This window comes from Notolabrus celidotus, chromosome 23 (genome assembly GCF_009762535.1).
Source record: "Notolabrus celidotus isolate fNotCel1 chromosome 23, fNotCel1.pri, whole genome shotgun sequence".
NCBI lineage: Eukaryota > Metazoa > Chordata > Actinopteri > Labriformes > Labridae > Notolabrus > Notolabrus celidotus.
In genome coordinates, this window is record NC_048294.1 from 5,078,332 (window position 1) to 5,222,510 (window position 144,179).

Genomic DNA, 144,179 nt, shown 5'->3' on the forward strand with positions numbered 1-144,179 from the left:
CAGCTTTTTAATCTACAAACCAGCGGGAGTCTTCAAACCTCCACTCAGACAAAACAAGCTTCAACCGCTGACTTCACACAGAGTCTCAGACACCGTGCAGCTTTATTCTCTCATTATCCATACATAAATATGCATTGTGTTGATCCACTGCACACAAACACTCACCGCTCTGCTGGCAACATTTGCATGTAAACTCATTATCTAATCTCAGCCTTTAATCTCCGACTAAAGAAATGTCCACACATGTAATTATCTAAATCATAACAATCAGGGTATTACCTTTGAACCTTGTAAACGCTATAATCAAACTGAGGCATTAACCTGATTCCTCGCGGGATCTGGGTATTGTAGTGCATGTAAAGTGTGATGTGCTTTGTGCTTTGATGTTCTCTGATTAATTAATTCAGGTCAACCTCTGCATGCTGCATCGTAAGCCGTCAGACTCCTCTGAGCCTCATGACATTCAGTCAGACAGACCTTCAGAACAGACATGTTTACATCACTGCTTTCAAAGGAAACTGTGCGTAAACAACTGCAGAAATGAAACTGGGGCCAAATCATGTCTTTTATGAACCGCACGCTTTGAAGTGAATAAGACATGAAGGCGTCTTTTTTACACCCAGCATAAGGCGGCACAAAGTGATGCAGAGTGGCGCAAAGGGGCGAAGCGGCACAGCAGATGGTGCAGCGCAGATGTTTGTGGAATCTTCTGACCCATGCAGTTTCCTAATCATCCTGGCATCAAAGTCACCTGTCTGTCATCCTCGAAAGTTTTAAACTCAGGTGCAGTCAGTCAAAAGGCGGGTGCATTGTTATCGTTCATTAAGGAGCGCAGCAGGTGGCGCAGCACAGATGTTTTTGAAATGTTCTGATTGATGCAGATTTCATCACCTGCATGGCGTTGAAGATTAACTGACCTGTCTGCAAGCCTAAGGAAGTTTTAGACTGAGGTGCAGTCAGTCACAGGACTGGTGCATTGCAATCTTTGGTAAAGCAGTGCAGCAGATGGCGCAGCGCAGATGTTTTAGAAATGTTCTGATTAATGCAGTTTTCATCATCACGACAAGGGGTCTAAGTTGCAGATTCACTCACCTGTTTATACATGTATGGTAGTTTTAGAAGGTTGTGTGGTGAGTGACAGGCTGGTGCATTGCTATTTTGGGCAGAGTGTCAAATACACGTTGCATTACAGATGTTTTTGCAATTTTCCTACCAATGCAATTTTTGTCATCACACCTGGCAACAGTAGCTAGAAGTAGAAGAAGTAGTAGTAGAATTAGTAGTAATAGTAGTAATAGCAGTATTAGTGGTATTAGTAATAGTAGTAGCTGTAGTAGTAGAAGTAGCTGTAGTAATAGTAGTGGTAGTAGTTGAAGAAGTAGTAGTAGTAGTAGTAGTGGTAGTTATAGAAGTAGAAGTAGTTATAATAGTAATAGTAGTGGTAGTAGTGGAAGTAGTAGTAATAGAAGTAGTTGTAGTTATAATAGTAATAGTAGTGGTTGTAGTTCTAGTAGTAGTAGTAGTTATAGGAGTAATAGAAGTAATAGTAAAAGTAGTAGTGGTAGTAGAAGTAGTAGTAGAGTAGTAGTGGTAGTAGAAGTAGTAGTAGAGTAGTAGTGGTAGTAGAAGTAGTAGTAGTAATAGTAGTGGTAGTGTTGGAAGTTGTATTAATAGAAGTAGTTGTAGTAGTAATAGTAGTGGTACTGGTAGTACTAATAGTAGTAGTATTAGTAATAGTAGGGGTGGTAGTTGTAGTGGTAGTTATAGGAGTAGTGGTAGTAGAAGTAGTAGTTATAGTAGTAGTAGTAGTAGTAGTAGTGATAGTAGTGGTAGTAGTTGTTGTAGTACTAGAAGTAGTATTAGTGGTAGCAATAGTAGTATTAGTAGTATTAGTGGTAGCAGTAGTAGTATTAGTAGTATTAGTGGTAGTAGTAGTAGTAGTAGTAGTAATAATAGTAGAAAATGCATTGTGGTCACAGCAACAGCAGCGGTGCATTTTTATCTTGAGACAGCAGAAAGGAATTGCGCTATAAACTGAACCACCTGCTCAAAGATTTTAAAAACACAGAGTAAAGGGGCGTAGACAATGAGTCACTTAAAAGCTTACATACGATATCTTCAACAACATAACATCGCTCTCATTTCTTCCTCTTTTACTCCAGACTATGCCTGGCCTCTCCCCAGCGCTCTGTGTCCCATCTGGATCTACCTGGACGTGTTGTTCTCCACCGCCTCCATCATGCACCTGTGCGCCATCTCTCTGGACCGATACGTCGCCATCCGCAACCCCATCGAGCACAGCCGCTTCAACTCCAGAACCAAAGCCATGATGAAGATCGCCGCCGTCTGGACCATATCCATAGGTCAGATATTTAAGACTTTCAGAGGTTTGATCAGCTTGTTGTGAGTGTGTGTGTTTGTGTGTGTGTGGGGGGGAGTTTGTTTGTGTGTGTTGGATTCGACTGACTGAACAAACTTTTCCTCCCTCTGTCTGTCAGCCTGACCTCCGGCTTCTGCTGATGTTGTTTTGTGCCCTTTAAGACCCAGGAGGGCCCCTTTAGTCTTACAAAGCACACATCAACACACACACACACACATCAACACACTCACACAGATTGCCTCGGTGTATCATTAGCCTAACATCCTCTGACCTTACAGTAAATGCAGCGCTGTGCTAAGTCATTACTTTGGCTCATAAACTCCCTCAGGAAACACAAGATTGTTCCAGAGTGCAATGTCCCAGTCCAAATTGTTCTTCTAGTAGAAATGTGCGTCCTGTATTACGGGTCATTTTAATCTCACTTACATCAGAGAACAGAAATTAACCTTCATCATTTCTCATTTTCACTAATACGTTCCCGCCTCCCATCGTGACCTGGGATGGTTTTAAGGGGATGAAATCAACGAGCTGGATCACGGCTTTCTTTTAGATTCACCTGGCTGCTCCAAAAAGAGGAAAACAGCAGATGGATGTGATTATTTATTCTCTGTGTGTTATGCATGTTAAAAAACGTCAATTACTCTCTCTGATTTGAAGCAAACATCACGCATGGCAGACATTTTTATTACCCCGCTAACATCTGGGAAGCAAACCTTTGTGAAACTTGCCCTGAAGCGAGGTTGTGTGTAACTTTTTCAAAGACATAACATGATCAGTCTTTCATAAAATAGAATAAAAAGTTGAATGAATGGGCCACAAAACAAACTTTTGCTCCGTCTGCTTGTCATTGTAAGATAAGATAAGATAAGATACTCCTTTATTCGTCCCACAACGGGGAAATTCATGGAGTTACAGCAGCAAACAAGAAGGTGTACAGAACAAGAATTTCAACAAGAATATATATAGAAAATAAATGTTCATCAGAGACGACAGCTTGGCCATAATTCTCCTGTCAGCCACCACCTCCACAGGGTCCAGGACTGAGCTGGCCTTCTTCACCAGTGTGTTCATTCTTGCTCTCCTGTATCCTGTCCGCCCACAGCAGGTGAAATCCTTCCAATGTGGGGTTCGTGCCCGGTGTTAGCTCTGTTAGCATGATGCTACTCTGCCAGTATTCCCTCTGGTGCTGGATTAGCTCGTCCACCTTATCGTAGATAGATCTTACAGTCCCCATAACGGTGGGTGGAAGGACAGGTCCATGTTGTCTTTTTTAGCTTGCACCTCAGTACCAGCACATCGTCCTTGCCTCCTTCTCCTCAGCTCACAGGGAACATCAGACCTAGCATCGTTTAGCATTGACATGCTACGGGCTGCTAACAGCTAACCTCTTAGGTAAACAATGTTACCATGGATACACGCAGGATCTCCGGACACACACGGGAACAAAAATAGTAAAAACACCCCTGCAAACGTAGCCAGTTTGGTGTCCATGGCCAACAAATGAGTCATTTAAAGACATGACAGGCTCCAAATGCAAAGAGAACTAAACAGATATGAAAAAAAGTTGAAAAAAGAACAATGAAGAGAGAGCTGCTGCAACAAGAAGCCACCCGAGCGGCGCTAAGCAACGGAAAGAGGCTGTGTTGCTAACACAGCTTCATTTAGTCTGGTGTGATCGTTAGCATACAAGGAAAATAGCAAATCTGACAAACAGGTGTTATTTTTTCAGCTTCCACATGAAATGTTGAATAGAAAAATCCGGGTTAGACGGAGTCCTGAGGAAATGCTACATTCAAATTCATGCTAGTTTTCCGTGACTACCAACCCTAGCTTTAAGTTTGATTTATTCAAAACTGCAGTGTCATAAAAAAAAAAATCACCCCCGTACAGTTTGTGCCAAAGGAAAATTAAGCTATTCAGATCAAAAGCATTTTTTGAACCAGGCTGTAAACATGTTTATTTCTGCTGTAAAGATCATCTTTTTTGAATGGGTGTGTATGTGGTTTCTAGGTACTTCTGTAGCCAGCCTCGAGTGGACACCCGAGGAACTGCAGTTTTTAACACTTCCTTCCGCATTGGCTTGAAAGGCCTGAAGAATTTTTGTACTGCCTTTTACCGAAGAAATAAGCTGAATGATGTGTGTCCAGTTTGTTACCTGGAAATATTTCTCTAGTCCCTAATCTTGAAATTGACAGTCCTAAAGTGGAATAATTCGTCGTCAGTCCTTATTGGACTTATTTCCCTGCAGCTTTAAACAAATATTTACAGTTTTATCTCCTCAAAACTGGGGTTGGTAGTCAGATTTAGATCCACTTTTTGTTATACTGGTTAAAATGATCTTTATGTCCCGATGGCAATCAATACATAATGTGTTCTTAAAAAAGAGTGAAACAAAAGCTGCTATCTACAGCCAGAGTAAACCTGGGAAAACACCAACCAATCCCTGCCATCAGGAGCCAAATCATGAAACCAATCAAATCCAGTCCTGCCGTTCTGCTCGCCTCCTGCAAAGCGTACATTTCATGTTTGTTTGTGTTTTTAACTTTCACTATGAGAATGTTTTGGCGTCTTCTTACCGCTGAGTGAGACATGAGTTGACGTAGTGCAAAACACAAATGATGTGCTCAGGACCAGATTTGAATCAGTCACCATCATATGGTCACGAATCAGCGGCGCTCATGCATGTGAGCGAGGGCGTTGTTTTGGAGGAGGGGGGAGGGTTAGACGGAGTTCCAAGGAAATGCTACATTCAAATTCATGCTAGCTTTAAGATGACCTTTAGGGGCGCTATGGCCTAGCAGTCTAAGCGTGCGCTCCATATATACAGAGGCTATAGCCCTCGTTGCAGAGGTCACAGGTTTGATTCCAGCCTCGACCATTTGCTGCATGTCCAGGGTTCCCACTCTTTTCCAGAGATCATTTTCCATGACATTTCAAGGACATTTTCAGTGATGATCAAGCTGGTATGACAGTCTAAATTTAGTTCCTAATTTAGTTCCTAAATAGTCTAATATGTTCCTCTCAGTGGAAGTCTACATTGAAGAAATGCAGTCTATGGCTATCCATGAAATCATCTCTTACATGGTTAAAAATTATGGCAAATTGATAATAGAATAATGCAACCGCAGATGTACAGCGCTTCACTGTATTAGTGCAACCAAGTAACAACTCTCATCTCAGCTTTCTCTTTTCTCAAAAATTGTAAAATTAGTGAAAAACAAAAGAGCCAGCAAAGGAATCTGGAAGCTGCCTTACTGAAATAAATAAATAAATAATAATAATCAGAGGATCAGTGCTTGAATTGATCTAAATAGATCTGAATGACAAAAATGGCCACAAATGTTGAATGGGGATGTGTTTTTTTTAACCTTGTCAGAACACACGCAGTCATGTTGGAATAATTTTCCAAGACAATCCGGGATTTTCCAGGACATTTTCCTTTTTCTCCCATTTTCCAGGTGTTTTCCAGTACTGGAAAACTGGTCAACTGTTTTCCAGGTTTTCCAGTTTTTCCAGAACGCGTGGGAACCCTGATGTCCTCCCCCACTCTCTACTCCCCACATTTCCTGTCTCTCTTCAGCTGTCCTATCTGATAAAGGCGAAAATGCCCCAAAAAACACGTCTAAAAGGTGGCCTTTACTGGACAGGAATGCATCTTTTCAACATTTTTTTGTTGCTTTTAACATTTTGTTGTTGTTGTGAAGCACTTTGTGACCTCTGTTCTTGAGAGATGCTCTATAAATAAACCTTTCTTCCTTACATACTTGTCTTATGAACAAAAAACAACATTAAAAGAAAGGGCATTTCTTCACTGTCACAACAAACTGTCCTTTGATTGAACCAAAACAACAAAGTATGCATCGTTGTTGCACCGTGGAGGATTACTTCTTGCAAGCAGCACCAGCAGATTAAGAGTAAAGAAAAGATAGAACCCCCCCCCCCTCTCTCTCTCCTCTCTCCTGCAGCCCTTCACAACCCTCTGTGTTTGAAATATAAGAAATCCGCCCATTTTTCTGTTGGCATTTCCTCGACCCCGCTAAAGGTTTTGCACCATGCTGCTGTGATTGAGGTCTGACAGGGCTTACAGCGATCAATGCTGAAGGATTAGCAACGAAACATCCAACAGAAGATCCCTGCAGCCAATCTCCCCGGTGACTCAGAGGTTATTTCTCTCTGACTTGTAGGTCCACTACGACAGCAGCATGTACATGACATACACTTCAAACCCACTGACTACCATTGCCTCTTAATACCTTTAGTTACATGTAAATATTTCATACAATGGCTTTGCATTACATTTAAAAAGGCATCATAAAACATTTCCTAAAAATAATACAATTTAATATAATATACAGTATTTTTTCTTTCTTGATTAGGCTGTAAAACAATAATACTCATAAGGGCTTTTTCAAAGAAGCTCATTCAGTGATGATTTTGCAGATCTCCCTCTGCTGGTAATGTAATCTTCCTCAGCCAGCTCGGCCCCACAGCTGTGATCTGCCACACAGCTGAGTGTGTTTGCATACCACATTATTTCGCCATTGTGGGCTGTGTGGATTTACAAAGTGGGAGAGCAGCTTTGGCTCCACCAGATAAATATTTCACACCGAGGGTATGCAATCTGCAGCATTTTCCGTCGAAATGACACAGCATGAAATATAATCCCTCGTTGGGCTGACAAAAGTTACGTTTTAAATCATGTCAGAAAAAAAAAGCTTCAAGTCACAGAGCGATGCATTTGAAAAGTTTGGTCCATCTAACTTGTACAAAAAATTGTTTATTTACTCAGTTAACAGGACATAAAGAAAAGTCACAAACAACTTTTCCATCTTCAAGGCCCCCAGTACTCAAAATAATCAACAGACTTCACAAGAGGCAATTTATCTGAACTACATTTCTACCAAAGCAATGGTCCCAATGAAAATGATGGTGTCAGGAGGGTCTGTTAATTTTCCAGAGGGATCAGGACACACATCTGGATCGTGATATTACTGGAGATCTTGATTAATGACTCATCATTCTAATATATTTTGCATTTAAGCACACATGGGGCCAATTGTCCTTCGAAAGGAGTAAATATAATAACCCCTTGAGTGCCTTTCAGCCTGAAAACATCTTGATGAAGTGCCCTCCTGGGTGACCTTCCACGGGAGACATTGTTTCAAAGTGCCCTTCAATGAGAAAACATCAAAATGTGGTGCAGAATGCCCTCCCAGTTAAGAAAGAGGTAAAGTGACTTCTTTGGTCCTATCTTGCAGAGGATGAAGTGGAGAAAACAGTAAATGCCAACTACAGTGGGCTCCTTGTGTGAAAAATGTCACCTTCCAGTGACAGTTTAGTGTAGAAAACGTTAAAGTCACCTCAAATGTTCCCTTCTGTTTTGGGAATTCATGGAAGTCCTGTTTAGGGTATCCTTCCAGTGGAGAAAATGGGATTAAACTCCCTGTCGGGTTCCCAAGGGTTCCCTTTCAATTAAGAAGATATGATAGGAGATCTTTCGGTGAATAAATCTTTGTAACTTGGAACTTAAGGTGTCTTTCAGACCAAAACATATATTCATTTTCCTTCTAGGATGTCATTCCAGTGGAGAAAACATACTTGAGCTTGCAAGGGTTTCCTTTCAATGGAGAAAACACGTTTGAGCCCTTTTTAGATTTCCTTTATATGAAAATGGCTCGTCTTTAATGGAGAAAACATGATAATGGCCAGTCAGTTGTTTGTTCAATGGGAAATTAATGTTAGATGCATTAAGAGTGGTCTTCTATTGCATAGGGCATAATAAAGTTTCCTTTACCCCTAGTGGGAAAAACAGAATTCTGTTCTCCAGCCCCTCCAGTGGAGAAAACATGATAGTGCTTAAAAGGCTGCTCTTTTAATTGGCATTAGACAAATTGCCTGGGGTTCATTCTGTAGAGGAAATACTACAAAGTGGACCAGGGGTTTTCTTCCTATGAGGAAAACCTGGAATTAGCCAATAGCATACTCTTCTAATGGAGAAAACAGAATAGTGATCCGTAGGTTGTTCTTTCAATGGAAAAAACGATATTTGCACTAAATGTGTTCAAAAGTGAATAAAGGATGGTAAATGTTTTCTCCACTACCATGCCCCTAGTGGAGAAAACACGTGTCCACTAGTTGGAGAAAACATGAGTGCCTACATGGTTGTTTTCCTAATAGATAAAACAGGGTAGAGTGTCCTCTAGTGGAGAAATGTTTTAAAGGCCCTTGAAGGTGTCCTTCCAGTAAAGATAACCTAAAATCATGCTCTAAAAGTGGGCAAAAGTTGGGTCATTCTATGGTGCCTCTCTAGTGGAGAAAACATTATAGTGTTTACATGGTTGTTTTTCAAATAGATAGAACAAGGTAGAGTGTCCTCTAGTGGAGAAATGTTTTAAAGGTCCTTGAGAGTGTCTTTCCAGTAGATAAAACCCAAAAAGTGCGCTATAAATGGGCCAAAGTCAGGTCACTCGAGGGTGCCTCTCTAGTGGAGAAAACACGAGTGTCTACATGGTTGTTTTTTCCAATAGATACAACATGGTAGAGTGTCTGCTTGTGGAGAAAATGTTATAAGGCCATTGAGGGTTTCCTCCCAGTAGATGTAACCCAAAAAGTGCGCTAGAAATGGGCCAAGGTTGTTTCACTTTAGGTCACCTCTCTAGTAGAGAAAACATGAGTGTCTACATGGTTGTTTTTTCCAATAGATACAACAGGGTCGAGTGTCCTCTAGTGGAGGAATTTTTTTTAAAGGCCCTTGAGAGTGTCCTTCCAGTAGATATAACCCAAAATAGTGCACTAAAAGTGGGCCAAAGTTGGTTCATTATACTGTAGGGCGCCTTTCTAGTGGAGAAAACATGAGGGTCTACATGGCTGTTTCACCAATAGATACAACATGGTAGAGTGTCTGCTTGTGGAGAAAATGTTATATAGGCCATTGAGGGTTTCCTCCCAGTAGAGATAACCCAAAAAGTGCGCTAGAAATGGGCCAAGGTTGTTTCACTTTAGGTCACCTCTCTAGTGGAGAAAACATGAGTGTCTACATGGTTGTTTTTTCCAATAGATACAAGAAGGTAGAGTGTCCTCTAGTGGGGAAAATGTTTTAAAGGCCCTCAAGGGTGTCCTTCCAGTAGATACAACCCAAAATAGTGCACTAGAAGTAGGCCAAAGTTGGTTCACTACACTGTAGGTCGCCTCTCTAGTGGAGTCCGAACCTTGAGTTTACTACTGATACTTTGTCGTTGCCTTTTTTCTGCATCTAATGCAACACAGAAAATGTCAAGGACAGAGACTGCAAAACCAAGGACACTACAATTCGCTCTGTGTGGCTAGAAGCTTCTCCTTTGCAATCAGGATGAACCGGGCCTTTTAAGTCTACTGTATACCGTTTAAAACCCTGTGAGTGAATAATAACTTCAGACATCCACAAAGGGAAAAGTGTACCATTTATGCAAACAAATTCATCCTACTGGCCAGTGTGAGTGCATTCGATTGCAGTGATTGCATTAAGGGAGCTGCAACTGCTCCAAATAGCGTTTTGATATTGGCTCGATCACCAGCTGTGCAAGGGAAAATGATGTACCTTTCACCTAAATGAATTATGCCAGCCCACACTGAGGGCATAAGAGGACCATGATGTCCCGACTTGTCTGTGAAACACTCCTCCTGGCAGGAGCTTGAGAGCTGTTATAAAAAAAAAGAGAAAGAAAAGCTGGAGTTGTTTTTGTCCTAAGTGTCTGGTGTTCTAAAACAAGTTCAGGTCAGGGATCGCTCTGAACAGAAAAGCTCTTTGAAATCAGAAGCAGCACATTAGTCACTGTTATTATCATAGGTCAGAAAACCAGCTCGGCCTCTAAAGGCTCGCTCTCACCTCGGTCTTTTGTCAGTCGGTGTCCTCTTGCAGCGCCAAAGCAGCTATTAAAACTCCATGAACAGCCATTACACACTGATAGAATCTAGTCGCATATTGATTCATAACAGGTGTAGCTTTCATTTCCAATCTTGTACCTGTTATTCTACTGAAGCTTGATGATAACCAAATTGCTCCGAACAGCATGGGTGTACCTTTCTGTTTGGGAAAATTAGCGGAAAATGAAGCCGTGTGACGTTTCATAAGAAAACAAATGTGTTGTGGGATTATTATGTGGAAACAATTTAGCAATTTCCAGCCATGAGTTTCAAATTATATCAGTAAAATGGCCATTCGTGTTTGGTTTTAAGGTAATTCAACCATGAAATAAAAAGAAGCAGGTGGTTTTCCCACCTCTCATTCACTTTTACTGACTTCATGGTTCACAGTTAAGTTGGTCCCAGGAGTAATTATCCCAACATTTGTGAAGATTCTTCACGTTATTACCTGTAAACAGAAAAAAAAAAGCATGTTTGGAATGGTGTAGGAATTTAGCATTGTGTTTTCTCTGTTAGTGAGGGTGAGTTTTCCTGTGTTAGTGATGGTATTATGATGGAATACTGCCAGGACGACTGTGAAAGCATCACCATTACATCCTTCACATCCAAGCATTCATCCATTATCCCCTACTTTCCACTATTAAAAAAAGAAAAGGACCTTTCTTTGCATCTATTTTTCTTTGATGCACTGTTAAAACAAAAAAGCTGTGAATACTCAAAATTTCAAGGCACTAGATTTTTGAGTTTTGAGGCTACCTAGAAATCTTACATTTTATTTTTAATGTACTGTCCAAAGTAACCGGAAAATCCGCTGAACCAAAGGCTAAGATGGCACTGTTCGGTGTAACTCCACCCACAGCACCACTCTCTTCCAGAGAAACCACCTTCATGGCCTTCGTCACTCTTTTAGCCAGACGCTTCATATTGCTTAAATGGAAATCCCCCACACCTCCTTCCCATATAGTGTGGTTAAAGGACATCCTTCACTTTGTTGAAGCTGGAGAGAATCAGACACTTAAGGCTGATTTATACTTCTGCGTTGAATCAACAGCGTACCCTACGCCGGGGGTCCGCGTAGCTCCCGTACCTACGCCGTGGCCTACGCACGTAGCTGACGTGCACCTCCTCCAAAATGTAACTCCCCGTAGAGCCGACGCGGACCACAAGCTCTGTGATTGGTCCGCTCGGCGGCTTTGTCTTTCCCGCATTTACAACACTTCCGGGATCCCGGACATCGGCCGCACATCGACCGTGTATTTCATCTCCTCCTCTCTATTCTTCATGTAATCATGTCTGTATGATAAACAGCAACATGTATCAGCTGTAGATTAACATAACACGCTCTGAATAGCTGTGGAAAAGTAAACAGGGATCGTAGCGGGACCGGAAGCAGGCGGCCGGCTATCAGAGAGACCGCACTGCCCTCAGGCGTTTCGGCGGAGAATTGCTGCGCGACACGGACACACCGACGCACAAGTATGTGGGGCTCATGTCCGCGTCAGCCCCTGCTGCGTAGGGGAGACGCAGAAGTATAAATCAGCCTTTAGTGAGAGGCTCCCTGAGGGAATTTCACAGGGTGTGGGACTCGTTCTTTAAGCATCTGCAGGAGTTGGACCTCTCTGAGATCCCTGAATAAGTGATTACCTTTTTGGCAATTTTCAAAAGTGATGTTGAGGTCGGCAGACTGACCAATAACAATGTATTTATTTATTATTGTTTTTCATTTTTATTTAGTTTTATTTAATTTTTGAATTTATTTATTTACTCAATTATTTATTTACTTTATTTTGCTATTTATTTATAAATATTAATTTATTTACGCCTCTCTTTATCATTTAAATTTTAATATAATATGTACTATTGTTGTTGTTGTTGTTGTTGTTGTGTGTCACTGTCTGTGTGCTGTCTTGGTTTTGTGTTGTTTGCAATTAACAAAATCTTAATAAACATATCTGTGAAAAAAAAAAGAAATCTTACATTTGAGCAAACTGATTAGTTTTTGTTGAGATAACTTATCATTCACACGTTTTCCCACTTGCAAGGTAGCTAGCTAATGTTCAAGGCGGCTAACTATGATAATGACCGCGCCTTATTAAACTAACTAAACAAATTAAAGTTACATTAACCGGTAATCAACTCACCATCAACTGACCAACTGTGAAGCTAGAGTTTCAATACAATACTCAAACAACACCTTTAGGGCGATAAAATCCACACAGGACAGGAGAGATGGCGCCACGTGGGGAATTGAAAGTGTGGAAGACCCCTGTAGATTTGAGTTGGAGACCCCGTTCTTTCCCTGAAGCATACTCAAATAATTTGGCCGAGCCTCAAACCCATAATTTCAAGTTTTGCCAACCTAACTTATGAAATGAGACCAACTTTACACAACAAACTTAATACAAGTATTTGAGATAACTACTTTGATGTAGTTTGCAACATAATGGACCCTTTTTGATGTAGGTGTAGTGTCTTTGATGTCAACCATTGGTTTCTGAGGAGGCGTTTCCAAGCCTGACAATGGAGGTTGCGATATGTATATCTCCTGTCTGAATCAGGAAGATCTGTGGATTACAAAAAACATTGGACCCACAGTAACAGGAAGAGAAAGTCATCAATGACATCCTGAAAATGATTGATTCCTTTCAACCGCTCTGTCTCGCTGTCTGTCTCAAGGTGTGTCGATGCCAATCCCAGTGATCGGCCTCCACAACGAGGACAAGGTCTTCGTCAACGGCAGCTGCGTCCTCAACGAGGAGCGCTTCATGCTGATTGGCTCCTTCGTGGCCTTCTTCATCCCATTGGTCATAATGGTGGTGACATACTGCCTCACCATTCAGGTACTCGTGTCTGTCCGTCCGTGTGTGTGCCCTCCAAACACTTCATATCCTCCCTTAAACTTTCCTTTTCTTCTTCCACTCACACATCTTTTTCCTCTTTTCGCTCTTTGTCTTTGTTGTCTTTGCCCCTCAGGTGCTTCAGAGGCAGGCCACTGTCTTCCTGTGTGAGGCGAAAGCCTCCTCCCAGCAGCCTTTGCACACACCAGCAATGTCGAATACTTTACAGCCTCCAACCAGCACCTTCAGCATTCCTCAGATCAATACACTCGCTCCCTCAGACTCAGAAGGTAAGAACTAATAAAACTTAAAGCTGCAGAAATCTTAACCTCATCCATACAAATACTTTTTATTGCAAAGATAAACGATAAGCAATACGCATATGTTCCTCTTTTTATAGCCAAATAGAAGGCGAGAACAGTTATCGGTGTTTGTTTTTATAACCCGTCTGAAGTGCCTTATGTTAGTATTTTATCTGGGTTTCTCTTTCTGGAGGTTTAATCATTCCACAAGCCTTTAAAATCCCCAAATTAAACCAAGTAGTTGCACAAACAGCTTGATTGCTTTGCCTGTTGTGTTATCCACTCCTGAGATGGTTGAGTAAACACAGTAGTGGTCCAAGTGTTGCTGGATGTTTTCAGTTTAAAAATGGAGGATGTGTCTATCGCTGCTCAGCACCTATTGTTCATTTTAAGAGTAAAGTCAATGCATTTCCAGCTTTCCAAAACATAGATCATTTTAAAGCAGGAGTTAAAGGACTGGATTAATCACTGATGGTAGCCATTCCAAATTAAGGCTTAAGGCATTTTTGTATTAGCAGTGCCCAAGACCTTAATTTCAGAGCCCTTCTCAACAGTAATTACCTCCCTTGGTAGCTACCAGTGTGTGGTTAATTTCTCCTCCATACAGACCTCTGACATTTTTGTTAATACATTTGATAGCAGAAGTACCGCCGCTTCTTGATTTTGATTGGTCAGTGGTGGAAAAGTGACATTAACGAGCATGGCGGTGTTCCAAAAGTTGAACTATATCCATCACAATGTGCACAGCGATGAAAAACAGCAGATGTCAAACACTGAAAATGTTGAATACGATGTTGATTAATCTCAATGAATGAATTAAATATTAAACCGGAAGTGAACACCCTTTTAAATTTTTGATCAGAGTTAAAAATTGAGTGAAATGTTAAACAGGAAGTTCAACCCATTGCATAGAAATAAGTGATAGAAATTGTGTCATAGCATTAGCAACACCTTAAGAGCCGGTGATCGTAACCTCGGAAAATTGAATGTGGGTAATTTCTCTTCCATACAGACCTCACAATATTTCTGTTAACAAATTTGATATCAGAAGTCCCGCCCCTTCTTGATTTTGATTGGTCAGTGATAGAAAAGTGACATTAACAAGCATTGCGTGTTCCATAAGTTGAACTATATCCAGCACAGTTTGCACAGCGACGAAAAAAACAGCAGATGTACACTGAAAATGTTGAATACGATGTTGAGTAAACCGGAAGTGAACACCCCATTTAATAGATAGATAGATAGATAGATAGATAGATAGACAGATAGACAGACAGACAGACAGACAGACAGACAGACAGATAGACAGATAGATAGATAGATAGATATACAGACAGACAGACAGACAGACAGATAGACAGATAGATAGATAGATAGATAGACAGACAGACAGACAGACAGATAGACAGATAGATAGATAGATAGATATACAGACAGACAGACAGACAGACAGATAGACAGATAGATAGATAGATAGATAGATAGATAGATAGATAGATAGACAGACAGACAGACAGACAGACAGACAGACAGACAGACAGACAGACAGATAGATAGATAGATAGATAGATAGATAGATAGATAGATAGATAGATAGATAGATAGATAGATAGATAGATAGATAGATAGACAGACAGACAGACAGACGGACAGACGGACAGATAGACAGATAGACAGATAGATAGATAGATAGACAGACAGACAGACAGACAGACAGACAGACAGACAGACAGACAGATAGATAGATAGACAGACAGACAGACAGACAGACAGACAGACAGACAGACAGACAGACAGACAGACAGACAGACAGACAGACAGACAGATAGATAGATAGATAGATAGATAGATAGATAGATAGATAGATAGATAGATAGACAGACAGACAGACAGACAGACGGACAGATAGACAGATAGATAGATAGATAGATAGATAGATAGACAGACAGACAGACAGACAGACAGACAGACAGACAGACAGACAGACAGACAGACAGACAGATAGATAGATAGATAGATAGATAGATAGATAGACTTTATTGAAATTGATTTGTTCCGGCAGCTTACAACACAGGACAGGAAAATACAACAATGTGCTTACATAGTTAAAAAAAATTAATTAATTAAATTGAATTAAATACAATTAAATAATAATAATAGTAATAATGATGAGGTGAATATAAAATAAAATATATGAAATATAAGAGAAATTTACAACATGTTATCTCCTACACTTCTATCTTATGAATCGATAGTAAGGTATGTTATTGCACAACTAGAATTAAAAAAATGGACTGAAATGTTGAATAGGAAGTTCAACCACATTTTATTTTTAAACTTTTTTTGCGTGCATTTCTGGCCTTGACTGTGGAGGTGTTTCACTGGAGGTCTGCAGAGGTAGGGGCCTGGTAGCCGAGGTCTTTAGCTAGACTGTCTTGAACAGCATTTATTCAAGTAGGCGCTGCCAGTGCAAAAAACACCATCAGTGGACACAGGCCCTTAAGCTGCAACCTCAAATGCTGTTTTAACATTGTGTAGATGTATTCTAGGGGTATGTGAATGTAGAAGAGCTGGTAATCAATCATTCCACTGCTTCGTAATAAAGCAGGAACTGAAAAACCAGTGGAGAGTTCAAATCCAGAGTGGCAGTGGAATCATTGGTTTGTTAGCTAGCTAGCTCAAATTACAAATCTACCCATTTTACCCCAACAACTATTCATTACAGCTGTCAAAATTAACAGAGATAGGCTCCAATTCCAAAACTGACTGTGCATTAAGACTTGTAAACAGTCAGTAAAACCTACATTGTGATTCTTTTCAGCATTAAACACCTGGCCAGATTAGCAAGAGCAGTCACGGGAGGCAAGCAGCGATCTGTGTCCCTCAGACTGAACTGTCAGACGTTGTAGATAAGGCAAAAAAAGCTGATTATATCAAAGCTAATTCCATCAGTATGTTGAAGTTGTGCCGAGCAGACAGCAGTTATCTCTGCGATCAGATTGGACATCACATAAATGTTTGATTCCTGAATCAGGCTTTAGCTCTGGGATCTTCAGTGGAGATGAAATAGCATGATGTGAACATTTTTTCTGACTTGTACACAGCAAGGAAACGTGAGTGGAATGTTTGACTTGTATTTAACATTTCAGATATTTTCCTTCCCTTAAAATAAGCCAATCTCACTTTATTGGTGTTTGATGAGATGAAATCAGCAGCATATTTCATGGTTACCTCGTCCCCACATTATCCACACCACAAACCTTCCTGGTATTCTAGGCTGTAAAGTATACATCATCGACCTCACTTTCCCCTCTCCCTCAGAGATAAAGCCGCCACGTCTTCAGACTAGAAGAAACACCTTGAGCTGTCTGAAAGCAGCAGAGCCCAGCATGCTGCTCAGCGTCTCCACACCAGACAGCCTGAGCATCATCCCCAGCTCAGAGGTGGCATCCCAGCTCAGCTCGCCAGCCGCGGGAACATCACGGAGCGACGCCTCGGGCTGCAGCGGGCGACGGGGGATGATGCAGGCCATAAAGAACGAGAGGCGAGCCTCCAAGGTGAGAATAAGAAGAGGGGAGCTGAGTGCTTGCTGGCTGATTTAAGGTGTCTCCAGGGCAGGCAGGTAGCATTATAGCAGGGGGAAATTGGGATGGGTGTTGGGCTGACTAGAACGGATTTTGAGGAACTATGTATCATTTTTTATCAGTCAACTTTTATACTTATGGTTTTGGAGGGACTTCTTTAAAAAACTGTGTACATAAAACATTTTTAAATGGATAAAATGATCCTTAAATTCATATTTTGTTCAACTTATTTTTACATTAAGTTGATAGCCGGATAATAAATGGGATAATTTATCGTTAGCCGGTCATTCTGCCAAATGGAATCCTGACAGCGTGAGATGAGACATTGACGCAACCCCAGGCTAGCCATACATTAGCATAGTTAGCATAGTTACCTAAACATCCCTGAAAAATTAATGGACTTTAATCAGTTTGATAAGAAAAAATGATAGCGACAGAAACCGTGTTTGAGAGACATTTTTTTAACGTGTATTTCAATTTCAAAGTCTGACTCATTTCCCATCTGTTCATATGGAGGATGCGGGAAGAAGCTGCAACCTCTGTTCATAAAATATGAAGCCCATATGGAGATGTTAAAACCTGCAGTTCATCGAGTGTCCACTTGAGGCTGGCTGCAACAGAAACCGTATTTGAGAGACATTTTTTTAACGTGTATTTCAATTTCAAAGTCTGACTCATTTCCCATCTGTTCATATGGAGGAGGCGGGAAGAAGCTGCAAACTCCGGTCTCAAAATATGAAGCCCATGCGAAAGTGCTAAAACCTGCAGTTCATCGAGCGTCCACTTGGGGCTGGCTGCAGAAACATCGGAAACCACATACACACCAATTCAAAGAAGCTGATCTTTACAGCAGAAATAAACATGTTTACAGCCTGGAACAACAAAATGAGCTAATTTCTCTATCGGCACGGGGGGTGAATTTTTTTATAACTGTATTTTTGAAGATATTAAACTTTCAAGTTTTGCCCATATAAGGACACAGCTTAACTTGATTGACAGGCTGGCAAACTGTAGCTATTAGCGAAAAGGCTAAAGGCCTGCCTCTTTACCTCACACTAGCTTGGACAAAGTTAAGTCGAGTTCAGCATTTCCAATATGGCACCCGCCCACAATTGGCTACAAAACAGCGCTCATGAACAGATGGGTGACGTCACGGATACTACGTCCATTTATCATACAGTCTATGGGAGGGACCTATTCTGCAGCTTCCATTGGCTTCTATTTTAGGGAGCTGTCATGTTGTCCAACTTTTCTGCAGTCTGTGGTTACAGGTCGGTAATACTGCTGTAGGGAAGTTAGTTGGATCTTGAAGAACTGCAACAATAACTGTAAACTGGAAAATAACTTCCAGGACTCACCTGATTTGCAAAATTGGAAGATAATTCCTTAATTCTTCTTCTTTTTTTTGGATTCAAGCCACCACTTATACATTCTGCACAGTCTTTCCAATAACTTCTGACATAAGATGAGTAATATATGCAGCTTTAAAATCTTGTTTTGTACTTGTAATGAACAAAGCAGTGTCCTCCAGCATGTTTCATATTGCTCTTCTTCGCCCACTTTTCATATTGAGAGCTTGAACCAATTTGTTGCTCTCTTTGTGGCAACATAGCCAGCCAATGTTATGCAGTTGTTCAGGATTAGAAACCAAGACTAACATATTCTTTAAAGTGACTCTTGGTTTTAAAATAGAGTTTCAGATTTCTCCTCTAAAATGCTTTAAAGAACTTTTTTTTTATCAGATTCAGCCAGATACTTTTTTTGCAGCGTCAAAAGATTTAAAACATCGCAGGAGTCCAAGAGGGCACAGTGGGTAGCCAGCTTTGGAATTCACATTTATAAAGCTCTCTGATATCCATATGAAACATTAAAATCTCGACAGAAGAGACACACTTGAAAGGATATTAAAAAACATCAATCTTTGTGATGTCTTCCTTCTTCTTCCTTTCTTATGTCCTCTTCTTTTCTTGTTGTGCTTCCCTCCCTCAGGTCCTGGGGATTGTCTTCTTCCTCTTCCTCATCATGTGGTGTCCCTTCTTCATCACCAATGTCACCTTCGTCCTGTGCCGGGACTCCTGCAACGAGTCGCTGCTCAACGACCTCCTCAACGTCTTCGTGTGGGTGGGCTACATCTCCTCGGGGGTCAACCCTCTGGTCTACACCCTCTTCAACAAGACCTACAGGAGAGCGTTCTCCAGCTACATCAGGTGTCAGTACAAAGCGGGGGCCAACGCGGCCGGACAGAGTTGCAAAACCCTCCTGGTCCCCCCGCCGTGCCAGTCGCAAAGCGTGACCCCTCTTCTGATGGGCAGTCACGGGAAAGCGGGCATGGACCGCAACAGTAACTGTCGCAACGGTGGCAGGGGGGACAACGGGAGGCTGGCGGTGGACCCCGACGACATGACGGATGACGACGGGACGCAAATCGGGATAGTGACGCAGAGCCTCTCAGAGTGCCACAACATCGGCATGCTTTCAGAAACCGAGCCGGAAACGGAGGTGGAGCAGGAGCTGTCGCTCATCAGCTACAGCTCCGCCTCCAGAGAACACACAAGCAGCGTGTGACTGTGCGCTTATCTCATTTGAGTCTTCTTTTCCAAACCTGCAGACGCTGCGCCGAGCGCAATTTCGGAGAGCGATGCAGTGTTCTTATTGGCTGGTATTGCTGCAGGACTTGTCTCGAGTGACGGGCCTTATCCCCTCACCGATGTGCACTACTTAACAGATGACAAGAAGGCAGACTACGACAGAAGTTGACCTCACAGGCGGAAAGATCGGCTCAGTTTTCACGTGAAAAACTGAATTATTCGGGGTCAAAATGTTGGTTTCACACCAAAAATGGAGAATAAAGCGCTCCACAGGCCCAAAGAGTGAATAACTTTATGGGGACAAAGGCACCAGCAGAGATCCAGAAGAGCTTGGTCTCATTGTTGACCAGGAGTAAAGTCAGGAGGACCTCAGAGGAGTCCTTATGGTGCAGGTTAAGGGGTCAAAATGAGGTCAAACTACGACTTCAAGCCCCAGCTCCGAGTCACAATGCAGTCCGAGTCCAAACTCTCCAAACCAAGCAAACCAAATCTATTTTTGTGCCGGTCAAGCTTGACGTTACCAGTCATATAATCTATCTGAATGAACACTTCCAGCATGTATAATCAAACTATTCAACCCACAGAGAGGAGATTTTTCCTCCAAAGGAAAACTTTCTCAAGGCTGCAGCCACAAGTTTGTCTGCAGAGGACCAAGCTGAAGGAATGTACCACCACCGGGGTCTCTGGTGGACTCACAGTGCCATCTGGTGGACGGCATGACACACAGAGAGGTTGCATCCCTTGAATCGAACGAGGGGGTTAAAGAGCTAAATACAAAAAAGAAAAAAAACATGGCGCAGGCCTTTTGGTCCAGTACAGCTGTCAGGCTCTTGCTTCTCTTGACCGATACAACCAATTTGGGAGGAAAGAGTCAGTCAAGTTTGAAATGAAAAGGCAGATATCTGAAAGTAAAAATGTTAGGGTGCACAACAAGTTCCTAAGATGTCAGTCATAAAAGGGACAAAAGCTAGATTTCGTAATTTTAGCTTTAGATTTTTAATGTAATGTCACCAGATTAGGTTTTACTGTTGCTCAGCCCCATAAAGTGATATCAAATGAATGTCAGAGATGCTCTCGTAGGTTAGAAAGTCACACTTCATTCACCAAAAAGACGAGTTTAACAAACTGATTTAGAACCATGCAAATCCAAAGTTCAAATGTTTCAATCTGTGGGACCTGCTCCTCATGATTCCACCTCGTGACACCGTTCAGTCCAAAAGATTCAAAAGATGTCATTCTCTGAAGGGAACCAAATAGATTCATGACCTTGCCTGTAGCTCAGTAATGTCAGCTTCATCCTTTGGCTTTCATTTTTACTGATTCAGCAACAAAACACTGAAAATGATACCCTGAGATATTCCTCGTTTATTCCAAATTCACACCTTTTCCTCCCAAAGAAATACTTGCAACAAAATCCAGTGCTTCATTTGAAGTCTCCTACTTCCACAGCATGTATTGAATTAGCTTCAGTACAAAATCTGAACTTTTGTTTTCCTTTAACTAGAAAAAAATCTGTGTAGTATGAAAAAAGGGGGAAATTATGAGGGTACAAGAGGTCAAAAACCAACATATATAATTTGTAGAATAAGGGTGCACAAAGGTTACTCACATTTTCTTCCCTTAAGGAAACAAAATTTATTGCATGACATCATCTTCACCTCTTTTTTCATCATGTTTTATCAATAAGCTCTAACTTCTGCTGACTCAGCCCCCCAAGACAAAGTGAAACAAATCTTAAGATATTCCTCAAATTGGGCATCCAGCTCTTTCTGATGTCGATGCATTGATTTCAAGGCAACAGATCTGAACATTTTTACTGAAAAAAAGCATTAATGATTGATATTAAAGGAGGAATCTGAAAGAAAAAGACAAATTAGGGGGCACAAACGTCATTCTCTTAAAGATTGTATTCCTCTTGAGGACAAACCTGACCGAACTTGACTTTTCTTATTTGCTAATCTGCATCATAATTTTGTTATTTCAAATTCAAGTCCCATAAATCACAAAAAACAGTCTCTTGGTTTCACACCGCTAAAGTAAGCCACAGTGAAGCCTTTCTTTTACATATTATTTACTGTGAAACTGAGACTTTATTTAAAAGGGAATAAAACACATTTTTTTACCTCATTATTACCTTTTAATACTATTTTCATCAACTACCTTTCATTTTTGCTAATTCAGTCTCATACGACAAAATAAAATGGGAAGCTAATATTTTTGCCACAGTGTCAACAGGCAGAGTTGAAATATGCCAGCATATCTTCGTGCATTGATTTAATGTGACATTTGTGCTGATCCAGTTATTCTTAGCATAGCTCTACAATTATTTTCATCAATCAGCTTTCATTTTTGCTGATTTAGCCCTGTACGACAAAATAAAATTGACCCCAACATTTTCCACATATAATTAAAGGATCATCCAGATGATGATCAGCTCTAACTGATCATTACCTTGACCTTAGCCTTAGATGGAAACTAACTCTTCTGTCACAATGTTTACTAATTTATGAAGCTAAGGGAAGCCACCATTTTTGCCACAGTGTCAACAGGCAGAGTTGAAATATGCCAGTACCTCTCCGTGCATTAATTTAATGTGACGTTTGTGCTCATCCAGTTATCCTTAGCATAGCTTTTAGCATTATTTTCATCAATTATCTTTTGTCATCTTTTGTGACAAAATCTTTTGTGTGGTGGGTTGAAGATCAAAAGGCCTTGGATTTACTCGCGTATGTTCACTTGAAGAGGAAAAAACTCCCACAGGACTCTGAAGTCCAACTGATGAAACAAATTCCTTTAATCCACAGTTTTGTTAAAAAAATCTTACTGGAAGATTCAAAGTCAAGTGTTCCTAAACAAAGACTTATAATACGGTAAAGAAACCATGTGGCTCGGCCCTTGATTGATCCTCAACTGTCTGCCTCAGTCTCACCCCACGACCACACAAAAGAGCTCTCTCTCTCTCTTAAAGGGACAGTAACACACTCACTGCTGAAACAGCAATACCATACTGCTTTTTAACTTTACAGAAAACCCACATGAATTAAATCAAATTACTTTTAGCTTAACTTATACAAGGAAATCCCATGTATAAAGATTCACTTTCAACCCAAAATTATACTGATTATTTACTTTTAACATGTATGAACGTAACTTGGCCCTTACATTTTGGATGATGAGCTCTCATTCCTTATTACCCAAGTCTTAAAACCAGCCTGAGATGGAAACTAACACTGGTGTCACAATGTTTACTAATTCAGGATGCTAAGGGAAGCCACCATTTTTGCCACAGTGTCAACAGGCAGAGCTGAATTGTGTCATAAAACAACTCTGTGCATTGATTTAATGTGATGTTTGTGATCGGATTGTCCTTAGCATAGCTTTAGGGATTGAGAATGAATTAGTATTGTTATGAGGTGTTGACCAATCAGAATCAAGTATCAAAAATGTATTGAGTCAGAAAAGCATTTAAATCACTCCCACCAGCTCTTCATGATTCCACCACATGCCGTGAATCCATTCCAGTGATGAAGGAGAAAAAAGGAGTGAATGAAGACATCAGCCTGAATATTTCCCCCTCCTATCCACTGCCTGCTCGTTATCCCACCATCACGTCCCAGCCTGCTTAATAAACATGTCGTATTACCAGATCACGTGGGGATGAATCTGTGCTGTTTGAGATTCAGAGCGTCGTCCCTGAGGCTGAGAGTCTTGATGATGATGAAAATTCTCCCTCGTTAAGTTTTGACACACGACCAGCATGCAGATCAGTCATTTCCCTCAGAAAAAGCCTTCAAATGAAGACTGCTGGTCAAGCTGAGGGCAGAATTCGAAGCTGAAGTAACAAAAACTCATGCAATAGGTTCAGGGTTTGAATGGCCGCTCTTGTATGAAGGCTGTGCTGATGGTTTTAAGATTGGAAAGATGTCTTAACACTTTCCAAAACTGCTGCCTTGACCCCTAACCTCTAAGTCAGACTCTTTGATGTCTGACTGCTTTTGATTGGTTCGGCTTTACGACTTTGGATTTCATCAGTCCCCGTGAAACAGACAGATAATCGGTAAACTAAGAGACAGACCCCTGACTCTATGAAGACAGGTCAGCAGCCCTCACAGCTCCGTCCGCTCTCCCTCCCTCCCACTTTTTTATCGATGTCTGACACACCGTCTGATTCCTCCACACTGGGTCGCCGTCAGCTGAAACGTCTGAAATAGTCTGCCTTAGAGAGTCAGTGAAAGTGTGGATTCTCAGTGTAACAGGTCCTGGTGGCGAGTTTATGTGTTTTGGTATTGCTGACAAGTTCAAACGCGCTGTAATGACCCGATTTCTATTTACAGATTCCTCATAAAGTTTGGTGTCTGCAGGAAAAACAGTCTCTACAGAGAGCCAAAGCTGTATCGACATCCTGGCTCCTATTGGCGACAATTTATGTAACTTTCTAAACAGATATCTGCATGAAAGTTCAGCTAACAGTATGTTCTAGATCCAAAACTGCAACTTAAAGCTGGGGTTGGTAGTCTCGGAAAACTAGCATGAATTTGAATGTAGCGTTTCCTCATGACTCTGTCTAACCCCTCCCCTCCTCCCTCGGAGCTCCTCAAAAACAACCCCCCCCCCGCTCACATGCACGAGCGCCGCTGACTTGCGACCATATGATGGTGACTGATTCAAAACCGGTCCTCACCAAAACATTATCATAGTGAAAGTTAAAAACACAAACAAACATGGCTGCTGTTAGTACTCACAACTATCATGCTAGCATTATCCAGTTGTACCGGTGACACGATATCAGGAGAAAAGTTATAACACATATATAATACTGTAACAACTCTACTGTTTGTTAAACGTGTTCAGTGTAGATGTTCTTAATTCCTACAGTGTTGACGGTCAGTGAAGGCATCAGGAGAGGTGTAGAGTGTGTGAGCGGGAGAGAGGAGAGACAAGAGGAGAAGTTTTTCATTCATTCAAACATTGATTGTTGTTTTGTTGGTTGGCGTGATCACGGCCGACAGTGACCGATTATTAAAGCTCAACGTGTTCATGAATCGGCTCGTCATCCCTACAGCGTCCGGACGGACGCTACAATACATCTACATTTTCTGTAGGACTTACTAAATGTCATTCATTCTTCTGCTGGTCAGAGCCCCCGTGGTGAGAGCTTTTTAGACTCTGATCCGGACTACAGTCCTGAGCAAAGCACCTCATCAGGTCAGAGGGGACAGGCCCGAGGTGGAGCGAGAGGGGCAGTAAGTAGAGTCAGGGGAAGCAGAGGCAGGGGACGGGGACTCGGAGTACACGCCGGGGAAATGTACGCGCAGGAGGCGGGCAGAACGGCAGGACGGGATTTGAATGGTTTAATATTTTGGTTGGGGGGTGATTGGTTGGTGTTTTCCCAGGATTACTCCGGCTGTAGATATCAGCTTTTCTTCGCTCTTTTTTAAGAACACATCATGTATTGATTGCCATCAGGACATAAAGATCATTTTAACCAGTATAACAAAAAGTGTATCTAAATCTGATTACCAACCCCAGCTTTAAGCAACAGATGTGTTTGACCAATAGACTGTATAAATAATTGGCGTAGTATCCGTGACGTCACCCATTTGTTTCTGAAGCGCTGTTTTGAGGGCAATCGTCGGCAGGAGCCATATTGGAAATGTTGAACTCAACCTAACTTCTGTCGAGCTAGTGTGAAGTAAAGAGGCAGGCTTTGAGCCTCCTCGCCAACAGCTAGTGTTCCCGCCTGTCAATCAAGTCAGCTGTTCCTCTCATAAGGGAAAACTCGTAATCTTCAAAATAGCTGCGTTATGAAAAAATTCACCCCCGTACACTACGTAGATTCAGATCACCGTGGAATGCATCAGAAATGCAACCCTCCATACGACAACAAACAAAAGCTTGCCTTTTCCTTTTTACAAATCTGCATCATAATTTTGTTATTCCACCAAATCCAAGACTCATAAAGCGCAAATCACAAAAATTAGGCTTCATAGTTTCATTCTGCAGAAGTAAGCCAGAGTGAAGCTTTCCTTTAACTTACTATTTACAGTGAAACTGAGACTCAGAAGAAACATCTGAACAGGCTTCACTCCAGGCAAGTGTTGGCTTGGAAGTCATTTAACACAACTTGTTAGCTACACCGGAGTTACCGAGGAAGTTTGCATCCACTCCCAGAGGTATATAGTTGATCATCATCAGCATACGAGGATATATGATGATTGCCGATAGGTTACGAGATGGAAATGGCCCAGATGATTTCCCTAAGGAAACGCACATTTGAAAACATGTAGATTAGCAGCAATCATGGTGGAACTGCATGTTGTTGTTAATGCATACATGTTGCTGTCTTTTCAATTTGCACTGTTCTAAATTTGTGAAATGGGAATATTTTGGGCCTCTACAACGTGTTTGAACTTGTCAGCCACCGGAGCCAAGAGATCAATTAGGAGTATGGCTAGATTCATGAGTGTATTGCAATTTAGTTTTGGATCAGTGGAGTCAGCGGTGGAAAAAACAACTTGATGATGTCATCAGCTTGAGTAGCAATGTAGCCTATGTTGCCATGTTTCGGGTTTTCATATCATCAAGGGTTTTCTGACCTTGATTGACGTCATTATCCACAATTTTCTGCTACGGGGTAACGATGTGATTGGAGTTTGGTTGGCAGAAGTAGTGATGTCATCAGCGTTTTTTTCTCACCTGGAGAAGTGATGTCATTGGGGTTACCTCGGTTCGGGTGGTGATGTCTTCAAGGTTTCTTCGGGTTAATTGGAGTCTTCATTAAGGTTGTTTTGGCTTGAGTGGTTATCTTGTTGGCGGTGGTGATGTCATCAGGGGTTTCTTGGTTGGAGTAGTGATGTCATCAAGGTTACCTCGGCTTGAAACTTACATTGTTTCATCATTAAGCTCTCTTTGTATGTTTGAGGTTTAAAAAAAAAATACCACTTTAAGTCCGTTTAGGAAGCAGCACTGAAATTTAATGAAAGATGCTTTTGGGGTGCATTATGGGAAATGTAGTGTTTTTGGAAATGTACCCTAAAAGTGAGGATATCTCAACATCAAGTGCTCCGATTTCAACCAACTTTCGTTTCATTTGCTTTTTTTTAGTCCGCAGACATTATGGAAATGCAATTTGAAATTTATGGAGTGTCCCTTTAAATGAAAAAAACGACTGAATGAGATTTTTACACTGCAAAAACTCAAATCTTACCTTTTTTTTTGTTCTCAAAATTTGTCAGAATATGTTTTTATACTTCATGCAAGATTAATTGACCTAACAAGCCCAGATACAGAACTAATTTCAGGATATTATGAGCCAGAATTAAGGATATGATAGATTGCAACGAGTCAGAATGGCTTCAATTTCTTGAAACATGATGTAACACTTCAAGAAGCTTAATAGGAACATGTTGCGTGCTGCATTGGCAGATATTTTCACACATTACAATCATTAAAGACCTTATTTTTTGTGTTGAGATACCATGAGATAAGATTTACATCCAGACTCAGCAGGTCAAAGTCAAGACAAACTAACTCAGTGTTAGTGACTCATTTGTTTCCCTTCAAACCAAGCAACAAAATATCTTAATTTCCCCAGTGATGAGTATTTAATGTAGGTAACAATTCAGATAAAGAGCATCCAGAATCACCAGCACCTGAATGTACAACACATGTTTACCCATAAACTCCCATTTAAGGTCAAAGAGCAAACGTCAAAGCCTGCAGTGGACCAATCGAATCCAGAGCCTGAGGTCTGCCGCCGCCTCTGCATCCAATTAGAATGAAACAAGAACAAGTGGGAGTCACTTCATTCTAATTCTATGCTCCTCTGTATAATTTATCCACTATTTGTATGCTACAGACTTACACAGTGGTCCTTTGCACCACTTCTCTCTCCACAGGGAGGTCTACATGAGCTAAAATGTTGGCAAGCCGGCTCCACGGTTTGGCCTACAAATATCATGCATGTTTGAAGTGATGTTCAAAAGGTCCTCTCTGCCTCACTGTTTGTTCTCTTTGTGAAAGTCAAAAAGGAGTGAAACAGCATAAGAGGGAAAGAACAAACAAAGAGCGAGCAATCAACAGAAGGCATATTGCAAACTGCTTGCGATTCCTGCAGGCATTTCATCTTAGAACAAAAAAGGAACAACAGAGCAACAACAGAGAAGAGAGGACTCTCTGAACATATTCAAATGTTTGATCCGTCCAGGTGTGGGCGAGCAAAGAGCTACAGCCAGGCCAGCCAACTCAGTATGTCGCAATGTAATACCTATATGTTCCCCGTGTACCCGTGTGTGTACCAGACCTGGCTCAAATTGCCACCTGAGATTGATTCAGTGACTTTCTCGGGGTTTTATCGATCGTGTCTGGCACGACGGATTGAATCAGGTCGTCCCTGCAGATGCCAATCCTGGTAGGCTCGGGGTCCAGACAGATGAGAGTAATCGCTCAGGGAAAGTGACTGGAAGGACTTCAGCTAATGATTCGATCCAGGTCTGGTGTGTATAGAAATAGTTAGAGTCGTTTAATGACAGAGTTTTATCTGAATATATTTTTGTTGCTAGGAAATGATTCAGTATATTCAAAATCTTCAAACAAAGGGATGTTCGACGCTCAAACGATCAGAGCTAATGCGCAAGAGAAAAACGGTTACTGTCTCTTTAAAAAACACAACTTTTGAAGTGATAAGTTAAATCAAAAGACCTCGCAAGAATGTACAAATCTCAAACCTGAACAGAAACATACCTCAACATGCTAGCTCTCAAAAAGCATAGCAAGTAACCTCTTTTCATATTGACGGCCATTTTTGCCACAGTGTCAACAAGCAGACACCTCTCTGAGCATTGATTTAACATAACGTTTATGATGATCCAGTTATCCTCAGCATAGTGTTTGAGTACTAATAGCGGATTAATTAGTACTTATGGGGTTTCGACCAATCAGAATCAAGTATGTCACTTCCCTTCGAATTCGAAACTCTGTCACTAAACGTCTCTCAGATGAAACAGCCGGAGCTGCAGGTCGTCCAAGAGTTCGGCAAACTCAGACTCTTTAACCCTTCGATGCTCGTTGGCGTCGGCGTCGGCGTCGACGCAGACAGGTTGTCTGTTTTGTCTCGCTCTTGTACGATCCCTGCGCTCGTAGGTTAGCTTTACTTTTCCTCTGTGTTGAACCTTCTTCTGTTCTGCAGTGACGTTAGTTTTTTATACCATTTTAATTGTGAATGTTTGTCTACGACATATCTTTTTGCGTTTATACAATAATTATGCCATCATCCACACAATGTATATTTTCTTTTTTCTGTGTGATGCTGCTATTTATTTATTAAAATATTATTCTAACGTGTGGATACTTGTCTTTATGATGTATATACAAACCATTCTTGTGAAGCCTTACCTTGCTCAAGTCTCCAGTTGACTCTTTTTTCATTTTACTACAACGGACTCTTCTTTTGCATGAAAAGTAAACTGAGGTGAAATGAAACATAAGTACCAAACCACAGAGCAGCAGTGCAACTATAGTCGGGTAGAAGTCCCTGAATGGCTTAGCGTTCCCTCATGTGACGACCAGGAGCTACACTCAGTGATTTAGGGCATTAGATAACAACAGAGAAGTTCCTCGCTCTCTGCTTTTATCTTCATTTTGTACTCCACACATGTAAATACTTGAATTACCCCGTTGTGGGACGAGTAAAGGACTGTCTTAAATCAGGTGGAGCTTTTATACAAAGTGTTTCCCCGTGCCGTAAGAAGAGCTGGAGGGAAGTTAAAGAGTAGCATGTGTCTGCAGACCCAGAGGCTGCACTGCTGCAGTTCTAGGACCACAATTCTCTGACCCTTGTTGTTTGTGATAGCCCCAAGTAGTGTATTGGATCGCCAAGGATCGCATTTGAAGTCAAGATGGATGACGTTGGGAGGGTAAGTAACCCTAACCCCATCTGTTGCAACATTAGAAAGGGTCTCAGAGATGTGGTCCCAAAGTTGGGAGTCTGAAACTGATGCTTCAGTGTCAGCTCTGCAGACACACAATACTGAAATGAACTCCTAATATGCCAATGCCACTAAATGACCAGGAGAAGGCAGCATAAAATTGAAACTTAATAGTAATAAATTCATTTGTTAACACACAGAAAAGTAAACATACAAGTTTTAAGAGGCTTTAAAATCTCAAATGTATCTTCAATAGCAGCCCAAAAGACAACACTTAAGAAAACAACTGTTACATGAATATGTTATCATGCAAATTATCTCTTAGATATGTTTTCTTGCACTTTTTCTGGAAGATGAAACTTGACTTTACAGATAACTTAAACACAGATTTGAAATAAACAAATAGAAAATAATACAGCTCATAAATGACTTTGATTTAGATACTAAGAAGTGCAGCCTCTTGAGACTTTAAAAGCAAGAAGTTATTACTACATAAGGTCACAAGGTGGCAGCATAGCATCACTATCACCAGGACACTACCTGGAGGCATCCAAGGAAGTCTCCCAAAGTCCAGCAGGTTGACTAAAACACACTATAAAGGTTTTTTTTGGTACCTTATGTCTACTTCCTGGATTTCGATGCAGACTTATAGTTTGTATAAAAAAAGTGTTTCCCTCTTGGGCATGCTCTCTCTGATTTCTGATTAAACAGCCATCTGTAAATGTATCATAACAGAAAATGTAAGAGTATTACATGATAGTTGCAGAGTTAGGGAGTTAGAAGTGTTGTTTACATCCTTTACTTGGGTCAAAATTTTTGGCAGTCTTAATCAGCACCACGGACAGAGTCTACAAGCAAAGTCATTTAAATCAGCACCATGGACAGCGACAGTCTCTGAGGAGGGAACAACCTGCATGAGGAGGTTAATTTGAAGACGAAGCAACAGCGCTGCCAAGAGGGGAAACAGAAGCATAGCAGGACTCTGAAAGGTAACTTCTGTGAACTGATCATTTGTGTTATTGAAGAAAAAAGTCATAGTTGACCCACATGCTGTTCAAATTGTTGATATATAGGGAATTGAAGCCCTCAGTTGCTCTAACTATGTTGACATTGACCTGCAATAGATGGTGTGGTCTGATTTGTAAAGACAGCCTGTTGTTTGAGACAATAATCAACATCTTGAACTTTTTAGAAATTTAGCTAATTTCATAATAATTATTAATGATTTTGGAATCAATAAAAAAGTATTCACCCTCACTGTAAACGGAAGTAAATAAATAAAAGTGTTATTTTTACTTGATCTAAATCTGCAAACTTTTAGGAGGCATCAATATTTAAGTATGTGTACATTTTAGAAGTATATTACAACTCAAGAGAAGTTTATTTATTCATAAAATGGATTTAGAGTTTAGAAAGGTTGTTTTAGAACTTTTATTTTTCAGGGCTGAATGTTTTACCTCCACAACTGCTTATATTTCGATGTATAGGTATTATTTTTGTATCTAAGAAATATCTTTCCATGGCATTTCTGTGCATCTTAAAAATGCTATTAAATCAAAATGTATTAAAACCATTCGTTCTGTCTACTGGAGTAAGCTTTTTACTATCATAAATAACTTTTCTGGCTAAATTGAATATCATTTTTTAGAATTATTATTATTTATTATTTAATTTTATATAAATATATATATATATTTTGTATTTATTCATTTCTAATTATTCTTGTATTTTATTTAATATGAATATGCGAAGATATAAAATTGCTACACTTCAAACAGAACATAAAATAAAATAAAAAGTAGTGTTTGAAAACAATAATTAAATAAAGTAATCAGGGATAGACTTTATTTATTTATTTATATTTATTTATATATATTTATTTATATTAATTTATTGATTATTTTATTTCATATGAAACAGTGCGAAGATATAAAAGTGTTAGACATCAAACAGAACATGAAATAAAATCAAAAGTAGTGTTTGAAGATAATAATAAATCAAAGGTCTCATGGATAGTCTCCTGAACTGAATATTCAGATCACCAGTAAAGCACCTGGAGAGTTTGCATGTAAGTCTCGTACCCGCGCATGCCCGGTCGCTCCTCCACTCGCCCACCCAATGAACGCCTCTTGATGGAGTGGGTGGTGGTCTCGGCTATCATCGGCAAACTTCGGACACGCATGCGCAGTTCCACCAGTTTGCTGCATCTCCCGGATCCCTCGGAGCCAGTGAGCGCGTCAAGCTAGCATGAGGTACCACGAGAAACACAGACAGTTAAAACATTTCACGTCCAAAATTAAGTCACTTAAAAAAAACATTAGACTACTCAAGATATTTGAAGTGTTTATGAACTCATGTTGTCATTCAGAGGGCGTTTGTTTAGTGCTAATTTAGAGTTAGCATAAAGGTGGTGGTGTTACAAACAAATCTGTTACCCACACTTTCTTAAAGGCACTATGAGGAGTTTTTCACCAGCTGAGAAACAGACTGAAACCAACACTGATGCCTCTTTATGACCTTCAAAAGCAAACAAAACCATAAACAAAAACACTGATACCTTCTCTGTTGTCATTTCTAATGCCTTAAACCTCTCAGAGGGGGTAGGTGTCAGACCACATGATTGACATTTGGCTTTAGAAACATCCTTTTCTGGCTGTTTTCATGGCAAATAATCACATTGAGTGATAAATCTGACTGTTAAAAGACAGCAGGGTGAGGTTTTTGTTGAAAACACCACTTTTGCATGTAGAGAACAAGAGATAAGAGGTAACACTTAGTCCACAATGGGGTGCCAAAATTGATCTAAATCAAAAGTTCCTCACAGCAGCTTTACACATACTCAAAAAAGCAAAAAGTGAGAGAGTTAAACTATTTAAAAAGACACCATTCACACCTAGTGTTGCTGTTTTAGTGAACTAAACCAACCTACTCTTAAATCTGATGAAGGTCTGTATATTAGAGCCTCCTTCATGAACCACTGCTAACAAATGCTTGTTTGTCACATGTTTTCTGTGATAACAGGATGCTGTTATCTCAAGAAACTAACATTTTTATGCCACCACAATGAAAAAAGTGTGTTGACATATTGCAAAAATAACTTTAAATTACTTTTAATAGGAAAGGGGAAAGAAGTAAATTAGATATGTGGCTAATTGTCCCCTCAGGGCCTCTGTATCTATCATTGTAGAGTAATAAATAATACACATGTTGCACATAACACCGGACAACTGAGTGTTTATTTGCAATAAAACCACAATATAATACAACAAATATAGTCTTGTCTAACAGCAGAATTCACAAATTGACTAAGTATTTTTTTTTTGTTGTTGCAGTTTTTTGTTTATACACATTAGACTCATTTAATGACGAATACATTTTTTTGTATATATATCTATATCTATCTCTCTATATATATTTGCTATATATCCTTTATGGATAGGATAGCTGGAGAGAGACAGGAAAGGTGGGGAGTAGAGAGTGGAGGAAGACATGCAGCACATGGCCGCGGCCGGGAGTCGAACCTGCGACCTCTGCAACGAGGACTGTGGCCTCTGAATGTGGGGCGCTTAGACTGCTAGGCCACCAGCGCCCCATAAAAATAATTTATAAAACAGATTATTGCTTGATGAAATTGGAAAAACTGTGCATATCAATCGTCAATGTAACGAAAAAACACTTTAAAAGAATGTTTGTATTAAAGCTGCTGTGAGGAACTTTTAGCTTGTATCGATTCTGGCGCCCCCATGTGGACAAAGTGATAGCTCTTATCTCTTGTCCTGTACATGCAAAATAATTGTCTTCAGACAATAACATCATCTTGTTGTCTTTTAACATTTAGACCTATCTTACAATGTGATTATTTGCAATGAAAACAGCCAAAAAAGGGTGTTTCTGAAGCGAGCTGTCAATCATCTGTTCTGACACCTACCCCCCTCAGATCAGTTTTAGACATTAAAATGACAACAGAGAAGGTATCAGTGTTGTTGTGGATGGTCTTGTTTGCTTTTGAGGGTCATAAAGAGGCATCAGTATCAGTTTCAGTCTGTTTCTCAGCCAGTTAAAAACTCCTCATAGTGCCTTTAATGTCAGACTCTTATTTTGAAAAGTAAACCGGAAGCGCTTCTTCACTACAACAGGCTGCAGCTTGACGCTCGAGGTGCTCGACGGACGCTGCCTTGGAAACGACATAAATCCAGTCCACGCAGCTGGGGTTGCGAGCAGGGACCCAGATTTCCTCACATCAAAGGCTTCCTCCTCCTCCTCTTCCTCCTCCTCCACCACCACCAACGCCTCCTCCACCTCTCTCCATCCCTCCATCCATCCACCCATCCATCCACACAGGCAGGGGAAAAAAAAAACGCTGCATCTCTTCTCTCTGCGAAAAATGGACGATGTGAAATGAAATGCAGAACAGGAGCGCACGAGCGGGAGGAGACATTTAAACACGCGAGAGGAGAAGAAGAAGAAGAGGGAGGTGGAGAGAGAGAGAGAGAGAGAGCCGCAGACAGGTACCTTAAATCGGCTTTTGCATGTGACAGCTCTTTGGTGGACACATGCCTGCCATGGGTGCACGTACAGGGAGGGAGGGAGGGTGCGTTTGTTATTGTTGTTGAATGCTATACACACATGCAGAAAATGCGCCTGCATGCATGCTAAATAATGACACCCTGATGCTCTGCAGGAAGGAGGGATCTCTCAGTGCATCGAGATTTCTTCACGCCCCTGGTCAGGTGTTGTTCCCTCCGCCTGTAACAAAATGTCACCAGTTGGTGGATGTGTCACAGGATTTGGCTGCATGGCGACTAGAAAGAGAGCAGTGGGGCTTATAATGCAGGAGGTGTGCAGAGGATTAGTCTGTGCCAGAGACCCATTCTGTCTCTGTCTCTGTCTGTGTCAGTGTGCTGCTTAAATAGCATGTTTTTTTAACACAGGGTTTGGTCTCTTCTGCAGAATTAGCAGCCTTAATTAGCAAGTACCTGTGCATATGTTTTAACCCTTTGTTGTTCTACAGATCCCTGGTTGTGTCTGTCTTTGCACATTCAGTGTATTCAAATTAGGGCTGCATGTGTGCAATAGGGCCAAGCATGAGATCCATAATCAAGAAGCTGTCTTTTTTTTAGTTATAATAATTTTTTAACTGAGCTTGACACACAATTTCTACATTTCTAACCATCTATATAATGAGATTATTAATTATATATGAATTACATTTATACAAACAATTATATGTTTATTAGTAATAAAAAGTAATAATGATTATTGTAGTAAAAATCAAACTTTTTTTTTTTTTTTTTTTTTTTGAACTACTTATTTTGATTTTTCACAGCTTGACACAATTTCTACATAATTTACCATCTTCACAATGATGAAAAAAAAAAAACATTTGTATGTAATTTAAATATATATTAAAAAATAAATAATAATAATAATTAAAGTAATAAAAAATAAAATACTTTTATTTTAAAAGGTAAAATATGTGATCATGGCCTTTGAATCCAGCTCTCAGATATAGGAAATACTAAGAAATGCTGTTCACATATATTTTAAGTCAAAATATAAATTGTGATGCATCACTCTTAATAAGCTTTAATCATATTATTGTCGTTGCAATTAATTCAAGATTAAAAAAAAAATGTAATATTGTGCATCCCTGATTTAAAAAAATAGCATCACTAATTAGGACATACATATTATCTTTGGTTATGCATGTGGAAAAATCAGCCTTTCAGATCATGTACATGCCATTTGGCTGTTTTTAATGAACCTGAATAGTTAGCTTTTTGAGTTTTGGCGGATTTTGATTTACCTGTGGCTTTTAAATTCTTGTCCTCACCCTGCTGTTAAAGGGATAGCTGTTTTTTATTGAGGTGGGGTTGTATGAGGTGCTTGTCAATGGAAGGAAGCGTGGCTATCAATGGCTACAGACTGGGTCAAATGCATCACAAGTAAAACCCAAATATTAAAGCTCCTGTGAGGAGTTTTTATCTGGTTATGGATCAGTCTGAAATTAACACAGATCTCTATTTATGACCCACAAAGGAGTCCATCAGCGATACGATTTATTATTTCTATCCTGTTATTTTTAATGCCCAAATCATCTGCAAAGGGGTAGGTGTAGAGCTGGGCGATATTACTAAAGATGTTCACGATAACATTTTTCGCATCAGTCGATTTTGATAATTTTCTCAACAAATATCAAATCATTCTTTCATATCATTTTAAAGGGAATTTTTAAAGAGTTAAAGTTGAAGAAACCAGACGGTTGGTTAACTTGTATCTGGGATTTAGTCGTCTAGTAAATAGCCAAAATATCTTAAAGGTGACATATCACGCTTTTTTCATCAACATATATTGGTCTAAGAGGTCCCCAAAACATGTCTTTAAAGTTTATGCTCAAAAAAACACTTTGAAATCAGATTTTGGTCTGCCTGAAAAGCCCTCTTCTTCAGCCCTGCTCAGAACACTCTGTTTTCTCTCTGACCACGCCCCCTCAGGAAGTGGATGTGGCCTCGGCTGTCCAGCACGTTGATCTAATGTTTACATGTTGGCTGAATATCCACGGCTGCTCAGAGATCACGTTACTTCAGCCCTCTGAATCTGATCCAGAATCTGATCCTGACGGAGAGGCGCCTGCAGCAGGACCTTTCTGAAGGATTGGTCACAGATTTAGTGTTTCTTGTTGTTTTATTTGTCAGTATGTCGACGTGTGTCTTGGTGCACAGCTACAGCTACATCTATGAACATGTAGCTATGTGGCTATGCTAATTAGCGCTAGCACTTATCCATGATAAATAAAAATCATCCACTAGATCTTCAAATCTGAAGACGTGGGGAGTAAAACCGACCTCTGCCAGAAAGGCAGCGGGACCTTTTCTGAAGGATTGGTCACAGATTTAGTGTTTCTTGTTGTTTTATTTGTCAGTATGTAGACGTGTGTCTTGGTACACAGCTACAGCTACGACATGTAGCTATGTAGCTATGCTAATTAGCGCTAGCACTTTTCCATGATAAATAAAAATCATCCACTAGATCTTCAAATCTGCAGACGTGGGGAGTAAAACCGACCTTTTGTGTTTATTAAGACAGCCTACAACTAGCATGCCTCCCTCCTAAGCTCCTTAGCACACATGTGTGCAGGTAATGAAAAACGGAGGAGGGATTCAGTATTATTTTATACAGTCTATGGGCTGAACAAGCTCTGAGCTCTGACTCCGTGACAGACCGGATATTGTTGTTACGTAACAAAAACACGGAAGTCTGAAACGGCTCGTTTCACACACATTTACAGAAAGGTGGAGAAATCAGAACAGGGGCAGAATGGATTTTTTTCATTCTCGGGGGGTTTGTAGACATGCCAGGGAAACATATTTCAGGTAGAGAACCATTAAAAAGTCAATTTTGCATGATATGTCACCTTTAACTAATGAAGCTTAGTGGCCTTTCTTGTGAAGCATGCTTTCACTCTGCTTTGAGCTGGTAGGTTTAACATTTTTAGACCGGAGGTTGCCGCTTGATTTTCAGTGTCTCTGAGGTCTGCTGGGCTTCTGGAGCCAGCCTCTAGTGGATGTTTGAGGAACTGCAGTTTTTTTGCACTTAATTAATGGCTTCTTTTTTTAACATTTGAGGTCACTGTTTGGTTCCTCTACTTGCACCGCACTCATCAGCTGTTCTGGTCTTTGATAATCAAGTGACCTTTCATTTTGACGCCCAGTTCTAAACATCATGCAGCTCCGTAAAGCTTACCTCCTCCATGTAAACAGATGGGACATGAGTGAAACTTTGAAACCAAATTACACGTCAAGTAATTTACTCTATTGTTAGCTTTTACCACGATCACTTATTTCAGAGTGAATATTTGTAATAGTAATAGTTTTGCAATATGTGAGCACTTATTTTGGCTTCACTTTTTTACATGACGTGCAGGCGTGTCGTCCATCTGTGTATGGTCAGTAGGTTAAACCCATAAATTTAGATAGTAGTCATTCTCAGCACCAACATTTCTTCCCTGTGTGTGATCCTGACTCCCGATCACTCATTTTATTCTCATTATTTGTCATTCTCAACCTGATTTTGTCAGCTTGTAACGCTGGACTTTGACGTAAAAGCCTCAAAGTGTCTCTAACACAACACCAATATTATAACTGGAGAATAAATGTCAAGCTTAGGCCAGTGTAAGCAAAATGACTTCTTCATTTACTGACTGAAAATATCCACTTACACTCCAAGTCCAACTCTGTGAATAATAACTGAGTCCTTTCAAGTCTAGACTCCAGCCGGAGCGAGCTGTGATTAGATAATATGTTTCCATTGTGTGTGTGTGTGTGTGTGTGTGTGTGTGTGTGTGTGTGTGTGTGTGTGTGTGTGTGTGTGTGTGATTGTGTGCAGCCTCTCTACAGTACAGAGTTATATTCATAAAAGCTGCTCAGACAAGCTTGTGCTGATTCCTTACATAAGCAAATCATCGAGGAAGAAGAAGAAGAGGAAGGGCAAAGGAGGCTGAGTGCTAAAGAAGCCTAAACGCTCAGACAACACACTCAGATACAAATACACACACACACACAGACGCACACACACACACACAGTAAGTTGCTGCTGAGGACATAAAGGGCATTTTTCTTCTTTTCTAAGTGCCTGAAAGATGCAAACATTCCCCACAGGAGTTTATTTATTAATGTACACAACTCTTCATAGAGTACGGATCCTTTGTGATGATACACTTATAACAGCCAACGACTCTCAAATGAGAACCCCAGGGAAGCAGGGGGTCATCCATTGAAAGTATTAAGGTACATAACCCTTTGATTCATTGCACCATCTATCTATTAATTCTATCGTTAGGTTAGTTTATGTGTTAGTTGTGTTTTGTTTACACAGCTTGTCCCACCCTGCATCCTACAGTTTCTCTTTCCTGTATGTGTCTGATATTTTGACCCTACTTTTCAGCGGCCTGTTTAGTCTCCTTTGCTAGTCTGCACCAGAATTACTAATCAGTTATGCTAGTTATTCATATTTTTATACGTAGGCCTAAAATGCCAGTCATATGTTGTGTTGAAGATGTAGCGGAGGCATCTGCCGCTAGCCAGGACTGTAGCTCAGGTAAATGACTAATGCTATTATGCTCTACTACCCAGATGTAAACAAGCACAGATGACAGATAGTATCTCACAGCGCGGCGTGGTTTGTCAGTATTTTGATCTAGGTCATAGACATAAAGTTGTACTGTGTCTCGTTAAACTGGCGCACAACCACTCAACCTGATGTATAACCAAGCTGCAACCTTCGGTCTTAAAAAAATGAAGCCCATGCGGAAGTGTTATAAAACTGCAGTTCATCAAGCGTCCACTTGAGGCTGGCTGAAGAAGCACAGGAAACCACATACACACCCATTTCAAAAAAGACGATCTTTACAGCAGAAATCAACACGTTCACAGCCTGGTACAAAAACGGTTTAGGTCTGAGTAGCTAATTTCTCGATCGGCACACACTGTACAGGGTGATTTTTTTTATAACTTGTTATTTTTTAAGAAATTAAACTTACGAGTTTTGCCCAAATAAGGGCATGCCTGACTTGATTGACAGGCGGGCACCCTGTAGCTGTTAGCGAAAAGGCTAAAGACCCAACTCTTTACCTCACACTGACTTTAAAGAAGTTAAGTTGAGTTCAGCATTTCCAATATGGCACCCTCTGACGATTGGCTTCAAAACAGATGGGTGACGTCACAGATACTACGTCCATTTATTATACAGTCGATGTGTATAACCAGCACAGACATGTGGACGTTAACCTGCAAGGAGGACACAAGGCTGGTGGTGCTAGCTCTACTAGTGTTAGTCCCAATTAGTACCCAATATGACATCGTCCCACATACTCCTATTATCCTGTGTGTAGCCTTCCTATATAAATGAAGCCTGCTTTCTGACTGTTTTCTTACCTTTATACAGTCCCTCCAGGAAGTTGCGTTTTCGCGATCGCAACTATCAATGCAAATTCAACCAATCAGCACGATTTTTTCGCGGCCTTGCAATTTTTTACAATCACCGCAACTTTCCGCAAATTTGACCAATTACCTCAACCTCAGCCCCTGCACGTCATCGGTTTTGTCATCGATTTGACTTCCTTGGAACATAAACGTAAGTCCTCCCTTGATCGGCACTTTTCAGCAACAAAACACGCACAGAGAACGGGTGAAAAGAGGGGACAGCAGGCAGGACAAGTGACCATGACAACTATAGATTGAGGGGCTCAGTGTTCGCTTGGTCTCTACCTGCAGCAGGTGTGCTTTATGAACCAGCTCTCCTCACCTCCATGCATCTGTCTCATCTTCATTGAGGATTTTTACCCCTGGTGTGCGTTAGTGACAAAGACACAACCGGGGGACGTCTGTTTACTGTTTGATGTTTGACGTTGTTGCCGTGGTTACCGTAAAAAGCTCTGCGTCTACAGCTTGATTTAATCCAGTTTGGTGAAACATCAGACACATTCAGTAAGTTTTGATCAACTCCTGGTCAACAAAGATGCAAATTCATTTCAGAGTGCGTGAACTGACTGTGCATCAGTCGCTGCGAGGTGCATTCAGGGGCCGTCGTAAATGTGCAATACAGTCCTTTCATGGCATTTTTCTGTGAATCAAGAGAATCAAAATACAGTCACAGTGGCCACATCAAGAATGTTTTCTAAAAACAACTGTAATTTAGCGTATTTACTTGCCCCTGAGATGTTATTGGGGGACAAAAGCAAAAAAGAAATAATCGCAACTTCACCGCAATTTTTTCAAAAAGCTGTCGCAAATTCAGGCTTTTTGGGGACGCAACAATCACAAAAAAATCCCGCGAAATCCTGGAGGGACCTGTTATTCAGGTTTTAAATTCCTTTTGAAACAACCAGGAAATAAGTTGCTTTGGAGTAGGGCTGGGCGATAATTCGATTACGTGATATCATTTTTCTCAATATAAATATGACTAATGTTCGATAAGAATTGGATATATTTAAACCTGTAATTACACTATCCAACCACTGAAAGGAGGGGGGCGAAGTTTGATATATCTTTGTTGTAAATTTAAATCTAATCATGCAAATTATCTGAGAAAAATAAGAATCTACAAACTAAAACTTCACAAAAATCTCATCTTGCACAAAAGACCGGCTTCCTGTTAGCACCATCAGAAATGATGGATTCAAGAAGCTTATCAGAAAACTTAATCCAGATACAAGCTAACAAACCATCTTCAACTTTCACTTATTTTATTGTGATAATATCTTTTTCAATATCGCCCAGCTCTACTTTGGAGCATGCAGATTGTTAGTGAAGTAGCGTTCGCAGCAATCAAAAACTAAGATATTGCAGGAAGACATCAGCTGCAACTAGCTGCACCAACTTTTAAAACAGCGGTTTATATGAAGGTTGAAGGTTTATATTCAATATTCAATGTTAGACTTCAATCAATGCATTAACAGGAGGGACGTGCTGAATGACATCTCTCTGCACAGTTTGTGTGAGGCACTGCAGGTAGTCAGAAACGTGGTGTAGAGAGTGACGAGAGATCGCCAAAATCGAAATAATCAATCGCAAACGGCAGTCTTAAATGAATAGAATAAGTAGAATGTTAAAGTTGTTAACCTGAGTGCGACCCTCCATCATGAACATCCTGTATGTTCCTGTCTTTGCTGAAGATTTAAAGCTGAGCTGGTTCTCCTGATAAGGATTCCAGAGGTGCACGGTGTGTTTTCACAGTAATCTGTATGTCAGGAGTTGACTGTTCAGGAGTGCTCTCCGTCCCATGGTAGAAGGTGCATTATACATTTTCCATTTTCTCATCTTCCTCCCAGAGTCTGTTCTACTCTTGAGCCTCCTGCCTCCTCTTTCACCCAGATTTGCTCCACTTAAACATTTCCAGGTGAAGGGAAGTAGGATTGGATTGTCTAATTCAAACCGCTCGTTTGGTTTTTCCCCTCAAACACATGTTCGTGTTCGCTGCGTCCCGTCGCGGCTAATGGTTTGAATTAACTCTGAAGAAACTCGGCAGCCTCTTCAGGGTGCACTCAGACTGAGTGATGTGGCCACTTAGAGATCCTCTCCGGGCTATTCATAGTATGAATAACCATCTGACACATTGAATGGGATCCGTCATGACTCTCCTTACAATATGATTCACCGTGTTCCCCTTTATAAAGATGCTGGAGTTACAAAAGAGTGGTTAAAGCCAAGAAGCTAAGAATAGAACTAGAAACTCTTCTGGAGATTAATGAGCAGAAAATCACATGGCAAGAAAATGTCAACTCTTGAACTCGTTCTTTGGATTAGAGATAGACTGATACCGGTACCGATTATTAGTAGTCAAGGAGGCCGATAACAGATATTTGGAGCTGTAACTGCTGCAGGCGGAAGAGCACGTCTGTGTTGCGGCCGTAAATAATCCAAAAACGAACGGACTTTCTGGGGGCAAATTGAAGTGAGCTGGAAAAAAATCCAAGTGGAGCGTACACCTAGACAGAAGTGAGTGCTTGCGATGGAATCTTTCAAAATTCGCTAAATCACGTGGCAGAAATGACACCGTCTGCAGAAACGGTAGCCTAGCTTGCGTTCCATTTCTCCCTGCAGTTTCTCATTGGCTGATTGGCTGTTGCCTGTGCCGTGGCTCTGCGTGTAACCAATCAGATGGTGTAGTGACAGCAGATAGAGAGGCGCGGCTGCACCAGAACCAAAATAACCAAGTTTTAAATTGATCTCTTATCGGCAGTCGGATTGAAAAAAAAAAAGGCAGATGCTGATATGTGTCAAAATGCCGAATATCGGCCCGGTTGTTAATCAGTCTATTCCTACTTTGGATAACTTCAAAGATGCTATAAAATCAACATACGGACTTCAAGGATACATCACACAGTTTTCAGGGAAGTTAGTTTGCGGAACAAAATATTTTGATTTTTGTTTTCCGCTCACCCTGGACGTGTTTTTCCAGAATTTTTGGAAAATAAATTTTTGGGCATTTTTGCCTTTATTGGATAGGAAAGCTGGAGATAGACAGGAAACATGGGGAGTGGAGACAGGGTGAAGACATGTAGCAAACAGCAGAGGCCAGGGACCGTCTGAAAAAATCGATGAGCGATATGCATGAGCCAGGTTAACGCCCCAACAAAGCATTAAATATATATATATTTTTAAAGTTATATTTTTGGCCTTTTTGCCTTTATTGCATAGGACAGCTGAAGAGAGATGGAAACGTGGGGAGTAGAGAGTGGGGAAGACATGCAGGAAACGGTTGACCGGCCGGGAATCGAACTGGCTACCCCTGCGACGAGGACTGTAGCCTCTGTATGTGGGGCGCTTAGACCGCTAGGCCACCAACGCCCCAAAGCATTAAATTTAATGGCGGTAGACCCCACAGTTACAGGTGCTAACGGCAGGATTACCGCACCTGTTAGGCTGTTTAAAGGATGGCGGACATCGTGCTTATGCGTTACAGTTTAAGATGAAATATGTGAAGACAACGGATATTTAGGGATCGAATGAATCCTTTGGGAAAAGTATGACAATGTCGAAATATACAGCAAATTTAGATTTAGGAGACGCAACAAAACTCTTAGGTAACCTACCAGCAACACCATGATGTGACTACTTCCCAAACCACTCCGTTAACAAGTCCTCATCCTTCAATTAAGGGGACAGGTGGGCCTCCACCTGGATCACGTTGGTGGCGGTGCTTTTTGTGCAAAGCCGCTTTCATGTTGCTTATTTTATTTCTTAGGGTCTTCTACTGTGCGCTCAGAAACACCACACACATTTACCCGGTTCAAGATCTTAAGCCAAACTTTCCCTTTCTCCTTGTTTGTTACCTTTGTCTAAAAGGACTCCATGTTTCACGCCCCACCCAGGGAAGTCAGCCTTACTCAGCGATTTTCCAGGCGCGTTGCGATCGATGAGTCCGGCTCACCAAGGCGGCAGTCATGAGGGGCAGTGTTTGGGTGTTAACAGGTGGTTCCTGCAGGAGGTTGAAGCTATCGATCCTGTGATGACCATAAGCACCCATCTAAGTCTGTGTGTGTGTGTGTGTGTGTGTGTGTGTGTGTGTGTGTGTGTGTGTGTGTGTGTGTGTGTGTGTGTGTGTGATGTGTTTCCTAATGCGATTCAAATAAGGGAAGTTTTATGGGAGCGGCTGTGACCACATCTTCAACACGATGCTCGTATTGATCCCTGTGGTGAACTGTGATCTCTGCTCCTCGTCTACAGGGAGGTATGATGGGATGTAAACACAGGCGTCTCAAGTTGCTCGGACGCACTTCAGTAGATATAGGAAGGATACAACACTTAGATCAGTTTGTAGATCCTCAGACCTGAGTCAGTGTCTGGTTCAGGTAGGCTGTCTCATTCTCTCACGCATATTGGAGTTTCTTCATGATTCTTTTGAAGGTGTGAGTAACACAGATTATGTTTAAGCTTTAGAGATTACCTCAAAAGAGTGTTACTTGAGATGCTTTTATTGTGCCTCCACTGAGGATACTTAATCTCCTCTCTTGGTAAAAAAAATTTGCTTTTATTTTGAAATGACCCAAACATTTATTTTGGAGTTTGAAGCACCTTCATCACTTTTGCAGTAACAACATTAATAATAATGATAATAATAATTCATTTTATTTATAGGCGCCTTTCTGGACACCCAAGGTCACCTTACAACATAGCAATAATAAAAGCAACACTCAACAGTAAATGAAAGATACAATACTAGAAAAATGAAAGGGGGGAGGGGAAGTCATTCCAGTCCCAAGGGACAGATTAGAGTGAGTAGGCTTGGCGGAAAAGGTGAGTTTTTGAAGGTGGTGGGAGAGGTGGAATTTTGTATGTCCAGGGGGGCCGAGCGGCTGAAGGCTTGTTTCGACCCCATGGTGGTCAAGTGAGCAGGTGGGAGGGTGAGTTGGGTGGAAGAGGAGGACCTGAGACTAGGGGTGGGTATTTTAGTATGGAGGAGGTCAATGAGGTCCTGAGGAGCTAAGTTCTTTGATGGCCTTGTGGGTGAGGGACAGAATCTTGAAAATGATGCGGTATTTAAAGGTGACATATCATGCAAAATGGACTTTTTAATGGTTCTCTACCTGAAATATGTGTCCCTGGCATGTCTACAAACCCCCCGAGAATGAAAAAAATCCATTCTGCCCCTGTTTAGATTTCTCCACCTTTCTGTAAATGTGTGTGAAACGAGCCGTTTCAGACTTCCGTGTTTTTGGTACGTAACAACAATATCCGGTCTGTCACGGAGTCAGAGCTCGGAGCTTGTTCAGCCCATAGACTGTATAAAATAATACTGAATCCCTCCTCCGTTTTTCATTACCTGCACAAATGTGTGCTAACAAGGAGCTTAGGAGGGAGGCATGCTAGTTGAAGGCTGTCTTAATAAACACAAAGGTCGGTTTTACTTCCCACGTCTGCAGATTTGAAGATCTAGTGGATGATTTTATTTACCATGGATAAGTGCTAGCGCTAGTTAGCATAGCCACATAGCTACATGTTCATAGCTGTAGCTGTAGCTGTGTACCAAGACACACGTCTACATACTGACAAATAAAACAACAAGAAACACTAAATCTGTGACCAATCCTTCAGAAAGGTCCTGCTGCCTTTCTGGTAGAGGTCGGTTTTACTCCCCACGTCTGCAGATTTGAAGATCTAGTGGATGATTTTTATTTATCATGGATAAGTGCTAGCGCTAGTTAGCATAGCCACATAGCTACATGTTCGTAGCTGTGTACCAGGACACACGTCGACATACTGATAAATAAAACAACAAGAAACACTAAATCTGTGACCAATCCTTCAGAAAGGTCCTGCTGCAGGCGCCTCTCCGTCAGGATCAGATTCTGGATCAGATTCAGAGGGTTGAAGTAACGTGATCTCTGAGCAGCCGTGTATATTCAGCCAACATGTAAACATTAGATCAACGTGCTGGAGAGCCGAGGCACATCCACTTCCTGAGGGGGCGTGGTCAGAGAGAAAACAGAGTGTTCTGAGGAGGACTGAAGAAGAGGGTTTTTCAGGCAGACCAAAATCTGATTTCAAAGTGTTTTTTTGAGCATAAACTTTAAAGACATGTTTTGGGGACCTCTTAGACCAATATATATTGATGAAAAAAGCGTGATATGTCACCTTTAACAGATTAGTTTAGATTTGTTGGGTTGATTTGAAATCAGCGCTCAGAAACAAAATGTGTCTGAACTCTTTTCCATGGATTGATTTGACATGACGTGTGATCAGTTTGCCTCTGGTGTTGCTCATATTAGTGAAAGTTAATAACCGTTGTCAAGGGGTTTTGACCAATCAGAATCAAGCATCATACACAACCAGGAAGATCAGTAAGAAAGCCGGGTAAGAATGTCAGTTAACTCCACAAAGCCGCGCCTCATGCTTGCCAGGCGCCAGAAAACAAGAGATGGATGTCATGTTGGCGAGTGAAGCGTTACTTCTCTGCTCGGCAGACGGCTTGGATTTCACTCAACTTTCAGTTCTTCACTTCCTGAGAGCAGAGAAGTGTTTCTCCTCTGCAGCAGGGTTTCATTTAAAAGAGCCACATGTAAATGGTTTCTTGTATTTTGATGGAGGGACAGAGTCTATTGTCACAGCAGCAGCAGCAGCAGCAGCAGCAGTCGTTTAAGGCTGTTAAAACTGGTGTGTGCTTTAGTAAATCTCTCTTTCTGGTCTCACGCTACACGTTACAGGGAAATCCCAAGTTGTAGTTTGTGTGTGAAGCTGTCGCAGAGAATAACATGATGGGGAACATGACGGGCTGCCCTCAGGGACAAGACATACACACACTAACAACACACACACACACCCCTCTTTGTGATAACTGCTTGTGAAGACTGGAATAGAGTAATGCATGAAAGAGGAAATACATCTACTAAATTCTTTTACATGATTGTATTACTAAATACACATCGTCTGACTCTGACTGCACTCTCAGCCTGACGTGACCATAAAAACACTACTATTTTTTATCTTGCTAATGGGTTTCAATCTATCGTATAGTATAGTATTGTATTATATTCTATCACACGGTATGGAATTATATCCTAATGTATTGTATCATGACATATTCTATCACATCTCATCATAATCTGTCTTTCCTGACATTTACTATAGTATTGTTTCGTGACATATTCTTTGTATGCTATGGTGACATATTCTATCCTATCTTATCGTAGCTTATCGTATCATACATCATATTCTATCGTATCGTTTTGTATCCAATCAGATAATATGATATTCCATGGTATCCTATCGTGACATTTTCTATCGTATCTTATCGTATCATATTCTATCGTATCGTATCGTACTGTATTCTATCGTATTGTACACCAAATTCAATCGTATCCTATTGTATTATATTCTATTGTATCGTAACGTGAAATATTCTATCTTATCGTATTGTATCGTGACATATTCTATTGTATCGTATCTTATCGTACCATATACTATTGTATTGTATACCAAATTAAATCGTATCATGGCGTATCATATTCTATTGTATCATATTCTATCGTATCTTATCGTATCATATTCTATCGTATCGTATCGTACTGTATTCTATCGTATTGTACACCAAATTCAATCGTATCTTATCGTACCATATTCTATTGTATCGTAACGTGAAGTATTCTATCTTATCGTATTGTATAGTGACATATTCTATTGTATCGTAACGTGAAATATTCTATCTTATCGTATCGTATCGTACTGTATTCTATCGTATTGTACACCAAATTCAATCGTATCCTATCGTATTATATTCTATTGTATCTATCTTTTTTATTGTATCGTACCATATTCTATCGTATCTTATCGTACCATATTCTATCGTATCGTAACATGAAATATTCTATCTTATCGTATTGTATTGTGACATATTATATTGTATCGTATCTTAACGTACCATATTCTATCGTATTGTATACCAAATTCAATCGTATCATATTCTATTGTATCGTAACGTGAAATATTCTATCTTATTGTGTTATATCATATTCTATCGTATCAAAGTCTATCCTATCGTATTATGACATATTCTTTCGTAACGTGAAATATTCTATCGTATCTTATTCTTTCATGTTGTATTGTCTCGTACGGTATCCTGAGGTTTCCCACTCGTGTTGACAAATGTTTGATAGTGACTCAAAAACAGAAAAGATCTTCCCCAATTTTCTCATCCATGTCTATGTTAAGGAGCCTGAGTAATCCACAGTACTTTAAGACAGAACCCAGATCTTTTGAGGTTTTATGTCACTAGCTTGTGGATTGTTAGCTTAACTTAGTTGAGTTGTTGTTTTGTGTTTTTTGCTAAAATTATATTGAAAACGTTTTCAGAGATTTTGAAAAGTAGATGATTATTTTGGCTCTTGTACCGACTAACAAGTCAGACTTTGTTCAGTTCAACTATTCTATTTATTCTTCATGTCCTACTGGTTTCTGTGTCACCTCCCCAGTTTGAACTGGGAGAAACAAACTGGGACAGTGTGACACATCACGTCTCAGCTTTAATGTGACCTGTCTCCCCCCTGCCTTCATCCCAGGGATCAGACCCTCCTGTCCACTAACCCGCACCAGTAGACCCAGTTTACCATGAACCAGTGTGTGTGTGTGTGTGTGAGTGTGAGTGTGAGTGTGTGTGTGTGTGTGTGTGTGTGTGTGTGTGTGTGTGTGTGTGTGTGTGTGAATGTCAGGTCACATGGCTCTGCCGGATGACTTGTTGCAATCGTGCTGAGACCGACACATTTAATTGTGAGAGACGGGGTCGAAGAGGGGCACCAGGAGGGTTCTCACAACACACACACAGGCATACACACACATACGCACACACACACACACACACACACACACACACGTGCACACACACAATAAAAGGCTGAATGCTGTTCAGAAATGTTGCATTCATTCTGTGGCTGACCTGTTTACTCACCACATTAGCACAGAGGCAGAGGAGAGAGGGTTGGATGTTAGTTTGTGCACGTACAAAATAACTTTAGGACAAGATTTTTCAAATATTTGCAAAAAAATTTGGTTTATTTTTGAATATTTCATATCTGGTTCATTATATCTTACCTTAAGAACAAAGTGCCACTCTAACTATCCCGGCACCAGCCATATATATTTATCTGATCCCAAAACCAGATCAAAATTTGAAAATAAAACAGAACCAAAAGGCTTTACAAAATCCTTTTTAACCCCTTCTGTGCGTCTAACTTGCCATGTTTCCCAAACAATTACCAGGATATCTCCATGAACAACACAGTCACACTGAAAGTTGTTAGGATAACGTGTAAGAGACACATTACGTCTTCTAAATGTGTCCTTAAATATGACGGTTGCAGCCCAAACATTGTAACATAAAAGTTTTTGGTGTTAAAATACCTCCAAGGAGAGCTGTCAACAGAGACATGTAATGCTAACATTAGCAGCCATTATTAGATCCACCACAGACTGTTTAATAAAAGGATGTAGTAGCTATGACGTCACCAAGCTGCAACCTCCAGTCTTAAAATATGAAGCCCGTATAGAAGTGCTGAAACTACAGTTTATCAAGCATCCACTTGAGGCTTGCTGCAGAAACACAGGAAACCACATACACACCCATTCAAAGAAGACGATCTTTGCAGCAGAAATAAACATGTTTACAGCACCAACTGTACAGGTAAGGCAAGACAAGTTTATTTATAAAGCACCGTTCATTCAAAGTGCTTTACAGAGTTAAAAACAAAAACCAGAACAGTAACAATCAACAAAAACATACAGCAAACACTTTGAACATTTACATTTTATACGCGGCCAGTTATGTTTGATCTACTCTCTATCTCTCTCTCTGTGTACTTATGTAACTTAACATACATTGTAAATAGTGTTGGGTCTTGTTATTTATTTAAATCAGGAAGGATTATTCTAAATAATCAGCCCCCCTTCGCTGCTCTGAAGTCCGTAACTTGTAGAGTCTTACTGTCCCGCCGGACACAGAATCACAACTGATCTTGTCTTAACCGAAATGAACCTTTAATTATTCGATTCATCTCAGAGAGGGTGAATCTTTTTATAACTTACAAGTTTTGCCCAAATAAGGACATGGCTGACTTGATTGACAGGTGGGCAACCTGAGCTGTTAGCAGGAGGTTAAAGGCCCGCCTCTTTACCTCACACTAGCTCAGACAAAATTAAGTTGTGTTCTGCATTTCCAATATGGCTTCCACTAACGATTGGCTTCAAAACAGCGCTCAGGAACAGATGGGTGACGTCACGGATACTAAGTCTGTTTTTTTTTATACAGTCTATGGATGTCAACCATCTGTTCCGATGGTCGGTGGGTGGCATGTTGGAAATGCTGAACTCCACCTAACGTCTGTCGAGCTAGTGTGAGGTAAAGAGGCGGGCCTTTAGCCTCTATGCTAACAGCTACAAGGTGCCTGCCTTTCAATTGAGTCAACCATGTCCTTAAATGGGCAAAACCTGTAAGATTAATATCTTTAATAATAACAAGTTATAAAAAAAAATTCAACCTGTACAGTGTGTGTTGATGGAGAAATTAGCTATTCAGACCTAAACTGCTTTTTGTACCAGGCTGTAAACATGTTTATTTCTGCTGTAAAGATCGTCTTTTTTGAATGGGTGTGTATGTGGTTTCCGGTGTTTCTGCAGCCAGCCTCTAGTGGACGCCCGATGAACTGCAGTTTCTGGCACTTTTGCATAGTCTGGAGGTTGCCGCTTGCTTCCAACTTGCAGCTCAACCTTCTTCTGTTGTCACTGATAAAAAGTAAAATCAAAACTTTAAAGTTTAATGAGTCAAAGAGAAGAGAAAAAGGAAGTGTAGGTCAGTTTGAAATCAGGGCGAAGTTGGTGAAAAATCAGATTACATAGTCAGACACCTGTCAGGACGTTAAGCTAAACACATCCTGTCTCTTCTATGGTTGACTCTGACCAAGTGTTATCTAACACAGCAGCACAGAGGTAGTAATCTCATTTATGTTTTGTGTTTTTATGGTAGAATCCACAAATGTGACATAACACATAGATTCAAACAAATACCACTAATGAAATGCAAATACAGTTGAAGTATCAGGATCGTGACAGCCTGGCTTCGGCTGGTTTATTCCCATGTTTTATTCACCGTTTATTGAAGTGGATGTTTCGTAACACTCCTCTTAGAGGTACTGGAGAGACACACACACACTTACAGACACACTGGAGACAACAAAGGGACTGAGATATCATGCAGAACTTCTTCGCCCAAATATGAACTATCTTCTTTCTCTCTCAGCTGCTCTGATGACTTCATTACCCCGACCCCCATAAAATTAAAGTACTTGCAAAGAAACCATGACGACATTTTCAAAGAGCTGCGTCTCCAAAAAAAAAAAAAGGGCAAGAGGAGGCAAGTGTGAAATGTCTCGTCTCCCCTCCTCCCTCGTTTTGCATAATTTGTTTTTAGGGAGGATTAGCACCAAAGAGGGGGGAAGTGCCATCGTAATTGTGATCATTTTGCACAATGGCTCCTAACCCAAGAGCATCAACAAACACAGACTTCAAAGAGGGAGAAGCTGGAGCAGGGCGACGGGGCGGGGGAACGAGGGAGACGGAAAGTTTAGGATGGAGGAGAGGAGGGAAAAGGAGGCCAGAAGGAAGCGAGAGTGTGGGGGGTTGGGGGGAAAATGAAAATGTGAGTGAAGTGGAAATGGTTTAAATTTAAAGGTTCTCCAAAACGTATGGTTTCAGAAACATCAGACAAAAACATGTTTTCCTCCCCTTTTTGTGACATCAAACAAAACACAGCGGCTTTATGTCTCTTAAATGTGTTTTTCATATATCTGAGAGCTTGTTTTAATATTTCTCTCTATGTGCTTTGTTCTCTTCATTCGCTGACATTTGGCGTAGGACCAAATGCAGAGCTTCCCGCGACTGCAGAGTGAAACCAGAGTAATCCTGACTCAGAATAAAACATTATCTCTGTTTCACCGTGTTGGCTCAGGCTGCTGTTTTCATAGCTGTGTGCTCACTGGCTGTCAGTCAGGCCTGGACTTAAAACACACACTGATATTTTACATGGATTTCAAACTGTTTGTTACCAACCCTTTAGGGAGCCAGAGGAACCATGGTGATAGTCAAAATCTCTATGATACTGTATTTTCATGTGCTTTTGGCAAAACCCAGCCAACTGACATCTTAGAGGGTATACACAAACCAGTGAGTGCAAATTCACACCCTATATTGGATCGGTTAAGCATACCCAACCAGTTACCCAAAATCAAGGGAACACCGAAACCCCAAAAGATGCCCAGAAACTCATGAGTTTAATGAATGGGCACAAGCTAGCAACCATCTGAACCTTTCGTTGGCATAGTGTGTTGTGTCTTTGAAACTAGACCCCACACTTATTCTTCTTTGCTAACATGCTAGCAGCTAGCGCCTAACAGCTTGTGGTGGAAGCATTCATAAGAACTAGCAATCTCGCAACCCATCTGCAATCATCTGACGAGGATGTATACCCCAGGAATGGATGCCCACATTTCTGTATTCCCAAGCAGTTGGACTTGAGCCTGGTTTATACTCCTGCGTTGACCCTAAGCTGTAGTGGCCAATGCGGACGTGAGCGCTACATACTTGTGTGTCGATGTGTCCGCATCGTGCAGCAATACCCCGCCCGCTGAAACGCTTGAGGGCAGTGTTGTCTCTCTGATAGTCAGGTCGCCTGTTTTCGGTCACACTAAATGCAGGAAATACAATGCCATCCAGTGGACCAATCACAGGGCTTGTGGTCTGTATAGTTTCATTTTTAAGGAGGTGTGCGCATCAGGCTGCTGCCTCGTAAAAGGGCTAAGTAGACCTGTGGCGTAGGCTATGGTGTAGGCTATGGTGTAGGCTATGGTGTAGGCTATGGGGTAGGCTATGGGGTAGGCTATGGTGTAGGCTATGGGGTAGGCTATGGTGTAGGCTATGGTGTAGGCTATGGTGTAGGCTATGGGGTAGGCTATGGTGTAGGCTATGGTGTAGGCTATGGGGTAGGCTATGGTGTAGGCTATGGGGTAGGCTATGGCGTAGGCTATGGGGTAGGCTAGGGCGTAGGCTATGGCGTAGGCTATGGCGTAGGCTATGGTGTAGGCTATGGGGTAGGCTATGGCGTAGGCTATGGGGTAGGCTAGGGCGTAGGCTATGGCGTAGGCTATGGGGTAGGCTATGGTGTAGGCTATGGGGTAGGCTATGGGGTAGGCTAGGGCGTAGGCTATGGCGTAGGCTATGGCGTAAGCCAGGGGTTCGCAAACTTTTTATTCTGTGACCCCCAGTGCCAGAGACTGGAGACCCCACACAGAACTAGCAGGCTAATCCAAAAACCTACGGATATCTTTGTAATTTCAAGAAGCCTATAGCAGGATCATTTCATAGGGGTCATGTGGCAACAAAGCAAAGTACAAAAATGATGACGTTTTATATTTACATTGTTGTATCTAAAATTTAGCTACAAATTATGTATATGTTTTTACAACGAAAGGATAAAAGATGCAATTTTAGATCATTTGGAAGGCATCTTGCAACCCCCCCAATCAGTGTCTTGCGATCCCCCACTTTGGGAACTACTGGCGTAGGCTTTGGCGTCGATTCGACCCAGAAGTATCATCATATCTCAGCTCATTGCCTTCCCTTGAGTAGCACCCTTTCATCTGTATCTGGCAGGTCTCAGTTTCACTGTAAATAGTAAGTTACACAGAGGCTTCACTCTGGCTTACTTCAGTGACATTAGCTGGAAAAAGAAGATTTTCTAGTGACTTAATTGCAATTAACGGGCCTTAGAGAAGAGAAGAAAGCAACCTTTAGGACAATTGTTTGAATGGTGGACAGATTAATAATATCTGATACAGTCCAGGAAGTCGAGAAATGAGAGTGATGCTTCTCACCTGGTCCTTAAAGGTACAATGCATAGATTTAACACATGAAGCTCAGTTTACTTGTATATATTTGAGTCTTTGAATACAGTTGTATGTCGTGGTCTCTAGTTTTTGAGGAGCTTCTTAAAGATGGAAAAAAACTATCATTTTCTGAGTGATGTCATCAAGGTTGTCTAGTCCTGGTCTATTACATAAATGGTTTATTAGAGAGTCTGCGTTACAAATTATGCATACGCCTGAAAGCAGTCTGCATTTAAATAATGAGGGGTCAAATAAGAGCCCTTTTCTCGTTGTATTATGGGAAATGTTGGATCCAGTGTTTTTGTAGCTTGAGCCATATTTGGAACCTAAAGTCAGGATATCTGTATCTCAAGTTTCAGATACTTTTATCTTTATGGGACTTCCAGGTATTGAAATTCATTTCTTGTTACATTTATGTCAAATATACTAGTTTGTTAGGTGTCGTTTTTGGTGCGTTCAAGTGCCGCTTCTTGGCTGAAACACCGTACATGTGAAGCAAAGGGACAGTAAGCCATCGTCAAGTTCAGTGTTAAATGTAGGTTAAGCATTGGCCTTATTAGCCACATAGTGCTTGAGATTATTAGCAACAGACTCTGTAGATCATCTAGATACAGGAAACCCTGAAATGTTTAATACTTGCATATCATGTCACATTAGCTCATATATGCAGAATACAGCAACAGCTAGCCATGATGTAGAGGGAACACACCTCAGCCCCTCATGTTACATGTCCTCTAATTATATCATCCTAAAGAACCAGTGTGTCATTTACATTAGTTTCTGTCGAGGGCTAATTATCTGTGATTATACAGGGTTGTCTTTGGAGCAGCGTGGGGGGAGGTGTTGGAAGAAGGAGGACGGGTTCCTGACCTTTCTCTGAACAGACGGACACACTTTGCTCGGCGTAGCCCAGTAGGAAACATGTGTGAGTGTGTCTGTGGTCGCGTGTGTGGTACTTAAAGCTGAATGGCCGAGTAGACAGAGCAGTAATAGCATTAGCTGATGCTCACCCGACCGCCTGCAGGAAGGATAAGTTTGGTTAAGGACAGTAATTAATACCGTCTCTGTCTATTTGATCCGTCTCTTTAAGAGCAGACAAAGTCTATCAGCATGAAGCCCCCCTGTGGAGATATACGGGTGTAATCTGAGGGGGGAGATATTTGACCTGATGTGTAAGCCAGGCCTCCTCACAAACAGACTCAGAGGGAATAAAGACTTGTCTGGATTCTATTGTAACAGACCCACAGCCATCTATGAAGAGAGGTAGAGGCTGGGACAGAGTGGAGGAAGTGTGAAAGGTGTAAACTTTGAATGGTTTCCCAGTCATCACAACTGTCATGTCGTGGTGTCGAGTACCTGCAGCGCGTCAAAGATTTCTCATGGTTGGGAAAACCTGATCCTGATTATTAAGGACGGTCTGTAGATATGTCTACTTGGTTAATTAAGTTGGCTTCCGCATCTACAGTGGAACTCAAGTCAAAGAGGGACAAGGATGTTTTGATCCTTTAATGTGAAACTGGCGATCCAGCTGGACTTGGGGAAATCAGAACACTGATGGTTAAATTGTTGTATCCCGTGAGTTTGAAAGCTTTGAAATTTTACCAACAAATCCATCCCCAGAGAATGCTGCAAGACGTATCTTACAAAGTCAATACTATCAATCAATCAAGCTTAATTTAAAAAGCACCTTTCATACGAATCTAATGGAATTCAAAGTGCTTTACAGTGATTGAAAAATAATAAAATTCAGATACAAAATGACTTAAAATAAAACAGAAATGGATTTAGAAGTAGAGACTGATACACACCAATTATTATAATACATATAAATATACAACAAAGGGAAATAGTCAAGAAAGAGGTAAATAAAAGATAAAACAGAACAACTTATGACCATTAAAAAAGGTAAAAATAAAAGCAATACAAAATAATAGTTAGATAATAAAAATTGAAGACTTAAAAAAACAAAAAAAAAAACAATATAATATTAAAATAAATATAGATTCACATTAAAATGATAAATTATATGAAGTTATACATAACCCTTTAATTAAAGCCAGACTAAATACATACGTATTTAATTTCATTTAAAAACTCTCAATATCTCCAGTTCCTCTTAGATCCCCTGGCAGGCTGTTCCATCGTCTTGGGGCGTTGTTACTGAAAGCATCAGCGTTACGAAAAATGTTCGTTCTACTCGATGAAACAGCTAAAAGAGAGGAGCCAGAGGATCTGAGAGGCCTTCCTGGTTCATAAACTAAAAGCATGTAAGTTTGGTAAAAGGGATGTTTCCATGTGTCTATCGTAAATTTAGATTACAACAAACAGACTTGTCTAAAGGTAAGAAAATAGTCCTAAATGAGCACAACATATGAAATCAACTAAACACGGGATCACAGAGTCTGTAGGTAAACAAAGTCAGATTGGTTTGCCGACTGTGGCTAACACTAGCAGAGCTAGCTCCACCTGCCTTCAGTCCTCATTGCAGGTTAACATCAAGCGGCAACCTCCAGGCCATGAGAATTGAAGCCAATGCAGAAGTGTTAAAAACTGCAGTTCATTAAGTGTCCACTAGAGGCTGGCTCCAGAAGTACCGAAAACCACATACACACTAATTCAAAGAGACGATCTTTACAGCAGAAATAAACATGTTTACAGCATGGTACAAAAAAAACGAGTGTAGTCTGGATAGCTCACTTCAAAATTGGCACAGACTGTACCGGGGATGAATTTTTTTCATAACACCGCACAGCTGACTTGATTGACAGGCGGGAACACTAGCTGTTAGCTAGGAGGCTCAAAGCCCGCCTCTTTACCTCACACTCGCTCAACAGATGTTAGGTTGAGTTCAGCATTTCCAATATGGCTCCCGCCGATGATTAGCTTCAGAAACAGATGGGTGACGTCATGGATACTACATCTATGGTTAACTTCCACATGCCTGTGCTTGTTACACATCGTCCAGTCGAGTGGTTTATCTCCCTCTAAATGTACCTCCTTACAAATTAGAATGATTGCTTGTAGAGAGTTGCAACGTTGCTGCAGATATATAACCATGATTTGTTGCTGCCTTCGTATAAATGTCTCCATCTGATTGTCTTTAAGATGCTAACGTTTAGTGGCTGACAGCTTTTGGCAGAGTAACTCTTGGCTGCAGCCTTTCCCTGCAGCACTGCAGAGCTTTTTTTCATCTCCACATAAATCTTTGATCTGAGGTGTCCTTACAGAGTTTGACTTCCTGAACTCTTCGAAGAGATTCTCTGTTTGTGTTGCTGCGCCCTCAAAATCTGCTGTGTCGTAGCAGTGGAGGTGTGAGACTGCAGTAAATCCGGTTGCAGACCTACTTAAAATTTAAACTTTCTGCTTTTCTCAGGGATGTCCGTCCTCCCACTCCCCCCCCCCCCTTCAGCTCTCTCTCTCTCTCTCTCTCTGTCCTCCTTCATCTCTCCCTGTGTCTCTCCTCTTCTCTCCATCTTCTCTTTCAGACTATTTTCGGATGTAAAGACGAGTTCCACTTTTTGAGCAGCTGAGCGGATTCCTAAGCACGTTGCCATGACAACGTTCCCACAGCTCCCCGACACACTTTTGGCTCCTCTGCTTGCTCCTGCGTGTCACATTGTTAATTTGCTCTTTCCCCGTTGTAGTCTTCTGGATCCAGAAAGCCACAAGATGACTGGATATAAGGCTGTCAGTGTTCTTTAGACATACTATAGCTTCTCTTCTTGGACTTCAGTGATTGATCCATCCATCCATCCATCCATTTTCTTCCGCTTATCCGGGGTCTGGTCATGGGGGTAGCAGTCCAAGCAAATTGACCCAGACATCCCTCTCCCCGGCGACACTTTCCAGCTCCTCCTGGGGAATCCCGAGGCGTTCCCAGACCAGGCGGGAGATATAATCCCTCCACCGCGTTCTGGGTCTACCCCGGGGCCTTCTCCCAGTTGGACGTGCCCGGAACACCTCTAAAGGGAGGCGTCCGGGAGGCATCCTTATCATATGCCCGAACCACCTCAGCTGACTCCTTTCGGCGCGGAGACCGATAGTCGACAAGTACCTTAAGGGAAAGTTGAAAAGAACTTTGAAGAGAGAGTTTCAATTAGTGATTGATTGGTTTGATTTTATGCTTCCAAACAGACTCATAAGACAAAATGAAACACAAAGAAACTGTGTTTGCCTTTTCCAAGCTTCTAACCTCTCATTTAATACAGTATTTGTAAATGTAAGTTAATGGGACTCCTTGACACGAGCACCAAAAAAACTACTCTGCACTCTATAAATAATCTGGTCTGGATTTGGTTCCAGTGGAAGACAACTTAATCTGTATTTAAAAGCCTTAAAGGGCACCCCCTTCAAGAACTGGATCCGCCGTATCATCAGCTCTTATCTCAGAAAGGTTTTGCGGTGATGCCGACAGCTCATCTCCTCAAGCAGACGCAAAACAAGAGCAAACTGCACAGAGCTGCAAAACTTTAAGAGCAACTTTTAGCGCAGTATGCTGTGTTAGCTGGATGTTGACATGGAGCCGATAGCATAGCAAAGAAAGCGCAACTCTTGGTGCTAGCAGTTGATTCTTAGTGAGCTCACTGTTAAGTTTTAAGCTGTGGCTTTGGCTGAGGGGGCAGAAGAAGAACCCTAGCTCCTTGGATATGCATTACAATGATAAGTCTATTTGCTCCCGGAACCTGAACTATTGGTGTGTAAATCTTTGTCTGTATGTTGGTGAACTTTGACAAGATTGGCTTGCTTATCTTTTTATAAATCTGCACCATAATGTTGTTTTCTTTGTGATCTTGAGGTCTGTTGATTTCAAGTTAATCCCAAGAAAGACAGTTTGTTTTTTTCGGGCTCATTCCACTGGATCAAGCCAGAGTGAAGCCTTACATCAGACTTCCACCAGATCCATGTCCGGTCTGTCTCCGATCCGCCACAGTCGAGCAGCCAGAGTGACAGCCAGAGTCATGTGACCGAGGTTTTCCCGCTGTAATCACTGAATCAAGGATTCTCCTCCTCCTCCTCTCCTCATCCATGTTGTCTTTCTGGTCCTCTGAAAACCTCTGACCTGTTGACTCCAGGCCTGGCTCCGCTCATCATGACTGATTGTTGTTGTAGTTAAGTGAAATACGATCTGGTGATAACACAGAGTGTTTTATTCTGAAAATTAACCGGATGTTTTCATTTTGTTTTGGTGAAACCTGACTTCCTGTCCCACTCCATCTGCTCTGTTGAGATTGATGCGTCGTGCTCCAGGATCCGGCAAAAACAGAAGTCTTGTGTATCTGATCCGGAGGACTCCGACCTGCTGGATCAGAGCAGGAGCGGATCCAGTGGAAGTTAACACATTTGCTAGAATAGAAACCTACCAGATCTGGTGCTGTGATGGATCGGAGACGGACTGGACACGGAGCTGGTGGATTTTGGCTGTTATAGTAACTTACTGTTTACAGTGAAACTGAGACTCATCAATAACAGATAAATGGGCACTACCCAAGCAAATGGTTGTTTCTTAAGTTGCTAATTGGACTGTAAACAATGCAACGCATGGAAAAGGAAGTCGAGGCTGCATACCGCTTGCTACATTTTGAAATACAGAGAAGTTGGGGATCATTTTCAGGGGCATGTTGTATGTCTTGGCCAATACGGCAACAAAAAAAAAGACCTTAAAAGACATAAATGTGTCGTCTTGTCCTGGACTGGCTATGAAAATGTTATTCGTGTGTCTACCTTTGTTTCCTTCGTCTCCGTTCATATCATGTCAGGCTCATGCCACTTTGCCCTGCAGCTGACCTGGAAGAGCTTGTGTGGGAAGACTTAAGTGCCTTCGGGTCAAAATATGTCCAGCTTCGTGTGTTTCCTTGCATGTGAACCTACATTAAAAAACCCAGACTAAGTGGCCTCTACATCTGGTCCACACACACCTACATCACACTCACACCTTCGGATCAACACAAAGACGGGGAATACCCGCACACTGAGACATTCACCCTCACTTATTTATTAATGAAAGCAGGCAGGGATGGAGGGAGGATCCAGAGTGGAGGGGAATGTAGAGAGAGGGGGAGAGCGGGGGGGTTTGACAGATGAGACAAATAAGAGGTGAAGAGCAGATTGAGGCGGCGATGGCGCACAAGGACGACGTGTATGTTTTATTAAAGAGCCGTGGTGTTAGATTATTTACAACAGCTGGAGGAGGAGGAGGGGATACTGGTGCACACACACACACCCCTAAAGAAGCTCCATCACACTCTTAAGACACAATCTGGGAAGGATTGTGTAATTGGACGTCAGGAGCTGTTAGAGGGAGGAGAGGCAGGAGAGCGAGAGAGAAAGAGACGTAAGGAGGACAAATGTGTCCCTTTTTGTTAAAGTTGGCATGTTTGGATGCGTCTGAATAAACAGTTTAAGGAGCATACGAAGACACAGATTTTCTGCATTATAAGGGATCGAGTCAGTGTGGAACTGATGCTGCGGATTTGAACAGGACAGCACGTTAACACACATCTCAGTGATGAATTTGCTTGTTTTTGTTTACCTTTATTCAGTCCTCTCTTCCCAGAAAGTGTAATTGTGCCAGCGATTATATTAGAAGCGTGAGAGAGTGTGAGAATGGCACGTTTCCAGAGCGCTGACCTGATAACACACACACACACACACACACACACACACACACACACACACACCTCTCACATAAACACTCGGCGACACCACAATAAGAAATCGTGCCGTCTTTGATTCTGAGGCAGATAGACACACGCTGCGTGCACGTAACTCTCACACACTCGCACACACAACATCATGGCCCAAAAATAACAAGCGTGTCCCACATAGAGAGTTCAGTCCAAACGGAGAGGAGCGGAGAAGTCTCCTCACGTGTCGGCGGCTCTCTCTCGCGCTCACTTTTATAAAACTTCTTGTCCTCACTTTCTCTCCCTCTGTGTCGGTCACATTCGTTCGCTTCAAAGAGCGAGGAAAAAATACGAAAATACAGGTACAGACGAGGGTGAATCTACTTTATACCTTTTATTTATGGTCAAAAAATGATGACCACTTTCCCCAAAAAGTTACGTTCTCCTAAGTTGGTGTTGGTTTTAGATTTTTCAAGAGATCTGTCTGACTTTCCCCCAACCCCAATGTGTCCAACTTGGAGTTATTAGTGACAGATTTTGACTCAGGGTGTGCACACTTAGCTCTAACTCCATAATTGAGTGTTTTTCAAAAACCTAGAAATGACACTTCCATCTAAAAACTACCCGATAATGGTTAAAAAAAACAAAGAAATGGGGCGCTGGTGGCCTAGCGGTCTAAGCGCTCCACATACAGAGGCTACAGTCCTCGTTGCAGGGGTCGCCGGTTCGATTCCCGGCCGGTCGATCATCTTCCTGCATGTCTTCCCCCTCTCTCCACTCCCCACATTTCCTGTCTCTCTTCAGCTGTCCTATAAAATAAAGGCAAAAAGGCCAAAAATATATATAACTAAAAAAAACTAAAAAAAACAAAGAAACTTTAGTAAAAGTAATGCACAGTTTTGCAAAAAAGTTTAAGTTTAACTTCAAGATTGCACCCTACATCTAAAAAAACTTTCAACACTTTAACTTTATAACTGCACTCTTTAAGGAAATGCAGTTTAACCAACCAGTCACAAAGTTCAACATCAAAATTAAATCCCCAAAGTTGCACAGTTCAACCTCAATCATTAACACGCAACATGCCTCAGATATAAAGATCAAAAAGGATTCATTATTGAACTGAGAATTGAAATACTTGAATTCATAATTCAAGTTTGTAAATTCAACTTTTCAATCTATAGATGTCATATTTGTTTTTTACAACAACTTCAGTTGGACGTGAACGTGTTGAAGTGCCACTCTGAGATTGCAAATTTCAACCGAGGGATAGTTAATTTGAAACCTCAAAGTTGAATAATTCAGTTTGAAAGTTGCACTCTAAAAGCTAAATATTGCATGCTTGTTCCTAAAAACGCACTCTTGAATTAAAATTTCAACTTTTCAACTGGTGAATGCACACGCTCATAATAACAATGCAATTTGACCTGAAGTGGTTCAACTCAGGACACATTTCAAACTAAGAATAGCACATTTTAAAGCTGAAGGTTACATAATTCAGCTTGAGAAACTCCACATTTGAACCTAACAATGTAACATGCAGGTGAAGAGTTCAACACTACAGCTACATTAACACTTTAATAAAAACAATGCAGTTTAAACTAAAGTAGCAATGTTAACTCAGTCAGTAGCTTGACATCACAAGTAACACACAAGTTTGCACCATTTCATAATTAGCTACATTCTTAGACATGACATTTTCTTTCACCTAGAAGCAACTCTTTGTAGCTGTGAGGATAAATTAGACTCCTCCACAACTGAAACCTTAAATTGAAAAATTAAAGGTAACAATGTAACAAAATTGCAGCTTGCAAAGTTTAACCAAATAGATATACAGTTGAACTCAGCTGTTGCACATTTCAAAGAATTGCATATTGGAACCTTAAAGCTACAAACTTTAACTTTGCACATTTTATGTATTACATGTCAGGATCTAAAAATGCAGCCTCAAATTCAACTTTTCAACTTGTAGACTGCACACCACCAAAGTGACACTGTTCAACTCAGGAACTGCACATTTCAACCAAAGCATAGTGTATTCAAAGCCTGAGAATCACCTCATTCAGCTTGAGTCATACACCAACCATAAGAAACTTCACTTTTGAATCTGACAAATTTTACCCTACAATTGAAACATTTTACACCTTAGCTTCAAAATAACAGACTTCCATGAAAATTTTGCAGTTCAAAGCAAGAATTCAACAGGTTTGAACCTAAATATTTTGCCCGTCTAACTGAAAAAATACAGTTTATCACAAAGTGGTATGACTCAGCTCTGAGATTTCACATTTCAACCTTAGAATTGAATGTTTGAACCTGGTAGTGATTTCATACGACTTGAAACTGACTCAGTTCAACCTTAAAAAACTCCACTTTTAACCCTGAAACTGCAACCTCAAGATTCCATACTTCAAATTAAAAATTCACACAACATTTTCATAATTGACGACTTTAAACGGCCCTGTGAGGAGTTTTGAACTGGCTGAGAAACAGACTGAAAATGATACTGATGCCTCTTTATGACCTTCAATAGCAAACAAGACCATCAGCAGCAACACTGACACCTTCTCTGTTGTCATTTTTAATGCCTGAAACCGCCCTGAGGGGGTAGGTGTCAGATCAGATGATGGACATCTCCCTTCAGAAACAGCCTTTATTTGACTGTTTTCATGGAACATAATCACATTGCCTGATAATGTTGACTGTTAAAAGACATCAGGATGAGATTTTTGTTGAAAACACTACTTTTGCATGTATAGGACAAGAGATAAGAGGTATCACTTTGTCCACAAGGGGGCGGCAGAATCGATACAAAACAAAAGTTCCTCACAGCAGCTTTAAAAAAAGATGAATTTAAATGCAGAAGTTTGTCATGTTACTCTCAGAGTTGTAAATATGACCGATATTTGGTAACAGGGAGCTTCACAAAACCAAAACATTGAGCTAAAAGAGGCTGAAAAGCTGAAAAGTAAAAACAAAGCTTCACGCTAATTCTCGTATTTTTGTTCCATTTTGCTTTAGTTAGGATGGAAATCACATTTTTGTTGTATTTTTAAGCTCTTCTTTCCCTCAACTCACATCACATCTATATGTAGCTCTTCTCATGTCCTAACCACTCATACACTGACACGCTCTTTCTCCCGTCATCCATCAGCTGCTCTCTCTCTCTCTCTCTTTTACCCTCAACATCTTTTTCCTCATATTTTCTAAACCCTCCGTCCCTCTCTCTCTCTGTCCCTCGTGGTCTCTCTGGCTACAGTTTCGGCTCGTTAGCACCATTTAGAAACTTCTTTCCGGCTCATTTGGCTCTTGGCTCATCCAGGCCGCGCTGACATTAAGCAGCGTGATGAGCGACTGCGCCCCGCGGCGGACATGACACCTCCGTGTCCATCAGGACTCACAGCTGAGTCCCCGACACATTTTCCCTCAGCTCTTCTTTCTTCTTTTAATCCGTCAGTGTGGAGCTGATTTTGTTTTGTACTTCTATTTCCTGCAGGGGGATTTAAATAATGAGCCACAACATGTCAAAATGTCCAAAAAACACACGACAGAATCCAGTCAAGCAGTTTCAGACGCAGTTTTGGCGTTTGAAGGGTGTGATGTCATGGAACGATAACTCTCTGGTTCGGACGATGAATTTTAACTCACAAAATCGTGTCTTGTTTTTCCTCAGGAGTAATCCAGCATGCCGTTGGTGAAGAGGAACATCGAGCCCCGGCACCTCTGCCGTGGAGCTTTGCCAGATGGGGTGACCAGTGAACTGGAGTGTGTCACTAACAGCACCCTGGCAGCCATCATCAAACAGCTGGGCAGTCTGAGTGAGTCATTTTCCACCTGATGTCTTGCACTTACAGCAGCTGAGTTAGAGTCGCATGAATGAAGGAAGTTGTGGAGGGGAAGAGAAGTCAAAATCCTTGTTTCATTGTGTGAAGAGCTTTTACTTTACCGAACACGTGACTTCTTCTGTTGGAAACATGACGACCGACCAAAGGGTTGGTCACACTAAACATCAAACGTATCACAATTTACTACTTGAGTCAATTTGGATCTGCATGCTTGGAAACAATCTGCACAATTTTCTCATTAATCTTTACTTTCATGAGCTTTAACGGCCAAATTTGTGCAAAAAGCGAAGTATAATGACAGTGCTAAACTTAACCTGGAGTTCTCTGTGGGGTCATATTAGTTTATTAGCAATTTTTCATTGACAACTCTCTTTATCTTTTTCCTTCTGAGCAGTAAGTGCTTTTAAAAAAGGCAATGGTTTATTGATTTATTAGACAAGAGTTTATTGTATTTTCAGTATTCTGAAAAAGAAAAATTCTGAAATGCTATTTATTTTAATATTTTAGAACCACGACCCAAATACCAGGAAGCTTCAACAGACCAACATTAAGAAAACTAAGACTATTTGGAGATATTGTGACTTGCTATTGGTCACATCTTAGCTGGTTGTACATTCTGTACAGTCACTCCACAGTCCCACTTTTACATTTTCTCATGATATTAGTAAAAGTACATTGGGTTCATGATCCCTTCACAGCTATCTTCAATGTGACTTCACAGAACCTAAAAAGAAGATGAATAAAAGTCAGAAAAAACCGTTTCAAAAGTGAGGTAGAAATATTAACTTAACCAAAGCAGAGCCCACCTTCCAGACAGAAATGCAGTACATTTTTTCATCCACCATTTTGTCCAGTAACATCCCAGAATTCCGGCTGTATGGAACAACTATTGGACATAAGCTCTGAATAAATATATTTGCCAAATAATCTACATTTAAATAAACACAAACAAAAACATGAACATTATGATCCTGTTGCACTGACCACATTCAAACCACATTCAGCGTCATCAGCGTAAAAACAACCTCAGTGTCGGCTGATTGTAGTAGCTGTTGAAAATAGTTCAACTTTTGAACACTGCCTTGATCATCAGTGTCACTTCCTGATAACGGACCAATCAGAATCAAGAAGGGGCGGGACTTCTGATATCAACTTTATTAACAACAATAGTGGAGGTCTGTGCAGAGGAGAAACTAAACCCACCTGGATTTTTAGGGTACAATTTTCAGCAATAAACACAAAAAAACCCACAAACATTCTGATCCTGTTGCACTGAGAAAGAGAGAGCCTAGCTGATGGAATTATTTACAAATGTTTCCATACATGTGGTGTTAAAGAGCATGTATAAACATCTGTGTTTTTTTTATTTGTTATTTTAATGTGTATAATATCCCATGAGTGACAGAGAAAAGCTGTTCATCTTCAAAGCTGTTTCCTCGGTTATTTCCATCTATAAAGCCAGCACAAGCAGCAGAGTCCTCCCCGTCCCTCCTGTCACTCAGCATGCTGTAAATGACTCCAGACTTCATCTTGGTCAGCTTGTTGGAGACTGTAATGTTGATCGATGCCTTGATCTCGGGCTGTGGATTCACTCACGCATATAAAGCTCAGGCTAACCATTAGTCCTCCTCCTTTTGGCACTTCTGGAGTCACCTTTTACTTTGAAATTTGGGCTTGTAAAAGTGTAGACTCATATTGGAGATGATCCTAATTTTTTACACTTTTTTCAAATGTTTTTTCACACGAAACCAGCCAAAAGCCGGCAGATACAGTTGAACTTAAACCCTCCTTCCAAGCCTGTGATGAGCAATCTCATCCTGCTCTGTCTCCTGTCAGCATTTTTAACTCAATCACAACAAATTCAGAGCTGTACTCCAGAAAGAAGATCACTGGAAACGTGTTAAGCTGTGAACTTGATTCTGTCTGCGGGTGCTGGTGCTGCTGTCGGTGCCACTGAGACGAATGAGTCAGCGTGGAGGCCAGCTGCTGTTGTTGTTGTTTGGTGGAGTTAGTTTGAAACAGGCTGTTAGGGAGAAAGAGGAGAAACCAAGGGGGAATTTTATAGACTTTAATAAAATGTAAACATGTCGCTGAAGCTGGCAGCTGGGACCGAGCCGTGAAGGATGACCTCCATTAAAACCCAATCTGATGAGTCAGATTTCAGTCATCAGGAACTTTTAATTCCCCACATATTTACAGCAGCAGGTGCTTTGGGTTTGTGGTAATTAAAAGAAAGAACGAACAACAAGTGTTAGATAGAAATCATTGAAATGTGGAGAAAGAGTCGGTTGAAATGTGATTAGCAGTTAGTGTCTAAATGAAATGCAGTGACAGCTCAGTGTGAATGAGCGAGCGCTCTGCCTCTGCTCCATCTGTCAGGTTATAGGCTGAGAGAGAGAATAGACAGAGAAGAGGCAGATCTGTGCAGCAGGTGTGTGTGTGTGCATTTTATTTATTTGAGTTTCATTTTTGCATCTCAGGAAATCTATTCAAATATTTGTACCTCTCTCTTTTACTCAAACACACATTCTCTCTCCATCACAGACAGGATTGTTGTTTTCCACTCTTCAGTTCAGGAGGCGGTGTGTCCTGATGAGACAGACTGAGGAGGGAAGGGTGGGGGCAGCATCGACTGACCTCCATCTCTGCACAAAACTATAATTGACATCCTAATAAAAAATACAACGCCTTTTTTTCTTTTCTAATCACATATAGTTCAGCATCATCAGCGTAAAAACAACCTCAGCTGATTGTCGGCTGATTGAAATCGCTGCTCTCTCAACTTCAACTTTTAGAACACTGCCGTAATAACCAGTGTCACTTCCTGATCACGGACCAATCAGAATCAAGAAGGGGCGGGACTACTGGTATTCAATCAATCAATCAATCAATCAATCAATCAATCTTTATTTGTATAGCGCCAAATCACAACAAACATTATCTCAACACGCTTTTACAAACATAGGAGGTCTAGACCACTCTATGTCAATATATATCTAATCTATCAGAATATATATCTAAAAAAGAAATGTTCATCAAAGACGACAGATTGGCCATAATCCTCCTGTCAGCCACCACCTCCACAGGGTCCAGGACTGAGCTGGCCTTCTTCACCAGTGTGTTCAGTCTTGCTCTCCTGTAACCTGTCCGCCCACAGCAGGTTTAATCCTTCCAATGTGGCGTTCGTGTCCGGTGTTAGCTCTGTTAGCATGATGCTACTCTGCCAGTATTCCCTCTGGTGCTGGGTTAGCTCGTCCACCTTATCGTATTAACTTTGTCAAGAACAATGGTGGCGGTCCGTACGGAGGCGAAACAAACCACACCCCTATTTTTGAGGGGTACAATTTCCAGGTCTAGAGCTGTTGCTGATATACAATACGATTTCTATCAATTATTTCACATTGCCTTTTTTTTGAGGAGTGCATTTTTCCTTTATTTGATAGGTCAGGTGAAGAGAGACAGGAAAATGTAATAGGGGTGGGAATCAAAAACCGGATCTGACTTAGAACCGGTTCCAATTGATCAATTCCCGATTCTTCTTAACGATTCACTTCCCAGCACAACGTTGCGTCGTGGTATGTTCCATTACGCCACACACTCTACAACGCAGAACTCCTAGGTGCAAATACCTCAAATATGCTAAAGCATTTGCCAACTCCGCAATTTTCCTCTCCAATTTCAAAGTCTTTTCCTCCAGGCTCCAGGGGCCACGTCCGGACTCATGTGGCCGAAAATGAGGCACCGAGAGCGGGTAAAAAAAATACTCAGGAACCGTTAGGAGAACTGATAAGGAATTGGATTGATAAGCAGAATCGACAATGGCATTGACATTGATAAAATCGTATCAATTCCCACCCCTTAAAATGTAGGGAGCAGAGAGAGGGGGAAGACATGCATCAAATGACCAAGGCAGGGAGCGGAACTTGCGACTGCTGCAACGACGACTGTAGCCACCATACATGGGGCGCACACCAAAACCACTAGGCCAATGGCGCCCCTACATAGTTTTTTTCAAAGAGAGAACATTTAGAAAAAAACTATGTAACGATCACTCTTCAAACTTAAATAATCTAGCTACAGTAAGCACCTGTGAGAAGTGCTCTGAAAATGAGGTTATGTGCGCTCAGGGCCAAACTTGAACTCCTGTATGTGCGTTGTTTTTTGCACAGGTCGTCATGCGGAGGACATTTTCGGCGAGCTGTTTAATGAAGCCAACAGCTTCTACCTGAGGATGAGCAGCCTGCAGGAGAGAGTGGACCAGCTGGCTGTGAAAGTCACCCAGCTCGACTCCACCGTGGAGGAAGGTAAGGACGCTGTGACTGTGTGCGTATGAGAGTGTGTGTGTGTGTGTGTGTGTGTGTGTGTGTGTGTGCGGTTTGACAGTTTGACCTGACACGTCTTCATCAATTAAAACTTTAATTAGCTTTGTCCTGAGTTTATCAGGTAGAACAAAGAGCTTCAGTCACAGGTATTTAAGTCTGGGGGGGATTCACCCTTGAAAGATGAAAGTCTACCAGAGATTTAGGAGCAGTTTTTTTAGTGTTTGTAAAAAGCCATGAATCGCAGTGTACGTATTTGAACGAACTGTGCCTAGGATTTTTCTCCGATCAAGTTGTATGACGCTCAGTGTATAGAAGACACATTGAAGATGAAATGTTGTTAGAGGCTTTTCCCTACACCAAAAATTGTAGGCGTGGCAGATGTTCAAAGTTGGAGCGTTTTTTTGGCAATTCGCCAAATCCTTTAAACCTTAATAACGCCTTAATAACACACATGTGCTATTTTGGATCTGGACCAAAATGCTCATACATGGTAAGTGTCCCAGGCTGAACCCATCTACAGGAAAATATTCACCTATATCTATAGCATCTCCTGCTAGCAAGAGGAAGTCACGTGTGTTACTTAGTGATGTATAGCTCCTCCTCTTTTTGATATATTTTATCCCAAACCACTCAGAAAGGATCTTCAAACCTTCTTGAAGCACTATTGTTCACACTGTGTCCTGTCGTTGAAGGGCGTGTCCTAGCCAGTCGGTGCACCAAACACACATGTCTCGCCATGAAACAGGAAGTAGTTTTTGGGGGCCTTTAAAATGCATGAAATCTCACCAGATTTTGCACATGCATCAGATTTTGATATTTTGGGGCTCTCCTTAAAAGAACTAGGAAAATCTGCTGGTGCCATGTGTCAGGAATTCAATCATGAGTTAGTATTCAATTCCCACCCCTCAGCCAGCAATGTGAAACCCCTGCTTCAAGTATAACGTGGCTAAAAATGTTGTGCATGTGCCCTGTGACAGTCTGGAAGCCAACGCCTGATCTAACTAATCTAGACCAGTTGAGATGTCTGTTTCTTGACTTGGTTGAAGAGATTAGCTGTTGTAAAAATGAAGCATTCAACAACTTTGTATTTCCCTCTGGGCTCCCCAAGACCAACTCAGTGAATTTTGCAGCCCAAATTTAAATCAAACCCAGGCGCCCATGCACACAGCTGCTCATACAAACACACCACAGGAGTGTATTGTAGCTTCGGAAATGTGTCTGCGTGTGTTTATTCTGCCTCTCAGCTCAGTAAACACACTCAGATGGAATTCAAAAATCACAAACACATTAATTTGGAGATAGGGATGAAGCAGACAGACATGAAAAGAAACAAAGAGAGATGGAACAGGTTGTCAGCACATGGACACACATATGCACAGACACTGAGGAATATGACAGTGGTAGAGATGTTTTATCAATAAATCATCAGTCGAGGCTTCAGAACGTGGCAGGCTGTTCGAGGGCAGAGCACTGACACACACATATCTACAGAGACACAAAGGACCCTCTCAGATTCTTGTTTTAATCCCTCATTATACAAGATATGGATCTTAAAGGTGACATATCATGCAAAATTGACTTTTTAATGGTTCTTTACCTGAAATATGTGTCCCTGACATGTCTACAAACCCCCCGAGAATGAAAAAAATCCATTCTGCCCCTGTTCTGATTTCTCCACCTTTCTGTAAATGTGTGTGAAACGAGCCGTTTCAGACTTCCGTGTTTTTGTTACGTAACAACAATATCCGGTCTGTCACGGAGTCAGAGCTCTGAGCTTGTTCAGCCCATAGACTGTATAAAATAATACTGAATCCCCTCCTCCGTTTTTCATTACCTGCACAAATGTGTGTTAACAAGGAGCTTAGGAGGGAGGCATGCTAGTTGTAGGCTGTCTTAATAAACACAAAGGTCGGTTTTACTCCCCACGTCTGCAGATTTGAAGATCTAGTGGATGATTTTTATTTATCATGGATAAGTGCTAGCGCTAATTAGCATAGCCACATAGCTACATGTTCGTAGCTGTGTACCAAGACACACGTCGACATACTAATAAATAAAACAACAAGAAACACTAAATCTGTGACCAATCCTTCAGAAAGGTCCTGCTACAGGCGCCTCTCCATCAGGATCAGATTCTGGATCAGATTCAGAGGGTTGAAGTAACGTGATCTCTGAGCAGCCGTATATATTCAGCCAACATGTAAACATTAGATCAACGTGCTGGAGAGCCGAGGCACATCCACTTCCTGAGGGGGCGTGGTCAGAGAGAAAACAGAGTGTTCTGAGGACTGCTGAAGAAGAGGGTTCTTGAGGCATGCCAAAATCTGATTTCAAAGTGTTTTTTTGAGCATAAACTTTAAAGACATGTTTTGGGGACCTCTTAGACCAATATATATATTGATGAAAAAAGCGTGATATGTCACCTTTAAGTCATACTGCAGATATGTGGTGAAAAACATGGGATAAACAAAACTAAAGAGAGACTACGTGAGCAATATTTCTACAATTTCAGAATAATCTTCCTCAGAGTGAAATGATAAAAAATGGACGCTGCATTCTCTGCTATAACGAGGAGAAAGACCTCCCGGCTTGTTAACGGCACGCGGATCAAAACCTTACATCCATGATAGTATGGGGATGCATAAGTGCCCATGGTGTGGGTAACTTACACACCTGAACGATGTACGTTTCCATCAGGACACACCTTTTCCAGGAAGGACCATACACATTTCAGCAAGACATATTACAACAGCGTGGCTCTGTAGTAGAAGAGTCCAGGTGCTAAACTGGCCTACCTGCAGTCCTGACTCATTCCCCTTTGCTCTCTAAGACGTACTTTTACTCTATACACTCCATTGGCCCGGTGCCTGTAGCTGTGTGTGTTTTGTGTGTGGTTGTGTACACAGTTCAATTCAGAATCATTATCTCGTCCATTAAGCGTTTCACCGCCTCTGAAGGTCAGCTCTGTTAATGCAGTGTTTGATAGACACACAGTCTCATTCAGACCCGGCTGTCATGATCTAGTCGGTGTTAACATTTCAGGGTTTCAGAGCAGACTACGGTGGCCCCGGAGGCTCAAACCAACCTTTAATGTAAGATGTGAGGAACCTTGAATCTAGTCCTCCCTTCCCTCTTTTTCTTCCTCTACCGTTTCTTCAAGATTTTCATGTTTCCATCCTCCTCTATCTTTTCCTCTTTTCCTCTTCTCCTCCTCCTTTTTCTCTCCCTTCCCCTCCCATTTATCCTCCGTACATCTCTACCTCTCTCCCTCCATTCCTTCCTCATCTGACATCCCTATTTTCTCAATATTCTCCCTCTCTTTTCTTTTCCTTTTTCTCACCCTCATTTTCCACCACTTTCCTTTACTCTTTTTTTCTCTGACACCTTTTCTTCTCTTCTTCCTTTGCTCTCTCCTTTTTATGCATACACTTAAATTCTCACCCTCTCTCCACCCCTCCTTCCTCCCTTTTTCTCCCCCTTTCTCTTTAAAATCAGTCTCCTTTTATTTCAAGCTTTTTGAATCTCCATCTTTTCTTCTCATTTGTCGTTTTCACATCCTCTAGGACGACCTCTTCTTCCTCTTTTCCTTGTTTTTGTCTATTCTCGTCTTTCTTTTCTTTCTGGCTCCTCCCCCTTTCTACTTGAGTATCTCTTTTTTCCTCACCTCTCTTCCTCCTGCTTAAAGCGTCTTTTAGCCTCATTCCCCTTCTCCATATCCTCATCCTTTCTCACTCTATCTCTTCTCTTTCTCTCACTCCCTCTTTTTCATCTCTCTCTCTCCCTCTCTCTCTCTTTCTTTCATCTCTCTCCCTCTCTCTCTCTCTCTCTCTCTCTCTGCTGATACTGCCTCGTCATTCTGCAGCACGGCAGCCTCAGACAGAAGAGCAGCACAGACGAGGATGAAAAGAAAAAGCTCAGCAGTCTTCTGTCTTATCCTTCTCTCTCTCTCTCTCTCTCTCTCTCTCTCTCTCTCTCTCTCTCTCTCTCCTCCTCCCCTGCTCCTCCTCCTCCTCCTCCTCACCACACTCTTTCATCTCCCCTCTCCTCTTCTGTCCATCTCCAGGCCTCTTCCTCCTACGCACAAGCATTTTTTGTTGTCGGTTGTACCACTCTTTCACTTCATCATCTGTTACTGTTCCATCTTTTGAATCTCAGTCACATCTTCTCACTCGTCTTTCTTTCTCTCGTTTTCATCCCTCACTACTGCCACATCACCTACTTTGTCAGGATTTTCTCTTTCTCACTATCTCGAAACTGGCAGGCAGCCGACTGTATGACTGAAGGAAAAAGGAAAGGAAGAAAAGGAATGAAAGAGAAACAAAGAAAGAACGAAACAAAGAGAACCGAAGAGAACCAATGAAAGAAAGAGAAACAAAGAGAAGGAACAAATGTGAGGAAGAAAGAACGAACATAAGAAAGAAGGAGAAACAAAAAAAGAGAGAAACAAAGAGGAACGAACCAAAGAAAGAAAAAGAAATAAGGAGAGAACGAACAAAAGAAAGAAAGAAATAGAAACAAAGAAAGAAGGATCGAAAAAAGGAAGAGAAACAAAGAACAAGTGCAAGTAAGAAAGAGAAACAAAGAAAGAAGAAATAAAAGAAAGAAAGAAAGACAGAAAGAGAAACAGAGAAAGATTGAACCAAAGATAGAGAAAGAAAGAGAAAGAAAGAAACAAAGACAGAAAGAAACAAACAAAGAAACAAACAAAGACAGAAAGAAACAAAGAAAGAAAGAAAGAAAAAAACAAAGACAGAAAGAAAGAAAGAAATAGAAACAAAGAAAGAACGAACCAAAGAAAGAACGAGAAAGAAGGAAACAATGAACTTAAGAAAGAAAAAGAAACTTAATTTATCGCCCTTTATTTAGTTGGCACCATAAACAGGAAGGGGAGTTATCCTTGGTATTTTTACCTTTGTTGTCAGCCACAAGTTTGGTACTTTACTTGTATTTTATAATTTAATTGGAGAGATCATGTGACCATTATCTGGCTGAAATGTTGAGGATTTAGCAAACACTGTTATAAAAGTAATGCAGTTAACCTCAAGGCTAATCTATTAGCTGGTTAGGGAAATTGCTCGTAAAGAGCTTGGCTACCAAGTGGAGTATGGTGAGGCCAGGCCATCACTACAAACAAGATGGCGTTTAACATTTCATGGAGTTAGCAAATATTTATGAATAAAAGTAATAATCGTGGTTATGGACAAAGACAGTTATTAGCTGACTAATTAAATTACTAGATAAGAGCTAGGCTAACCAGTAAAGCATTTTGACACAGGATCCAATACAAATGTGAACACTTGAATGACCTCATACTACAGCAAACAACTTGTCTAATACTTTCAAGTTCCCTAAAAGCTCCAACAATAAAACTATATGCTAAGTTAAGCCTCCCAAATTAGCTTTGAAAGGCTACCAGCACCAACCTGTCATTTAAAGTGACTATGCCTTTAAATGAAGCTAACTATTAGCCTTTGTATATTTAAATAGGTGAGTTGTTAAAAGCAGTTATTCATAAGGGAATTTAACTACATAAATTAAAGAAAAATATTTTGTACCAGGCTGCAAACACGTGTTATTGTGCTGCAAAGTTAAGCCTCTTTTTGGGGCCTAATGGGGTTTGACTCACTTTTGGCACCAGCCCCAAGTGGCCATTCTAGGTACTGCAGTTTTTTTGCATTTCTGTGTTTGCTTCACATTGCAGCGTTTAATCCTGCAAAGTCTTGCACACATAAAATATTTGTTAAAGCATCCAAATTAATCCAGGTGAATGTTAATTTTTAAATCTGGCAACTGCAAATCCCCTTATGAAAGTGTAAAACAGTAATCTGGTTTTGGACGACATGTCTGTACGCATGTAAATGTGCGGAAAGAAATCAGAGTGCAAGACACAGAGGAGAGAGACAGGCGACGTTGGAGCCAGAGGAGAGTGTGGTTAGAAAGAAAGGAACATGCCAGTACTGTGTGCGTTTACATGTGTGTGTGTTAAAAAAGAGAGGCAGCGCTTGAGGTCTCTTTGAAGATGTGTCTGAATGAAAGTTGCATTAGCTGCTAGTTTTGTGGATTATTCATTTGGCCGCGGGGACAGAAGCTTAGGAAGGAATGATCAAACAGCGAGCAGACAGGAGTGTGCTTTGACTGCAGAATCTGCACACACACACACACATACACACACTCTGACATACACATGCATCAAACAGCCAATCTCTTTTAAGTTCTTCAGGAATAAGTCTTTGCGTTAAAAGGTGAACACACTCCTGTCTCTGACGTTAATAGTGCCGTTAACACAAACAGAACACAGTGAGAACAGTGAAGTAAATCACTGGTAGGAACATATGTCAATCTGACACGGTTTAACCTTATTATATACTGGTCCAGTGTTCACTGAACCGACGTGTGTGTGTGTAGGTTAAACCATCTGCTTGATCCTGGATAGCATTGCAGCACAGTGGCGTTAAACCCCCCCTGGGGTTAAGGGATTGACACACATACATGCAGTTTTTTCTCAGTCTCATACTCTCCCTTTCTCTCTTACTCTAAAACACACACACACACACACACACTCCAGTAACGTATAGACAAATCATTGATCACAAATTCTTAAAACTGTGTAACATAAATCTGGTTCAGAGACTTTGAAAACACAAAAAGACACATTTTTCTCGCACAAGTTACCTGCCTTATGGGGACTTTTATCAATTGTGTACTTTTTTTGTGGGGACCGTCATGCCTCGTCAGGATGTAAGGGTACACAAATCAGCATCACACATTTTCATATGTTGCATTCAAGCGGCAACCTCTGGTCTCAAACTATGAAGCCCATGCAGAAGTGTTATTAACTGCAGTTCTTCGAGCGTCCACTTGAGGCTGGCTGCAGAAACTCTTGAAACCACATACACACCCATTCAAAAAAGACGATCTTTACAGCAGAAATAAACATGTTTACAGCCTGGTTCAAAAACTGACTTCGGTCTACATAGCTAATTTCTCGATCGGCACACACTGTACGGGGGTGAATTTTTTTCTTACACAACGGTTCAGAAGATATTAAGATTACGAGTTTTTGCCCAAATAAGGACATGACTGACTTGACTCCCGGACGGGAACACATAGCTGTTGGCTAGGAGGCTCAAACCCCGCCTCTTTTCGTTCCAATATGCCTGATTGAGTTCAGCATTTCCAATATGGCTGCCGCCGTCGATTGGCTTGAAAACAGCGCTTCAGGAACAGATGGGTGACGTCACGGATACTACGTTCATTTATTATACAGTCTATGGTTGCATTACACACAAAGCATTGAGAGATACTAAAACACTAATACAGCTTTTCATTTCCCCCTATATATTTCCACTGTTTTATGGGGACTTTTTTCAATTTTGTACCTTTGTTATGGGGACCATCATACCTTCTGGGAATGTTTTAGTGAACAAATCATATCATTGAAGAATTTTACAGTCTGTGTAACACAAACCGAGCTCAGTGATCTCATGAGTATGAAACAGTATTTCAGAACAGTATTCCCCTACACACGTTAGCAGGTTTACGGGGACCTTTTTCACTTGCAGTCTTTTGTTTTGGGGACACTCGAGCCTTGTGAGGACAGTTTGGTAGGCAAACCTTGTTCATCACTGATTGGTAACATTTAAAAATCTCATGAGTCCAAAAACAAATATAAACACATTTCTCCTTTACATTAAGCTACTTTGCTTTGTGGGGACATTTCTCAATTTTTGCACTTTTCAAATGGGGACGCTCCATTCTTATGAGGACATTCTGTCTCAAAAGCACAATAACACTAATATAACTATATTTCCATGAAGTTATATACATACTGTATGTCTCTTACACATGTTAGCAGCATTGTGGGGACCATTATCACTTTTACATGCATGGCACAGGGACCTTTCTGTGTAATGATGACATTTAGGTAGGCAAGTCAGGCAGTGTAACACAAACTCGTATAAAAACACAAATAAAACTACACATTTAACTGCTTTAAAGGGACCTTTGTCTCTTTTTTACTTCTGTTTTAGGGACCATCAGGCCTCATGAGGACACTTCATTATACACATCTTTATTTAAAGATATGACTTCAGGACTTAATTCAGTTTTAAGCTAAAGGTTAGACGAAGTAAAGGGCAGAAGTTTGGATTGTATATTCAGATGTGATGCTTGAGGGTTTGAATGAAATGCTCTGAAATGCAGTAAGTGAATGAGAGTCCTTGCATGTATAGATAGACAAAAACATGTGTGTGTTTATGTAAAATATGCTCATTAAGCCAGTGCAACATGCTCTTAGACTAATCTGTCCCTGCTGTCCTATTATCACCTTCAGTGTGTGTCCATGCATATGTATGTGTTTTGTATCAGAGTGCATACAGTATGGGAGCTGGTTGTGTCATGTCCTCATGTATATACATGTTTGGTTCAAGTGTATTAGAGGAAACACTCTTTGATGTTAAACGTGCTCCTGGATTCATTTTGGTGTTTCTGTGTTTCAGCCTTTAGCTCATGTTTTATCTCTACCTTTAGTTCTGTGTCTGTAAATAGATATCCTACTTAACAAAATGCCTTTAACAAAATCTATAAAAGCATAAATGTCTGTGTCCAAGCTACACTAACATGTTTGAAATTGGACATTTGCATTTAGCTACCATCAGGGTTTTATGGAGAGTTGCATTTATCTATTTGTTGTCAACTGGGAAATTATTCACCAACTAGTTTGGGATTCAATAAAGTGGTTTGAGCAAGTTAATCCATAAAAAAGCCAAATTTCTTCAATTGATGCTTTTTAATAATAAATATTTCTAGATTGTTATTAATAATAATAATAATAATAATAATAATAATATATAATAATAATGAATAATAATAATAATAATAATAAATAATAATAATCATAATCATAATAATAAATAAATAATAATAAGTAGAATTTATAGAGTAATATCTTTTCTTTTGTTTGCATTTTTATTTTAATTGAACACCTCAAAATCTACATTGCAAAGTTCTTTACAATGCCTCAAATGACAGGTGCAAAATAAAGAACATCTTAAAAGACCATAACATTTTTGCGAGTATCATTAAAAGAACATAAAATTAACACAATTTAAAACAAACACTGTGTGAGACACTTTGATCAAATAAAATCAGGAAATGCTCTTTAATAAAATAATGTTTTGAGCAAAGACTTAAAAGAGAGCAGAGAGTCCGCCAACCTAACTTCCTCAGGCAGTTCATTCCACAGCTGTATTTATTCCTCTGACAGTGGAATCTAGTCATACTTACAACACACTTTAAAAAATAGATTATATGTAATTTAAAGTTCAACAAAGACTCAGTTAATGAAGAGAACATCCCAGAGATTTAATAACAAAGACGTTGTTGAATGTATTACGATTTCAGAATCAAATTTATTCCTCTCCTTGAATGGAAAGAAGATAAAAGAGTCAGAGCCGTGCTACTTTTATTGCTTTGGGAGGTGTAGACCACTTAACAATAAGAACCATAAACACAAGATTTTATATATTTTATGTTCCTCCAGTTACACAGAACAGATTCACCCTCTGGAAATCCAATGAAATACATGTTGTATTTGTGGTGTTAAAAATAGACCTTTCCTTTTACAGCTGTTTTTAAATAGATATGATAAAATCAGAGCTGCTACTTCATTCAACAGTCAAAAATGAATCTGTGACAAGTCTTTATTTGTATCACAGTGGAATCTGTTAAATATTTTTAACACTAATTCAAAATTAAGTTGCTAAAGTTGAATGGATAGTTGATGAATCCTGCTCTCCTGCTGCTACTCTCGTGATTCCTGACTCCATTTATCAGATTGAACTTTCCAGACTGAGACCAGAGACTGGAGGACACTGCCGCTCACGCAGGATTTAGCCTCTAATCCGACAATTCAACAGTTAAAACATCTGTTTCGAGGGATTATGTTGTCAAACACTGATAAGGGTTCCTCGTAAATAATTCTGCCGATTTATTCTGGCCTAATTTCAATATGTTTGCCACGCTGTTTATTAATCCCCCTTTTTTGTTTCTCCTCCCTCCAGTTTCCCTGCAGGACATCAACATGAGGAAGGCCTTCAAGAGTAGCACCATCCAGGACCAGCAGGTGGTGTCGAGGACCTCGGTCCCCAACCCTGTTGTGGAGATGTACCATCGCTGTGACAAACCTCCACCGCTGAACATCCTCAGTCCTTATAGGTCGGTGTTTTTCTACCTCTACATTTTGAGTCAATGGGTACGGTTACATGATGTTTTTTAATTCTGAATTGATAATTCCGAATTAAATAATTCCGAATTAAAGTTTTCTCCTTCGTGTTTACATGGAAATATTAATTCCGAATTGAGGTTAACATGGAAAACACGTTTAATTGTTTTTATTCAATTCCTGTTAACGTCTGGGTGTTGGGAAGGGTTTTGATTGGACAGGGGTGGGCGTGACGTATTTACGTTTACCGGAAGAAAACAGACTCCAGTTCCTGCTTCTTTCATTTTCGGTTACAACATGGAAGACCACACAATAAGTTCAAATGTCGCTTTGATTTTGACTATAGTTGTTAAAAAGCAGCTCGACACAAACGTACTGCTTCACTTTCGTCAGCTGAGGAGGAGAAGAGAGATAGATGACCGGAGAAGGGAGGCGGAAGACCGGACTGTGGCGATTCAAAGCCGGTTAGTGCAACGGCTGCTCTACCTCATCCTGGAATATGTGCCCGCCAGCGCGGAGTATGTGCGTCATCGCGACAGGACAAGGGAACGAGCGTGCGCAGAACGACCGGAATTATTTAAAGCGGAATGAACGTATACATGATAGAGGAATTATTCAATTCGGATTTAAAATCAGAATAAACCAGCCACTTACATCGGATTTAAGTTTAATTCGGAATTATCATTTTCATTCGGAATTAGGTGTTTACATGGTCATTTTAAATCTTTTTAAAGAGGATTTAATCTTAATTCGGAATTAAAGAGGAATCAAAAGTCTTTTAGACTTTTAATCCCTCTTTAATTCAGAAATCCATCTGTTTTGTTTGTTTCCTCCTCCTTTAACCACTTTCTGTTTATGTCCCTTCGCAGGGATGACAAGAAGGACGCCCTGAAGTTCTACACCGACCCCTCTTACTTCTTCAACCTGTGGAAGGAGAAGATGCTCCAGGCCACCGAGGACAAACGCAAGGAGAAGAGACGGCAGAAGGTACGGCTGTGTGTTTGTGCTGTGTGCTGCTGGAGCTCACATCTACGTGGATGTGCATGTGTCGAGTGCAAGGTGTGTGAGGTAGTGTGACTGAGCAGTAAAAAAAATAAACTCATCTGCTGTTTTAATTTGCTGCTAATCTGTTTCTTCCCGCCTTAATGTCATTTTTTTATGCAGTATTTCATTTTATGCGTTCCTATTTGACTGTATCCACCATTGAGCTTTGCTTTGTTGTGCAATAAGTTATTGATACAGCAGCAGTTGGACGGGCTCATTACGCAGAGACTAATGCATATCTAAAGGGGGAAAGCTGCTTTTAACAACAGATGAAATGAGTCGTGGATAATTATGTGGACTTATTTATACAAACATGGGGCTCCTGCTGTGCAGTGTGAATGCTATTGCAACAAGCATTGCGTTTCTTTCCGTCTTTCTTACCCTACAGCCTCCTTTGTAGCAATGATAAGCTCAAAAAAACGCTTGAACACAGAAATCAATAATTTACCTAACTGTGGGAAAGCGTAATACACCAAAGAGATAATGTTGTAGCTATGAATTAGCTAATTAGGCGTCATGTGGTGAACTGCAGTTACTCTGCATATAATATATATCGTCACGAAAGCGTTTGATATTAAATTCTGAAGACCTCTCGTACTTAGGATGTGGATAAACATCACTCTCACCCAGAGAAACAGACTGAATTTAATGTATTCTAGCAGAGCTATAACATATCAACACAACATGGGGCGCACCCCTCGACACTGCCAAGCAGAGGGCGCTTATGTTACACACAAAATACCAGTTTATAAACATTTATAAAAAATAGTATTAACACCATAAAGACAGGAAATTACTGGATTATAAAGACATTTAATGGGCGTTGACTTAGCCTAATGGTTAAGTTGCGCGCCCATGTAGCAGGTGGCCCGGGCTCGAATCCAGCCTGCGGCCTCCCTCCCGCATGTCATTCCCCCACTCTCTCCAAGTTTCCTACACTATCCACTGTCCTCTCCTCTGTAAAATAAAGGTGTGAAAAGCCCAAAAATATAACTTTAAAAAAATACAAATAATGACATTTAATGACAAATGACGTCTGTAGAGCCCTTTAAGTCCTGCAAAGGAGATATTATGTATTTTGTGCAAGCAAGTTTTTGTCTTGTGGCTTTGTTTTGTTTTTTTAACCCTGTATTAAGTTTCTCTTATAACAAAACTGAAGTGTTGTGAACAACTGGCGTTCAAATAATGACATTTGATGACAAATGACGTCTGTGGAGCCCTGGAAGTCCTACAAAGGACATAATATTTATCTTGAGAACTCAAGTTTTTGTCTTTTGGCTTGCCCTGTATTAGTAATTTTTTTCTTATAACAAAACTGTAGTATTGTCAACTACCAGCATTAAATAAGTGGTCACGATGTCAAACAAATTACACAAGACAAAAAATGTATTATAATAAATAAATAAAATAAATAGGTTACATTGAAAGTAATACAATATATATGAATAATAAAAAAACACAAAAAATACACTTCAGCTTTGAGGTACTAACAAGGTACATAAATTACAAGAAAACAGGTCAGTTGGGAAACAGTGACATTTACATTTACATTATAAGACAGGTCTAATTACCACCTCACTCAGACATATGTGACTTTAAGTTGCTGAGAATGACGGTTTATCTTGTCCCTTTTAATGACAGACGATAGCAAGTGGAACCATTACCACTGCTGCTTCCTCAGAGGTTATAATGTGTGCACACAAGATCAAAAATGGTCACCTTATGGGACCCAAGAAGACCCAAGAGTAGTTGATGTATGGCCTTTAGCTGAAAACCAATCAAAGGCATGGATTTTATCTATCTGTAAAAAAACAAAACAAAGCCAATGAAGGAATCACTTAACTTTTATTTTACTGAAGTAATGACAAGTCTATGATATGGATAGTACTCACACAGACTGTATACAGTGGATATAGGGTGAAATAGTCTGTGCACAAAGTGGACACAGATGTCCAGAAGCAGCAGAAGATGTCACTAGTTTGGACCACACTTGTTACTGAGATAGGCACTCATGTTTTACTTTGCATCATAATGACATCATGAGGAATATTGCATGTGTTGAATGTGTTGAAACAGTTGTAGATCTGCAGCTTACACGGCCTGTTTGGACTTCAGAGGCGTGCGAGCCTCAGCCGTGCAGCGAGGTATCTGTCACGCACAGGTAGCCTAGTGTAGTCAGCAGGGCCTCAGCTGGCAGCCTCATGGGCTCGACCAGCTGTGGGGTTTTTGTTTTATCCAAGGGCAACAAGATAAACGTTTTTTTTACGGTTGTGTGGAAACTTATTTTAAAGTCACAGAGTCACGTTTGACATATTTCAGTGGTAACCCCTTTTAATTCAGAGTCGACAGTCAGTTTTGACACCCCTGAACAACTGCTGCTGTACGACTTTGCTGCAATGTGTTGATATTTCTGTTCAATTTAATGCTTCTCACATTTTTCTGTTCCCCCTTCTGCAATTTGTACCCCAGCAGAGTAAAACCCCGTTCAAACAAAGTCCTCTTCTGCAGGAGGATTGCTCAAACTTCTCTTTATAGTGACTCCCTCTCTCCAAAGCAAACACCCCATCCTTCTTCCCCTTCCTCCTCCTCCTCCTCCGCCTCCTCTGCTCAGTCTAACGCACCAGCTTGTCTTTCTCCCATGTTTCCATAGGGCTGTCCGGCCCACCCTGACAGGCCCCACTCCAGACAGGCCCCACCCAGGAGCCCCCTGTCCATCTCTGTAAGATAACCCCCGACCCCTGACCTGCCCTCTCACTTTACCCCCCCTGCATATCCCACTAACACACCAAACACATCACACATACTTTTAGAGGAGGTACAAACTCAGGTAAGACACCACAGACTGAAGCAGGGATACTGAAACACACAGACACACACCTCCCCTCTGTTTGTGTCTGTCTGTCGCGTTGGCTCGCCACACCTCACCCGCTCTCTCACCCTCCGTGTTTGGTTTGCTTCCCGTCCCGTGTTCCCAGACCTTTTTTTTTGTCCATCATGAGTCTGGTGTCGGTAGTGTCCAGGTGTCAATGTGTAGACTAGACCGTGTGAGTGTGTGCTTTGCTGGTGCTGGGGGTCCCCTTTTCTTTTTCTGCCTCTGCCTACAACCTACTTTCTCTCCTCTCTTTCATCCGTCTCTCCGTCTGCCTCTGTGTCTGTTTCAGGAGCAGCAGAAGCAGGTTGAGGACCCGAGCAGGGAGGTGAAGAAGGTCAGTAATGATTTGTTTTCTATTTGTAACATCAATAACCAATAACCTCTGATTATAGGCCTGTTCAAGAAGTACCATATTTACTCTAATATGAGCCCTGAATATATTTTCCCTATGGATGGATGGATGGATGGATGGATGGATGGAGCAATGATGGATGGATTGATGGACCAACAGATAGATGGATGAATGGACCAATGGATAGGTGGATGGATGGACCAACAAATGGATGGATGGAAATATGAATGGATGAATAGATGAGTGGATGGAAAGATGAATGGATGGACCAATGGATGAATGGAAAGATGGATGGATGAATAGATGAGTGGATGGAAAGATGAATGGATGGACCAATGGATGAATGGAAAGATGGATGGATGAATAGATGAGTGGATGGAAAGATGGATGGATGGAAGAATTGGTGAATGGACAAACAGATGGAAGAATGGATGGATGGAAAGATGGATGGATGGATGGATGGATGGATGGATGGATGGATGGATGGATGGGAGAAAAGACAAATGGGTGGACAAATGGATGGAAATATTAATGGATGGAGGGATTGGTGAACGGACAAACGGATGGATGGATGGATGGATGGATGGATGGATAGTTGAATAGACAAACTAATGGATGGATAGGTGGATGAATGGATGGAAAGATGGTTGGATGGGTGAATGGACAAACGGATTGATGGAAATATAGATGGATGGATGAATGGACAAACCGATGGATGGATGGATGGATGGATGGATGGATGGATTGATTGATGGATGGATGGATGGATGGATGGATGGATGGATGGATGGATGGATGGATGGATGGATGGATGGATGGATGGATGGATGGATGGGTGTAAGGACAAACCAGTGGATGGAAGATGGTTGGATAGATGAATGGACAAACAAAGGGATGGATGAATGGATTTGAAGATGGAAAGATGGATGAATGGACAAATGGGTGGTTGAATGGATTGATGGATGTAAAGAAAGATGGATGATTTAATGGACAAATGGAAGGATCAAAAGATGGATTTATGAATGGAGAGATGGGTGGAAGAAGGAGTAAAGACACACAAAGGATGATTTTAGGATAATGGAATGAAAGATGGTTGGATGAATGGATGGACAGATATATTTTCCCTTTAAAAAAAAGTTGGATCGTCTCATATTCAAGTCTTAGACTTGAATGCCGTTGTTGGTTCACATCAGTGGACGATGTCACTTCTCCTCAAAGCGAGTGAACCTCTCATGACTGAGTCCAGCTGTCACTCACCAGCACTCTGTCAGTGGGATAAAAACTGGGGTTGGAGTCGCTGCGTCAATGACTGTTGACTCCTTATGAAGGGTCACTCTCTGACCACTGAGCTAAGCTTGCACTCAGGACATTTCCCGGCTTAATGCAGTTAATTTGGACATGTGCCATATCTAATCTACAGCCATGTCATTTTACTGCTGCGGCACACACTGCTGCTACAAACGAGCTAATCACCATTGCAGCAGTTTGGATGAGAGAATCGATTGGATCATACAGGTCCTGGAGAAGAAATGAATGTGACACGGGTGCCAAGTGAGCCAGGAGTAAACCCAGTGAACTCTTTTTATGGATGGATAGATAGATAGATAGATAGATAGATAGATAGATAGATAGATAGATAGATAGATAGGTAGATAGGTAGATAGGTAGATAGATAGGTAGATGGGTAGATTGATGGATGATAGATGGATGGCTGGAGAGATGGGTGGACGGAAAGATAGATGGAGGGATAGATGGAGGGAGAGTGGGATAGAAAGATAGATGGAGGGAGAGATGGACAGACAGATAGATGGATGGATGAAGACATGGATGGATGATAGGAAAGATGGATGGAGAGATGGGTGGATAGAAAGATAGATGGAGGGAGAGATGGATGGATGGATGGACAGATGGAGGGATGGAGAGATGGATGGGTAGATGGATAGAAAGATAGATGGAGGGAGAGAGAGATGGATGGAAATATAGATGGATGGATGGATGGATGGATGGATGGATGGATGGATGGATGGATGGATGGATGGATGGAAAGATGGATGAAAGGAAAGATGGATGGAGAGATGGATGGATAGAAAGATAGATGGAGGGAGAGATGGATGGATGGACAGATTGATTGATAAAGAGATGGATGGATAGAAAGATAGATGGATGGATGGACAGATAGATGTATGGACAGATAGATGGATGGACAGATGGAAAGATGGAGAAATGGGTGGGTGGATAGATAGAAAGATAGATGGAGGGAGAGAGATGGATGGTTCAAAAGATTGATGGAAGACAGATGAAAGACAGATGAGATGAGTTTTGGATAACAGAATGAAGGCCTGATGGACAGATGGAATGATAGAAAGATAAATAGATGGATTTAGAGATGTTTATGTGGCTGGTTGGATCAATGGATGGATGGATGAACAGATGGGTGGATAGGTTGGTAGATAGTTGCACTTAGTTGATCACAAATTTGGAGATTATTGAATGAAATACATAAATGTTTATCTGCTCATATCCAAAAGTTGTTCACAGTATTGACTTTGGTTTTACTTTGACTCATTAACAAACGCTCATTTCTTCTTTTTGACCCTCCAAGGTGCGTAAGGCTCGTAACAGACGACAGGAGTGGAACGTCCTGGCTTACGACAAGGAGTTCAGACCAGACGCCAGGCTTACCCCCTCCCCCTACCATGGCATGTCCTCAGAGGGCTCCTTGTCCCCAGATAGCAGGTAAACAAACGTGTGTGTGTGAGCTTTTCCTCTAAAGTCCTGTTACCGTGACACAATTGAACCTGACAACAAGTCTCCAGGGGCCGACGGACAACTTGACGTGACTTTGAGTACATGCACACACAAACCGGTCACAATTTCAGGACAATGTTTTGGGCTTTTGACTTCCTACATTGAGACAACCTAAAAATATTCGGTAGTTTCCTCAGCTTTGAAAAGCTTGATCGTGTTGGTACGGTATGTCTGGCTTTTAATGTGCAGGTGCTGTTACATAACCACTCAAACTCTCATAAATACTCACATTAAAACACATAACTGTGGAGTAATGGAGAGGGGAGCAGCACAGACATGCCTGCTGTTTTCTTTACAGCTCTCTGCTGCCATCTAGTGGTCAAAATACTTCACAACATATGAATAGATCAGTTGGTTTTAACATTATCTAAAGCCAAATCTTTGTAAGAAAAGCTTAAATGAAACATTTTAAGGTAGGTGTGAGAAGTAAATCAGCAAAAAAATTAATTAAGTAGTGAATGGAAAACAGAAAAAGCAAGCAGGATATCAAAATCGGTGCAAAATGATAATATTAAACCATTTTTGTGACGTTGTACTTCCTTTAATTTTTGTTTGTTCACTTTTTCTCTTTTATTTTGAGTCTGATAAGCTTCATTTGGTATCTAACTTAACAAGAGTGATACAAAACAGAAAATTTTACCCAGTTTCAAAAAAGCCACATTTAAAAAAAAAAAATCAATTTTTAATGGTATTTATTTATAGTTATTGAAAAAGAAATATATATACATTTTTATTTTTTCCTTTGTTTTCGGAAATTATAACATTTTTAATAAATACATTATTTAATTTACTTATTTATTATAGTTTCAAAAATCTATGTTAAATGCTATATCTTAAAAAGTAGCATTAATTATGGTATTTATTTATAATATATATTTTTTTTTTCTTGGTTAAAAAGAAAAAAATATGATTAATTTTTCATTTGGTTTTGGATTTCTTTTTTTTTAGATAAATCTATTATTTTTTCATGTTATTTAGTTTTTATTTAATAAGTTTCAAAAACCTATATTTAAAAAATGCCAGTAATATTGAAATTTGTTTATAATTTTTTATAAAAAAAAAGAAAAAGGTGGGACACAAGTTCACTTTGATGGCTTTGAACTCACCACTCTCTCATGTTCAGGTCAATGGCGTCGGATTCCTATCCGGCCAGCCCCAACCACCCCTCCGCCCAGCCCCCGGGTGCCGTCCACCCTCCCGACCCCCACGCCAGGGACCACCTCAGCGCCGCGGCCCAGACTCAGTCACTGGACCGAGGTCTCAGGCCGGCCAACCAGCCTCCTGGACCAGCAGGGCCGGCGGCTGGAGGGAGGCATGCGGCGTCCCTTGGCAGGACTCCATCAGGACACGGCGTCCCGGCTGGCGGAGACCAAATGGTTAACGGACCGAGGCAGCAGTCGGTTAAGGATTACCGGGCCGGGCACGGGTGGGTTTATCTTTCTATTCCTTTGTTTTGTGTTATATTGTGTTATACAATCTGTCACGTTGGAATTGACCTAAAATAACCTAAAATGTTAAAAAATAGAAACCTTGACGTATTTAAAGTTTTATGATACTTGTTGTTTCATAAAATGTTAAATCAAAAGCTGATAACTTTTGAAGTTTAGAAAGTTCTAGAGTTTGTGCTTTCCTTTTGTTCCAACTTATTAAATGAAAAAGTGAAACATGATGTTGAAACTAGAAAGGTCAGGAGAATGTCAGCCGGCCGCTGCTTGGAATGTTAAAATGAATTCGTCTCACCTTTTCAAAATGTCTCTTCACGAGTCCTCCGAGGCCTAAAACCCCATAACACCGACAGTCTTAAACGTCTACAAATACACCTTTACCCTTTACTCTTTAGTTCATTTCTTACGCTCTTGTTCTTGCATTTGAGTTTTGGTCGGCAGCTTGCAGAAACAGACGAGAAGTAGTCAAAAATGTGAAAAACAGCACAAAAAAAATGGTTCTACTCTGTGGTGTGAAAGCCAATCAGTGCTCAGATTTCAGACTTCCTGAAATGCATCATAAATAATCATCCCTTGTTTTACTCTTCTTCTCTCATCTCCCAACAAAACTTACTCTTTACAAATCTGCATCAGTTTGCAGTGAAACTGAGACTCTTCAGAAACAGATTAACAAACACTTTTCCAAGGGGATGTAATGAGGCACTGTTACTTTGGAGAACTTAAACCACAAAAACATGAGAAAATTGGTTGAAGTAAGCCTGAGTAAAGCTTCAGAGTAACTTCTGATTCACAGCGAAACTGAGACTCTCCAGAAACAGATTACACTTATCCAAGGGTGAAGTAATGAACTTAAAAGTTATGATGTTTATTTTGTACACGTTAGTTTGCTTCTCTTTTGATCTGAACATAGTCGCTGATTGGACTGTGAACAAGTCAGCGCACAGAAAAGGAAGTCTTGACAGGAAGTTATTAATTAGTGACCCCTAGCTACATGAAAAAGTTCACCATCACTCCTGAACATTAAATGATCATCAGATTACAGCCGTTGGGTTCGGAAATTCGTAGCTTTACGAAGTTCAAACTTTTTGCACCCAGTTTTTCTCACCAGACAAAAATCCAGGCTTGTTTGATATTTTCCTAAATGTGGCGCTGGTCCTTTAAAAGTCGCAGCTTCACTCTCAAAATCGAACGGGCAAAATCAGGCGGTTATTTTAAAGACATTTGGTGTGAAAGCTGATTAGTGCTCAGATTTCCAATTTCCTGGAATGTATCATAAATAATCAACCCTTGTTTTACTCTTCTTCTCTCTCCTCCCAGCAAAACGTACTCTTTACAAATCTTCATCAGAAACATGAGAAAATTGGTTGAAGTAAACCTGAGTAAAGCTTCAGAGTAACTTCTGATTTACAGCGAAACTGAGACTCTCCAGAAACAGATTACTAAAACACTTTTCCAAGGGGGAAGTAATGAACTTAAAAATGATGATGTTTATTTTGTAGACATGTTAGTGTGCTTCTCTTTTGATCTGAACACGGTCACTGATTGGACTTTAAACACTGCAGCCCACAGAAAAGGAAGTCTTGACAGGAAGTTAATTAATTAGTGACGCCTAGCTACATGAAAAAAGCATGAAAAAGTTCACCGTCACTCCTTGACGTTGAATAATCGACAGACTACCGCCGTTGGGTTCTGAGATTCGTAGCTTTCTGAACTTCTAACTTTTTGCAGCCAGTTTTTCTCACCCCCAAATAATCAAGGCTCGCTTAATTTCTTCCTAAATGTGGCGCTGATCCTTTAAAAGTCGCAGCGTCACTCTAAAAAAATCTTACAACCTGTGGTACCTTTTCTAATCATGAGTACATTTTGATGTTAAAGTCTTGAAGGTTAGCACACGATGCTTCTTATCTAGTGTTGTTTTAAGCTTCTTGATTCATGAGCAACATCTTCTCTTCTCTCTCCTCCTCTCCCGACCAGCAGCCAGCCCTCCACCATCCCCGAGTATTACATCCCCCCTGCCCCTCCCCCTCCTCCCCCCACCATCCCCTCCGCCCAAACCGCCTTCGACTCCTCCGCGGTCCCTCCCTCCGCAGCCGCCTCCGCGGTCCCCCCGACCTCCTCCACCCTCTCCCGTCCCTACTCCCCCTCCCCTCCCCCGCCCCCGGCCAACTACGTGCCCTCCCCTGCCCACCCTCCCTCTGGCGCACCCCCTGCCGCTCCTCCACCTCCTCCGCCGGGAGCTCCCTCTGGATTCCATGTTCACCCATCGCCGCCTCACGCAGCCGGAGGCCAGGCGGTGGACGGAGCGAGGAAGTCCACCATGCTGGGGATGATCCCGATGAGCGACGCCCGCTCCGACTTGCTGGCGGCCATACGTAGAGGTTAGTGCGTGGATGAGTATGTTTCAAAAGGTCAAAGGTCAAGCTAAAGATTATATTTGTGACTGTACTTCATCTTTTTAGTATCAGTGGTAATAATTATAGGATACAATACTATGATAGAATCCCAACAGATTATCAGGGACATAGCAGAAATGAATAAAAAAGGGATTTTGAGATTAAAGTTGTAAAAATAAAGTCGCCTTTGCTAAAATGAGGAACGTGGAGCATCTTGTGAAGTTATACTATACTAAAAAAACGGAATACTCCTTTAGTCTTTCAGCACATCAGCACCACATTGTCATCAGTATCTGTGAAGAAACTGACGGCCAAATTCCACCAGATCCGTGTCTTGGATCCGTCATGGCACCAGAACTGATAGGTTTCTATTCTAGTCAATGTGTTAACTTCCACTGGATCCGCTCTGTTACATTCTGGCTCCAGAGCCCTCTGGATCAGATTCACAAGACTTCTATTTTTGCCGGATGCCGGAGCACGACGCATCAATCTCAACAGAGCAGATGGAGCGGGACAGGAAGTCAGGCACCAAAACAAAATGAAAACATCCAGTTAATTTTCAGAATAAAACACTCTGTGTTATCACCAGATCGTTTTTCACTTAACTACAACAACAAACCGTCATGATGAGCGGAGCCAGGCCTGGAGTCAACAGGTCAGAGGTTTTCAGAGGACCAGAAAGACAACATGGATGAGAGGAAGATGAGAATCCTTGATTCAGTGATTACTGCAGGAAAAGCTTGGTCACATGACTCCAGCTGTCTGACGGTCCTGCTCTGCGGATTGGAAACAGACCAGACACGGATCTGGTGGAAGTCTGGTGGCCTGTGCACGATTGTTTGTCCTCAGTTGTTGCGTTAACTTCACAAGATGATCATTTTAGAGCAGGCTGGCTGATGCTCTGATACCCCGGGAATGATAAATTACATAAAGATTAACTGAAGCCTGTAATCACGACTTTTCTCTGATAAAATTACAACTTTTTCCCAGAAGATTACGACTTTATTCCGGAAATCTCAGGATTTATATCCACAATGTGCTTTTAATCCTCTCCCTTATGAAACAAAGTGATACAAATCCAGATTATACAACATTGACCTATTTTTAAACTATATAATGTATAATTTCATGCACTTCCTATGGTTGCATCTTTCTAAAAATGAATGTTTTTTGTATGAAATGCTGCCTTCAGGTGTCCTTAAAGAGATAGAAATTCCAAACATTAAAATTTTCATTGTTAAATTTCTCATTTTATCCTTGAAGTGAGATAAAAACAGTAAAAATGTTAAACAATCAACATAAGTAACAGGTTGTGATCTGATTGGTTGGATTTTTAATATGTAATAAAAATCAGGAAAACCCAGCCCCCTTAAAACCCAGTTTGAAAACGTGTTAAAAAACGTAATTGAACATATTTCAAAATGGAATGAAGTTGAGTTCTAATATTTTTACATAGTTTTTAGTATTTACATATGGTCTGAAATATAGGTAGAACATTTTGTTGATTTGGGTTCCCAGGGCCTTTAAGGTGTAATGACAATGAAAACACTTGCACAAACATTTTCAATTTTTATCCCATTTAATAAATTAAAGAAGGTAGAAAGGTAGAAAAAAGCATCAACACCACACAAACAGATGTTTCTATTTCCATTTATGTGGAAAAAATTAAGTAAAAAAAAATAAATAAAAAAAAAGGAACCTAAAAATGTTAAAACATTGTAATAAATTAAAATGATTCAATCTAATGAATCAGATACAAACTAAAACAGCATCACCACCTCACATGTCAAAGGCCCCCCTTGGATGAACTGTTGCCCAGGTCCCCAGAATCTTTTAGTCACGGCCCTGCTCACCCCTCCATCCCTCCCCCCTCCATCCTCCCATCCTCCCTCCAGGTATCCAGCTGAGGAAGGTGCAGGAGCAGAGGGAGCAGGAGGCCAAGAGGGAGCCTGTCGGGAACGACGTGGCCACCATCCTGTCCCGCCGTATCGCCGTGGAGTACAGCGAGTCGGACGACGACTCCGAGCTCGACGAGAACGAGTGGTCCGACTAAGAGATTCTCAAAGAGAGCGGGGAAGAGACGGGGGCTCGGTGGGTGGTGGTGGTGGTGACGGGGACATATTGAGACACTGGGGTTTGAAATGAAATGAAGGGTTTTAGTTAGTTCACTCATTAATATTAAACAAACAGAACTCAGTCACACATCCTCACACCAACTAGAACCCCAATCTGCAGCATTTTGAAACATTTAGCACTTACACAACAACAGATTGGTAATTTTAGCCCCTGATGACGCCTCTGCTACAACTGGAACCCCAGAGAGCCGTGTGTCTAACCACCATTGTGTGTGCTGTAACAAACACACACACATTCACACACTTCTAACAACCTCCACCCCCGTCTGCTCATTTTTAACCACTAACACTCAGCTGTGAAAAACAAACGCACCACTCCTCCTCCCCCCCCCCTACACGTTTGAGTGATAATTATTAGCAATATTACATGATTTCAAACTGTAGGTGGGCACGCGGGGGCTTAATGTGTTTACAAAACACTTGATATAGCACAAGACAAATTAATTATAGTGCAATCTTAACTTATCTGCCAAATGTGGAGAAAGAGTTTATGAAAACAAGTCAGGGAAATCAGGGACGACTGGCTTCTCGGAGGATGACTGCCTCGTTGAGTCGTGCCTGTTTGAGAAACACGTGAACGAGTCTTTGAAAAGCTACTCTGACTTTATGAGTGTTTGGTTTATCGGTCACGTTAGTCGACACAAGACAAAAGAACCAGCATCAAATCTATCTCTGGCTCTTTAAATGTGGGCTTGAAGTTGAATATACAGCCTGTTAGCTAGCTTGAAATGTTAGCTAGCTTGATTTTAATGTTGAAAGCTTTTGAACGTTTGGAAAAATGTCTCTGGAGAATTCCTCCTACTTGTACAGAATTCATGATTTAGGCAAAGTTGTATTGATGTAATGATTTAGATTATCTTTAAGATAAATTATTCAGATTAAGACATGGATCAAAATCCCTGAAGCAAATTTAATTTGTTGAAAAATGAAAAAAATATTACATTAAACATTCTGACTGTTGCTTAAAGGTACAACATGAATATTTGAATACATTCTCAATATCAAATACTCAATTTTGCATGTTCCTAACACAATCATAATTTAAATTACAAATGTATTTTTATTTTGATTTAAGCTAACATGAATTGAAATTTTCAGAAACATTCAAAACAAGACAAATTCTTAATATTATTTATTATATTTATATTTTGGGGCATTTTGCATGTTCTTAAAACAATCATAATTTAAATTACAGATTTATTTTCATGTAATATTTTAAGCTAATGCAGATGAATTTTTCAGAAACATGCTAAACAGGAAAAAAATTTAATATTATTTATTTATTCTATTTATATTTTGGGGCATTTTGCATGTTCTTAACACAATCATAATTTGAATTACAGATTTATTATTTTTATTTTTTTTCAGTGAACATGAATTAAAATTTTCAAAAACATTCAAAACAAGACAAATTATTATTATTTATTTACTTATTTTAAGTTATATTTTTGGGCATTTTTGTCCTTTATTTGATAGGACAGCCAAAGAGAGACAGTAAACGTGGGGAGCAGAGAGAGGGGGTAGACACTGCTGCAACGAGGGCTATGGCCTCCACACATGGGGCGCATGCTGAAACCACTAGACCAGCAATGCCCCAAAAACAAAAAATGTTTTAAGTCAGCTTAATGAAAGTCACCTTAAATTCTCTAAATCATCTAAGAGTTTTATAGCATGGCCCAATCTTGTTTTTTCCTTCTACTGTAGTGACTCCAAACAAAACTGTTCACATCTTAAATGTTGTTTTAAATGATATTTAATACAATTACATTTCTTGTATGAGACGCTCTGTTAATACCTTTCTTGTCATCTTAGAAGTGAGCTGCGTTAGTATGCATAAGTGAAACAGAGTGAAGTATTCTGTTGTGTTACAGTATTTTGCCCAGAAGATGGCGCTCAAAGAAACAATTGACCGCTGAGCTCAGCTACAGCACAGGCAGCTGGTAGGGTTGCAGCAACAGATGGGACAAGAAAGAGCTCCTCATCTGCACAGAAACTGTACATCGCTGAACTTATTTGGCATTTTGGGAACCCCCCAAAAAACTTATAAGCAGGGGCACATATTTATCCTGGGTTTGGCGTTAGTTCAACTTGATCTTTTCCTTTAGATCAGAGGGTGTTCAAGTGAGAAGAGTAACCAATTCCAAGAGAAACTTTTAACATGTAATGAAAACAATTATTACAAGTAGAATTAAAAATGCTCCAGTGTGATATTTAAAATGGTTCAAAATGATTTTCTTTGTTTGTTTTTGTTACTTATTAATATATTTATTTATTATGTAGTTAGATACAATGTACATTCATCTACATTGTAGTGGAGATCACACAACAATGTGAAATATCTAGAGTTAGCTAACAGGCTAATTTATGTCGTACTCCCTGAGTGGTGAAACATTCAGTATTACAGGCTTTTCTTCATTTTTTTAATAAAGAAGACAACAAACAAGCAAAATTAGTCATAAGGTAACGAAAAAAATATATTTATTGTCTCCAGAGATAAGAGTGCTGGTGGCTCTCTTGTTCACGTGGAAAGCCAAACTCTCATGAAGTCAACGTAGACCTTGAACTCTTACCTTGAAGGATGTGACAAACGGCAGTTCTCCCAGTGAGAGAGCCTCATAGCTCAAACTGAGACAAAAGACACCACCCACCCAGACTCGTGCTGGTTCTGAGGTTTGTGATCAATCATTCAGCCTTCATATCACAGCGTTGAACTCTAAAATAAGTGAGCCCAGCTTCTGCCATCAGTTTGGTCCGTTTTATATTTAAGTTTTCTTCTTTGTTTTTAATCATTCATAATTCACAGCCTAACATTTCAGCCAGTGACTGTGTGCTGTGGTATTGGTCTTATATAAACGCTTCCTCTCTTTAACATCACCGGAAAACGCACTCGCATAGCTTGTCATCCAGACCTGGGGTCAAAGGTCACGTCCACTCCGCCATACGCGACCCTGGATCAGCACTGCTGTCTGCAGAGGCTTTTGTGAACGCAGCCCCTGGACTATAAATACATAAGTGTAAGAGACTTGCAACAGTAATATACGGTATATTATCTATCTCTCTTTTCAGTATAGGTTTGGCTAATCCTCAGTATGAGCTGATTGGACTGTAGTGTTTTTATAACGTGGTTTTTCCTTTTAAAATGTGCTGCAGTGAGTTGTTCAATTTGGTTTATTTTGGGGGTTTTCTACTCCAGGAGAGGATTGAGGTTCATGATAAAGAAGATAAACACGTGTCAGAAGAAGCCAGTTAGTTAAAGAAGTACCCCATATTTTTTTTATAAGATACACCTGATCTTAATTTAATCTTGAGCCAAAGCACTTCCTCAAAAGCCGTTAAAAACTGGATTAAATCCAAGGTAGTGTGACGCCTCGAACAGATACAGTACCCTCCTCTTACTCTAAAGACGTTAACCAATGTTGTGTTATCTTTAGACTCCAGTAATGGTTCTAGGTCGTCCATTTGTAAGGAATAAGGGCTCCTTATCACAGGAAAGCTAACTCAAAATATTTAACCTTTGTCACAATGAAATAAAGACAGAGTCAAGTTAGCTGGAACCTTAGCTTATCATGTAAAACAATCAAATTGTTTAAGCTCAAAAGATCTCCATATCTAGAAGTCTTAGGACCTGCAATAATTAAACTAGTTTAATTGACAGAATTGGTTGCATATTTTTAAAAGACAGGTGTTCTCCAGTATTCGGCCAGTGCAGAGAAAAAAACATTATTTTAATATGTGTGCTGTAAATATAAGATAAAGACTGTAATTGGGTAAAAAAACAGGGCGATTGATTAGCGATTGTTTTGGTATGCTAGTTAAAGAAACGACCACATTCATAAGGTCGCCATTTTCTCCGGACATCATGCTTAGGTAGGGAAGCTCAAAATGTTGTGTAATGTTCTGTAGTACTGGTTTCAAATCTTACAAAATGTGTGACATCTAAGAAATAATAATGCAATAATACATTTTGGAGTTTCTTAATATTTTCTAAGGGAAGTTCTCAAGGCAGAAAATGATGTCATTTAGCAGATAAGTCCCAGCTAGCTTACATTTGGCTAGCTAAAATAAACTTTGGTTCTAAAGCATCACTGCTAGCTTACTTTATTGCAAGCTAGCTAGCTGATACTGCCTTTGGCTTCATAGTGTTTTCAGTATCCAAAAATAAAAAATATAAAAGTTATATAATTTCTAAACAAAATTGAATGCATCACAACAGCTTCTAATTCCTAGCTTGGCATACATAACATTTGGCTCACTAACTCTACTGCTAGCTAGCTTATACTGCCATTGGCATCACTATCATAGTGTTTTCAGTATCCAAAAGTTGCATTACAACATAAAATGTATATATTTTCAAAATTGAATGCGGCATGTACCAAAAGCTAGACCACAACAGCTTCTTATTCTGAGCTCCAAGCAGTTGGCTAGCTAACATAACATTTGGCTCCCTAACATTACTGCTAGCTAGCTAATACTGCTATTATAGCTTCACTATCATAGTGTTTTCAGTATAAAAAAAAATGCGGCTTGTACCGAAAGCTAGACCACAACAGCTTCTTATTCCAAGCTCGGCAACAGTTGGCTAGCTAACATAACATTTGTCTCTCTAACATTACTGCTAGCTAGCTATTACTGACTTTGGCGTCTCAATCATAGTGTTTTCAGTATCTAAAAATGTGGCTTTGTTGAAAGCTAGGTCACAACAGCTTCTTATTCTGAGCTCCAAGCAGTTGGCTAGCTAACATACCATTTGGCTTGCTAACATTACTGTAAGCTAACACTGTCTTTGGCTTTACTATCATATGGGGTTCCATACCTCAGCTTCTAAGCCCTGGCTAACAAAACTGTTGGTAAGTGAACTAACTAAGTTAGCCAACAGTACTTTCAGCTAACATAACTGCTTGCTAGCTAAAATTATGTTTTGCTTTACAGTCATTTCGTGTAACATACTAGATGGTAACATTAGCTAACATAACTGCTTGCTAGCTAATATTACCTTTAGCTTTACAATTATTACGTGTAATGCTACTAGAAGGTAACATTAGCTAAGAAGTGGCTTTATGCTAATGTTAGCAGTTGTCTAAAAGAAGCTTATAACTTATCAAGTATGATGTTTTAACATTAAATACGGCCCTATATTAATGAATTAAATGTTAAAAAGGTGTTAATAACTTTAATACAGCAGTTTAACATTCTAAGCATTTAAGCTTCCCACGTTGAGTTTGACGTCTTAGGAAAATGGCCTCCTTGTGAATATACCTAATTAAGTCAAGACCTTTATTTTGAAATGTTAGGAAGAGAAGCACAATGAGTAACTAAATGTGATTAGTTATTCAGACCTTGGCCAAATGTTCTAAGAGGATATTTGAACCCAGAATATTTTAATCAAAGCCCTTCGTGACCTTTCAGCTACAAAGAATGTTAAAGCTGTAAAACTTAATATTTATTATCTGGTGCTGTAACGATTCCCGCCCCTGGAAACTCCCAGACTCTTTATTTTGGCACCAAAAGGCCGAGATGTAATATCAACCACACCTTGTTGTGTACAGGTTGTCTTTGGCTGCTGGCTTGTGAGAATATTTCATTATGTGTTGAAAAATGTGAGAAATGAATCATGTTGTATAAACTTTTGGTAAGGAAGCCTGTAAAGTACATTTGGGGTAATATAACATAGACAATGGAACAAAATAAAACTGTGTATTGCACACTAAAACCAACTGTAAGCAAGTATGCATGTTACTATAGACAATAAATGGTGAATAAAAATGTTATCCTGTGATTCTTTTTTACATATTCATTAAATGTATTTAACACAGCTTTGCTCTCTGATATACTTCTGAGGTTGTGACATTTGATGTTATACCTTGACATAAATGTTAAATATATAATATGTAAGCTTTTTTACTTTGTACGATTTTAACATTTTCAAGATGACTCTCGATTTCAAGATGATCAAGATGTTCTCTGAGTCTTCTCTCTATGAAGGCATACGACTTGTGTCTATATCGCGTGAACTGAGAAAATGTTTGTTTATCAAACTGTTGTGAATCTAAATCTCTGACTGTTCATCCGTCTTGAATTTTTCTAAATAACTGCACATAATGTTAATTTCTTGTTTGTTTTGAAGTTGTATTTTTGGGCCTTATTAGACAGGACAGCTATAGAGAGACTGTAAGCAAGGGTCGTGACCTTTAGTTGAACTTACAATCGCTTCAATGAGGACTTTAACTTCTGTACATTGGGCGCATGCTTAAACCCCACATCATATCAATTCAACACTATGCAGGCCTATTCCTGAAGACCTGAGGTATTCCAGTCCGTCTGTTATTTTGCTGCTCTGCCTATAAAATTTGAGTAACTGTCACAAAAGTTTATGCAAAACATCTCTGGAACAAGCCTTTAAAATGTGTTTCCAGTTGTTATATTTTTTGCAGTGTTGTTACAGAAATTTCACTCAAATGCAACCTTTGAAAGCCACCAATGGAAAATATCTCTTGAAGGATTAGCAAGAGAGCTACTGCAACCACATTTGGTGAATGTGTGTGTACATATGATGGCCGAGGAGCCCCATGTTGGGCGGCTTTGGCTCAGTGGTATGAGTCGTCTCTCAATCAGTAGGTCCGGGTTCCATCTCAGGTCCTGCTGTCCACATGAAGAAGTCCTCAACTCCGAACTGTCATCGGTGTCTGAACAGGGTAAGTTAATACTGATGGGCTCTTTACATAGCAGCCTCTGCTTTCAGTGTATGAATGTGGTGTGAATGGGTGAATGTGACGTGATCTAAAAGTGGCCAGAACACCAAAGAAAGCACTATATAAAAAACTGTCTATTTACCATGTCTAATCTGGTGCCAATAGGTGGCGCTGTAGCAGCATCATGAAACCATGCTGTGTTCAGTATGTTTCTATGTCTGTGTTTGTAATTTACATATCTTGAAAACCAATGATCAGATTAACTTCCTACCTGGATGGTGTTTTTATTTCTTAGATAAACAGTGAGAGCAGTGTTGGTGTGAAGACGTTTGGTTGAGCATTTCGACCATCCTTTCTGAGGCCCCTTGGAGAACCAATCAGACTTTTTGTAACAGGCAGTGCTCTAGTTTTGCTTACCCGAAAAAACACTTCTTAGTTTGTTTCAATAGATACAAATTAATAAGACACTGTATCTCTTTACAAGATCAGAGATCAATCAATGAACCAATCTTTATTTATATAGCGCCAAATCACAACAAATGTTATCTCAAGATGCTTTTACAAACAGAGCAGGTCTAGACTGTACACAATGTTAAATTATTAACAAAGACCCAACATCAAGACAGGATAAGACTATGAAGGTAGATATGTCGCAAAATGCACAAGCTTGTAGACTTGATATGAGAGCCTGCAGAATCATATTTGAGAACTTGTGGATCAAAAATTTAAACTTGTTTCATTTTTCATTTGTAAAAAAAATTCACACACATGATCTGAATTTGAAGTTACAGAAAAAAAAATAAGTACATGGGAGCTTGTGGAAAAAATATGAACTTGTATTTTGAAAATTTTCACTTGTACAAAATATTCATACAACCGTGTTCTGAATGTGAAGTCACACAGAAAATATTCACACACATGTAGATTGATATTTACAACCACAACTCATGGTTGCAACCTCTCAAATCGGTCCCTGTAACTTCACAAATGTGCTTTCTCGCATTTCGGTGGTAGCGGGGTGAGAGCAGTGGCAGTCCAACAGGGGCCAGTGCCCCTGTAAAACTGAACCTGGAGCCCCCTGTGGCCCCCCTTCCACACCAAACAAATATTATACAATACAAAAAGCTTCGGTATCGCACCGATGTTACAGGCTGTTACAAGGGACCGATGTTACAAGGGACTGGAACCAAGTGCCACACGCATGCGGTCCAGTCCCTTAGAGCACTAAGAGACTCATGTTGAGTGTAAACAGCCAAACACTTTGATATAGTACCCTTTTGTCAGGGTTGAATTTGTCCCTCTGACAACACCCTTGGCCCCAGCCTGGCCCCCCCAGTAAAATTGGTCTAGAACCGCCACTGGGTGAGAGGTGGGGTGAGGGGTTAACCAATCAGAAATCAGAAGACAAAGCCCTATGGCTCACCAACCCAGGGAAACTTTATTCCAAAAGCTACGTTTTGGTAGATTGGCACTATGATTGAGCAACCAATTAACGGATGCCACCATAACTTGGTGGCGTTCGTTTATTTACCTTCATATAAGACTCAGTCTGATCTCATCTTAATCCACCATGAGCATTGCACCTTGCAGTATTTAGCAAGTTACAGCTGTGAGGACAAACTTCCTTTAACAGGCAGAAACCTCCAGCAGGACCAGACTCATGTTAGACACACATCTGCTGAGACCAAGACCTGATCCTCTGCTGTGCTATTCTCAATTTGGAAAATGTATATGTCCTCAAAGAGGTAATTTGTGGTGTTTATTTACAATGTATCTTCTTCAGTATTACATTTAAATATTAAATATTGAATAGTATTGATAAATGATTCTGGATGAAGACTGTAACTGAGGTTTCATAAACTTAAAGGTAATTGAAATTGAGCCATGATGGAGAAAACTGTGGTCTAGCTCAAATAAAGCACAGTCCTGTGGTTCATTTGACTTTTTTTTTAAATAATGAAATGTTAAATTGTCAGGTTGCCAAAGGCTATATAAAGAGACTTTGACTCTTTCACTCCAGCTGTAACAATTTCCCTCAAAAGGCTTCTGTTCCTCTCTTAATCATTATAACTTTATGCTCCATAGATTATGTTATAAATAGATTTTCTTGGCAGGAAACCACCAACCCCCCCCGGCTCAGACATTAACATCCATTCAGCAGTGTCACTCATCTTTTTCGGGTGACGTAAATCCAGCAATCGTCACTCCATTTTTCTCTCAGCTTCGTGACACGCCCACCAGTGTCAACACGGTTCGTTCCAGCGCCGTACTGTTCTGGGCCTTGGCAGGGCGGAGGTGGAGAAGGAGGAGGAGGAGGAGGAGGAGGAGGAGGAGGAACCAGTGGGGGCTGTTTTGGATGAGAGGAGTCATTTCGGGCCACAGATGGTGACACAGCGGAAAGACCGGAGCGAGAGAGAGGTCAGTGGAAAGTACGAAAAGCGCCGCAGACCCCACACTAAACCGTTTAAAAACATGTCTCCCAAAGTGTATCTGAAAGAGAGACGCGGATGATTCAGTTAAAAAACGAGTATTTTTTAGGTCAGAGTCCAAAATAGCTCTTGTGTTCTCTCTCCTTCCCGCTACTGTCTAAATTTAATCTGGATCTAATCTTGGAAACATAGACTCCAGATAAGCCTATTTAAATACAAGACGCTCTGGATTTATCTGACATATCTGATGACTCATAGCTATTTAAGTCCTGACGTTTCTTTTTCTCCTTTTCCTGTAGAGAGAGAGAGAAGTGAGATACGGATCACTGACTGAAACACCGCCAACTTTATATTCTGATACAGACACGAACACAGAAAGCCATTAACAGCTGGAGCAGTGACGCGAGCGCCTGTGGGCGAAATGATTTCAGTTTTGATCCCAGTTATCGGACAAGTTTGACTCATTGAATGACAGTTTTAATTACTGCTGACTCTCTCTACGACGCACTTCAGTTATTAAATTGATTCTCTGCCTGCTACCATTAAATACAGACGGCTACAACATGGAAATTAATCAGAGATGATCTGTAAATTGTGTATAATCTTACACTGAACATTTAATAGTGCTTATTTTCCAGTCAAAACTTAAGCACAGTCTTAAAACTAATGACTTTATTCCCCTGCAGAGACTAAATCCACATTTCAGCTCATTAAAGACATTAAAATAGAAGACCTTTGCATTTTGAAAACAGTAACACCTTAATGAAATAAAACCTTTTTATTAATATGTTTCATTTTGAGAGGTTTTATAATAACCATGTTATAAATAAATACTAAATACTGCGATGTGCAATGCTCATGATGGATTAAGGTGGGGTCAGACTGAGTCTTACCCTGTCTTGAAGTTGGGTCTCTGTTCATAATTTGACATAGAGTGGTCTAGACCTCCTATGTTTGTAAAAGCGTCCTGAGATAACGTTTGTTGTGATTTGGCGCTATAAAAATAAAGATTGATTGATTGATTGATAAACAATCAGTCTATCTTGTTCCAATGTTGGTAGAAACCAATTCTGGCTTCAGGCAGATCCATATCCAGGACCTGTAAAGCTGTAGTTTGCAGTAAAACTGGGACTTCCACCAGATTCGTGTCCGGTCCGTCTTCGATCTGCTTCTTCATCAGATTCTTGCTCTTTTGTCCATCAACACCATAGACTGTATAAATAATAGACGTAGTATCCGTGATGTCACCCATCTGTTTCTGAAGCGCTATTTTGAGGCCAATCGTCGGCGGCAGCCATATTGCTGCTGTCGAGTGATTGTGACGTAAAGAGGCGGGTTTTGAGCCTCCTCGCCAACAGCTACAGTGTTCCCGCCTGTCAATACAGTCAGCTGTGCCTCTCATTGGAACTCTACAGTGCCCCCCTACAGTGTGTGCCGATCGAGTAATGAGCTATCCAGACTACACTCGTCTTTTGAACCAGGCTGTAAACATGTTTATTGCTGCTGTAAAGATCGGCTCTTTTGAATTGGTGTGTATGTGGTTTCCGGTACTTCTGGAGCCAGCCTCAAGCGGATCCTCGATGAACTGCAGTTTTTAGCACTTCCGCACTGGACTCATATATTTAGACTGGAGGTTGCCGCTTGGTCAACACCCACCAGCAGAGCCGTCGGACAGCTGGAGTCATGTTGTCTTTCTGGTCCTCTGAAAACCTCTGACCTGTTGACTCCAGGCCTGGCTCCGCTCATCATGCCGGTTTGTTGTTGTAGTGAAACATGATCTGGTGATAACACAGAGTGTTTGATTCTGAAAATTAACCGGATGTTTTCATTTTGATTTGGTGCCTGACTTCCTGTCCCGCTCCATCTGCTCTGTTGAGATTGATGCGTCTTGCTCCGGCATCCGGCAACAATAGAAGTCTTGCGTCTCTGATCTTGAAGGCTCCGACCTGCTGGATCAGAGACGCGGCCTGAACGCAACGGAGCAGATCCAGTGGAAGTTAACACATTAATTAAAATAGAAACCTATCGGATCAGGTGCTGTGACTGATCAGAGATGGTCCGGACACGGATCCGGTGGAATCTGGCCGTAAGTAGGTCCAGTCCCACATAGCAAAACTGGTCTGATAGGTCTGGACCAGATCTGGCGTCAAGCGGGCACTGCTGGCTGACTGCTGGCATGGGAAGTGGTATGTCAACTGGATGTGGACCAGATCAGGCAATGATGGCATTGTATTTATCCTGGCCAGACCAGTTTTGCTATGTGGGGTAATGGACTTGCACCAAAGACCCCACAGTCGAGAGAATGATGGTTAAGAATGAGTCAAAACCACAGTTATCCAAACGAATAACATCCAGTCCATAATTGAGATAGCTCTCTTTTTAAATCCCCATTTGGTCTGCAAAGAGGAACCACAGGTCTGGTACTTATCCCAGATGTTCGCCCCTGTTGTTGGGCGTCTAAAAACATCAGGGAAATTGCATAATGATGGCAAATGGAGTCAACTAATTTGCAGCAAGTCTGTTGCCAGACAGCCAGACTCACTTTAAAAGAAGCTTGTTGGCAGAGCATCAAAGCAGCAGGTGGATGTCTTCAGATGCTCTAAAAGCATCCATCAGAGGTCTGGAGGACGGCGTGTACTGTGTGTTGTTTGTTGTGATAGCACAGCAAACTGCATTGGCCTTAACAAACAAGACTCAATCTCAGCCATATTTTTGGATTACGCTCCAAATAAAGGCTTGTTTTTCTAATCAAGGCAGAGTCTCAGAGGTCTGGTGTCGCATGCTGGGACGGTTCAGGCATCACATTAGAGTCACGGGACTGTATTTAGAATAAAATCCTGGAGAGCTCGAACGCACTGAAGGATCATTTGCTAATGATGTCTGGTTCACATTAAGTGCACCCTTGGGTCATTTCCTGGCCACATGGCGGATATAATCTTCGCAGGTTTCACTCAAACGCTCATTTAAATTTTAGATCAGGGTGAAGAAGAAGTGTGTGTGTGTGTGTACGAGTGTGTGTTTGCGTGAGTCAGACACAACAGATGCAGGGCTATCACCACCTTCTGTGCTCTTTTTTTGGCTGTCAAACACATGCGCGCACACGGAGGTGATTTGCAGCGTCCTGCAGCAGATGGTGAAGCAAGCTTTCTGACTCATAGAGGGAAGGGAGAGAGGGGGTGAGATAGACACGGGGTGGGAGGGAGAGAGAGAGAGAGAGAGAGAGAGAACAGATAGAGACAGTAAGGTTGGGAGAGGGAAAAAAAATGGAAGCGAGGCTAGGCTTTGTGCGTGCTTTCACAGAGCTGCTCCAGTGACGTAAAAGAAGTGAGGTGAGTGTGTGGGTGGATGCTGCGTCTTTTCCCCTTCTCATCCATCCTTGCGGTACCCGTGTCTGGCCATGTGGTGGAGCTCTTCACCCTTCATGTAGAAGCTGCATAGAGGTGAGTCAAGGAGTCCAACACACACACACACACACACACTAATGGCCCCATGATTGTGTAATTGACACTTTCATTGGCATACGAATATGAGTGATTAAAGGTTAAATTCTCACCTGCGTCATACGTCTTGATGACTAAACTCTCCTGCTGAATTCTACATGTTTCACTGAGAGGCTTTAGAGGGAGTTTAGTCCCATACGAGAGGTGTTCTGATACCTTATTTAACTTCCCTGTACCAACAAGGACCCAGACTTCCATATCAGCCAAAACAGAGTTCCCCTCTTAAACCAGAACCATAAAAACACCCCTGTTATTAACATTTACAATAGTCTAACAGCTGTTTTATACTTACCTTGTGTGGTTACCATCATGACCTTCATCCCTGTTGAATACCCGGGTTCATTACACTGAAGGGAAACCTTAACGATGATCTAAAAAGAGCTGCTCCCTGGTTAACGGTCTTTCTGACGTCCTGTCCCGCCAATGAATGTAACATAAACACTGATAAGACACTGTTCTATTTTGCTGTTTTTAACTATCGTAGCTTAAAGCTGGGGTTGGTAATCAGATGTAGATACACTTTTTGTTATACTGGTTAAAATGATCTTTATGTCCTGATGGCAATCAATACATAATGTTTTCTTAAAAAAGAGCGAAAAAGAGCTGCTATCTACAGCCGGAGTAAACCTGGGAAAACAACCAATCACCGTTTTTTGGGTGCCAAAATTTTAAACCATTCAAATCCCGTCCTGCTGTTCTGCCCGCCTCCTGTGCGTACATTTCCCCGGCGTGTACTCCGAGTCCCATTCTCCTGCCTCTGCTTCCCCTGACTCTACTGACTGCCCCTCTCGCTCGACCTCGGGCCTGTCCCCTCTGACCCGATGAAGTGCTTTGCTCAGGACTGTAGTCCGGATCAGAGTCTAAAAAGCTCTCACCACGGGGGCTCTGACAAGCAGAAGAATGAATGACATTTAGTAAGTCCTACAGAAAATGTATATGTATTGTAGCGTCCATCCGGACGCTGTAGGGATGACGAGCCGATTCGTGAACACGTTGATCTTTAATAACCGGTCACTGTCGGCCGTGATCACGCCAACCAACAAAACAACAATCAATGTTTGAATGAATGAAGAACTTCTCCTCTTGTCTCTCCTCTCTCCCGCTCACACACTCTACACCTCTCCTGATGCCTTCACTGACCGTCAACACTGTAGGAATTAAGAACATCTACACTGACCATGTTTAACAAACAGTAGAGCTGTTACAGTATTATATATGTGTTATAACTTTTCTCCTGATATCGTGTCACCAGTACAACTGGATAATGCTAGCATGACAGTTGTGAGTACTAACAGCAGCCATGTTTGTTTGTGTTTTTAACTTTCACTATGATAATGTTATTGTGAGGACCGGTTTTGAATCAGTCACCATCATATACGGCTTACGGCCGTGCATGTGAGCGGGGGGGGGGGGTCGTTTTGGAGGAGCTCTGAGGGAGGAGGGGAGGGGTTAGACGGAGTCATGAGGAAAAGCTACATTCAAATTCATGCTAGTTTTCCGAGACTGCCAACCCCAGCTTTAAAAATGATGGTACAACCTTGAAACTTTGACCCTAGCTAGGTTTCGACTCAGGGGCTGGATCCTTCGGAGGGTGCAGTCAATGACACATGGAGTAAAAGGCTTTCCAATTTTGAAGACTTTTTGTGTCCTTGTTTTCCCATGCCGTTAAGATACATGAGGTGCATCCTTTGCGGCCCAAAATATCACGTGATAATTTTCCACGGAAGTTCAAACAAGACGAGAAACTGTCAAGCGGTTGAGTAATACACTGTTGAATTGAGAGGGGTCCTGCTCTCAGCCGGCTTAACGGCTCCTCCAACGTTAACCCTGAAGCTCCCCTCCATCATAAGACGGAAATTACATAAATCTAATCCTCCTTTGCGGTCTCAGCTGTCTGATAGGCTCCTCCACCTCTAGCTTCTCCTCCTCTATCGTTGGACGGAAGTCACTCGATAAATATGCCTGCCTAACGTAAAAACAACGTCTTGAACGTTTAGATATCGTAGCATAAGACAACTAGCTTTGGACTGTTGGAATCACTTTAATCACCATCATATAAAAAATAACTCTAACTACATAACCGTAAAATAATTATCATGAAACAGACTTAAATTAACATATTTCACCTTCATGTGTTGCATATGATATGAAGTTAATCATATTGCTGTGAATCTTTAAACCTTGAATTTATCCTACCTCTCTCTCTCTCTCTCTCTCTCTCTCTCTCTCTCTCTCTCTCTCTCTCTCTCTCTCTCTCTCTCTCTCACTCTCTCTCTCTCTCTCCCTCGAGGAAATGAAAACAGTCGAGATCATAACACCAAACAGAGGTGCCCACCAATTTATCTTGTGTTATTGATGACGTGCATTTTATACTTTGACTGCATCTCATAAATCGATGTGACTTACACTTGACTTCACGACACCTTTAATCAGTCATTATTGCTTCTAAACAGCATTTACTAAAAGGTAAAAGTCTATTTGTAGGCGGATTTGATTGCAGATTCCAGCACACACAGACTTGGCACCATTAACATCATTGGAATATGGGGATTCAGCAGGAAGCAATATTTGGCAATGTCCAAAACTGCATTCTTTAACACTATAAACCAAGTTTGGCGTCATATTTGGGCGTTCCACATTCATAGTATATAAACTTGTGTGTGGGTAATGCATGGATAAATACCAATTGTAAAGTATGGGAACACTAGTCCTACTCAACTGCCCCAAAATGCATTCCTGTTATTCAAACTATACACAAGCGGAGCTTCCAATCAGCAACCAGCAGCGCATAATAGTACGTCATGGGCGCTGGTGGCCTAACGGTCTAAGCGCCCCACATACAGAGGCTACAGTCCTCGTCACAGGGGTTGCCGGTTCGATTCTCGACCATTTCTTGCATGTCTTCCCCCGCTCTCTGCTCCCCACATTTCCTGTCTCTCTTCAGCTGTCCTATAAAATAAAGGCAAAAAGGCCAAAAATATAACTTGAAAAAATAATAATAGTACGTTGTATGTTTTGTATGTGGTTAAATACATATATAACCAAATGACCACACAGCTACATTTCTTTATTGTTGAATTCTATTTAAAGCCCGATGGTTGTAGCTTGGACAAGAAATGCATGACTGATGATGTCATGGAGAGGACGTGCAGGACACCCACTGTCAGGTTAAGTGGCCGTATGCAGTACACACTGTTAGAGTATGTAGTAGTGAGTACGTCAGTGTTTGGTTTCATACTGAGCCATACAATATCCACCCTCCTTGGGGGTTTGTTCCTGCTCGCCTTCTTTTTCATTTGGATTTAATCCGCCTCTCTTTACGTGAATGTCATATAGATCCCTCCGTGTCTTTTCCTGTCATGCAGTCGTTGTTTGATTGGACTCTCCCTTCGTCTCACTCTCCCTCGTCGCCGTTATGCAAGCAGGGAGTGGTTTTAATAATTCATCGGCTTCTTTTTTTTATATGCTCAGGCTTTCCTTTAACACCACAGTGACCCGCAATATTGACTCACGATCCCCCACACACACGGGCGGCTCGTAAGAACGCCCACACACGGACGATGTCACGCAAACGCCCACGAAAGCACACACACACAAAAAAAAAAACACACACCCGCAATCTTTTGTTGTTCTCAGTTTATTTGGCAAATTATTCTCCACTTTTTGCTGTCTTCTTTTTTTTTTTTTTTTTCTTCTCGTTTATTTACAATAATAAAAATAAATCTCTCTCTTCAAGGTTTTACATTCGACATTTACAAGTGCAATGTGTAACATGTCCATCTTTATAAAGTGCATTTGTACTTTTTATCGACTGTTTCACGACACGAACGTAAGAGGACAGAAAAATTAAAGAAATGAAAAGAAGAACATGATTCAAGGACACTGCTTTAGGTCTCTGACATCACAGTTTCATTACCCAGAACACCTTGCTCCCCCTTGAGGATTTTTCAACCAATGATGCTTCCTCTCACACACACCATCAACATCAATGCATAACACAATGTGTTTCTATGAAGGCCATACCCGGTCCCATATAGAAAATTAGCTCTGTCATGGTTTTTTTTTTTTTTTTGATTGACAATCTCTGCTGGCCAGGTTGTAGGTTAGAGGGGGAAAAACATTGTTCTAGCCTAGCCTGGGTGCTGCTTATTTGCTGTAAGCTCTCGCCCCCTGAACCCTGCTTTTAAAAACTCTTGGTATTAATGTTTGTGCTCAGAGGAGACTCAAAAAAAGATGGATGAGCAGAGGAATAAAAATAGACGGAGAAACAGAATGCGTGCAAAGGAGATGAGACAGAAACCAAAACTTGAAGGAGGATGAGGCCGATGTTTTTGTCTGTTGATGCAAAGTGAAGAGTCACTTTCTACGTCTTAACTGCCTACCTTCCCTCCTTTTTATCCTCTTCTTCTTTTTAGCGGCTATTTTTAGACGTAGACTGACCAACTGCAGGCCGAGGCTGGCAAAATGTTAAGACGGTAGAACGAGACGGAGGGAGGGAGGGGGGAGAAAAGGTAATAATGGAAAAAAAAGGAAGGTACAGGAGATGAAAGTGTTGAGCGGGGCAAAAAAGGCTGAAGGAGGGAATGAGAAAAAGGCAATCTGAGAGAAACGAGTGCAATGAGTGCAAACGTGAGGGTAGAAAAAATAGAAAAGGATGTGTCGGAACAATTAGGAGGAAAGAGTGGGATGTTGGAAATCGCAAAGAGGACAAGAGGGAGATATTGGGAAATAAGAAGAGGTTGTTGTTAAAAAAGGGGTGAGTAGGAGGAAGAAACGAGGGGGATGTCTTTGAAACGACCTGCTCTCTTAGACACGACTCAGACTAAAATGACGTCACTGGTAACCTGACTCTGTGACGTACAACGCTGTCACGCACCACCCTCCCTTCCTTTCCTCCCTCTCTCTCCTCGGCGTTTAGTGCATGTCATGAAGTGGAGGAGAAAAAAAAGCAAAGATTACTGCAATTAAAGTCAAGAAGACATCTTACAGAAACACTGATATTATCTCTCATCTTGTTGCTGCCTGGAACAGAAAAGTCTGACGTTACAGCCAGTAAGAAAGTGGCGGATTCTCTGCTGTTTGCTCAGTCAAGTGATCAATAATGCCAAGGTCAAGTCCTGGAGTATAGCCTTTTTTTTCTTCCTCCTCCCCCTCCTCCTCCTCCTCCTCCTCCTCCTCCTGTGCTCATAGTGGCTGTTTTTTGAGCATTTTTAAAAAAAATGTTTACAGATTTTTAGACTCAACCATGACAAACGTGTATGTACACAAACTTAAGAATAAGACACTAGAAAGTCAAAAAATATGGCACTTTTTCTTTTAGCAAATTTCAACACGCCACTTCTTATATTTCCCCCCCAAAGTATCATTTGTTTTTGTAGGAAGAACACAGAGGAAGAAGAAACACACACACACACACACACACACACACACACACACACACACATAGTCACACTCAACATGCTCACAGCAGCGACCATGTTCTGTAACTCATGCCCTGATGAACATTACAAAAATATACATTTCTGTACAGCATTGCATAATAAAAATAACACCCACACTCACTTGTACAGTATTTCTTATTTTTCTCTTTTTTTTAAATGGATTTATAGTCCTGTATAGCGGCTGACGAAAACCATTCTGCATGTGTGTTTGTGTTTACAGTGAGAGTTGGTTGTTTATGGTTCATTACAATTGGCTATGATCCCGGGAGATAACACACACACACACACACACAAACACACACAAACACACACACATGAACATACGCTCTCGCACACACACAGTGAGTGGTCACTCCACTCCTGCCCCAGGAATGGTTGACAGAGTTGTGGCATATTCACAGATGAGTGTTATTAGTTGTTCAACAATCACTGGATGGACATGCCAGATGGGACGGTCAAAAAGTTTCAGATACAGCCGTGTGACGCTGCTAACGATGCTAACTTTCACTATTTCGGATGCTCCAGATTTAGCTGAGTGACGCTGGATTAGCTTGTTTTTGGGGGGTCCACGTTACCTTCCAGACTTGGACACTAATGACTTACTCTTGATCATTTACATGTTGATATTTTACTACCTTCCAAAAGTTTGTGGTTCTACTGGCATGGGAAGCTAGCTGCTAAAATGCTAGCCAGCTGGTAACATGCTAACTTTCGTCAAGGACACAATGTCCTGAACCTCTTTATATCTCCTTTGTGTTATAACTATAGACTGTAAAGAAAAAATGGACGTCAGATTGCTCCACTGGAAGTGAGGCTTCCACAAAAACTGCTCCCCCTAGTGGCTGGCTGCAGTATAGGTCAAAAACTCAGTCTCCCCCATTCATTTGAATGGAGCTGCAGTCAAACTTTAAAAAATAAACACGCGTCGTACGAATGTTTCTCACATCCGTATGCTGTGGTGATATGTAGTTATTATTTGACTGTTTTGTGTCCAAGGCCTCTTTTTTCTGAAAAGTTTCTTTTTCGTTAGTTATTAGAGGTTAAAAAACGGGGTTTTACTTCCGGTTTTACTTTGATTGACAGCTGCCGTAGAGAGAAACTACGTAGGACCTTTGGACGGTACACTGTAGGGCGGAGCTTGTTAACTTGGAAACACAGAAATTACTGTGGCAACCACAGAAATTCTCTGCTATAATTGTCTATTCTCTAACGCTGTCCATTTTTTCAACAGTCTATGGTTATGAAGTCTGCAATAGCTAACAGTGGAGACATATATTTGACATTAAACAACAACTAGAGAGCTCTTTCTGTAAAGCAAATTGGCGCTATGTAAATAAATACTGATTGTTTGATTGATTGAGAGCATGTTTTCAAATTTTGGACATGTAGATGTTAGCATACTATACAACTACTACTTTCTGTTCTCTCTGTTGTCTGCAGTTTAATGTAGAAATAATTCCAATAGTATGTATAGTCAGAAACTACGCTTTTTGCTAGCATGTTAGCAAGACTGAGATAAGCTGGCCAGCTTGGAACATGCTAGCGCTTTTAGAGCAAAATAGCATTTGAGTTACTTTCTGTTTACTTTGTACTGCACAATTCAAAGTAACATCACAGTTCAGTTATTTTACTGTTGAAAGGTGGTTTTTTTTCATCATATTGCTAGCCTACTTTCTAGCTGGCAACATGCTAACACCATAAGACAAAGAAATGGCGCGCTCACCCGAAAGTACTCAGAAAGTAATTCGGTGCTGACCCAAAAGGACAACAAGTTGAGCCTAGGGCTGAAATGCGTTTGTTTCTTTCAGCTGCTGTCAATTTCTGCTATAAAAGCTTTGAACTTATTGCGAGTTGGGACATTTTTTCAACATGCTAGCACTGATTTTTATATTTTCTCATAAATATGCCATGAAAATGCATGTTACAGTACTAATAATTGGATCTGTTGTTCTTCTATCCAAGTCTGGCACATGTTTGCAAAGTGGTTTGAGATTAATAGGGAGATTAGACAGCTTGATTTCAAATCTTAGCATTAGCCAAGCAGATTCTCCATTGGCATTGCAGTAAAAAGGGACAACCCGTGTTGTAGACACTTGGAAAAAAAAGATTAGCAACAACTTTCTTTGACTAAATGTTGTCCCATCTAGCATCTCCAAACACAGGTGACTAAGCAAGTCCCACACATCATTGTGCATACAGGATATCTGTGTGCCAACAGGACCTGCATCAGATTCCTACTTGAAATAGATTCTATTAACTCTCTGGGATCGATTCGTTTTGCCTTGGCCCCGCTGGTGATTCACCCCCTACAGTGCTGCAGTTCACAAAGTGTGCCAAACCTCCATCAATCTCAGAGTTTAGAGTAATCGAAAGTATTTCACTGAAGAATTGATGCAAGTCTGTTTTTTACCAATAGGCAGTTCCATCAATGCAGTGATTGAGCAAAAAGCGAGAGAGAGAAAGAGGTGGTTGAACTTTTTAATGACCCCTTATTGGTCATTCTTAACTGCAAACATCAAAATAAAGCTGATTTTTGGGGGTAAAAATAGTATGGCATGATTTCTTCCTGCAATGCATCCAGAAATGGAAATAGAGCATTTGCCTTTTTTATTCAGGTTTGTCCTACTTTCAACTGACCCAGCCAGCAACGCCACATTTCTTCCAAACACATGTGCTATTTCAAGCTCTGACATATTGTAATTTGTAGATAATTCAAAGTTCACCACCTCTGTCTGTCTTTCTCTTTTTTTTGTCTCCATTGTGGCTTTTTGTACACAGCAAAATACAGTTGGACATTATTGCGAAGGAGTTTTTGTTCCGGCGAGGACAAAGACGAGAAAAAAACAAACAAAAAGAAAACAAAGACAGGAGATTTTGCTTCTTCAAACAAAACCATTGTGGTAGCTTTTCCGCTAACAACTGATTGTATGCTGCTGCAAAGAAATTAGAGAACACTTCTACTTTTCCTTTTTGATGTACACAGTAGAAAAACAAAGTACCTGCGTCTCCTGAGCGCCATTTTCAAAGTTTCAGTGTTTTCCTGTGTTCTCTGCTGTCGTTTATCGTCATATATTTGGTAGAAAGCGTTCATTTTGGAAGTGTCGTGACAGAAACAACTTGTATTTTTTTCCAGTGTCGAGTTTACAGCCCATACAGTTTCCATTTACTAATTTTCCCAAAGCCAGTTCACCACCCACGCGGGTTTATTAGCAGCGCACCAGCAGCTTAGTCATGACACCTTTCCAAAGGGAAACACGAGAGTGAAAACTATCTCCACGGATCATTTAAATGAAGCAAGAGGTCGGCAATAAATCTCCTCTCCGGCTCATCCTCACTACATCCTCCGTACATTAGGCCAACTCCCTGCGCCATTATTTCTAAGACGTTATTAACATTAGGTGGATTTAACTTACATGATGCCCTTTCAGAGGGGAATAACTTCATCCTGATTGGGGTGTGTGGTAGACGTGACCCCCAGGTTACGTTGAAGCACGTCTCGCTTGGCGTTTCTATTTCACGCCATGTCACCTTGCCTCTCTCGCTACTCATTAACCCTCGAAGCCTTCAGAGGCCCCCCGGGGCGAGACTGCTCTGCTGAGTGTGTGTGTGTGTGCACTGAATATCCTGCTACAGCTGACAGGCTAGGAAATAGAAAGAAAGACGTAGAAAGTCTAAAGGAATGAAATCCAAAGGAGGGTTGCATTTGAAGGATTTTGGGACTGAGTGCTAACTTGATGTTAGAACCATAGCTGCAGTCCTACTTGGACGTCCTGTCTGTCGCCAACAAAGCTGTCTACACGAAAACTGACCTATTCAATATGGATCATGCTCGGCTTTCGCTAATGGATAATCAATCGGGCAATGGAGCTTAAGCGCTGCCTCTAAATTTAGAGCTGCACAGGGCCTAAACGGCGCTTTGCGGCTGCAGATAAACATCTGAAAAACATCAGCAGCTTTCACCTTGCCCGTGTCAGACGCCTTGTTTTAACGGCGCTCGGGGGGCCATACGTTGCCTTTCTCATGCATAAATTCTGCAGCAGGAAAAAAATGAAGGACATGAAAGGACGGGGGGGGTCGCACCATCGAGACCCTCAAGTGGATGTTTGAGGAACAATTCAGCTTGCTTGGAGGGGTTTTCTGTAGTTGCATGCCTGTTTGAGTGACTTCATCTTCTTTTTGACCTTAAGGCTTTCAAGTAAAGGTTGAAATAGTGGTTATTCCAAGAGAAACAAAGCCCCACTGAGCAATGATTGTGAGTAATGAAGCCTTTAGATTTGATTCTAACATGTGAGAGCTCAATGTGTGCTTTGTTTTGCTCAGGAAAGGCCGTCACGTTACTTCCTCATTGGACTGTTTGGCAGTTCCTTTTCTGTAAAAGCAGAAAATGGAGCTGAATCTCAAGACTATGCTTTTTCTTTCAGGACTGAATCAAGCAAATGACCCTGAAAGTGATAACAAAACATACATTTGCAAATAATAGGTTGCAAATAAGCAGCTCCACTCAAGCTGGAATGGTCCTCGACGTCAAGATGGTGTAGAGAACAGCATAGCCTACTTTCCAGCGCTCTCTCCCCCCCCTGTAGCAGAGAGCATTCCCAGGGTAGCAGCGCTCTGCAGTGGCGCTGTCCTTGGTGCTGAATTCAGCTCTCTCTCTCTCTTCCCCCCCTCTCTTTCTTTCTCTCTGGCTCACTCTGCTTCACAGTCACAGCGAAGCAGCTGGCTGAGAAACCCGTTTTATTTTCCTCCAAGAGAGAGCAGATTTGATTTCATGACGCTGAACACAACACGCGTCGGTCTAAAGATGGAAATCCCTCTCTTGCTTTAGTTTCCTCCCCATGTTTTTAGGGGGCCTGGTATTGTAGATTTGGATGTTTGAGTAAGGATGGTATACGATTGGATGCTGTGTGACCATTTTTTGCCAACTTCTTGCTTAAAAATGTGATTTTGGCATTGGGAAAAGTCGAACTGGGCTCAGACTAGGAATGCTACCATCTAATTTCGGTCTCTGCACACAAGACATAATTACTGTTCTAATAAGTATCACTCTCCGTCTACAAACTCATTAATTACCTAGTCTGAACCCAATCAAAGTAAATCATTGCTAAAAGGGCTTGGAGGGTAAGAACATTACCGTTTTCCTGTCAGAAAAGAGACTGCGAAGATAGCTCATCGAGACGACTCAAGGTTGTTCTCTGGGTATATTTAGCTCATTGTATTTTTAACCACTTCAGTTCAAACACTTACAGTATTTAAAAGACTGTTTCACTCCTTCTGATTGCATAACCATGCAGTGCTGCCCGAGCTCAGGTTCTATGGAGATTCAGGACGCTCCTCCTTAAATCTCACCTCACACATTGGATGCTACTCTTGAGAAGTAGGCCTCACTTCAACGCCCTAAAACGAGGTCAGTTGGGACAGTCACCCTGACAGACTTCCCTTCCACAACCACCATGAGGATACCCTAATCAGGTTTTTGCAGTTGGTTTCACACCACCTCCAACTCGCCGTTCCGACCACAGAGAGGACTTGATCTTTGTTAGCTCTGATTTTTTTTACCATGCACCGTCCTCCCTGCTACCGTGGCCAGCCGTTGCCCTCGCCATCAGCCTACCAGCCCTGGAGGAAGCCATTAACTTTCCCCTGATTGATCTTTTGTTCCCCGTATCTCCCTCATACCGCCCGGCGTCAAAACTCAAAGCAAACAGAAACCAACCTTCCCTGCTACACGTCACTGGAGGTCCTGGGTCTGAGGGACAGGTTGGATGGGACGCAACCGCAGCACGCCATCCAAAGCGACTTCTGGATGTCCGGGTTTCTGAACGCATAGATGATGGGGTTGATCACAGAGCAGCAGGTGGCTGGTAGAACCGTGGCGTAGGTGTATATCACCGGGTAGGTCGAGTCTGCCACAATAGAGTACATGGCGAATGGCAACCAGCACGCCCCGAAGGCACACAAGATGGCCGACAGCGTGGAGACTCCTTTTGTGGTGGAGATGGCGATGAACTGATGCTGCACGGCGATCTGTTGCGCATGGCGGAAGGCGATCTTGCAGATTTGAAGGTAGAGCTGCATCATCAGGGCGAAGACGAGCAGGAAGGTGACGGCTAACGCCACGGCGTTGTTTTTGGTGACCGGCCGGCAGATGCTGCACGACGAATCGTCCTTTAGACAGTTCCAGCCGAGCGCCGGCAGCAAACCGAGCGTTAGACACGACACCCAGATGAAGATTACCATCACGTAGGTGTAGGTGACTGTCCGTTCAGTGTGGTAGGTCAGGGCGTTGTACAAGGACAGGTAACGATCCACCGTGATCGCGAGGATGTTGAGGACGGATGCCGAGAACGCCGATATGAGCAGTCCGACTGACAGAAGAGTCACAAACTCCACCGAGCTGTCGACCAAGTATGTGAAGACAAAGTTCAAGATGAGGCCCAAACCGGCCAGGAGGTCCGCCACCGCCAGTGATCCAATCAGGATGAACATGGGCGCTCGAAGCGTTGGCGTGTAGAACAACACAGCGATCACCAAGGCGTTCTCGCAGGAGATGAGCGTCCCTGTCACGCAGAGAGCGATATCCCAAGGACTGACCTCCTGCACGGCTACAGCAGTGGTCGCAGGTTGGAGTTCAGGGGTCAGAGTTCGTACGACCAGTTCTGAAGAGGAGTTAGAGGGGTCCTCGCCCAGACTCCAGGAGGTGGAGGAGTCGAAGGGGTCGAGGGAGGAGGAGTTGAGGCTGCTACTGCTGCCGCTACTCATGGCTGCTGCCGCGGCCAGAGAGAGAATCATAGCTGGAGAAACGAGAGAAAGAAAGAAGGAGGGAGAGGACAGGGAAGAAAGGAGGAATTACGTCAAAGAGAAGTGGAAGAAAGAACGAGTATGGACGAAGGTGAAGGGAGGAGGGGTTGTTCGGGGGACCATTTTATGAGCCGAAGTTTGTTGTGGTTGAAGGAAGAAATGTGAGGAGAAATGGGTCAGAATTTTCAAAAGGGATAAAAGAGGAACGCAGGAGAAGAGGGAGTGGGAAATGGGAGTTAAAAAAGGGCAGGAAGTCAGACATTTATCAGACAAATGGAATAATGAAATATGTAGAAGACGGAGCCAGAGGGAGTAGAAAAAAGGATTGAGAGAGGAGGGTAAAAGTTCAAATAGTGAAGAGGGAAAAGGATGAGAGAATGTATGGAGAGCAAGGAAGGATGGAGAGGGAAGACGATAAGGAGAGAGGGTTATTATGGGAAGGAAAGTCGCAACAATGAAGAGGAGATCGTGAGTGGAGTCCAGGACGAAGAAATCAACATTCACCCCCCCTGTGATGAAGAGGCAAACAATCATTCCTCATCCATCCGCCCATTCAATCACTCATTCATTCATTCATTCATGAAAACAAGCGTGCTCTTGAACCCAGGCACGCACGTCACCAGCAGCTCCCACGCACCACGCTGACAGGTAATTAGCAGCAGAAGCACAAGAGCAGGTGTGAACACGCACTTCGAGGTGGAAAAGAACCCCGCAAAGGACAAAAATATCCCGCACGAGCGCACGAGAACATCAAAATCAACATTAAGAGATTTGTTACAGGAGAAGAAAGCTTACAATGAGGTGGGTTCTTACCTGACATGTGCCAGAAATTGATGCAGGTGTTCAATTTCCTTACATTAAAAACCATCATCAACAAATTTCTATTTTTAGAGCATCTCTAAAAATGGTGCATGACGTCCTGGGGCACGGCGCGCGGTGGTGGTGGTGGTGGTGGTAGCTGCTGTCCTATTCACCGGTGGCGTGTATGAGCGCGTGCCAGTGCCCGTGCGTGTGCGCGTGCGCTACACCCGCCTCAGCATCCTAGAACCTGCTTCATTCTGGATTCTGGTCCCACCACATATGCTTGCCTGTGCACGCAGACAGACAGACAGATAGGAAGGAAAAAAATCCAGCACAAGGCTAATTTTAGCTCAGGCAGGCAACCGCGCGCGCGCCAAAAAAAATGTGGACGTGGAGCTCCATTCACAAAAAAGAAAAAATTCCTCGCCTCTCACACCTCCCCACCTCAACCTCCACACACACACACACACACACACACACATCAACCCCCCGCCCCCTTATTTTTCATCTCCCTCCTTCTCTTTCTCTTTCATGCTTCAATGACCGTCAATGACTGCAAACAGCCAGGGGAAGGTCACCACCACCACCACCAACAGACCTGCACGAGCTCCTAAAAAGCCCCTGCAGCTCGAGACCCTCGCATCCCTGCGGTACAGGGGGGGCTCGTGCAGCATCCCGCCAAGCAGCGCGTGCAGCCCCGAACACATCAGAAGCCTTCTTCTTCTTCTTCTTCTTCTTCTTCTTCTATCCTTTATAAGTGTTAGTTTGTTTTTGTTTTTAAAGGAGGAGAATAAATACCTGGATCAGTTTCATTCAGCTGCAGCAGTGCGGTCCCTGAGCCAGCGCGAGTGAGAGAGAGAGAGAGAAGAGGGAGAGAAAGGGGAAGGAAGGGAGGGAGGGATGGAGAGAGAGGGAGACCACGCCACAGAGAGAGAGAGAAAAAAGGGAGAAAATTACCAGCTTGTCTTCTTCTTCTTCTCCCCTGCAGGAAACCAGGATACCTCTCTTCTCCTTTATCCTCCACGATGTCTGTGTAATTTTAAATGTTGTCTTCTTTTTCTCAGGGTTTCCCCCTCTCTCTCCTTTCTCTCTCTCTCCTCTCTCTCTTCTTCTTCTTCTCCCCCTTTCTTTTTTTTTTTTTTTTTCCTCCCAGTCAGAGGCGCGCGCTATATTCCTCGGTTGGCATGGTTATTAGCCTTCTGGAAGCTCCGTCCTCGCGCTGCACATCCTCGGCCCCTCATTGGAGGCGCGCGTCGTTTCTCCTCGCCTGACGTCAGAAGAATCCGCTCCTCCAGTCAGCGTCATCATGTCGGTGTGTGAATCACGGAGAGGAGAGTCACTTAAAAAATACACCTTCAGTTAAAAAAAATATATTTTCACAACTCATTTAATTCCTTTAATTTTTTAAATCATTTTTGTGTTTTTGTTGATTTAATTTGTGTTATAATTATGAAGTTAAAATTCAAGTAAAATGTTAAATACAGTGCAGTGTGTGGTGGTGTTTTGAATCCCACATGCACGCTCACACTGACTCAAACTCCAGCTCGTGACTCTTCGGTGAGTCTCACTCCCCTTTTTTCCTCCCACCTCAAACGCTGCGTGACAAAGTGTGTTTAAAAAAAAAAACACACACACATTTTAAAATTCCAGTCTAATTTAACTTTCAACATTTCTGCAAACCAGCCATATAGCAGGATGCTGCTGCTTCTGCTTGTGCTGCTAGTGCTGGTGCTGATGCTTATGCAATGTCAGAGCCCTGCTGGGTATCCCACTGCATTACTCACACGTGCACGCACACATATGCACACGGGCCGGGCCCATATGTGTCGCCACGCGTGAAGGCCTATATGTGGAGACGACCACCAGCTTTGCTCAGACAGACTGTGTGTGTGTGTGTGTGTGTGTGTGTGTGTGTGTGTGTGTGTGTGTGTGTGTGTGTGTGTGTTCCTCCTGCAGGCTGTTTAACATCATCTGTGGCCAAAATGTAACACAGTGTACAGGCTGGATGATGATGTTATAGTGATTAAAATGTTGGTTTTACTGGCTGTAAAAATCTGTGTGTTTTGGCTGTTTATAAAGAGATCTCTGATACAGAATAAAGGACAATCACAATTGGCGATATAATTGTCATTAAACTGTCATACATTTATCTTAAGGAATAGTATTTTGGCGCTTTCAAACTCCTTCCAAATTGTATTGATTTTTGGATTAAATAGGGGAGACCGGAGCCAGAAGGAACACTTTAAATGTTAAGACATAAATTCAGAAAAACTACTCTGACTCAACCAGTTTATGTAAGGGGTTCTATGGTGAGCAGGTGCTTATGCAAAATAGAATGAAGACATGAAGAGATTAGCATTACGTATTTACGGAAGAGGATTAGGGCCTCTGAAAAAAATAAATATTAAGGACAAAGAAAAAAGTCACAATTTTGAGATTAAAGGCCCTGTGAGGAGTTTTGCACTGGCTGAGAAACAGACTGAAAATGATACCGATGCCTCTTTATGGCCTGCAATAGCAAACAAGACCATCAGCAGCAACACTGACACCTTCTCTGTTGTCATTTTTAATGCCTGAAACCCCCCTGAGGGGGTAGGTGTCAGACCACATGATGGACATCTCGCTTCAGAAAACAGCCTTTATTTGACTGTTTTCATGGAAAATAATCACATTGCCTGATAAAGTTGAATGTTAAAAGACAACAGGATGAGGCTTTTGTTGAAAACACTACTTTTGTATGTATAGGATGAGATAAGAGGTATTACTTTGTCCACAAGGGGGCGCGAGAATCAATACAAAACAAAAGTTCCTCACAGCAGCTTTAAGGTCAGAATTCTGCCTTTTTTTTTCTCAGACTAATAATAAAATATATTGGACCTTAATTTTTTTTTCAGTGGATTAAAGTCAGAATTCTGAGATTAAAGTCATAACAAAAACAAAATAAATATTTGACCTTAATTTAAAATTTTTCCAGTGGCCCTAATCCTCTTAAGTAGGTATGGGCAATGATTTTTGAATATTCGTTCACTTTGTTAGTTACTTCAAATATTTTCTCAATTTAAAAGTACAATTTTTCATTGTTTTTACCGGTACCTGGTTGTAATACACTATTTCCGCCAGACGGTGGCTATAGAGCGTCTTAAAGCTGTACGAGAACCTCATTAAATCACAGAAGAAGAATGCTAACTGCATTAAATAGCAATAGAAGAAGAAAACATTAGCGAAAGTATTCACACGTATTTCCAGAGGCTGAGCATGGCTGTAAAATGTAAACACACACGCCATGCCGCGTCACAGAAACACCGACGTAAAGATGGAGATAGACGCTGTCAGTGCCCACTACTAGCAGCACCTCGTCCTCCTGCTGGTTAACGAGACTGCCACACAAACAGGGCGTTAACGGGACAGGTGCCAATGAGTATTGAATAGTATTTTGCCTTGAAATGCCCATCCCTACTTAGCATAACCAACCCCTCACTATATATTATCCTGCGTATGACTTAGCTTCATCTAAAAATATAACAGTTGACTTAAAGTATTGATTTTAGCTGATTTTATTTGCTATCAGATATGATGATGATAAACACTTAACATCAACCTTACCTCACAGTTTTAAAACTTAAAGCTCCTGTGAGGAGTTTTTGTCTAGTTATAGATTAGTCTGAAATCAACACAGATGTCTATTTATGACCCACAAAAGCAAACAAGACCATCAGCAACATGATTTATTATTTCTATAAGGTTATAATTGATTCCTAAAACTGCTGCTGGGGGTAGGTGTCAGATGAAGTGTTCCACCGCCATTTTTTCATATTTTCTACCACCACTGAAATTGTCAGTGAGTGATACGTTCAACTGACTGAAAAAAAAAAGTTTGAGATTTTTTTGTTAAAACGCACTGCTTACACATGTACAGGACAAAACTAGCAAAGAGATTAGAGGTACCACTTTGTCCACAGGGGGGCGCCAAAATCAACACACACTGAAAGTTCCTTACGGGGAGCTTTAACGTTTTCATTCACATTACAGAATCAAACCTGTACAGAGAAAGGCCACCTGCAGGACATTGAGTCCCTCCATGGTCTGGATAACCAGTCTCTTTGTATGGGAGACCGACTTCCCGCCTCCTTACTGTGGTTCTGGATGGCGTGGAACTTGGTCAACACTCCCATCCTCAGTGGGCAAATAGCTGGAGCTGGTCCAGACAGAAAGACAGAAAGCTGAGACGGCTCACTGGATGTTTGAGATTGGTCCATACTGATCTCTGAAATGCTGTTCCATCTCAAACATTTTTCCTGGTATATCTCGTCTCATGGAGGGAAACCTGATTCTCTTTGTGCCATTGATCTGTTCCGGTATGCTGAACAGACCTTGACTCTTTAACCCCGATTCTAGAATGTCACACACAGAATAAGCAAAGACAAATAGAATTCTTGAAAGAATCCATTCACTGGTCAGGGAAGTATGAGGAATTTATCGCTTCAGTTTAACTGTTTAGTTTTTTAATTTACTGAGGCATAATGAAAACTAACATAAAATTGAAATATTTATGAAAAACTCCAGACCTCAGAGCACAGTAGTAAATCGGATCACTCCTTAGCTAGCTCAAGCAAGTAAGCCAAGTAAAAAAGTGAAATACATGGGGTGACGATATGTGAAGATATGTGACGACATGTGGTGTGACGATACGTGGTGTGACGATATGTGACGATATGTGGTGTGACGATATGTGACGATATGTGGTGTGACGATATGTGGTGTAACGATATGTGACGATATGTGGTGTGACGATATGTGACGATATGTGGTGTGACGATATGTGGTGTGACGATATGTGACGATACGTGGTGTGACGATATGTGGTGTGACGATATGTGACGATACGTGGTGTGACGATACGTGGTGTGACGATACGTGGTGTGACGATACGTTGTGTGACGATATGTGGTGTGATGATATTTGGTGTGACGATACATGGCATGACATATGTCGTGTGACGAAACATGGAGAGAAGAAATGTGGCCCGATAAAACGTGGAATGACGAAACCTGGGGTGACGGTACGAACAAAACGTGGGGTGACGAAACGTGGGGTTAGGGAGCAGCACATGAGGGAACGTGGCGTGAGGGAACGTGGCGATGATGATGATTTTGTCACTACATTTTGGCACAAACTGTGGCATGAGGTCATGTTTGTTTTATTATGTTTATTTATTTGCACGATTAAAAGAATACACAAGAAAAAAAAGGAGAAAGATAAATAATATACAGTGCAGGAAGAGGCAGAAAAGTCAGAGGGACTTATTTGACACCTCAACCCACAATATTTAAATATCACAAATGATGTATTCTGTATTGTGACGTATCCTAGTGTAGCTCAGTAACATTCCATGGGGTACATTGTAGCATGGTACAGCACGACAAACTCTAGTGGAACAGAAAGGCATTTGAATTCATTACAATATTTTACATTCTTTCAATTTCACTCTAACCTTTTTCATCATAGGCATCAAATCATAGCTCCTAAAGAAAAACACCAAGTCTGAGACGAAGGAACCAACAACACATAAATGCCCACTCATTTCCAGATTTGAGGGCTTATTCTTGCTGCTCTCTTGAACTGAAAATGACAGGACTAATAGGATGAAGATGGTGGTGGCCAAATGCAGCTCAGGTTCCTTAAAACTCTTGGACCGGCCCTGCGGTTTATTAGTTGATACCTGACAGAGATGAGGCAAAATCCCCCAGCTTGAATTATTGTTTTCTTAGATAGGTCGAATGTTTTGATCCGTTAAATTTACACCGTCACACCTTTCGTGAAGAGAACTCCTGTAGTGACCCACATATTCAGTGAACCGCCAACCGCGTGTTTCTTCCCCTCCTTTCTTTATTCATCGTCCGGCCCACAAGCAGGAGGATAAATTGAACAGAAAGGAGATTTGAGTTTCTTTTGGTGCAGCACACACAAACACACTCTCTTCAGTCAAAGCATCTCGTCTTCCTTCCCTTCATTGTGGACGACGGTGTGTATGAATCACCGCACATGATCAGAATACAGATGAAATGCAAGTGCGTGCATGCGTGCGTGCACCTTCATTGACGCCCTCTCCATGTCCGACTTCATTCATCTTTCCAGCAAAGCACCATGGGTAATTGAGAGCCGTTACATCATCTTGCTGTGGTGGTATGCTTTGTAGCAGAAAACTGGCCCTTCTCACGTCTCTCTCTCTCTTTCTCCTCTCTCTCTCTCTTTCTGTGTCTCCATTTCTACTACACACACACGCTCTTTGCTCTCTTTAATACAGTGATGACAAAGCATGCTAAAGTCAAACTGTATTACATCACTGCTGCAACACGAGGCTCTGATCTTTTCCTCCTCTGGGATGAAAGTCACGGGAGGACAGACGCTTCTCATTGAGGTTCAGTTGTGTAACTGCATCATATTTAGGGCAGTGGGTGCAGACATGCTTATGTCTCATGATCATGATGTAGCGCCATATCTCACGTGGAAACAGACTCCACACACAGAAGAAGAAGAAGAAGAAGTGTCAGTGAGGTCCAATAAAACGTGAAAATAAACTCTTGAGTTTGGAGGATAAACAGGCTTGTGCTGGTTTAAATCCCCCCCACACACATCTGCTGGGAACATCTCAGCAGTGAGCGAGGATGACTAATACTCCTCCCCCTCCTCCCCCCCCTCTCTCTCCCTTCACTCTCACGCCTACACACTCCTTCAAGAAGCAACAACTGGGTTTCCCTTAAGTGTGATACTGAGAAGAAAATCCACCTAATAAGGACGAGCCTTGTATTGATATTCACTATTTATCTTCATTTGAAGAGAAGTGACTTTTCTTTGGGATTGATTCATGAGAGCCTTTCCTCAGGCCTTGTTTTGATCCACATATAGGTCAAACAAAGACTGGACTTTCCTACAAGATAAAGGTCCAGCTCTCTCATAAAACAATCAAGCAAGTTGCTTTCCTATATTTATCATCTCTGTGGAACACTACGTATTTATAACCCAGCTTGATCCTGATTGGTCGGAACGCCTTAATGTCTGTGATTAATTCTCAACGTCATAAACGAGGGCAGGGACAACCTGATGGTTCATATCATATCAAATCAGTCCAAAGAAAGAAGTTCCAACAGATTTGACTTCTGCCTGTTGACACTGGCGAAAATGTCCATTTCCATTCTTACTTTGTTGGGTCATGTAGATCAGGGGTTCCCAAACTTTTCAGACGTGACCCTCAAAATTCAGGTGCCAAAGACTCACGACCCCCACTGTCCCTCTAAGTGATTTAATGTGGCTTCATTTAGCTGGTCTGCAGAAAATGACCCTACCTATATGAGCATGTGTCTGTGTTTCCTGTGCCGTTATGAATTAACCTGCTGCTACTGATGCTTTTGATAATTAAGTGGTCACTAACCCTAAACTTAGGAGTCATCTGACAAAAAGAAAGGCAGACAACTCATTACATGTTCTATTTTCAAGGTTTTATTTCAATTTAGCTACTATTTTTGTTGATATTATTTACTATAATGGATAAAATGTACTATTTTTAGATAACTCAAAGAAAAACATTCTCACGACCCCCCCATTTGTGTCTTGCGACCCCCATGGGGTCCCGACCCACACTTTCGGAACCCCCTTATGTAGAGGCATTTATTATTTTCAGCCTATTTTATAAAGCATAAAGACCCAAACAGGGAAGGGAAACCCAAACTACCTAACTACCTAAAGGTGCATTTCGACCAAGAGTTCTGGGGTCTTTTAGCCCCTAGAACTACTTTACCCGGAACTAAAAGGTTCCTGTGCCCCCATTGTTGTCTGCGTTTCGACTGCGGGCTGAAGTTCGGGGTAGATTATGCAAATCAGGCCAGTGACGTGTGGAGAAAAAAAAAAAAAAAATGCACTACACCACCAGACCAGTAGAGGGCAGTAAAACAAAGACGAATGCCATTCATCACAAATGACACCATAGGAAATTAAAGAAAGAGAAATCAAGTGAATCACAGATGAGTGTGATGATATTGTGGACGGCGGGCGGAATAAAAACTCAGCGGTTAATCTACCAATCAGACACGTTCAGCATTGCAGGCCCTGCCCCCAAAAGTCCCGGGACCTTTGAAAAGTACTACCCCCCAAGCAGGGGCTTTTCATGGGGGAGATATTTTAATGCAACTCCTTTTAATTCACCTTAAATAGGCGTGAATGTCCTTTTAGGAATTAGGGTAGCATTCAGTTTACATTGTTATGACCTTAAGCTAAATATCTTTGCATTGACACAGAAATATTTCTTTGAGTCAAACTTTGAAGTGAAGCTGCTGCATCATCATCCGGATTGATTGAACCAGAGCGGTGACGCATTCCGACGCTGAACTTCTCACTGAGGCGTTTCAGCATCATCAGAGGAGTTTGACGTGTGCAGCTTATTTTCCCGTTATTCACCAGGTCTTTAGGAGCTGGTTGAGATTGAATCACAGACACTGAATCACCAGTGGAGCTGTAGTGTCTTTCCCATGCATTATTCAGGGAGCCGCTGTAGGATTAAGAAGAGGACAGCGACTTTTTTCAAATCCCTCCAGCAGTGTCGCGGACGTGTGATTGGGTAGTTAGCGATGGCTCAGGGGAGCTATAACTCTGCTTTGATTAAAGGTCTGAGTGAAAGGTCAAGAGGGAGAGTGAGGCAGAGAGAACAAGAGAGCATATTGATGGACTACACAGAGCCTTTGGTTGATAGAGATGAAAAATGTCTCTCTTTAGTGAAGCTTGTAATGACGTGTTTGCTGCAGGGATGCCATGTGGTCGACTGAAGGGGTCCCAAAAATGTGAACATCACCTTAGCTTGGATTTTTAAGCATGAAGTCATTTGTTGTTCAAGAAGTTTAATACTAAGGACGGACTACATGATCTTTTGGTCCGTTAGGATGGTCACTGTGTCGTATCACTGATCAAAGAGCCATAAAATCATGCCGGGGTAGATATGACAGACTGCAAGACAATACCCAACCAATCATCGCGACCATTTTGATGTGATGACGTTTGAAGGAAACTGTGCGGGGCAAGAAGACACCCAGAAATGCTATCGCCAGTTCTCTGTTTACAGGGTGTCGTGGTCGTCCTTTGTCGTCACATCATAAAGGCTGTCGTTGCCAGGGTTCAACAAACTTTGCCTCTACCTCATAGTTCCATCTTGCAGAACCAACTTCATCATTCTTCTATTGCTTAAATTTTTTTCTAAAATTGAAGAATTCAAGAAGTTTAATGCCGAGGTCAGACTCTAGGATTTTTTTCATCTGTTATAATGGTCACTGAGTCGGATCACAGAGCCATAGATTCCTGCTTTGACAGATATGACAGACTTCACGATGGTACCTAAGCAATCATCACGACTGATCACGACATGATGACGTTGGAAGGAAGATGACACCCAGAAATGCTAACGCCAGAAATGCTAACGGCAGTTCTCTGTCATGGTCGTCTTTCGTCATTATAACAAAAAGGCAGGGTCGTTGTTGCCAGAGTTCGATTCATCCTCTATCTCATAGTTCCGTCTGGCAGAACCAACTTCATCATTCTTCTATCGCTTTAACATTTTATCTTAAATAAAGTAATTAAAGAAGTTTAATGCCGAGGTCAGACTCTAGGATGTTTATCGTCTGTTACGATGGTCTCTGTGCCATAGATTCATGCTGTGACGGATATACCAGACTTCACGATGGTACCCAAGCAATCATCAGGACCGATTATGACGTGATGGCGTTGGAAGGAAGACGACACCCAGGAATGCTAACGCCAGAAATGCTATCAGTAGTTCCCTGTCGTGGTTGTCCTTCGCCATCACATCATAAAGGCAGGCTGTCGTTGCCAGAGTTCGCATACCTTCACGGTATGATGACGTTGGAAGGAAGACGACACCCAGAAATGCTAACGCCAGAAATGCTAAAAGCAGTTAACATTTTTCAGTTTGTCGTTATTGTCCTTTGTCGTCACGTCATAAAAGCAGGCTGTCGTTGCCAAAGTTTCGACAACCTTTTCTTCTGTCTCATTGTCCAATCTCACAAAATCAACTTCATCATTCTCTTATCACTTTGACTTTTTGTTTGTTTGCGCTGGCGACATTCGCTTGTGCAGACGCTCTTAAATGTTGCTAACGTAATGGATGTTGCTAACGTAATGGAACAAATCAGAGAGAAAAATCAGTCATGCTAGACTCTGTTGCGAGTTCGTGAGGCCTCCCAGATGTGGTCTTGATTGTCGTACATTGACACGCTAGACAAGACAAAACGATCAGTTTTGATCAACAGGTCCCGACATGTATGTCTCATGAATCACGCTACAATCTAATTAAACGTGTAGTCTACCCTCGACATTAGGAAGACATCTCCCTCCTCTATATCTGACTTTATCACACAGTCCATTTCAAACAGCCTACTTTTAAAATGAGTCATACTCTCTGACTCTTCCTCACTCCTCGTCTCCATCACACCATAAACTACAACTTGACCTCCAATCCCTGCCTCCCCCCCCCCCCCCCCCCCCCCCCAACAACCACCGTATCCGTCCCTCTCTTTGTCACAGCAGTTGGACTTGAACCCAGTCATTTCACTGATTGTCCTCCAGCCCTTCTGGACGGAGCCCCGGGGACTCTGTGACCAGATGCTGACCAGCTGTCGGAGCTCTCGTCTGGGCCAGTCAGTCACCAGATGGCCTCTCACCTCTGCGCCCATGTGGACTGTCCTCATCGTCCCCTCTGTCTGACAGAGAAACCCATTTGTCCGTTAGTCTCGGAGGTGTTTTTTGGATCTGTTCTTTGCTCACATGATGGAATGAGGACATATACCTCTCAGCCTTGAAAGATAAGGGAAACCAGGCTGGTACTTGTTGCCTTTCATTTCAGGAGACCACAGTCTGTATCCTGTGTAACGACTCAGTCTAATCTCCCTAATTTCTAGTCAACACTTGACCTCTGCATCACACCAACATGAACCCTTTGCTGCCATTGTTTAAAACAATAGCTCAGAAGAATGTTTGCATAAATTATATATATCAATGTTAACTTATACAGCGCCAAATCACAACAAACGTTATCTGAAGACTCTTTCCAAACAGAGCCGGTCTACACCGTCCTCTATGTTCTATTATTAACAAAGACCCAACATCAAGACAGGATCAGATCCAGTCCCATCTTACAGACAGGACTCAGTCTGATCTCATCTTAATCCACCATGAGCAGAGCACTTTGCAGCATTTAGCAAGTTACAGTGGCAAGGACAAACTTCCTTTAACAGGCAGAAACCTCCAGCAGGACCAGACTCATGTTAGACACACATCTGCTGAGACTGAGTTGGTGTTGGAAAGAAGGATAGAGAGAGAGAGATGATAGTGGTGAGATAGATAGTAGTAATTGTAGCAGCTGGAGTCTTGCACTTCCACAGCAGCGACTCAGAGGAACCTACGGGACAAGGGAGCTCAGGGACTCCAGAAAGGTCTATGGTTAATAACTTTAATGGGACAGGGAGAGTTGAAGTAAGTGACAGGCAGAGAGAGGGGATCCCAGTGTGACTCATGAAAGAGGGATAGAGGAGATGAAGAGAGAGAGATGATAGTAGACGGATAGTAGTAGCTGTAGCTGCTGGAGTCTGGCACATCCACAGCAGCAGTCCGCACAGATACATATGTCCACTATGTGTACCTGTGCTTGTGGACTTGGGCATGCAGACTGCTATCAGCACAGAGAGGAGCGTGTCACTTAACACCAAAGTGATGATGTGATTTAAGACTTAATTTCATTAAGCACTAAACAACTTAAAGACACAGTGTCTGAAGCACTCAATCTTTAGAAAGCTGCCATAAATTCATTATAACCCTGCGGGGAAAACTCATGTTCTCTATGCTGTGACTCATTTTCTTTAATGTCAGCGCACAGCTGAAGGGTAGGACAGAGAGGACGAGACCACACGTGACATTAAGTCAAGATTTAATTCAACAAAACCTGAGATTAAAGTTCTGAATGTGGCGTTAGTCTGTGCATAGCTTCAGTTTCTCAGAGTGTGATGTCACGAAGAGGTCAGTGAGCAAAAACGAAAGAGCTGATGCCAAAACTGAGTGACATACTGTATGTTCAAACACACCCACACACACACACTTCCTCTTGCCTGGAGGTAACACTATTCCAGTTAGCAAGAGGCTGGATTGAATGTGTGTGTGTGTGAGCAGTGTGTGTGTGTGGCCCCTGTTGTGAGTGATGTGTCTGAAGGAGTTTCCTGCAGAGAGCTTCAGTGGTGTTTTGTCACCAGACGAGATGCAGCAAGGGAACCCTACAGAGTTTGTGTGTGTGTGTGTTTCCGTGTGTGTGTGTGTGAATCGCTGAAGGAGGTACAGACACAAAGGCCGAGATATAAGAGTGAGATATTGCCGACGAAATTACTCGGCAAACAGAGAGAGAGAGCGAGGGGATGAAGTGGACAGAGGAGAATAAGATGTGATAGAGAGACATAAAGAGAGGTAAATAAAGGATGAGGGAGGCATCGTACAATAAGACCTCTCAGGAAATACAAGAGACAATAAAACAACCATAAATAAAAGATGGAGAAGTGCTTACCTCTTACACCCTGTGGACTGCAGCAGCAAAACTTGAGAGCAGAGGAAATATAGTCATAGTGGCAGTGGGGGAAAGAAGGTTGGACTGTGAAGACATTGTTGTGTTGTTCTAAAAAAAAAAACCAGCAATTATTTAAATGTTGCTCTCACCACCAGGGGGCAGCAGGAGGAGCAATTTACACAACACTGATGACTAACACATCAAGAGGGCATGATTTTGTCAACATTGGAGATATCATAAAAACCCTTGTAAGTTCAATTTTCTTGTTTTTGGCTTCATCGTAATTTTCAGAAAACCCTTCGGAAGTCTGTTTGTCTTATTTATTGCTCCTCGTACATAATTTAAAACCCTAGTTTTGTTCAGTCACAAAGTGTCCTCTTGTTTTTGTGGGGAAGTTTATTTCCACCCCAAAAAAATCTAACTGGTGTACCTGAGATTAAATATAAATCATAGTCATGTAACTGAACCAAAAAAGTTAATGTCATCAAACACAAATAGGTTAAAATAGATTTAAAACCTGGAGTTTGCATGTTCTCCCTGTGCATGCGTGGGTTCTCTCCAGGGTTCTCCGGCTTCCTTCCACAATCCAAAAACATGCTCAGGTTGATTGATCACTCTAAATTGCCCGTAGGTGTGAGTGTGTGCATGAATGGTTGTCTGTCTCTCTGTGTTAGCCCTGTGATAGGTTGGCGCCCTGTCCAGGGTGTACCCTGCCTCCCGCCCGAAGCTAGCTGGGATAGGCTCCAGCCCCCCGTGACCCCTAACGGGATATGCGGTCAAGATAATGGATGGATGGATGGATATTTAAAAGCTCAGGTAAGTTATAGAAAAACTCTGCCCTGTGATGTGACCTTAGGTGCTTAGAAAGGCGCCTTTAAATGAAATGTATTATTATTATTATTATTTTTTATTACTATTATTATGAATAATAAAAATAATAATTATTATTATTTTACAATTATGTTGCTGTGGCTCAGTGGGTAGAGTCGGTTGTCTATCAATCAGAAGGTTGGCGGTTCGATCCCAGTTCCAGCAGTCACATGCTGAAGTGTCCTTGAGCAAGACACTGAATCCCAAATTGCTCCCTCTGTTGTTCAGAGGTGTGTGAATGTGTACAAATGAGATTAGCTAACACTGATGGACCCTCACTGTAGCAGCCTCTACCATCAGTGAGTGAATGGGTATGAATCAATCAATCAATCAATCAAGCTTTATTTATAGAGCACCTTTCATACAAATAAAATGCAACCCAAAGTGCTTTACAGCGATTGAAAACAAGAAAGAAGCAGAAATGAAACAATGCTAAGACATTTTAGTGGAAGATAATAATAATGATAATAATAAAACTAATAAAAATACAAATTAAAAATAAGAACAACATAAAAATAAAATAAAATAGAGACCAATGCACACCAAAATAAAATACGTGTAATTGAAACAAGTTAAAGCATCAAAATTAAGAAATAAAAATAGTTAAAATAAATAGATTTAAAAGGTAAGGATAAGAGTTGAAAAATAAAACTAAGGCTGAAAAATATCAATAAAACTGAGTAGATAAATAAAATTAAATAAATGAATGAATAAATACATAAAAATAGAATAAGATAACAGTTAAAATTACTAAAATAATAAAGCAACATTTAAATCAATATTATAGTAAAAGGTAGGTAATAAAATTGTTAAACCCTACATAAAAGCCAGACTGAATAAATACGTTTTTAGTTTACGTTTAAAAGTCTCAATATCTCCATCAGCTCCTCTCAGATCCTCCGGCAGGCTGTTCCATAGTTTGGGAGCGTAGTGGCTGAAAGCAGCGTCACCAAATGTTTTAGTTCTGCTCTTAGGAACAGCTAAAAGAGAGGAGCCGGAGGATCTGAGAGACCTACCTGGTTTATATACTAAAAGCATCTCTGAGATGTAGTCTGGTGCAAGGCCATGCAGTGCCTTGCAGTGAATGGGTGAATGTGACGAGTAAAAGTGGTCAGAAAGACTAGAAAAGCGCTATATAAGTACAATTCCATTTACCATTTACAATTTGTGTATTCATTATTTTTTTATTTTAAGTTATATTTTGGGGGCATTTTTCGACTTTAAAAAAAAAAAATATATATAGGTCTTTTTTACAAACTATACCCTGTAAGGTGACCTTAAGTGCTTTGAAAGAGGCTTTAAAATACAATTTATTATATTTATTATTTTTATTTTTTTATTACCATTCTTCTTCTTCTTCTTCTTCTTCTTCTTCTTCTTCTTCTTCTTCTTCTTCTTCTTCTTCTTCTTCTTCTTCTTCTTCTTCTTCTTCTTCTTCTTATTATTATTATTATTATTATTATTATTATTTATTTCACATTGGGTGTCTTCATGTATTTTTTTTTTTTTTAAGTTATAAATCTGGGAATTTTTGCCTTTTTAAATGTTATTGATAGGACAGCTGAAGAGAGACAGGAAGCATGGAGAGTAGAGAGCGGGGGGAGACATGCAGCAAATGGTCGAGGCAAATGGAACTCAAGCCAGCCACCTCTTCAACAAAGACAGTAGCCACTGTACATGGGGTGCACTTAGACCGCTAGGCCACTGGGGCCCCAATGTGTGTGTGTGTTGTAATGTAATCCGTTTTTAACATTAAACTATATTAAATCCAGTTTTTAATGTGCTAAACTTGGTAGCTATTTAGTTAGTTTGTTAGCTAGCTTCCTGTAAACTTTCTCTTGGATGTGGTTTTTATATTCCCTGATTTGAATCATGAAAATGTTGCATTGAATTTAAAATTAGCACATAAGATGAACTCAGCTTCTTCTAACAGCTAAAGTTAGTTTGGACTCTTATACTTTCCCACTAATCATGTAAGCTCGTGTTTCTCCATGAAGAGAGACAGGATGTCGTAAACATTGACGCTGTGTACGGACGGTGTGTGTTTGTGTGTGTGTGTGTGTGTGTGTGTGTGTGTGTGTGTGTGAGTGAAGGCAACAGTGATGTGACCAGATAGACTGTTGTCACTGTGAGCAGCTGTGGGTTAAGACCCCACTGTGCCACACTACTGCTGTCTGACACAGAAACACACACACACACCAACACAGACACACACACACACCTGTCAGTCCATATTACTGTTAGCACCGGCGTCTCGGGAGCCGCACTGAGATGTCGGGTAAAAATAGAACACTCTTCTTATTCACAGAATGAACAGCTTTGACGCTGATTGAAGAAGGCGGCGTGTGTACGTGTACGCGTGTTAGTCCGTGTATCTCCTCATAATCAAAGTTTCGTGTCAGCCGACATTAATGGGTCCCACTTTAACATCCATGTAGCGAGCTATACGTTTCCTGATTGAAGAGCTGAAACACTTTTTGATATATTATGACCTCGTCTTTTATTAAATCTAGCACTTGATTTTTATTCAGTCCAAAGTTGCTTGATTCTCCTACTTCTTCTTTTAGTTCAGAGCAACAGTCTGACATTTGACTCTGGAGGACTGTGTAATCATATCAATCAATAAATTTAAAGCTGGTTTGTTTACAGAGAGAAAACCAAGACGAGAGATGATTACATCAGATAAAAAGCAGAGAGGCAACGGCAAAGAAATCTACTGAATTGAAGTTGGCAAATGGAGTCAAGGCCTCAGAGAACAGGCTAAGTCATGGTCTGCATCTGATACCCAAAGTGATCCAGACAGAGCCTTCTCCACTGCATTCATTACGTTCATATTTCTGTATGTTTTCTGGAGGCTTACGGACCAAATGTTGCAGTAACACTGGAAAGTGAGTCAACAAGCAAGAATAGCGAAACACAACGGTGAAGAAGACTTTGTAAATGGTGGGACTTTTCGTAGTTGTATTCATTGGTTTCAAACTTTCCATTAGTGTAAGCATCAGCTTCCAATCAACAAATACATCTGAGGACATCAAGAAAAAGGTCCAAGGCACTCTCTTGTGAACTGTGTCTTTATCTTCATGGCATGATCACGTAAGACTTCAAAACAAACTTTGATGCGTCAAAGCAACTCTCTCAAAGAGACTCTTTTAGTATCAGTGTTGTCACCACCTGGAGCTTGCATGTACTGTACAGAGCCTGGGTACATTGAACGTGGCAGTACTGTATGGGTTGGGTTGTTATATTGGGGTGTTCTGCTTGTGGATATGATGGACAGTGGAAGCTGGCATGAAGGGGGGTTGCTCTGGGACGCCAAAGTTAACTGTTCGAGGTGTTGTGGGCCTAACTAAAGGAAACATCAGTGAAGGGAGAAGCCCACTTGATAACCCCAGTGATTTGCTGGCTCTCGCTTCCCATCTGTCCTTTCTATCTCAGGCTTTGGGGGGCATGAGGAGCCATGTGGTAGAGAACTGAACTTATCAGTAGAAGGCATAGTGAGGTGGGTTTCTTCACTGAGTGCTCATCCTTTCTTTCAGCATAAGTACCTTGTGTTTATCTCAAACAAATAGCTGTAACCAAACCGGAACTCAAGACTTGTTATGAAGCAGAGTGAAGGGTAATAAATAATTGGAGTAACCCAATATTAGACCTGTATTAGGGGTTCGTTGTCCGTTATATATGCTGAGGTACAACTGGAAAATGTTGTCCCAGAAAATGCCCTCGTAGACTTATTTTAATGAAGTGCTATTCCACTCGCCCGCGAGAATTGAAGCCAATGCGGAAGTGCTATAAACTGCAGTTCCTTAAGTGTCCACTTGAGGCTGGCTCCAGAAGTACCAGAAACCACATATACACACCCATTCAAAAAAAGCCGATCTTTACAGCAGAAATAAACATGTTTACAGCCTGGTTCAAAAACAAGTGTAGTCTGGATAGCTCATTTCTTGATCGGCACACACTGTGAATATTTTTGCAACGCTGCAATTTCAAAGATATTAAGATTACAAGTCTTCCGATGAGAGGCACAGCTGACTTGATTGACAGGTGGACACACTGTAGCTTTTGGCAAGGAGGCTCAAACCCCGCCTCTTTACAGAAGTTAGGTTGAGTTCAGCATTTCCAATATGGTTCCCACCGACGATCGGCTTCAAAACAGCGCTTCATCTTCAACAGATGGGTGACATAACGGATACTACGGCCATTATTTATACAGTCTATGCCCGCAACTCCCAGAAACAGGATAGATAATGGAGGGGATATCCCATTGTTGCTTGGTCCTAGCGGTTTAAGCGTGCACCCCATGTACAGAGGCTTTAGTACTTGTTGCAGCGGTTGCAGGTTTGACTCCTGGCCTTGACCATTTGCTGCACATCTTCCCCCTCTCTCTACTCCCCACATTTCCTGTCTCTGTTCAGCTTTCCTATCAATAAAGACAAAAAATGCCCAAAAACACAACTTGGAAAATAACTAAATACAATTAAATGACTTTATTCTCATTGTCGCAAAAGTCATGGTGCTTAAATCAACAAATTATACAATCAGAGATTAATAATTGAGTAGTTGTACAAAGATTGTAGTTAATGATAAAATACGATGAACATAAAAGCCTTTTTATCAAAGTGTGTTCATAAAAATAATCAAATAGCCTCAAATTCAGCCAATTCATCTGTAGGATTCAATCAATTCTCATCCAAACTATTAATTATGTTGAGTGCCAAGCGGTTCATTTGACTTCTCACCTCCAGCTATGTATCAGTATTGATGGGAGCCAATTCTTTCCAATCAATCGATCCCTCCCTTTGCTGTTAATCAATCTGTCTGACGTGTAAACCCCCAGCAGCTGCTATTTATAGAGCCAATGATCCTGAAGGGTTCTTGTCATTCTTTGTCAGTATTATGGGATTAAACAGCACTTGTTTATATGGATTTGCCCTTTAAGGGAATTGATCTCATTCTAAATGTCATAAATATGTAATCAATACAAACAAGGAGCGGCTGCAATCATTGAGAAACTATCCAACTTTCTCCTTCTTTCTTCTTCCTCCTTATTTAACTCTTAACCCTCGAGTGTGGAAAAACGTGTGTAGGAAGCTGCGCTGTAGTTTTGCTGATCTGTGTCACACAAGCTGTGTGTGCACCTACACACACCTTCCAACACACACACACACACACACAAACAAAACAGTTGCTCCTTGCGTAACAAGCCAGCTGTTCCCGCGGTGAACTCCGTGCATGAGCGTTTGTTGTTTCGCTTTAATTAGCAACTTTCACTTTCACACTCCGCTAATTGGCGTGTGAAGCGTGGACGTACATGTGACACCCACACATACACACACACACACACACCCAACGTACACAGTGTACTGTACCTGGTTACATAACACAGATTCATCAACCATACAGTACAGAACACCTACCTGCTGGCTTTGATGGTTGTATAATGCTAAACACTGAAGAGTCGAAGCTTTTTGATCTGTCAGATGTGAAAAGGTGTCTTTTCATAAGTTGGATGATGTATAGTGAGCAGGTGGTTTGGGAGTTACAGTCCCAAAAGGGTGTGAAGGACCCTGCTGAGACATAATCTACAGGTGTAGACTTACCAATCGTTCCCATTATAAACTGTGTTCCAGGTTGTTACATTGGCCTTGGTTGTTTACTGAAATGTCTTGGTTACACTTCAATATGCCAATACTCCATGCTCTCTCGTCCATCAACACCTACCGGTTGCGTTTCCAGAACTTAGCATGGAGCAGGACCGCCGGACAGCTGGAGTCATGTGACCAAGGTTTTCCCGGGGTAATCACTGAATCAAGGATTCTTCTCCTCCTCATCTCCTCATCCATGTTGTCTTTCTGGTCCTCTGAAAACCTCTGACCTGTTGACTCCAGGCCTGGCTCCGCTCATCATGATGGTTTGTTGTTGTAGTTAAGGGAAATACGATCTGGTGATAACACAGAGTGTTTTATTCTGAAAATTAACCGGATGTTTTCATTTTGTTTTGGTGAAACTTGACTTCCTGTCCCGCTCCATCTGCTCTGTTGAGATTGATGCGTCGTGCTCCAGGCTCATGTAGAAATAGAAGTCTTGCTTGTCTGATTCGAAGGGCTTCGACCTGCCGGATCAGAGAATGAGCGGATCCAGTGGAAGTTAACACATTGACTAGAATAGAAACCTATCAGATTTGTTGCCTTGACGGATCGGAGACGGATCGGAGACGGACCAGACACGGATCTGGTGGAATTTGGCCATAAGTGTGCGCCCCATATACAGAGGCTATTGTCCTTGTCGCAGTGGACGCAGTTTCGACTCACAGCTATTTGCTGCATGTCTTCCCCTACTCTCTGCTCCCCACATTTCCTGTCTCTCTTGTCAAATAATTTCAAAAACGTCCAAAACATAACTTGAAAAAAAAAAAATCTGGGGTGCTGGTGGCCTTGCTGTCCAAGCACCCCACATACAGAGGTTACAGTCCTCGTCGCAGGGGTCGCCGGTTTGATTCCTGGCCGGTTGACCATTTCTACTCCCCACATTTCCTGTCTCTCTTCAGCTGTCCTATCAAATAAAGGCAAAAAGGCCAAAAATATAACTTAAATATAAAAAATCTGCCCAATATTGGATGATAGATTGTAACTGGCCCATCCTGCATATCCTGCATCAGGTCAGATTGAAATCTACATTATCTAAGGCTGGCTAGATGCCTCTGCCAGAGCAAAAAAAAATGAGCTTGCAGAGTTTTCTGGACCCAAGACGAAGCACTCCCAAAAGTTGGATGTACAACTAATTGGCTAAAATATCGTTGCATGCTGAAGCAATAGAGATTCCTCGCCAAAAAACTTCAACCAATTCAGCACAATACAAAAGAACAGCAATATCACATGTTAGTGTTCATAAAGAGCTAGACTAAAACGACTGAAAGAGACAGAAATATTGTTTTTAATATTTGTTTTTTCAAGTTGTGCACTCGGTTTGTTCGGCTGTTAATTGAAACAATGAATTCATACAAATTCAATTTTGCTAAGCTAATGGTTTCAATGATTTTCAGTATGTTCATAACAGCAGAAAGTCAATAAGATTATGGATTGCAGACATGAAATAACATGAAAGACCCTTCAGGGGCTGTTTCCTAATGAAAACACCATCAAGATGTCGAACAACTTTAATGACACGGTTTGTTCTTTGTAATATTCTCTAGACATACATGCGCTTTCTGATGCTCCCCCTGTGGACAGTAAATGCCCTTTGGACCTACCCCATGAGACACAGCTACAGATGCTTCAGTTTGAAACTAAAATATGAGGGCTTCATTGTCAGGTGGGAAACTTACTGCCACCATTCTGTGAGTATTCTCCTCTGCCTGCACATAATCACATTAAGGCCTCTTTCTTTAAACTCATGTCCCACTGGAGCACTAAAGTGGTCCAGTGATGGATGACATGATCCTTAATTTCAATCTATGCGTTTAAAAAGGTTCAGTCAAGTGGCCCCCCACACAGGATTCTTCAATCCAAGCAGCTTCAGGGACACTGTTCAGTTTTCATTTGCTGCCTGTGTTCCCTGGAGTGAAAGAAAAGAGAGAAGAGTGTTACGTTTTTATTAACCTGACAGCATTTACTCAATTCAAATCCTCCTATTGTGTGTCTGTATTGTTCTGAGATCAGGGGAATTACAGCGTGTGCATGATATTGTTGGGAGTGATTTAACAACAACAGATAGTATCAGTACGCGTTGTGTCTTTTGTTCTTGTTGTTTTCTTTGAGATCTACTTTTTCTGTTGACTTCATATTTGGTGAATCTTTAGTGCTTCAACAATTAAAGCTCCTCTGAGGAACTTTTAGTTTGGTTGATTGTGGTGCCCCCCTGTGGACAAAGATGTACCTCTTGATTTCTTTGCTGGTTTTGTCTTGTACATGTGAGTTATGTAGCGTAACAAAAAATATTTCCCTGCTTTGTTCTCACAGTTTGTCTGTTATAGTGCATGTTGACTTGTGCTCAAAAGAGAAAAAACACGAGTACACACAAGATATTTAACTTGTTCCCACAAGACAAATATCTTGTGTGCACAAGTTAATTGACTCATGCGCACAAGATAAACTATTGTGTACAAGATACTAGCTTGTTCCCACAGAATGATAATTTGTGCAACAGTTAACAACATGTTCCCCACAAGATAGATATCTGTGCACAAGTTAATAATCTTGTAAGCACCAAAGAAATGCTAACTAGTGCATACTAGATAATAACTTGTGCAACAAAATAATGCTTTTGCAAAAGATGACTATCCTGTGCGCTCAAGATAAATATCTTGTTTTCACAAGATGATAACTAGTGGGTACAAGATAACTTGTTCCCAAAATATTTTAACTTGTGCAACAAGAACATATTTTCACACAAGGTAATTATCTTGTTCACTCAAGATAAATATCTTGTTTTCACAAGATGATAACTAGTGCATACAAGATAAATATTTGTTCCCACAGAATAATAATTTGTGACAAGGTAATGTTTCCCAAAAGATAATCATCTTGTGCGCACTGGATAAAAGTCTGTTTTCACAAGAGTATGACTAGTGGGTTCAAGATAACTGGTTCCCAAAATTTTTTAACTTGTGCAACAAGAACATATGTTCACACAAGATAATTATCCTGTTCGCTCAAGATAGCTATCTTGTTTTCACAAGATGATAACTACTGCCTACAAGATAAAAGCTTGTTTCTACAAGATTTTAACTTGTGCAACATAATAATGTTTTCCCAAAAGGTAACTATCTTGTGCGCACAAGATAAATAGCCCATTCTCACAAGATTATGACTAGTGGGTTCAAAATAACTTGTTCCCAAAAGATTTTAGCTTGTGCGACAAGAACACATGTTCCCACAAGATGGTTATCTTGTGCGCTCATGATAAATATCTTGTTTTCACAAGATGATAACTTATGCAACAAGATAATGTATTCCCAAAAGGTAATTATCTTTTGCGCACACGATAATTACCCCATTCTCACAAAATGATGACTAGTGGGTATAAGATAACTTGTTCCCAAAAGATTTTAACTTGTGTAACAAGAACATATGTTCCCACAAGATAATTATCCTGTTTGCTCAAGATAGATATCTTGTTTTCATAAGATGATAACTACTGCCTACAAGATAAAAGCTTGTTCCTACAAGATTTTAACTTGTGCAACAAAATAATGCTTTTGCAAAAGATGACTATCCTGTGCGCACAAGATAAATAGCCCATTCTCACAAGATTATGACTAGTGGGTTCAAGATAATGTGTTCCCAAAAGATTTTAAGTTGTGCAACAAGAACATATCTTCCTAAAATATGATTATCTTGTGCGCTCATGATAAATAGCTTGTTTTCACAAGATGATAACTTATGCAACAAGATAATGTTTTCCCAAAAGGTTAATATCTTGTGGTAACAAGTTATTATCTTGTATGCACTAGTTATCTTGTGAAAATATGCTATTTATCTTGTTCGCACAGGATAATTATCTTGTGGGAACATGTGTTCTTGTTGCACAAGTTAAAATCTTAACTTAGTTAAGATTATCTTATACCACTAGTCATCATCTTGTGAGAATGGGGTAATTATCCTGTGCGAACAAGATAAATAGCATATTTTCACAAGATAACTAGTGCATACAAGATGATAACTTGTTCCCACAGGATATTAACCTGTGCAAAAAGATAATGTTTTCCCAAAAGATAATTATCTCTTGCCCACAAGATAAATAACCTGTTCTCACAAGATGAAACTACTAAATTTAACTTGTGCAACAAAACATACATTTTCACAAGATAATTATCTTGCGGGTAGAAGATAAACTTATGCACTCAAGACACATAGCTAGTTCTCACAGGATAACTAGTGCATACAAAATAATAACTAGTTCATCCGGGAATAAAACTTGTGCGTCAAGATTTCCATTATATCTTTGATTTTTTTAAATAATTGGTAACTAGGAAGTGGCTGGGAGCTAGCGAGTATTCTGATGTTAGCTAACGGGCTGTCAAACATGCTTTATTTGAATTCTTATTAAAAATTTGGTCTGATCTCTCTCCTGATTTTCAGCAGCTGTGGGAGCTGTGAAATAACCAAAATTTGTCAGATTATTGAGGTTTTTATAATTTACAAGCTGAAATGGTTTGATCTTTTTTTGAAGTTTTCTATCTCCTTTGATTACTTACATCATTGGACAGTTTTGGTCCCCTCCACCTTAGCTTGTGTTGATAGGTTTTTGTTGTTCTTGTGTTCATCTATCTTGGTATGTAGTTTGGGTTAAGTTGGTTCCTCTGTTGTTTTGGTTGTTATTTGAATTCTTTGTATTTTGCTTCATGATTTGTTCTTTGTCTTTGCTTTCATTTCCTCTCCTGCAACAGGCATCCTGGTGTCCTTCAGTGTCTGTATATCCCCTTCAGTCGTGACAGACAGACACTGAAGGTGGGTGTGCTGCTTTCTTTCACACACTCGTCTCGCAGTGTGCAGCTTCATTAGCAGCTCTGTGTTTGCGCTGCGTGTGTACCGCCTGGTTGTAAAAAGCTAACAGGACATGTGTCTGTGCTCTTTGAGGTTACCACCTGTTCGCTCGCTGGCTGGCTGGCTCGCTCTGTGTCATGTTCTCATGGAAACCAGTATGGTGAAGGGCTAATCACAAACACACAATGGCCTCTTTGTTTCAACACTTGTGTGAGTGTGACGGTCCCTGCCTTGGCTTAATGTCTGGATCATTTCCTCCTTTAATTCACCTGTAATATTCGATCAGAGCTGACACTTATATATAGCTTTAATAGATCACACAGGTTATCTTTGTCTCTCTACACACTCTTAATCCTTTTCTTTCTGTCTGTTGCTTTGTTTTCATGCTTGGTCCTCCATGCTTTCTTTATTCCTTCCTTTTTCTGTAATTTTTTTAATTCATGCAAATTGCGTTTATGTGTAGATTTAAGTCTTTAAGGCCAAAAATAGTCATATTGAAAACTGAGTTTATTTTTTACACATTTTATTCTTGTTAAAGTAGAAAAAAGACAGTTTCCATTTGGGGTTTATTTTATTAATATTACTATTATACATTTTTATTCTTATTTAGAGTTTTTTGTTTTTTTTATACATCTTTTTATTAGGGACACAATCAGAGCAAAATACAGTGATGTCAATTCAAAATATACATTGCCCATCTTTTTTTTTTTTTTTCCCCCAACAAAACAATGAACATTGTCTCTGCATTCAAAGAAAATTATAATAAATCAATTTCCCTCTGCAAAATTATCAGATACATTGTTTTATATAGAGTAGTCACTAAAGAGATACATGGCAATGCAACTGATACAATAAACAAATAAACATTGATTCAATAAAAAAAAAAAAAAAATTACATTTAAAAATTAGAAAAAAATTAAAATAAATAAAAACATTTTTTTAAAATAATAAAATAATTTAAAAAAAAAACAAATTAAAAAAGGAAGAAAGACAGAGAAGTTGGAGGGGGTCTAGGTTAGAGGAAAGACTGGCAATGAGTGAGAATAATCAAGAAAACAATTCAATTTTTTTTAAACATTTCTTAGAACTACCCTTCACTGTTAGACTTATCTTCTCCAATTTGAGAAATGACATAACGTCATTAAGCCACAATGATAAAGAAGGAGGTTTGGAGGCTTTCCAGAAGAGTAGGATTCGATGCCTTGCTTAAAGAGAAGTAAAAGCCAATACCTGTGATTGTAAGGAATTAAGTTGAACTTGATCAAGTGGGATTCTGAATATATCATCAATCAATCAATCAATCAAGCTTTATTTATAGAGCACCTTTCATACAAATCAAATGCAACCCAAAGTGCTTTACAGTGATTGAAAAACAAGAAAGAAGCAGGAATGAAACAATGGCAGGACATATTAGGGGAAGATATTAATAATCATAAAAATAATAATAATAATAACATCAAATAAAATAGAGACTAATGCACATCAAAAATAAAATATGTGTAATTAAAATAAGTTAAAGCCTCAAAATTAAGAATAAAAATAGTTAAAATAAATAGATTTAAAGTTGAAAAATGTATACTAAGGCTAAAAATATTAATAAAACTGAGTAGATAAATACAAATTAAGTAAATGAATGAATGAATAAATACATAAAAACAGAATAAGATAACAGTTGAAATTACTAAAATAATAAAGCAACATTTAAATCAATATTATAGTAAAAGGTAAGTAATAAAATTGTTAAACCCTATATAAAAGCCAGACTGAATAAATACGTTTTTAGTTTACATTTAAAAGTCAGTAAATATAGCAACAAAGGGGTCCATCTTAACATTCATCTTAACAAAAAACATTCCAAAATTGATGTAGTCTAGGACAGAAAAAAAACATGTGATTCTAGCTTGACATCTATCACATTGATCTGGAACATTAGGATATATTTTAGATCATCTAGATTTGGTTAGATGGACCCTATGCAAGACCTTGAACTGCATCAGCTGCAGTCTGGCACAAGGGGTTATCGAACTTATGCTATGGACCACTCCATCCCACCATTGGTCAGTCAAATTAACCTCTGTGTGTCTGTCTATTCCTCATCTCAGAAAGACATCACCACACTAACTAAGGACTCCTATCATTTCCTTTAATCTCCCCGCCTCAGCCGTCCTCTCTTCAGGGGGCATCTCCTCCGTCTCTCTCTCTCTCTCTCTCCGACCTGTCTCACCTCCATCGACGTCTCCCTCTTTAATCTGCTCCTCCACATCTCTCTTTTTCTCACCCCTCCTCCCCATCGCATGCCTCATTAGCGTTAGCAGAGATTACCCTGGGTCCCTCTGATCAAAAGGGGAGATCGCAGACACACACTTAATAATGAATGCTCCCTAAACAGCTTATCATTTGACTCCATCCCCGCTCTAATAACTCCTCTTTTTTTATTTATTCCTCTTTTCTTAGAATTCCCTCCTGCACACTGACGTCTCTCTGCACACTCCAGGTTCAGTCTTCAAGATAATTTTTTAATGGACGTATAAATCACTAGGTGGCAGCATAGTTACACATGGTGCATACATTGACAGAGCAGCACACTGGTGTATAAATGAACTGCACAGACTGTATCACACTGGCTGCTAAATGCATTGAAAACTGCATAGATTGAGTGCAACAAGCTTGATCCCAGATTAATCTGAATGTGGATTAAATGCGGCACCATTCATCTTTTCATTGATCTCCCCAATGACCTAATCAATAAGCTCCACTCCGGATCAATTGAAATAATGTCCTCTGACCCCTTAATGGCATTTTATGGCCTTTAAAAGCACATCGCCTGGTCTGCTAACCCCTCAGTGTGTCGTGGTTAAGGAGGAGGTCGGCTTCAAAACAATTAGAGTGATTCAAATCTCACCCAGCCGTGCATTCAGGAACCCTATATTTAGTCTGTTTTCAATCACTTCTCAATCAGGATGTCATTGTCAGTTCAAAACCTGCAATATTCAGCACCTGCATCTTGAATACATCTGCTGTTTGGAGTTATCTGGGACAGTAAGCAGTTACATCTGGGTT

At 41.0% G+C, this 144,179-nt stretch overlaps 3 protein-coding genes across 5 annotated transcripts in view; 2 read left to right on the forward strand and 1 right to left on the reverse strand.

The window, feature by feature from the left end:
* The window catches only part of htr2cl1 (5-hydroxytryptamine (serotonin) receptor 2C, G protein-coupled-like 1), a 110,305-nt gene extending 89,280 nt beyond the window's left edge, over positions 1 to 21,025 (forward strand). The window contains exons 5-9 of the mRNA XM_034676063.1: positions 2,163 to 2,363; positions 12,959 to 13,122; positions 13,256 to 13,409; positions 16,743 to 16,978; positions 18,995 to 21,025. Coding sequence (XP_034531954.1) covers positions 2,163 to 2,363; positions 12,959 to 13,122; positions 13,256 to 13,409; positions 16,743 to 16,978; positions 18,995 to 19,570 — 1,331 coding nt within the window. The 3' untranslated portion in view covers positions 19,571 to 21,025. The remainder of the gene's footprint in view (positions 1 to 2,162; positions 2,364 to 12,958; positions 13,123 to 13,255; positions 13,410 to 16,742; positions 16,979 to 18,994) is intronic.
* Positions 21,026 to 31,641: 10,616 nt separating this feature from the next.
* Positions 31,642 to 97,268, forward strand: zgc:109889 (uncharacterized protein LOC553542 homolog). 3 transcript variants are annotated; one of them, XM_034677233.1, is made up of 12 exons: positions 31,642 to 31,771; positions 33,656 to 34,027; positions 63,736 to 63,880; positions 68,077 to 68,211; positions 78,291 to 78,444; positions 79,321 to 79,438; positions 82,146 to 82,214; positions 82,657 to 82,701; positions 85,322 to 85,455; positions 86,651 to 86,953; positions 88,950 to 89,350; positions 91,261 to 97,268. In XM_034677233.1, the coding sequence occupies exons 3-12, from the start codon at positions 63,748 to 63,750 to the stop codon at positions 91,416 to 91,418; spliced, it is 1,650 nt and encodes a 549-aa protein (XP_034533124.1). In that variant the 5' UTR covers positions 31,642 to 31,771; positions 33,656 to 34,027; positions 63,736 to 63,747; the 3' UTR covers positions 91,419 to 97,268. The 3 variants fall into 3 exon arrangements, with proteins under 3 accessions (XP_034533124.1, XP_034533126.1, XP_034533125.1); XM_034677235.1 differs by lacking the exon at positions 82,146 to 82,214 and having other exon boundaries at positions 31,645 to 31,771; XM_034677234.1 differs by lacking the exons at positions 31,642 to 31,771; positions 33,656 to 34,027 and adding an exon at positions 43,451 to 43,554.
* An 18,012-nt stretch (positions 97,269 to 115,280) lies between these two features.
* gpr185b (G protein-coupled receptor 185 b) lies at positions 115,281 to 117,832 on the reverse strand. Its single transcript, XM_034677165.1, has 2 exons — positions 117,703 to 117,832; positions 115,281 to 116,350 (listed from the first exon to the last, which is right to left on the reverse strand). The coding sequence occupies exons 1-2, from the start codon at positions 117,830 to 117,832 to the stop codon at positions 115,281 to 115,283; spliced, it is 1,200 nt and encodes a 399-aa protein (XP_034533056.1).
* Positions 117,833 to 144,179: the final 26,347 nt, after the last annotated feature.

Excerpts from the sequence above, each read along its gene's own strand:
- zgc:109889 (XM_034677233.1), top strand. The coding sequence starts at position 63,748 with ATGCCGTTGGTGAAGAGGAACATCGAGCCCCGGCACCTCTGCCGTGGA. Across the intron at positions 68,212-78,290 it reads CGACTCCACCGTGGAGGAAG|TTTCCCTGCAGGACATCAAC; the intron begins GTAAGGACGCTG and ends TCCTCCCTCCAG. Across the intron at positions 86,954-88,949 it reads GATTACCGGGCCGGGCACGG|CCAGCCCTCCACCATCCCCG; the intron begins GTGGGTTTATCT and ends CCCGACCAGCAG.
- gpr185b (XM_034677165.1), bottom strand. The coding sequence starts at position 117,832 with ATGCTGCACGAGCCCCCCCTGTACCGCAGGGATGCGAGGGTCTCGAGC. Across the intron at positions 116,351-117,702 it reads GCTGTTTGCAGTCATTGACG|CTATGATTCTCTCTCTGGCC; the intron begins GTCATTGAAGCA and ends TCGTTTCTCCAG.